The sequence below is a fragment of the Antennarius striatus genome, chromosome 15, assembly GCF_040054535.1.
Source record: "Antennarius striatus isolate MH-2024 chromosome 15, ASM4005453v1, whole genome shotgun sequence".
Classification (NCBI taxonomy): Eukaryota; Metazoa; Chordata; class Actinopteri; order Lophiiformes; family Antennariidae; genus Antennarius; species Antennarius striatus.
This window is the reverse complement of record NC_090790.1, coordinates 6,996,866-7,141,044: the sequence shown is the minus strand read 5'-3', so window position 1 is coordinate 7,141,044 and position 144,179 is coordinate 6,996,866. Positions and strand designations below refer to the sequence as shown.

At 38.7% G+C, this 144,179-nt stretch overlaps 1 protein-coding gene across 1 annotated transcript; it reads right to left on the bottom strand.

Moving 5' to 3' along the window:
- Positions 1-37,337: 37,337 nt before the first annotated feature.
- Positions 37,338-134,535, bottom strand: LOC137608837 (leucine-rich repeat transmembrane neuronal protein 4). Its single transcript, XM_068335428.1, has 3 exons — positions 134,532-134,535; positions 124,593-126,154; positions 37,338-37,661 (listed from the first exon to the last, which is right to left on the bottom strand). Exons 1-3 carry the CDS (start codon positions 134,533-134,535, stop codon positions 37,338-37,340), a joined length of 1,890 nt encoding a protein of 629 aa, XP_068191529.1.
- Positions 134,536-144,179: the final 9,644 nt, after the last annotated feature.

Genomic DNA, 144,179 nt, shown 5'->3' with positions numbered 1-144,179 from the left:
ACAGCAGTGGTCAGTCTCTAGAGGCTAGAGGCGCTGGAGTCCACTTCCCCAACTCATTCACCTAGCACACCAAAACCATATAAGCAGTTTTAAAGGAAGCCCACCAATGCCTATGTTTTCTTTTGAGGCTGAAAAGGCCCGGTATGGGGACAGATATCCTACTGTAACTTCACAGCTGTGTGGTGAAGATCATCCTGACCTCATGCTGTACAGTGTGGTATGTTGGCTACACTCTGGCAAAGAAGAAGGTGTATAACAACATCATTACAAAATATCATCAAGGACTAATAAAGTAAATATCTATCTAACAAAGAACAAAGGACCATTGGGTTCAGCTTGCCACCCAGCAGGGACATATCTACACCAACAGTTGCAAGCAAGCACCACCTGCATCCTCAATGATCCCAACCACCTATTAAATGGGCATTTTGAACTTATGCCCTCTTGAAGGAGGCTGTACTGCATCGAGGCTAAAACATCCTGACAACAAAAAACAGCTTTTACCCAGATAGAGTCAGACTACTTATGTGTTCTCATTGCATTTACAGTTGCACCTTGAACGTGTCTCATTCTCTTTAACCATAATGCTGCTGTTGTTAAATTTATCTGCTGTATCTGCAATACTGATCATTTGGCTATAAAGGCACATGTGACATTCATAAAATTTTAACATTATCATAATTGCGCTTTCTTTCTTTCTACTTTTTCTTCATTTTTCTGTCTAAACCTCCAGTTACCTTGTTATAGTTATCCACTCCATTTTATTATGCTTTTACAATACTTTCCATTTATTAATTAATTTGCAATTTAAATGTGCACTGAGGCTTTGAGAACACTGTTTTGTTCAAATTATGCAAGTGGTCTGAATGACAATAAAGTAAGTCTGAGTCCAGGTCTGAGACTTGTTTTCTAATTTTGAAACATTCCTTAGGATTTGTTGGCATGTAGCAGAGAGTAAAAAGTGGTCAGATGGCACTATATCAGTAAAGTCGCCTTTTTATTAAAATGTTAAATAATTACGCATTCACATCATTTCCTGAACCTGAGCTACACACTGTCGCACAGTTTAGGCTTTATCATTGCAGAGTTGATCTCTGTGAATGTGTGCTACAATATGAATTTTATGCAACACATTCTTGAAAGCAGGCCTGCATGCTCAGCAAACCTCCCCTGAATAAATAAAGCTTAAAATAGAGAGGAGATATGTGACAAAGGTCATGAGACAAAATCCATGATCTTGCAAGTTCACATTTTGCGCCTACACCTGCTGAGACACCAACATGGACCAATAAACAGAATTTAATATAAAAAGAGAAACAGTATTTCAGGAGCATAAGCCATTGCTTTGGCAGGTAGGGACTGCATTTCACAGAGTGCTGTGCAACTTTGTCAGGTAAACGTGACTGCTAGGGACAGGTGAAGATTGATGGAATCTTTTTTTCCCTTGGCTCAGCAGTCTTTGATTCCCACAGCACATGGGAAGTAGACAGAGAGAGACTGAAGGAGAAATGATAGATATTAATTCATATCATTTATATCCCTAGGTCAGTCTATCCTGCAATTGGCTGGGGAGGAAACAAGCTAGAGAGAAGGAAAGATGGAAAGGCATAACTACCATCTTTGAATATTGGAAACATCTGTGTCATGGCAACTAGAATTTGAGGATTGTGCTTGAAATGGCATAAGGGCTCAGAAGTTTTTAAAAACCGTTATTCACGCTGTCTCAATTAGCATCTGGATGCTTTTTTCTGATTGAATGAAAATTCTTTCACAGTCCTTGAAGCATAGCTGTGCAGTGCTTTTCAATTTCCACCTACTGCTGCCTTGCCATTTAACATTTACTGAGAGGCAATGCATGAAGATGATTTGGGTTTACAGCGAATGTGCCTCTTTTTATAATTGCTTCTGCAGACATTTATTAATAAATGCCTTCAGGGTCTCCGGCAGATATTGAATGACAGGCTTTGCAAAAACCAGGGACATGGCAACCTTTGAAAAACATCAATGCTAATTCTATTACATTTCATTTTTGTTGGCTACTCCTATGAGCCTGTTTCTGGTAGTGCTGTCATGTGACGGTAGATTCCTTGCTGGTCTTTTTTTTTTTTTCTGTGTGCTGAATGCATGTTTCCCATGACCACACAAATCAGTGTTTTTGTCATCAAATGCTGTGCTCTGTGTGTCTCCCAAGATATCAAGGTTATTTTTTGTGACTGTTGTCACAACAAACACAATTAATTGTCTAGTAAAAAAGAATGAAATGAAATTTGTAAATTATTAAGTTTCATCTATATAATTCAATAAATATATTTCATAAATAAATCTGATAAAACTCTTCTGAGCTGTCAGTCAGGTTTAGTCATTTCCCATGTGCATGAATTAGAATGAGATACTGTCCTGCAAAAAAGAGTGATGTATTGTAAAACATTGTTATTCTACAAGGGTTATGTGATACTCATATAAATTCTGGAGGGTCAAGCCTCATCCTTAAAATCTATCAGCCACCAGTAAGCTGTCACCACATTCCTATTTAGTGGGTTTTATATTCTGTGTTTGTATTTTGTACTTGCATAAATCACCATTTATGCAGCAATTAATTTAAGAGAAAACATTGCGCTAAAATGCATCTTGCTGCCGATGCTGGCCCATCTTCTTGGCAATTACTCTCTGACTCATCCGTCTCTCCAACCCCCTCATCCATCTCTCAGTGCTAACAGTTTTTAACGTTCTCAATAGTCCCATTTTCCTTCATTTTTTTCTCCCTTCCAAACCTTGGAAGTACTTTTCTGAAGAAATCAAATTGTGAACAGCATCATTCTTTTTTTTTTTTTTAAATTTCCTCTGTACTCATATTGTGACACTCCATTTTCCTCTCTTGCTCTCTGTCTCACCTCTTGTCACCCTCCCCCTTGCCCCCAGTTCTAAACCCGTTTGAGTTTCTCTGTTGAATGAAATGCCTCTTGGTTTCTGAAGGGTTTTCTTTGCTTTCTGTCCCTATTTCCTTTGTGTTTGTGTGTGTGTGTGTGTGTGTGTGTGTGTGTGTGTGTGTGTGTGTGTGTGTGTGTGTGTGTGTGTGTGTGTGTGGGTGTGCGTGCGTGCGTGCGTGTGTGCGTGTGTCCTAATAGCAAGGATTGCACACCCTAGAGATTCTCTACATACTGTACATATCATTCTAACAATGTATATGCTACCCACCCAATTAATTGTGTATTTCCTCTACGGTTTGTTCAAACACATTTGCAGTTCAATATGAGAATACTTAGGTTCATATTTACACTGGCAAACAATTACCATTTTAACCAACAACATTGCAGCAGCATGTTAAATGGCCTGCCATTTGGTCTGTGTAGCCAAATCCTATACTTCTAGAGCCAGGCTAATTCTATGTAAGCCATTCAATTGGATCCTACTGTGAAGAGAACCCATGAGCTATTTCTGCACATGCTCATCCCCAAGATCCATTACTCATCTTAGTGCTCATGCATAGACTGCAGGCACCCAGCATCCCCCATAAGTGAACAGTTTTTTATATGCAAATACACCCCTTCTAATCCTCTATTATTCTGTATTTGCATCCCCCACCTGCCTTTCATCGTACAAAACAAAGGTGTTTACACAAATCAGTGCTGAAACTGCAGCAAAGATGTTCGAGGCACTGCAGAGATGCAAATTAGACACCACTAAAATCTGTGTAGCCACTAATCCATTTTCATGCATATTCACTCTGTGCCATCTCTTTCAGAAATCAAAATAAAATGTCAAGATGTGATGAGGCCTGCAAAATGATGTCTTCAGCAAAGCAAATACCTATAAAATCAAAGAGCAAGTACAGTATAAATGATAAGAAATGATTAAACACAATAATTTATATTGAGACACATTGGTTTTCATGTAGAATATTGACATTTCTGGGAGCTAGAGTTTTGAACTACTAGCTAAATACTTGCAGACCTTTTTTTAATTTTTATTTTCTTATTACATTTGCAACCCAAAATATGTGAAGCAAGTGAGCAGTCTTTAGACTCTGGTGCTGAGGAGCAGTGTTTTAATATTCAAATGTTTTGTCCCCATATTGTTGTGGTGTGTGTCAATGTTCATCACCTTTAAAGATTTTAAACTAAACTAAGGACAGTCCTTTGCCAAATTATCCTCAATATTATGGAGCTTAATTTTTTTAGTCAATAGAAGAGAAGATAAGTAGAGGCGTGCATTTTTTTTATTATGTAAGTTCAATATTCACTTTCTGTTATATCTCTAGGCTCTTTCATTTAAACCAAGTAGAAGAAGTGTGAGGATTTTGAATTGGATCATGAAAATACAATCATGCAGAAGATAAGAATTTAAAGTTTTATTCATGTCATGTTCACTAACTTTTTCATTTTCAATTTTTTTGTAGGAAGCTACAGTGATAGGTGACAAATAGTATGCTACCTTGAGTAAAAATATAAATTCCTACAAAGAAAGAACTAAGTTCAAAGTACACAGTTCAACAAAACACAAAGCAAGGAAATGTGAATTCAATTAACCCTATAAAGAAATATGCGTTTTACCTGTTCAGTGCCTTTTTGCTATGTACTGTAATTTATTTCAGCACTATAAAGCTATTTGCTTTTATAGTGCTTTATCTGCTTTATCTTCATTGAATTAACAAAACAGACATCTTTGAAATACAAACTTTCCTTTGCTGGTTTCTTAAATTAAAAATACTGCACGATTCACTTTTATTCAAGAAACAAACGTAACCAAAAAATAAATTTGTGTTATGGGTCAGAGAGAATAAAATAAACTTACAGCAGTCTTACAGCACTGTTTGGCCTTGGTAGAGACATGCCCTCTACAACACACTTTTTTAGTTTCAATGCGGCCACATTACAAATAATAGTAGTCATTGAAAGTTTTACTGGAAAGCTTTATCAGCAGAGAGTGAAAAGTACTTTTGATCATGACTTTGACGTTATTTAAGTTCGCAAATGATAATGTATGAATGTGTACAGCATTTCCATAGCCATAGCTGGCTAAGATGGATTCAAGCGTATTAAAGTAAAGAGAGGTTCCCAACAGTATCAAGCTCCTTTCTTATGATCAAAATGAGGTGGGGAGCAAGTCGAATTGCAAAGGAGGTCGCCAACCAAGGTGTGGACTAAACCACTGAAAAATGACCTATAGACAATTTAAATAAGGACTTTTTATGGACTTTTGTACAAACATGGTTACAGACCTTCTTTCCACCAGACCACCTTGTCTTCTGTATGCTGTATGTTATTTGTCAGCAAGATGACAAAACACAGTATCTTCTTCTTTTCCTTCAGGGGTCGCCACAGTGAATCAATTGCCTCCATCTAACCCTGTCTTCTGCATCCTCTTCTCTCACACCAACTACCTACATGTCCTCTTTCACTACATCCATAAAACTTCTCTTTGGTCTTCCCCTAGGCCTCCTGCCTGGCAGTTCAAAACTCAGCATCCTTCTACCAATATATTCACTATCTCTCCTCTGGACATGTCCAAATCATCTCAGTCTGGCCTCTCTGACTTTATCTCCAAAACCTCTAACATGTGCTGTCCCTCTGATGTACTCATTCCTGATCCTATCCATTCTGGTCACTCCCAAAGATAAACTCAGCATCTTCATCTCTGCTACCTCCATCTCTTCTCCTGTCTTTTCCTGAGTGACACTGTCTCTAGACCTAACAACATCGCTGGTCTCACCAGTTTTTTACACCTTTCCTTTCATTTTAGCTGAAACTCTTCTATCACACATCACACCTGACACTTTCCTCCACACATTCCATCCTGTCTGTACACACTTCTTCACCTCTTTTCCACACTCTCCATTGCTCTGGATTGTTGACCCTAAGTACTTAAAATCCTCCACCTTCTTGATCTCTTCTCCCTGTAACCTCACTCTTCCACTTGGGTCCTTCTCATTCACACGCATGTACTCTGTGTTACTGCGGCTTACCTTCATTCCTCTCCTTTCCAGGACAAACCTCCACCTCTCTAGCTTCTCCCCCACATGTTCCCTGCTCTCACTGCAGATCACAATGTCATCTGCAAACATCATAGTCCATGGAGATTCCTGTCTAACCTCATCTGTCAACCTGTCCATCACCATATCGAACAAGAAGGTGCTCAGAGCTTATCCCTGATGCAGTCCCACCTCCACCTTGAACTCTGTCACACCTACAGCACACCTCACTTACTGTCTTACTGTCCTCATACATGTCCTGCACCATTCTAACATACTTCTCTGCCACTCCAGACTTCCTCATACAATACCACAGTTCCTCTCTGGGCACCCTGTCATAAGCTTTCTCCAGATCTACAAAAACACAATGCAGCTCTGTTTGGCCTTCTCTGTACTTCTCTATCAACATCCTCAAAGCAAATACTGCATCTGTAGTACTCTTTTTTGGCATGAAACCATACTGCTGATCACAAATTATCACTTCTGTCCTTAGTCTAGCTTTAACTACTCTTTCCCATAACTTCATTGTATGGCTCATCCGCTTTATTCCTCTGTAGTTGCCACAACTCTGCACACACCCCTTGTTCTTAAAAATGGGCACCAGCACACTTCTCCTCCATTCCTCAGGCATTTTCTCACTATCTAAGATCCTGTTGAACAACCCAGTCAGAAACTCTACTGACACTTCTCCTAGACAATTCCAAACTTCTACAGGTATATCATCAGGACCAACTGCCTTTCCACTCTTCATCCTCTTCAATGCCCTCCTCACTTCATCCTGACTAATCTTTGCTACATCCTGGTCCACAACAGTCACCTCTTCTAGTCTTTGTTCTCTCTCATTTTCCACGTTCATCAACTCTTCAAAGTACTCTTTCCATCTTCCAATCACACACTGGCACCTGTCAATAGGCTTCCGTCCCTATCCTTAATCACCCTAACCTGCTGCACGTCCTTGCCATCTCTGTCTCTCTGTCTTGCCAACATGTATAGATCATACTCTCCCTCCTTACTGTCCAACCTAGCATACAGGTCATCATAAGCTCCTTGTTTGGCCTTTGCTACCTCTACCTTCACCTTACGCTGCATCTCCCTGTACTCCTGTTTACTCTCCTCAGTCCTCTTGGTGTCCCACTTTTTCTTTGCTAACCTCTTTCTCTGTATACACTCCTGTACCTCCTCATTCTACCACCAAGTCTCCTTATCTACTTTCCTTCCAGATGACACACCAAGTACTCTCCTACCTGTCTCCCTGATCGCATTAGCTGTAGTTGTCCAGTCATCTGGAAGCACACCCTGACCCCCCCCCCCAGAGCCTGTCTGAACTCCTTCCTTAAAGTCATGCAGCACTCTTCCTTTTTCAGTTTCCACCATTTCCTGTTTGGCTACACTCTCCCCTACCACTGCTTTGCAGTCACTGATCTCCTTCAGATTACACAGTCTACACAAGATGTAGTCTACCTGTGTGCTCCTACCACCACTATTATAGGTCACCCTATGTTCCTGACTCTTCTGGAAGAAAGTATTCACTATAGCCATTTCCGTCCTTTTTGCAAAGTCAACTACCATCTGTCCTTCTGCGTTCCTCTCCTGGATACCAAACCTGCCCATCACCTCCTCATCACCTCTGTTTCCTGCACCAACATGTCCATTGAAGTCTGCACCAATGACAACTCTCTCACTTCTCGGTATGCTCTGCATTTCTTCATCAAAGTCCAACCAGAATTTCTCCTTCTCCTCCAGCTCACATCCTACCTGTGGAGCATACCCACTAACAACGTTGAACATCACACCTTCGATTTCTAACTTCAGACTCATCACTCTATCTGACACTCGTTTTACATCCAGGACATTCCTAACAAACTCCTCCTTCAAGATAACTCCTACTCCATTTCTGTCTACACCATGATAGAACAACTTTAACCCTACTCTTAAACTTCTAGCCTTGCTACCTTTCCACCTGGTCTCCTGGACACATAGTGTATCTACCTTCCTTCTGTGCATCATGTAAACCAACTCTCTACCTTTTCCTGTCATAGTTCCAACATTCAACGTCCCTACTCTCAGTCCTATACTCTTGGCGTTCCTCTTCTCTCTCTTCCTACAATCACACTTTCCTCCTCTCTTTCGTCGATGAACAGTAGTCCAATTTCCACCGGCACCCTGTAGGTCAACAGCGCCTATGGCAGTCGTTGTTAACCCGGGCCTCGACCGATCCGATATGTAAGTCATAGGTTTGATTTGCATGTTTGATTTGGCAAAAGTTTTACGCCAGATGCCCTTCCTGACGCAACCCTCTATATTTATCCGGGCTTGGGACCGGCACAATAAGACACTGGCTTGTGTCCTCTTGTGTCTATATTGTTGCCACAATAATGTGTAACATTATTTAAATATTATTTAAATATTATTTAGATGTTGTGATTATATCATTGCTGTTGTATGTACCCACAATTTGCATTTAGTAAAGACATGACTTGACAGCTCTAGTTGGCAACCCATTGCATATCATCTCATGCAATGTGTGCATATACATCAGCTCATGAGGACCCTGGCAGTAAACAAACACCTAATTAGCATAATATGGCAATTGATTGGCATAAATTACTCCTCATTTCTAGTGCTGACACATTTGGATTTGATGATGCATTTAATGGCTCTCAAAAACATGTGTATTTATTGCATAATTAGAAAATGTAGCCTGATTATTGCCGACTTCAAGCTCAGGGACAATTTCTTGCTGAATTGTCTATTCTCCCATCATTTACATAATACCTACAATGAAATGACAACAAGAAGATTTCATTCAGTTTTATCTAAACAGACAGAAAACTCTTTCCGCTTTGTTTTCCATATATTCTCTTCAAGCCCTCCACAGCGGGTGTTGGTTTGCATATTGGTACTACAGACTCCTGTCAGACAGCTGAATGGAGAACACAGAAAATATTCACTCTGCTGATTTGTCATCCTTCTTGTTCTACTCATCCGACTGGGAAGGGAAGGGAAGGGGGTAACAAGGGGGATATCTTTGGAAAATCTGTTTAACATCCTAATTGGAAATGACAAGCACAGTGGCGCATTCAGCCCTGCAGGGGAGATCAAAGAGCTAGAGCTCTTTGAGACACAGCAGTATGGATCGGAACCAAACCAATCCTGGCCCGCATTGGCTAATTAACACCTGACTCCCGCTAATTATCTAAATCCAGTGACATTCCAGAAACAGCACAGAGAGACAAACAACAAAACTAACACAGGATTTACAGCCCTGCATTGGATGTCAGTTATCTCCCTAGGGCTTCTACCTGTCTAGAACAAAATGCAGGAACAGGTGTTCTCCCTGTGCTGCACTGCATGGAACGCAACTGAAATAAGAGTTAGAGGTTTTATATTTCCAGCCAGGTGTAGTTTATTGCCAATATTCCCTGTGAGGTGGTCCCATTAGTGTTTGACTTGGCATTCCTGTGACAAATCAAGTCAAACATTCTCTCAGAATCCAACATTTATTTTTGAATGGAAAAAAAAAAAGTAGTAGGTCTGGACAATAGGTTCAATTCTGTTCTCTAAATAAATTCAAGTTTGGTTTTCATGAATTACATTTCAAATACCCTGCTATTGATACAAATACCTGCTTTGATCATCAGCTTGCAGTGATGATCAAAGATGATCTATAGAAGACAGAATGAGGGTTTTCAATGTAGAAACACATATTTGTTGGACTACAACAATATGATAATAATTATATAACAAATACATACAGTGATTGTATGGAAACCACATCATATGATAAATACGAAAACAATGATACCATATCAGGTTATCATTAGTGTGGACAAACAGCATCATTAAACCAATCGTCTACCCATTCTTTTTTCTTTCACAGGTGCTGATTGAGGTGAAATCCCACATTTGATAGGCAATTGACTGCTGGAGAAAAAAAAAAAATCTTCTGTAATCGGAGAGTTTTTGTGACACTCACTCTGTTGCCTGATTGCAGACAGCAATTAAGACACAGAGAGTGTAAACTAGCCAGCATAGGTATAATATTTTCCTTTCCAGCAGTTTCTGTCTCCATTTCTTTCATTTCTCGTAAGGGAGACACACATCAATATCGGAATGAAGCACATCCTATAGGTTATCAACTTTGAAAGCAATTCTCTCTCCCCTTTGTCATGGCAAGATTATAAATTTGGACTAAGTCACAGTCACTATCCATCCCTTCTTCCCCAGTCAATGTGTTGTTGAGCTGTTTGTTTGTGTGTCTTACTTTTTTCAATCTCAATCTCCCACTAATCCTCCTCTGTCCGCCTCACTATATCCTTCCTTCTCACTGTCTCTTCCTCTGTGTCCAAGACAACCTGACCTGGCTTCAGGGACTACTTACAGAGGCTATTCTTCAAGTTTACCTCTAAATTTGCTGAGGGGGGGAGGGGGGAGACTACTTTTCATTCAGTCATGTTTCTAATAATTTCTCTCTCTACCAGTGCAGGGGCAAAACCTCAGTGTATCATGACTCAACTTGGGAGCATTGTTATGATACCAGCTTCTCCTACATCTTTTTTTTCCAGTGCTCCTGCCTTCACCTACCCTTTTTTCTTGTGTAAGTGTCCTTGTGTGTTCCCAGGCATGGCTGACCATGGAAGTGCGGCCTTGCAGCAGACACAACTAGCTCGCTTCTGCAAATCAAGCCTCCTGCAGTATTTACACCCCTGTTTTAGCCTTTATCTCTGCCTTCAGGCCTCATCTTTGGTGATGTTTCTCACCAGAGTTCTTACCTGTGGTGATATCATATTTTGCATTTTCAATAAAATGTTAAACACTTCTCCTGTGTCTGAGTTCACCTTTCTAGTCTTGTTATTTGAGCAAAAACAACATTTATATACTGTATTATAATATAATAAGACTTCTATATTATATTTACGACTTACTCTCAACGGTGGCTCTCACAACTCCAGAAAGAGAAAAAAAAACACAATTAAGACATTGCTATAGCTGTATCTGAAGCACAATCTAATTATATGGTTAATCTGGTGTGCATTTGACATTATGTATTATTAAACACAGCGCTTGCTCTTTGTTGTGTTTATTTATTCTTGAAATAGCGAAACAGAACTGACTAGACATGAAACAATGGTATAGTCACATTATCAGACATTAATTAACCATTGTAATACAAAACTAATTCATCCTAAAACACACTGAAAATAGCATACATTTATTTATAAATAATTTGAAACAGTATAACCAGCTTTTATAAAACGAACAATTACAATGTCTCAGTGTAATGATAAAAATGTTATTATCTATCATATAGGAATTATGTTGCAAATGTGATAACAGAAAATGTCAGTGAAAAGTCTCCAGAGTAAACCTGTGACTCGGATTTGGATAAGTGGCTGAAATTGAGATGGTTAGTGATTGCTTCTCCTTCAAGAAAGTGAATGAATGAGTGAATGAATGAATATCTGTCATAACCTGCTTAGGTGGCCTTTGGTTCCCTTGTGTGTAAGTATTGTTCCCAAAAGGTGATTGTCAGTTGTACTTTTTGTAATTATATTTATATTCATTTCTTGTCTGCATCTGGGTCCTGGCTTTCTGTATACTCATTGTAACAATATTGGTAAAATACTGACATACAAGTGTGAGTCCCGCATTTTTTTATGCACATCATCCTCCCCCTTATTCCTCCTTGAATCTCCAATCTGATATTTACATGCTCTTAAGTCAGCAAAATAAACAGTATTAAAATACCCTAATCTTTCCAACGTAAACTTAAACTTAACCCTGAGTAAACCTTGCAACCAATCTCATCTTTTTTGGTTTTGTTTGTAGGATACTTCTTTTTTAAGGGTCGTGAGTGAGCTACATTTTACACAGAGGGGCTAATTTTATGTTCAACATGCATGTGCATTTCATTATTCAATGAGATCAATAAACATTGTTAATATATTGTTTACCATTGGCTCCATAGATTCTTGAAAAGACACATAGTCTCAGTGAGGTGCAGAAATCATACATTTAAAAAATCCAAATATATACCACACTAAAACAAGTACATATACAATCACTGTCAGCATCTTAATGATACTTTTGAAATGCAGATTTTAATCTGCTGAGGTTTCCTCTTCTGACCATCAATGGAGACTGAAGGGGACAATGTGTCACAAAAAAATTCTGAACTATTCTTTGCATTTGATGAAATGAATGGGTCACACATGACTACTATTCATCTACAGATGAAATGTCTGCAATCAATTTGATGGAGTTCACATGATAAATAGTTATTTTGATATAATTAGATTTTTTTTTTTCTGCAATCGTGTCCTTTGAGGTGGTTTTCAGTGTAAAGGCCAAGGCTTTCATTGGCATGTTTCCGTCTACTGTGCACAAGAGGCTCTTAAGACAGAAAGCATTTTGGAAAGGTCTATCAGCAATCTGGGAGATGCCTGATTAATGGTCTTTCCTCTCCAGCCATACAAAATATGGCTTAATTAACTCTGATGCACTGTTGGTTTTAGTTAATTTCCCTATAATGAACAAATTGGAAGGCATTGCCAGACAGTTACAATCACATGGCAGTGAAAACCACACATTCAGCAGCTGAGAGGAGCTGAGTAATCCATCCATCCATTCATTCAATGCTGTGGGGGGGAGCAGATTCAAGCTGATACTGGGTGAAAGACAATGCATAACCTGGACAAGTCAGAAAATTACTAATTAAAACTTTATTGATGAAACGTTTAAAATTAGTTATCAAAAACCTTGTGGACTTGCTAATAATAAAATAAGATAATACAAAATATAACTTATTAACATTACAAGACTGAAGATCAAAGTTTATAAGACAGTGTATATAATGGCTGGTCTCACCAGCCATGATCTACAGACTAAAGACAGTGCTGCTGAAAGGAAGATAGTAAGATGAGCTGGTGGCAAAAATGATGTTGAGGTTCTCTCTAGGATTGACCAGGTTGGATTGGATCAGAAGTGAGTTCATCAGAGGAACAGCCAAGGTGAGATGTTTCTGAGACAAAATTAGAGAGGGCAGACTTGAATGTTTTGGACACATCCAAAAGAAAGATTGTGAGTATATTGGTAAACATGTGTTGAGGATGGTGCTACCAGGCAAGAAGGCAAGAGGAAGACCAAAGAGAAGGTGTATGAATGGAGGGAGGGAAGACATGAGGGCAATTGGTGTGAGAAGGGAGGATGCAGAAGATAGCCTGACATAAATATGATGACTCACTGTTGCAACCTCGAATGGGACAAGCCAAAAGAAAGAGAAGAAGAAAACCATAAGCCATAGAAATTATAGAAAACTCTGTCAGGCCAAAAGCAGAACAATCAGTATGGGGGTGTTTTACATTGCTGCTGTTTGTCAATTACAGGGAATTATGGGTTTCTATTCAGTGTTGGCCATCAGGCCTAGGTAAATGCTGTGAAAGTCCAGCTGCAGAGAAGAAGGCAAGACGTAATGTGAACTTATAATTCAAAACAGTGGTACCGCTACTTACAGAATTAATTGGTTCTGGAAGAAATTTCGTAAGTAGAACATTTTGTAAGTAAAGATGTGTTTTCCATGCAAATGCCCTAATCCGTTCCAAGACCCCCAAAATTCCGACATGTTTTATAAAGCATAAAAATGCATCAAAACAATGTTACAAAAACATGTTACAATTAGATTATTACACAATAAATGAGACTTGTGCGTAATGTAAAAAACAAAGAATAGAGTAAAGAATAAAAATTATGGTCATTTACCTTTTACCTGCTGTCCTCATTGTTTTTTGCCCTCTTTGGTTCATGTGCTCATGCCTCACCATGCCAAACAACAGAGTGAATTCCAGTCCTCTTTTGAACTTCTCCAACCACCCACGCAATGCCTTAAACTCCATAAACTTCCTTTTGTTTTAATTACGGTCATTTTTTGCCCTCTTTGGGTCATGCGCTCTTGCCTCACCATGCCGAACAACAGAGTGAATTCCAGTCCTCCTTTTGAACTTCTCCAACCACCCACGCAATGCCTTAAACTCCATAAACTTCCTTTTGTTTTAATTACGGTCATATTCTTTGGCGAGATCAACCAAACGCATCCCTTACTCATGCTTTTTTCATGCATTATCTCTTGCTTTTTTTGTATGGACAAGAACATATTTTTCTTCTTTTCTTTTCCTCTTTTCTCCATCACTTTCTTGGGGTCCATAGTGAATACTCTAAAAGTTAATATATTTATGTAAAACTATCAGAACACGTCATGGATGGAGAGCCGAATGACGAGGACGCTGCAGACACCTATCTAGCTACACAGAGGTCCCTCTTAGCCAATGGGATGCCAGGATGCTAGCTAATAGCCAATGGCAGAGCAGCTATTTGAATGTTGCATTCAGGAACCTGTGGGAGCTGCGACTAGCAGCCCACACTGTATTTTTACCTTTAGTAACTCAAAATGTCGTTCATAGCTAGAGGCAATATTTTCCTGTTGAGGCATTTTGTAAGTAGAAAATTTTGTATGTAGAGTCATTCGTAAGTAGAGTAACCACTGTATTTGCAATACACAAAGAGAGAACCAATTGCATCTCTCTGGGTATGGGGACATATTAAGATTTTATTTGTGTTCACTTCTAAAAACTTGCAAGGATGGCAGGCATGCATTTTTAAATACATCCTAGATCCAAAGATCTTTGGAAGTCAGGCTGTTCAAAAAAGAGATGCTCTCTCTGTTTGATGATGGTGCTTCTGTTTTAGCCTTGAAACTGCTAAAAGGTGAAGTGATGAGAGCTTAATTCTTGTTCCTTGTGACGGAGTTATGAGTCAGGTCACTGCAAGTTGGAGGTAAAAAAACAAGGACTTTACATAACAATTGAATTTTTTTGTACTTTTGTTGATGGCCACAGTTGAATTGCTGTCTGTCTGGAGATAAGATATATTATTTTCCTCTAAGATCAGCATTTTTCTTCAAAATATTTACCTCAATTTAATTCAAGCTTTTTCTCTTAAAAATGTTGTGGAGTATGTGGAATTTAAAGACAACTTGCTGCTAAGGCCTGAATCGAAGGCTAAAGCAGGAACTAACAGCTTTAAAATCTCATAGACATCCTTTCAGCCATCTCTCAAAAGAAATAATTGAAGTGGTCACATTGGTCTGCCATTCACAAGGATTTTAGTGATAGAATTTTTTTTTTTTTTTATGGATTAGGTAAGATTGTTTTGTTAAATTGAAATTATATAAACGGAAATGATGAGGGCAGGTGAGGTTGAATGTTTGGGGTTTGCTGAAAAATCCACATCAGCGCTCTTTAAGGAATCAAAAAAGTGGATAACCTCTGTTGAATTTTTAAACTGGATCAATTACGTGGATTGTCAGAAAGTGACCTTGTCTGCTAAACTGTTTTGCGATGAGTCTAAATTGCTTTGGCTGCGACTACTCTACTTACACTCCAGTAGGGGGTTTTATTTTCACCATTTTGCCAGATGACAAAAAAATGACTTTTGGATTGTTTTGTGGCATTATTTTGTACTTTTGGAACTTTAGGGGGTCTGGCATGGTTTTCTAAGATAGACTTGATTTTGTCAGTAAAGATTGATGGTGTGAAACAACATCAAACTTTAAAAAGATAAGAGGTTCTGGTTATTTTGATGAAGCCTGTCAATTAATCTCTTTGGCATTCAACAATTACATACGTACGTAACACAATTAAGTAGATTGTGTTGGGATCTTCTGTGGTTTTGTGTTTGTGTTCTGTTCCTCCCTGCAGTTGTTTTAGTTTTGGTTATCAAGGAGTCAGGGCGCATCTTGGGCAGGTAGCTGATGAGACACACCATCCTTTATTCATTCCTTCATTCATTTATCCAGTCTTTGCCTTGGAGAATCGACTCCTGATAAGAATTACTCAGAGACTATTTTTGGGTCTACCAGCTATGACCCTTTCTGTCCCGGATCCACAGAAATAAATAGATCTTTCTTCCATGTCTCCAGAATTTTATGACCTCCAGGAAGTGTTCCGCAAAGATTCCCTCCCTACCTCCACATTGACCTTGTGATTGTGCAATAGATTTAATCCCTGGTTCCACCCTACCCAGTAGTCATTTCTACAACCCCTCCACACCTGAGAAGGAGGCAATGCAGAGCTACATCTCAGACTCTTTGGCTTCAGGCCTGATCCGTCCCTCCTCATCACCAGTAGGAGTGGGCTTCTTCTTTGTTGAGAAGTATAAGCAGCCATGTATTGAGAATAGAGGTTTGAATGATATCACCATGGTTATGGCCAGCTAATAGACCGCAACAAATAAGGCAGATGTACAGCAGGTGGCTCCGAAGGTTAACACAGGATTATTTAACAGTAACTATTATAAAACAAATAGCAGCGTGGCAAAAGTCAGAGATCACAGGAACCTGGCAGTAACCACCTCTGCAACCTCAGCATTTGCAACTGGAAGTTACAACCCCCCGTGAATTGGCAGGTGGGGTTAAGTAACCTGCCATTGATTGATTATGCCTTCGGACCCCTCTATCAAGCCACCATTTTCTTTAATTTCAACCTCCATCAAATACACCATTTTATTAGAATTAGAGAGGGGGATAAATACAGAAAACTTTCAACACCCCCCTGGGCACTTTGAATATACTGTATAGTAATGCCATTTGGTCTCAACCCTGCCCCTGTTGTATTTCAAGCCCTGATTAATGACATAATTTGGGACATGTTGAATTGTTTTGTGTGTGTGTATCTGGATAAAATTTTATTTTTTTATTGTTCTCTTGAAGAACACATTCAACATGTAAGATTGGTTTTGCAGCACCTCCTAGAGAACAGGATCCAAGTGTTTGCCAGTAGTAAATCCTAAACATTTAGCCTGTAACATAAAGTTGTGCTGTACAACAGCTATTTTCCAAGGTGAATTTTTACATGATTACATTACATGTTGTAACGCAGAATGTTGAGATATCATCTAAGTACATTATAATCTTACCTTCTAGAGAAACATTGTAAATGGCAGTCTTACAGAAATCTGATTTTCTACTCAAGTTATTTCTTAAGTTAAAATTTAAGGGCACCCTCATCTTCTGTAATTGATTATTTCATCAGACACAAGCGTGTGCATGCATCGACTAGTTCAGAAGAAAATGAGTCTTGAAAAGTAATGTGAGTCCAACGTGTTCAACAACATCCATGTATAGAGATTAGAGCAAAGTGTTTCAGCTTGATTGCAAGGGCTGCTATGGTGTTTGTAAGATTTATTCATTTATCTTCAATGAATAAATCGAAGGTGGCTCTTTGAACACCATAACTTTACCGTGTCTTTTTTTTTTCTTTTCTTTTTTTCACTTTTGGCCATTCAGATGGAATGCAAACTGGCAAACTTCTAACTTGTCACCAGAGGACACTTCAACTCAGCAAACCCTGCCAACTGTCTAACCCATGGCATGTTATGTAAGGACTTAGCTTGTACATGGTTATCATACCAGAGGCTTGAAGAACATTAAATATCAAGCTGGCAATTTTTTAAATCAGTAAAGTACTTAAGGATATGAGGCTATGATTTATTCAAATGAACATTTATTATCATACCATTTATATCATGTTACGAATAATGCATTTACTTACTCCACTGGTTGGAATATATAATTATCAATCAATCTATTTGTGCTACTGTTATGTGTGGTTTGGTGATGTAGGGGCCCGCTGCATGCAGGATGCTATTGTAGAGAACAATGTAATCAATCCTGCAGGTGGACGCTTTACAGAATGTTGAAAGTTTGAGATTAGATAGGCTGCTAGTCATCCAACCTGATATATTTTTAGTTTTCTTTTAACAATTCTAAATGTGTACATTGTAGGTGATAGTACTTATTTGGTGTTCTGACTGGATTGCAATCCTGTCATAATCAAGTCTTTTTGAAAGTGTAAACTGTCACGAACGTGAACGTTTGTACAAAAGAGTTATTTACAAAACCTGGCTGAAGTGCCAATTTATTTTCCGAGGCACTTATTTTATTTGTTGCAGGTGCTGCGTTCATGAAGGAAAGAGTAAATAGTATGTAAATTGTTTTTTATCTTTTTTTTTTACACAACATCCCTCTCTTTATTCCAAGTTAAATCATAAGAAGCAGATAAACAAGGTAAAGGTAATTGTTTATTATAACCATTTACTTAAAGAGCTTTAGATCATGAAATGAGATTGTGTCTGTTGTGGTTAGGAACAGGAAGATAAATCCACTGATGGAATCCAGGCTGGTGGAATCCAGGCTGATGACTCTGATGAGACAGATGGAATGACTGCACTGATGAAATAATGAAGGTGATGAATTTCCACTGAATGGGTGTTGATAGGAGGTGGAGGTGCACATTAAAGGAGGGAGAAAATAATAGAATTTATGAGACATATCGACACAATAGACAAACTGATGGTGTGTCTTTGTGCTGTAATCATCTGATGAGAGTAGACAATATCTCCGAGAGCCATTACGTGTAAACACAGGAAGCACAGCAGAATAGTCGTCAGCACAATTTGTTAGGACTTTGTCCTCCCCCTGCCTGTGTGAGTTCCCTCCAGCTGATCTAGGTTCCTCCCACCATTCCAAAACATGAAATAAAGGTGAATTTGTGATAGGTAATCATTCATAGGTAAGAATGTGAACCTGTTCCTTATCTTCATATGGGGTAGGCTTCCACCCTAGAGCAGTTATACAAGAAGAAGATTTTGATTTTTACACAATTATTTTACAATTTTACATAATATGAAAGTGCTAAAGTGCTTCAAAGTACAACTAGAACCAAGACACTCCGCACCCCTGAATTAAAAATTTTACCCTAACCTACTTGCACAGGTTAAAGATCAAAGCTAGTGCTCCGACCTATTTCATCGATCAAAGCACTAGCTTTGGTCTATGGTCTTACTCACACATGCCGTCTCCCTCGTCGTTCTATTTTATCCGCTTCCTGAGTGTACAAAAGTTTAAATTGGACCTTGTCCTAATTTTCTCAAGGTCAAGGTCATCATCTCATTTTCATCCCCTTTGCTGCCCAATTAATGTGATCTTTGTTTCATCTTTCTATCTGCAACATTTGTGAAGATATTTGGTGGACTATCGACTATCGAACGCACGGACGGACGGACGGACAGGTGGACGAACACACAAATACTGACAATTACAAAGTCAAAAAGTCAAAGTCAAAGTCAGCTTTATTGTCAAATGTACCATACATGCACGACATACAGCACAGATTAAATTGCAGTCCTCTCAGACTTACTGACAACAAGCAGTACAACAGGCAGAATAACATAGGGTAATAGCAGTAATTAAATTCTTCCGCTTTAGTGTTAAGGATCATAAATACCTGTTGGCGGTGAGACACAACGTGTCTCAGCAGCGGGGACTTGCACCCCGACAGGACTTTCTTAATAGGAGAGACAATTTTTTCCGTGTCGGGACAGCTCTTTAATCATGAACTAGTTACTGATGAAAGGGTGAAGGTTTGACTGTGTGATCTTAGATGCTGACTGTGACAACAGCTGGACCTGTTCAAACAACCCGTTCACAGTAATCCCCCTCTCAATCAGTGACTTCACCTGCTCAACTTTTTTCATGAACAGGACCACCACCCTGTTCATCCACACAGCAGACTTCACCGCATTGTGCCCGATAATATCCCCCACTGCAAGTGCCACCTCTTCCGCGTTGCAAGGTCAACTCATCCTGATCCTGTGTCTCCTTGACAGCGATGTGAAACTAACAGAAGCCATTACGGCGTCTGAGTGGACGCCAACCAGTCCACGGATGGAGGGCACAGATTGAAAGATTGAAAAAAAGCGCTGAAACACACTCAGCAGTTTCCACTGAATTCATTCACTCCTTCCACGAAAAGAAGAAGAAGAAGAACAAGAAGACCTTAATGATCCCCGTAGGAGAAGTAATATGTTTTCACTCGTAATATGTTTTTACTCTGTTAGTAAACATACTGTACATATATGTTTGTACAAGCCCCTGAAACAACCAAGCACACACAAGGGGCCTGTAGGCATGCAATAAATACAGGGAAGCAGAGTTATGGACAGCTCCATCTCTGATGCAGACAAATGAGCAGCTTGCAGAGGGGACAGTACCTTGCTCAAGGGCACCTTGACAGTGCTTGGGAGGTGAGCTGGCACCTCCCCCTCCAGGAGTGAATGGGTGGGAGCGGGAATCAAACCGTCGATCTTTGATTATTGGACAACCTGCTCTACCGCTGAGCCACTGTCACCCTCGGTGGATGGATGGATAGATAGATGGATAGATGGATGGATGGAAGGACGGATGGTCTTGTAAACAGATTCATGTGTGATGTGTACAATTGGTAGTGTCAGACAGATCAGAACATTGTGGTGTCGGTGTTTTATTCGGGTCAGCAGAAAGAAAGTGGGGGTAGTTCTTCAGACAAATTACATATTTTCTACCATGATGTGTTAGATGGAAAATTAAGTCTATTTGTGCTACATAGAAAAAGGCACTGCTCAAAGATGACCTGTTCTCAGTGAATAGCTATCCAATTGTGTGCATGGTCTGCCTTATTGTGATCTGCATGAGAAGTACCAATGAGAAATTCTCCCTGTATGTTGCACCTCTTGGTCAAATTATACGCAGCTTTGGAATAAGTTTCCACTGTTATGCGGATGACACACAACTTTATATGCCCATAAAAGCAGATGATCGATCTGAATTGAGTAACCTAGAGGCCTGTCTTTCTGCTGTGAATAGTTGGATGTCCAGTAATTTCCTGCTCCTAAACCCAGACAAAACTGAAATGTTAATCATTGGCCCTGCACGACATAGAAACCAATTTCAAAACCTAACAATATCTGTAGATAACTGTCTTATAACCCATAGTTCAACAGTCAAGAACCTAGGAGTAACGTTAGATTCGACTCTTGCCTTTGACAAGCATATTAAAGAGGTGACAAAGATCGCCTTCTTTCATCTACGTAATATTTCCAAAATTAGGTCCTCTTTAGCCATGGCTGATGCAGAAATTTTGATTCATGCCTTTGTGTCCTCTAGACTTGACTATTGTAATGTTCTGTTATCAGGGTTGCCTCGGTCTAGAACTAGGGGCCTTCAGATGGTTCAGAACACAGCAGCAAGAATATTAACTAAAACTAGGAAATTTGACCATATCACCCCAGTTTTGGCTGCATTACACTGGCTCCCGATTCATGTTAGATCCGATTTTAAGGTACTCTTATTAACATACAAAAGCCTTAATGGGCTTGCTCCAACCTATCTGTCTGATCTTGTTAAACCTTATACGCCGACTAGGGCTCTCCGCTCTCAGAATACTGGTCTCTTGTGTGTTCCTAGATTTAAAAAGAAGTCAGCTGGCCAGAGGGCCTTCTCCTATCGTGCCCCTTTCTTGTGGAATAACCTCCCTATAAATATTAGACAGTCTGAATCTGTAAATGTCTTTAAATCTAGACTCAAAACATATCTGTTCGACCTAACATATAAGTAATATCGGGGATGGCGGTCTCAATGTTTAGGTTTAGCCTAGTCCTGCCGACGAGTCATAGGATTTCTTAGTTAGGCCCCTGCCTCCCATTAATTCTCTGCTATTCTGGTCCCTCTAGCACCACTCTCGCCCCTGCTATCTCTGCTATCTCTGTCTCTCTTCCTTCTTCTGCTGTTCTCTCTCACAGGCCTTTGTGTGGTGGATCATCGGCAATCGGCTACCTCTGTCTGCTTCCATGGCTGGCGATAGCACAAGCTGTACAGTGGTCCTGTTTCACCATCCACTAGGGGAGTGCTGGTTCTGCCTCATTTGGTTCTGCTGTGGTTTTGGGGTTTTGCCAGAGTAACCTTGACTTTAACTTTTTTGAGCTGAATGACTTAGGCACTGTCTGGTCTGTCCTCAGAGTGGTGGATCCTCGGCAATCGGTGACCTCTGTGTGCTTCATCGGCTGGTGGTGACTCGCTCTACTGGATGGATCGGCATGCCTTTGTTATACATTTAGTGTTACTGTTATTGTTACTGTTATTATTATTGTGTTGTTAATCTGTACATGCGGTATCTATTGCTTCGTCTGTCCACTCCTGGAAGAGGGGTCCCTCCTCTGCAGTCTTCCTGAGGTTTCTCCCATCCATTTTTTCCCCTGTTAAAAGGGTTTTTGGGGGGAGTTGTTCCTTATCCGATGCGAGGGTCGCACTGCTTGCAGTGCACAAAGGTCAGAGGGATATCGTCCATGTGCAGATTGTAAAGCCCTTTGAGACATTGTTTGTGAATCTGGGCTATATAAAAATAAATAAACTTGAAACTTGAAACTTGAGAAAAACAAAACAAAAAACAACTGTTTCAAGATAGGAAAGATAAGGCAAGCTATGCACAATTATTTCATACCAAGAGCCTAAATCCAACATGAGATAAAAGACCATTCAAAGTTAAAGAAACTTTAACTTTTAAATGACATTTGATGTTGCAACAAAACAAAAAAAATGCAGTTTATTGAATACTATTGGTTTCAATATTCCTCTTTCTGGTCACATAGATTGCAAGTTTAGCTTCAACAGAAATGAAATTTAAAAGCTGCCACTTTTTTTGATTTGCTTTATTGTACCCAACACCATAAATAAAATTTCTGGTATTAAAATTTTCACCCAACAAAATAAAAACATTTGTTAAAAAAGTGAAGAGTGTGTCTGTGTGTGTGTGTGTGTGTGTGTGTGTGTGTGTGTGTGTGTGTGTGTGTGTGTGTGTGTGTGTGTGTGTGTGTGTGTGTGTGTGTGTGTGTGTGTGTGTGTGTGTGTGTGTGTGTGTGTGTGTGTTTGTGTGTGTGTGTGTGTGTGTGTGTGTGTGTGTGTTTCTCAGAGGAAAAAGATTGTCTCTCCCTGTTCTTGTCCCTTATCCATGCAAAGTAAAGATACAGCAGTTCATCTCAGGAGTTATTTTATTTTTTTCATATACAGGTACCTGATTAATCCCCGAAGGGAAATTAGTGGCACACTCTAGTCCGTCAAATCAGACCAAATCACATGCATATGTTAGTGTGTACAGGCCCTGAACAAACAAACACACACAGGGGGCCTGTACGCACGCAGAAGGAGGTAGAGTGGCGGGTAGTTCCTGCTTGGTGTGCTCCAAATGAGTAACTTGTAAAAGGGATGGCGCCTTGCTCAAGGGCATCTCAGCAGTGCTCCGGAGGTGAGCTGACACCTCCCATTGTTTAGATCACCTCCAGGAATCCAACTGCCGATCTCAGAACATTGGACGACCCGCTCTACTGTGCACTCTACCACTGAACCACTGCCTTCCCAATGAGATCATACAGAATTAATGGCATCATACAGAATATTTTAGTTATGGTGGAGTTGTGACTGTACACAGTAACGGAAGGGCTGCCATGACATCAAATGATACAATAAAATGTTGACCAGAAAAAAAAATAAAAATGGAAGTTTGCTCATAATTACAGTATAAAGGTGTCTGGGGAGAGGGAAGTATGAGCATCCCTTCTGAGACTGTTGCCCCCACGACTCGGCCCCACAGATGGACAATATAAAGCTTCGGACTGCAACGTTGGTTAAGTCAATGTAAAAATCCAAACTGTGGTATTCTAAATTAACATCTTAATTTTTTTTTTTGTGACTTCAAAGTAATACTATTTTACCATTATTATACTAATATTAATATTATCATTATTATTATTATAATTACTATCATATTGTTCATAACAAGGTGTCATAGCTTTTGAAAGCATGGCCTTGTTAAGGTGTGTCACTTGAGTCTATTTCCCTTCCCTGCATTCTTTTGTGAAACAGGCTGTTAGACTTACAGAGACCACTACTGCATTGGGATGTTTAAATGCCACGTTTGATTAGTGGATGAAGCAACCAAGTATAATTTAATTTGTGGCCAAAAGCTATTATCTGGCCAACAATTTATCAGAGCAGAGTGCTCAAGCATTTTGTGGAGTAAAACCTTGGTGATCTTGAAAGCACATCTTCAAATATATCTGTGTCTGAAGCCCAGCAGCTGGTTTGTTCTCCTCTGTCACAAGTAAGTTGACGCTCCTTCCTCTGAATTCTTTATCCATGGACTGTTTAATGTAAAACTCAACACTTCCCTGCTGGCATCCACTCATGTTGACCCCTGTCTCTTTTGCGAATGCAGAATCTGAAAGATATCTTGTTATGTGGTGAATGTAAATAGATTCATCACATGGTGAAACATCAACTGAATTCAATTTTATAAATATCAGGCCAGACTGATCAAGTCATGAAAATCACATCTATCTGGTAATACCCAGGATAAGAAAACACACAAAGAATGAAAGGACAAACAGTAATGGAGCAAACGCAAACTCTATTTTTAAATGTTGGCTGCTCATTCCAAGTCAAGGGGAAGATATGGTAGAGTGTGTAAAAGGAAAGTGCCAAAGGGAAAAGAAAAGGAGCTGTCTCTGGCTGTCCAAAGAGGGTAACAATCACTGATGAGATTTACTTAAGGTGGCTCCAGACTGTTGCAGGACATAGCTAAAAGCCAATGTAGGTTATATGAGGACAAGACATTTTACGTCCCAGAGGAAATTCATTACTTGCAGTGAACGTGAATATAACAGTAGCAATAAAAGAGAGAGAGAGAGAGAGAGAGAGAGAGAGAGAGAGAGAGAGAGAGAGAGAGAGAGAGAGAGAGAGAGAGAGAGAGAGAGAGAGAGAGAGAGAGAGAGAGAGAGAGAGAGAGAGAGAGAGAGAGAGAGAAATCCAAGAGACATTCACACAAACAGGAACTCACACTTCAAAAACACATTATATGAAATGTGTAAGCAAAATATGAGTGAATTAAACCAAACACTTACTGAACACAAGTTCCTCACTTAACACGGAACATAAGAGACCTTTGACACACCATAGGTTCGTTAAAGTGTCTAAATCATTCATGGCTTTGAAATACTTAAAATTGATTCTGATTCCTGTTTGACACATTCTTCTTAAAATGGCTTCTGCACTGCAATCAAACGAACCTTCAACCTTTTCCCTACTGCTCAGATAAATCGCGATCCCAGAGGAAAATTTAGAATATGCCTTTTTTTTTTTTTATTCCTACTTTTCAACTCAAAATTTACACCTGCCTGTCAAAAACATGACCGAATGACAGAAAGATACACTCCAAAAAACGGAGCACATTGTCGAGTCTTCGACAGTCTGGTAAATAGTGAAAAACAGTATCTCTGTCAGAACAGAACGGACAGTTGTCCAATATATTTGAATTCAAAACAGCAATAAGAGAGAGAGAGAGAGAGAGAGAGAGAGAGAGAGAGAGAGAGAGAGAGAGAGAGAGAGAGAGAGAGAGAGAGAGAGAGAGAGAGAGAGAGAGATCCAAGAGACATTCACACAAACAGGAACTCACACTTCAAAAACACATTATATGAAATGTGTAAGCAAAATATGAGTGAATTAAACCAAAGACAGAGAGAGACAGAGAGAGACTCCTTCCGAGTCAAGAATTTCAGCCTCACACTCTGTAAAGGTCATTCACAATCAGACACTGCATACTTACCAAGCCACCTGATCCTTCCAATCAACCAGCAGCCATGTGCTTGTTTCACAGAGGCTCACACAGTTGAGGTAGGATGTGTGAAATCAGCTGAATGAGACCAACCTCTCAGCCACGTCAGACCCATTTTAACCTTTTTGATGGTGTGCCTGCAAAGAAAAAGCTTGTGATCCTCAAAAACAGATCATTTGAAGTACTGTATTCTGATATCATAAACATTTCTCACAGCACTACAATATTCCATTTTAACATGGATGAATCAACATTTTATGTTTTGTAATGTAAACAATAAACAGTGCTGAATTATGAGTGCTATGTCTATTCATAAATTTTTCTTTTCATCAAATCATGGTGAAAATGATCCATGCCATTAGCAATGTCCATTAAATGTCAGCAATGATCTTAATCTTTTGTCACAAAACTGACACTACCCACCTGCAGCTGTAAATTGTTAATGGATAGGAACTGGATCAGTTTTTTTTGTTTTTTTTAATGTTTGTGTTCAAGTTCCTCCAGAGGGTGTGTGATCACTGGAGGAGAAAAGTAACCGATCGCCAGCCATCATGTCCTGAAAAATGCAGTGAGCCGGACTGTGAGCAGGCCTGTCATGTTACTGTAGGCAGTGACGACATGATGTGTGCATCTGAAGTGACAGCAGGCTAAAGCAAATAGATCTGCAGTCTGACAGAACTGACGGAACTCTTTTGCTGAGGGTATTTGGTTCATTCAGAGATGTATTTGCTCCCTAAATGTTTGTATGACAGTGTCTGTCCCTAAAGTTTGGAAAATAAACTTTGGAAAATTGGTTGTGGCACCACTGTTTTGGCATTTCATTCGACATTTTTCTGCTCACCTATATTTATTCTGTATTTTGATGAGTCACTCTGAGTCGCTGTTGGGCAGGAGACACAGCGGCAGAAAAGTCATTGACAACCAAGTCGTACAAAACAATTTCATTACAAAGACTGGTCACATTTTCCCCAAAACTCTATAGAGGTACTTTTGCTTTGTGTCCCATACTACAAATGTGAAAAAGAAAAATGCGCAAAGCGATTTCCTTACTTTTTACTTACTTGGGTCAGTGTTTGTTTGACCTAAAGGCTTTGACTTGGATAATTTGTAAAACCTCTCCATTTCAGTCCACATCTCCACTTCTGACAACCTTTCATTTCAGGAATTTGTTTGAGATAAAATGAGGAGCTATGATGCTTTTTCTCCAGTAAAAGTATTATGAGTCCAAACACACTGATGTGTTTTTGTATAATCAGGTGGGGGGAAGATCTGCAGAAAAACAATAACTCTTGATACTCTGTGTGTGGATTTGATCAACATGCGGATTACTAAATCTTATTACTCCATCTGTTCTACATAAATTTATCTTCGTGTGTAACTGCACATAAATAAAAATATGTAAACATATAAGGTAAAATCACAAGACTGCAGTTAAAAAAAAAGAAAAAAGGATGCTTTGAAAGCGCCATTCACATTATCAGGATGATATATCTAAATTTGGATGTATCAGATTTTATTTCAACAATGTATCTATAAAAACAGTCAGATCATTTCAGATTAGGTTTAGTTCAGCTCCACTCAGCTAAGTATGAAAAACTATGTTTTACATTTAATCAGGTGGAGTGCCAACAATTCTTCTCCTCTTCTTCTCCTTTCGACTTTTCCCTTCAGGGGTCGCCGTAGCGAATCAGTGGCGACCCCACTTCTGCATCCTCTTCCCTCACACCAACTACCTTCATGTCCTCTTTCACTACATCCATAAACCTCCTCTTTGTGTTTGGTTGTGTTAATATATTTACGTAAAACTATCAGAACACCTCATAGGTCAAGGGCCGAATGACGAGGAAGCTGCATAGACACCTATCTAGCTACACACAGAGGTCCCTCTTAGCCAATGGGATGCCAGGATGCTAGGTAAAAGCCAATGGCAGAGCAGCTATAAGAATGTTGGTTCAGGAATCTTTGGGAGCTGCGACTAGCAGCCCATTCTGTATTTTTACCTTTTGTAACTCAAAATTTCTTTAACTAGATATTAGTTAACTAAATTAGTTAACTAGATATTTTCCTTTTGAGAAGTAGAACATTTTGTATGTAGAGTAAGTAGAGGTACCACTGTACATGGAAAATAATAATCAAATTAACGTCATTTTACTCAACTTAATGTCCGTCCATCACAAGTATTGGATTCTTAAAATCACTAAAAAACCATCAAAAGCACAAAATATCATGCTGCTGTACAATGAATCAGAATAAAATCATAATCATATTAAAATATGTAGGTATAGTTTCTATAACTACCATTAACCATCCTTCATAATTACACGTTTGTTTTGAGTTCAGAATACTGTACGGTAAGACGTTGCTCCTTGCAGTTTAGTCCTTGAGGAGAGAAAGAAGAAAACACTTAAATTAATTGTCAATCCAGTTTTTCAAGTGCATCCAAATACGTCAGTCAGCTCTTGGTGTTAACAATCCACTGTACGGTACTGTAGCATGTAGCTTGTAGCTTACCTTTAGAGTGAAGAAAGAGGTGGATGAGGGGAAAACTATTGACAGTGAGAGGAAGAGTTTGCATCAGAGATGGTCACCACGATCACTGCATTCACTGGTCTTTTTTTTTTTTCACTCATCTTCTTACCGCTTCATCTGCTGCAGCGGGTTGCAGGGAGCTGGAGCCTATCTCAGCTGACTAGGGGCATGAGGTGGGGGAAACTCGACACCAGTGTACTGCAGAGCCACACAGAGACACAGATAAACAGGCACACACACACACACACACACACACACACACACACACACACACACACACACACACACACACACACACACACACACACACTCACACCAACAGGGAATTTGGAATGGCAAATTAACCCGAAGCGTATGATTTTGGCGGTTGGAGGTAGCACAGAGAACACAGAGAAAACCCACATAGACACGGGGAGAACATGCAAACTCCGCACAGAGCGGGACCCAAACCCGGAACAACGCTACCCACTGCGGCTTGATGGGAATTGTGGCAGAAAGGGAACTGCCGTACAATAGTTTTAATATGGTGACACGCGATTATTCATATCTCAAAATGTTAGTAAGTCAAATGTTTGTATGTGGAGGACTACCTATAGTTAAATTGTGAATTTTCAAAATTAAATTATTGATGCATTGGAGCGTTATTGCAGAGCCCGGCAAAATGACAAAACAAAAGAAAGTGGAGAAAATGATGGACTGTGATAGCACACCACCAGATTACAATAACTTGAATTTTCAGAAACAAGACAAGGATGAGTTATTCATACACTGCATAACTGTCACCACATGATCACCACCACAATGTTTTTTCAAATTGAGAGCTGTGTATCCTGTTGTTATGGCGCCATTTGTGGATCATGATGCTATTTCAAGGACCGACCAGTCAGGTTAACCACAGGCTATCAAATGCCCAGTGTGCTTTTCTTCCTCTTCTCTGTGCGTTGCAGTCCTGCTTTTTTCGAAAACTCCAGATTACAGTCTTCAGTGACAATTTCTTTATATTTTAAGATTATTTTTGAGATATTTTTTTGTATGTTAAAACTGGGCTAAAAATAATTTGTAGTCAGATTGTTGTATTTCTTATTTTAACTTACATCTACTCTGCTTTTGTTTTTTTCTTTTCTTTTCCTTCATACAGTCTTTTCCTCAGTAACACTCAGTTCTCAGTGCTACAGCAACTAATATTTATCTAAGAAGTGTTTTGATACTATCTCAGAATCCAATTACATAAGTTTATTTCTCTAAAATTATCCAATGCTATTTGACAGATTTGTTGGACTGGTGGTCAGAGTATGTTATCCATCAAATTTGTGTTGAGGTACCATAGGTCCCTCAATACATTTTGATTCCTGTAGCAGGTTGGATGGTGTACGACAAAAAAACAAAAAACAAAAACTAAGGCAGGTTTATGTATGGTTGCTTCAGTTATTTTGAGCTTGAAAAATGACAAGACTAAAAAGGTGTCCCAGTTGAGATGTGGCACCACTGGGAATGAATAATCTTAATGGCATTTTTGGACCACTTTTGAATCGGCAGTTTGTATCATTATATTTTTGTCTGTCTTACCTGACAAATGGATGGTAACATTAAAATGAGGTATAATATATCGAGCTACTCTCGTCTCTATTCTGAAACATCCACATAATACAACTTCTGCAAGTAATAGAACAGGACATAGAAGATTACTGTGCCAGTGGGAACAATGCACCACCTAACACTCATGTGATCTCGAGGAGAAGAAGGTGTAAACACAACAAGAATTGACGTGGTGCAGCAGCTTGTTTTAGTGATGCTTTATAGTGACAAAAAACAAGAAGCTAAATGAGCCAACTGAGAAAGTGCCTGGGGAGACACCATTGTCTATTCTTTAGCAAGACCATTTCAGTAGCACACTAGCTAATGTTACCCTCAAGGGATAGAGTGGTTTCTGTTTCTTGGTAGCACCACTGCCTGCTCCAGAATGAAGACAGTAAGGTAAAATCTTTCATTCATAGTCTAATGGAAAATAAATAATCCCTTTTTCTAGAAGTACCTTAATTTTCAATGAATGTTTGCTGTTAATCTTTAAAACAAAACAAAACATACCACCTGCTCTGAAAGGATGATGTTAGTATAATACCATACTGAGAAAAATTCCAGTAGACCAGTCAACGAAGCAATGCTGTGGTTCAAGAGTGGAGGAGCCTCAAAGAGCCAGCCAACCTCTCACTGTTTATTTCTGTTTTCCGCTGTGTGTTTCTGTTGCTTGTTGCAACCAGAGGTATTTTGTGTATGTTATATTGGATGCAGTACAAAAAGAGCTAGTGCAAAGAGAGTACCTGAACCTCAACAACAAAATATTTACAACTGCTACTGTAGTACTCTATATAGTTAAGCACTGTCATGAAGCTTCCATTACAAGAAATACTGTATGATTACAGGGGGGCATATAAATAAATAAACATATTGTGGGTTGACCTACAAGCTGACCTATGACAGCATTATAGGAGATATTGCATTTCACCTTTGTGTTATTGCAGTAAAATTATATGGCGGTAGAGTGATAAAATGCAGCAACTGGGGGACTAATATGACTTTGTTCTTAGTGTATCTGGAGGTCAGTTACCAAATATGTATTCAGATACATCACTTGATGTGTAGAATGCAAAGTCAGAATGCCCTGCAAAAAATGGAACGTTAATTGTTGGCAGCTTACTTAAAAAATTCCCAACAATAGACAAGCATCACTAGACTAGTGTTAAAGAAGACACAATAAAACCAAACTGACCTTTTGCATGATGATTTACAACCCTGGAGGTAGAGCTGAACACCATGCAAGCCAGGAGCATGCTTCAGTAGTGGAAGACCCTTCACATTCTTTATCTCTTGAATTTAAAATACTTGGGTCAGGAAAATGATGTAGCAGTGAGCTGTGTCATGGAGAGATCCTTTATTCTTTCCCTAAATAAAGATTTATTAGTTAGTAGTGACTGTGGCAATTTCAACATCTTAAAATATATATTACTTGTTAACGTAATCTATTGGCCTCATTTTCAAAGTTGGTGTAAAACCACATCATCTGGCATTCTTCATGGTTAAACCGAGTCCAATTGCTGTCACTGCGGCTAGTACACTTTTGATTGGTATCTTGTTGAATTGTTGCTCCATTATGCAGAGTTTATTTTACCACAAGAAAATAGTACATCCCTGTTCTGCACTTCAAAAAAATGTGTGCATCCCAACAGGACGTTTGCGCATCCCAAAAGTAATAACAGAATATACGGTAGAAGCCATACATAAGGATTGAGTTTTGTCAATAGTACACTATAAAAAATAACAAATTATTAATTTAATTGATTTTATTAATAACTATATCATAAATTTTTAAGTAAAAAGAAAAAAAAGTGTAAAATTATGTATTAGATTTATCAAAATGTTAAGGCTTGGCATACATTAAAAAAACAGTTTTAGAAATAAAGAAAGATGTGATACAGTTTTCTTTTTCACTTTTGCTTTTCACTCAATTCATATATTCTCATGTGGACAAGAGAAGCTGAAAAAGCCTTCTCCACTCAAATTTCAGTAATGTCTGTCAGTAATATCTGTCTCTTTTTCTCCATTAACTTTTGACTGTTTTTATTGAAGAAAGCACTCATTGTCACTTGGTTTTTGTCCAGCTTAATGCATATTTTTCTAAGGCATGGTGATAATCAATCAATTAATTAATCAATCAATCAAGTTTTCTTTGTATAGCGCTTAATCACATCAGAAGACTTTTCTAAGTGCTTTAACAGACAGAAGATGAAAAGTAGATATTGGGGTAAAAGGTGAATTTTCTATAATTGCACTGTGCCTTTGTACAGCAGAAGCATAGTTTTCATGTTTAGCCTGAGGTCATTATTGGTTAATTTCTTCATTCCTTCAAGAACAGAGTGTGTTATATAATACATCATACTAATGGCATAACGGTGTATAACTTCCCAAATTTTCTTTTATTTGTTGTGTGATACAGTTTAAATTCTCCATCCTGTCTGTTAACAAATCAAATTATATCATATGCTTTCAGACAAACAAGGCATCAAAAAAACCCATCTTTAGATGTTTATTTCTGATATCATCATCAAAATTTTTACAAAACATTTTCTGACAATAGTATACTCAAAGAAGAGCCATATTTTTGCGCTTGGACCATGTCTCCACAAAAATGCTTTAGGTTTTGAATACAGTAAAAAGAACCAAAATCCAAATCAGAAAAACAAACAAACAAAAAATCAACAACAAACCAACTACCATAAGAAAACAATGTAGCGCATATTTACACCCTACAGAAATGTATGCTCTCTGCAGGAAATGAATGAGAGGGAGACAGTGGGGATCCCCTGTTTTATATGGAAAGTCTTCAGAAGCAGCAATTTGATATGCGCCTGCTAGAAAACGACAAAGTCTGATACTGCTGTCTAGCGGATTAACTCTGCTCTTTTACTCACGGCATTTTTGAGTCTGTTGCAAGAGAAGAATGCACGCCATTTAAATAAAAACGTTCCTTTCTTCAATGTTCATATTCAGTCCAATTAGGGGTGAAAACGAGCTTTGTCAGACAAACGGAAAAGTGTGTTTCGTTGACAGAGGTTAATGATCGTGCCTCTCCTTTCTGTGTCCCCTCTGACATGAGAAATGGCAGAAAAACAGAGCCGGGACAATGCCGGTCAGAGGTTAAAGACTTCCTGCTAATGTGAAACAGCATGGTACAATAACAATCAATGGCCTGCACATCAGCAATGGTGATGTTGGTTCAGTGGAGGTAGAGGAATAGGTGCTGCTATAGCTTCACACAGATACAGGCCATTTGAGTACATGCAGAGTAACAAAGTCACTAGCAAAGCTTCCATTCTGTCTTCATATCTTACCTGACAAAAATTATTGTCATCAATTTAGATATTCGTTCACATATATTAATGACACTGACAGAAACAGATAGACTAATTTGAAGCCTTAAAGCAGCTGATGGGGGGATTTTTTTTTTTTTTTTTCACTTTTTCCTGCTTAAGCTGCCTATCTGTGAGAATTCCCACTGATCCTCTGGAGTCATGACTGCGCTTTATGGGTATGCCCCAGCACTGCCTGCGGGTAATACACAGATGTATGGCAGAGGAAGAAAAGCTGGAGCTGCACGCCTGGCTTGAAATTCATTTTTCAAATCTATTTATCAGGTAATAGATTAGAACCTACTGATCTGCAGATTGCCTCAGGTGAACTGGATTGGATTGGAGCATCAGAAGCCAGAGTGCTTTATTGTCATTGATCATGACATGTGCACTGTCTATTTATTTAGGTATTCTTCACTACTTAATATGAATTTATGCATGCTTGTTCAGCAGTTTAGTGCTGACAAGTTGAAATGCTTAGGATAAATTATGAAAAATGATAAATGGATGATATTACATTTAAAATAAAGTGGCATGGTTTACCTTTGCAAGTGAGCATGCATTGCACAGATAGTTCGGCATATGCTAATGGTTTTCGAATACCTGCAGTTTCTTTCAGTGCGTGTTATAGTTAACTGGAAAGTACATGTGTCTGAGTATTATGTTTTGTTGAAACATGTCTGGAGTGCTTGGTGTCATGTCTTGCAGTAGAAATAAAGTTAACTAGGACATTCAGAAACACCACAAAGGTTTCATTTTAAAAGAATAAAATGCCCTTGTCCCTCTATATCCTCCCTATTGTACATCATCCTTGGCTTTCCCTTCCTGTCTCCTCTACTCTCCTCCATCCCCAGAGATTTGCATGTAGACTTTTCTCTGTGCATTAGCACAATATGTGAAACTTTTCATCACAATTATTCAGACCTTTATTCACCCCAACCCGAAGCCAAAACAGAATGAAAGACATGAAGAAAAGAAAGAGAAATGTTCCCATTGGGGATTTGAGCTCTAACTCAAAGAATGAAGGAGGATGGGGAGCTCGAGGTGCTCAACGCCATTAACAAATAATACAGAAAAAAAAAAAAAAAAACCCTCTTGGCATTGTAGAGTAGCACAGACGGTCGTGGAGTTGAGCTCAAACACGCATCAGTAGCATGAAGGGCCTATGCTTCCAGCCCTCTGATGGCCAAAAGAAATGGACAAAAGGCTAAATAATTGCTGGCAGCAGGATTCAAGGATTCTGCCGAACATATCAGATTTTATCAGGGTTTCATGATTAGTCACTATTTAATAGTTGATTTTACTGTGAACATAGTAAGATTTATTTTATTAGCATTCCCTAATTACAGAGAAAGGGAAGATTAGCTTTGATTATTGTGTTTAAACTGAAATGAACCATTATCACAGTTGTGAAAACTGATGTGATTACTGCACATGAGGTACTAAGATTTAGTCGGAGAATAAATTGAATTATCTTCCTGAATGGCCAACGCAAGCCTATTTTACTCCTTAAATGTTTATATAATTCCAGGGAATCCTACCTGGGTGGGACAAAGGCAGGAATGGGTCAGCAAACAAGTTCCTTTTAAAAATAGTGAAGTTGTCCATTACACGTGCTGCTGGTTTTAGGGCACACCAGATGGGATATATCTCCCATAGTGTTTGTCTCTGGTTCAGTACCCTTCACTAACTGGGCACACTTTCCCATAATATCAGCATGCGGACAGAAATAGAACATCATTAAACAGTTTCACCCCAGTCACCGAGAGGCAGACATGAAATTCAGGTCAAAGAGTTAGCAGGGATGATATAGAGCAAGGCAAGACAATACATGGATAGAATGGAGAGAGACCTCCCATTATAAAGACATTGGCACAGCTGCTATTACAAAGTAAACTCCACCAGCACTATTAAGCAACAGCACTGAGCAAATCAACTGCTTCTTATGCATTGTCCTGTACACGAAGGGTAGGAAACTCCCTTCTTAGTCTTGAAACCATGAAGACTTTTGTGTCACTTATTTTCGGGGGTTTGTTTTTTTGGTAAAACATGAAACAAAATAATTGGCACATCCAAAAGATCATCTTCCACAAATTAAACTCTCATTATAAAGAATAGCACACTTCTTCATAAGTAGACACATAGTGAAGAGTTGATGGATAGTTTTGATATACTGAAACAATACAAGTGTATTGGGATGTAAGTTATGTAATGCTGCATGGCCACCTTAAAAATTAAATGTTTCAAGTCAGACAGAAAATATTGATCTCTGTGAAGTTTGACGCTTGGACTGCATTTCCAATTTCCAGTTTTTCCATTCTTCCTGTAGAATATTTGGGTTTGAGAAATAACACCTGTATGATAATGTGTAATGGAACAACAGTGATGAGAGCAGATAGAAAAATATTTATCATTGAAACAACAGGAACATCTCAGTAGGAACCTTCTCAGGCCAGGGTTTCAACTGGAAACTGAATAAGGCTCCTCTTCCATTCACAAGCAGTTTGTGTTTCAGAAAAAGTTCATACATTTTTTTTTCAACTTTAAAGATTCACTATTTACATGATAAATAAGTTCCATTCAATTTTGTCCTTTGATTAGTCTCATAGATTTTCTTGACATCATCTTTGAACGCCTCAAAAACTGTCTCTTATTCTCTGAAACAAAGCAACAAAATTAAATTACAAAAAAACAAACAAACAACCATTTATCTTATGTTGATGATATATACCCACTTTAATAGGATATTTTGGCCCCTTGAAGTTTCATCTGTTAATCAATCTATTGCACCATCAGAGAACTGACTGTTAGTCCCGAGAGTATGACCGCTGGCAAGCAGTGCTTGTTGGCTGCATATCTTCGATTATGCCAGAGTTGATACTTGAAAGGCCATCAAGAGCCATATCTGAAATCCTCATCATCTCCATGAGTCACTGTGTAACAGCACTTGACCAAAGGGTTACAGAATGCGATAATCCCACGCTGTGGAGAGGTTTCCTGGAGGAAAAAGGATATGTCAGGAAATATTCCCAGTATGGCCTAGGGGTTCACACACAGGTCAAATAGAAGTCAACAGTGCCGCTTCATCACAACTCTAGTAAGCACCGTTCTCTTGGAGAGAGAACGTACCAGACGGCCAGAGCTTTGCCAACCCAGCAAGAAGGTGCTCTCCCATTTGTCCAGCATGAAAGTCAAACATTTACTCAACAGTGTTTCAAATGAATATTTGGGGCAGTGTGAGCGGTCTGACCTTCAGTAAAATGGACTTTTTTTGAAAATAAAAACAAAAGTATATTTACATTTCTTTGCATTAAAATGTACTTATTTAAGCCTATGAATTATCCATGGTTACCTTTTAAAGCACAGGGAATCTATAAGGTGGGGCAAAGATTGGCCATTCTATCATGATCAGGGAATGTTTAGGCTGTTGAAACCTATGGAATGATACCAAAGCATATCTAATGTATTTATGTGTGTTATTGTTCATTATGAAAATGATGGATAAGAATTGAAAAGACAGGAGGATGAGGGAACACATCATTATGATAAATCATATTTTCAGGTTGGCAACTGCATAAGTGTGTATTGCACAAATACTTTGCACATCTGTAATGACAAGCAAAGCTCTTCTGAAAAGACCGGGTGATTTGGTTGACTGTATGTGTGTGGTTAGCACACCAACAGGTAATTTAAGAATGCCTTCAGCTAAACCACCTTGTGTGCATCAAAAGAAAAAAAAACAAACAAAAAACATACAGTATGTACAGGACTATCTCTTTGGTTTGACATGCACATTAATGGAATTCAGCAAGAGACCTCACTTCTAAAGAAAAAAAAAAAATCAACATTCTCACTTCACAAAATAATGACATGGATTTTCTTTTGTTAATGTCGACAGACAAGATATTCTGTCAGAGTAAGGATCGCCCTCCTCTACACCGTCATCCATTTTTTGTTACTAACATTACTGTATGTGAGAAGTTGTGGTTGTTTCACTGTCCCTTTCACTCCTGTCACAAATTAACTACTGTTATGCTGTGACCAGATATAAGGATACTCTAACGAGATATGGCTAAAGGCTGGATTATGATTCAAGATAATCATTTTTGTCATGTGCTGGATTAAATCCCATGATTTCAGTGTAAGAAGCCTTCTATGAGGTGTTTTTGCAAAAAATTAAAATGATCTATATGGATGTCTCTCCTCGACTGTATACTGGTGAGACTGTGTTTTCCCGTTGTGTAAGTCCTGTGGGCAGAATTAGAAAATGCTTGTCCTCTAGTTCCCACACTTGTGTCCTGAAAACAAGGCCCCAATGAATAAACCGGCTCGTCTGCCCCTTCATTTGAATGTCATGGTGAATCTGAGGCCCTTTTCCTACTTCCAACAAAGAAGCCTGGCCTGCTAGCGTCCAAATTTGAGTGTGCCTGTGCGCTCAGCAGGAAGAAAAGGACCGCTGCTGGGACCTTCAGTGGGTGGTCTGAGGGGTGGTGGAGGAGAGCGAGGCCCTGGCACAGGGGCACCTATGCTGTTGGTTGTGGGCACGGCAGGCAGCGCAACTGTCTGTATAGTGCCCCTATCGCATGGCCCAAGGTCCTCCAGACCCTCCAGACCCTGTGGGGGCCCCTCATAGCCCATGTTGAGCCGCAGGGGCTGATGGGCCTGGCAGTAGTCTACAATTGGTTGTTCATAGCGGTAGAAGGTCAGCGCACCCAACTGGTGGGGGACCTGTTCAGAGCAAACAGAGCAAGGAGAATGTAATGGAGAGGTTAACGTTGGGATACATACAATGGGAGGTTGTGGTGGGGAGTGATGAGAATACAGAGAAGAGAAGAGGGAACAAAAGGAGACAACCAGAAAATATATGAGTGATACAAACTTCAGACATTCCAAAACTATTTTTTTATAATGTGCAATTCGTGCATATTTTGTAATTTCTGCACTCTTCCTTTTGCTCTTGTATAATGTGTAATCTATCCATCCATCCATCCATCCATCCATCCATCCATCCATCCATCCATCTATCCATCCATCTATCTATCATTGTTTATTGGTCAGTGACAACTTATTCCGTTTTATAAAATAGTTCTTGAGCTGTTAAAAAATCTGATACTCAGTCTAGAGGGTGTTCAACAAATATTAATTATACCAATCTGTGATCAACTCATATCAGTTTGGGCCCTGGGTGAACTGTTCCCTCTTATTCTAGCCCCCCTCTTCCCTAAGCGCCACCCATTTCAAGGATGGACACAGATAAAAACAATTTAATTGGCAGAACAGATACACATAATGGTGGTCTGGTCATCATTCTTAAAGGACATTGTTAAAATTAGATTCATCCCACTTTCATAGAGGTTTCATGTTTTTCTTTTTCCAGATATTCATCTATTTTTGTGACATTTAAAGGACTCGCTCCCAGAGTTACCAAAGAGGCTTTTCATCCAAATTCATTGAAGACAACAGAGACATAATTTGTTGTTTTCATTGACAGATTGTTTTGAAAAAGCTAAGACGTATAATTTCCGATTGGAAACAATGTTTTTTAGCACATCGAAAAAATACAAAAGATATGGGGCTGTCAGGTTCAATGTGTGATCATTTTTATTGTTGTTTGCTAAGTGCTTGTGGTAAAGAAGTCTGTTAAGATGCAAAACGATTAAAAACTGGTTCAAAGAAAAATAACAAAGCTCAACATCTACTGTGTTGTGGTTGTGTACAAAAAATCCCTGTATCTAACACAAAAGATATGTAGAGTGTAAAAAGTAATTTCCCCATTAGGGTATTAATAAAATGGATCTTTTTCTTCTTCTTCTGATAACAACATGTACTTTTCAAATTATATACATACTTTAAAACTGTGTTTCATTTCTCCAATGCAGTTAATTTGTTCCACAGCGTTTAATCATGCCTGTGTCACTCCAAGCCTACAGCACAGCTAGTTTGGCAGCTCAATTTGGCCCTGTAATCAGCCTCACATGGTGTCCACCTGAGGCTTCAGCTTCCCCAAACCCATTCCCTGCAAAGATCCCCCAAATCATTTGCTGAGAAGCATTTGTGATAATTGTTTTTTACAGATATGTGATGCATATTGTGTCTGAAAACACTTCCTACTGCAATGCTGCAATTCCAAATATCACTATTCGGATGACAAGAAAATGTGCATATGCATGTTTGGATAGGCATACGTGCTTAAAACAAAACCAAAGAGGTGTTCATGCTCAACCGTTGGTGCAAGCAAGAGCTGGAGTGAACAGGCCTCTCTCCAGTGCCATGTTCTGTGCCAGGAGCACTCGTCACATCTGGCTGTGTGTCTGGTCTCGTGCTTCCTCCCCCAAACTTTAAAACGGCGCCAAACAAACAGATGAGACTCTTGTGACACCCTGTCTCTCCAACTTTAAATCAAACACTTATTTGCCATAAAAAAAAGGAGGCCAATTAAGAGATTTTTAACAGTCCGTGAAAACAGCAGGGTAAGATGGCAGCTGACCTGAATAAAACACAACGGCATGCCACAGCGACAGACCATCAGATTGGTACACATCGGTGACAAGAAACACGCAAGAACAGCAGAAGTGTATGACACCACCGCTGAAGACATGAATAAAACAACCCCCGACTCTACAGGAGGCATCATGCAACAGCTGCATTTGTTCTTTCATAGGTTCTGTGATAATTTTTTTTTTCCTGTTTTATTTTGATTTGGGTCTGTTTGCTCATGTCTTCTCTCCTCTTTTCTATTTTTTGCACCTCTGCAAGGCTCTTTCCACAAGCTGTGTTTTTTTATTTCCCTATAAGTTCACCTGGTTTTCCTCTCTGCTGCTATTTCCTGACATTTGCACGTGTTTTGGCATTTGGACTTGCCTGGATTGTTTCTCTGAATTGGATCTGTCTCTGTATGCCGTTAGGACCATTTCTACCCCATTCTCTGTGGTTATTATTTGCTTCCTCTGACTCATCTCTAGTTCAACTCATTTCCTTCAATGTCAGCATATTGATATTGAAACCTGAGCTGTACCTTCCCTCTCTGTTCCTCGTGTCTTCTCATGGGTCGTCACTCCTCAAACTTTGAATAACAGTTAAACACACACATATCCTTGACTCTTTATTTAAACCTTAACCAATGTGAGCTACAAGATTTCCTACAAGGACAAAACACAAAAGACATTGGCATCTTCAAAAATTCAGTTACTTGATTTCACTGAAGGACGTTCAGTATTTTCTACACATCTTCTGGCCATGTTAAGCATCAACACGTTATCCTCCTTCATTTTTTGTTGTCACTCCCAGAAAGGTGAAATACACTTCATGTGTTCTTTGCTCAAGAAATTAAAAATTATTCTGATAGAATATAAAGCTTGGAGCGTTTGGAATGTAATTTTTTGTTCAAGTGGAACATAAGTGAAAGTGGTGCAAAATAGACATTAATGAAACTGTTCCCAAACTGATTTCAAAAAAGAAAACTCCATGTAGTGCATACCTCCACCAAGCCCTAACAGCCTTTTATAATTAAATTACACATAATCTGCATTACTATGAATAAATAAAGGGGAAAAATGTAATGCAAATCAGTGTTCTCTTTTTGTGTCTTTTCAGAATTTTATGCTGAGCACTCTATCCAAATTTCTTTAATATTAATTTTGTCCAATTTTGCTAAAGGACAAACAAACAGACACCAGTGGAAACATAACCTTGGGCCCGTTTCACAAAGCAAGTTTAATGGAAAACTTGGGTAGGTTAACCCTGAAATCAGGGAAAACCAGGGTTTCATGTTTCACAAAGGGAGGGAATTTAATCCAGAGTTAGAGGAGTAACTCTGACCTGTTTCATGAAGCGAGGTAAACTGAACCTCTGGGTTTGTTACCGCAGTAACAGACTCCCTGAAGTTAACCTGGTCGGGAGCAGGTTTTATTCCACAAATCCAGGGTTTGACTCCACCCCCTTCAAAGCAGCTCGTGCCGTTTCATTTCTTGGTTCTGTCAGATGGACAGTTTTACCAATGCCGTTTTTATAAATAACTGTAGCGATGCGTTCAGTTTTTAGTTTTTATTTACAACGTGGGAGACGCTCAGTGTGCCTCACCTTGAAAATGGTTCCCCAGTTTTTCTATTTCCCTGGAGATAAACCCATCACAATCATCAAGGAATCCCACAGGATTACAGGTGCATGATGTAGAAATCTGATGAACAAATTTGAAATTATTTTCCTCTTAATGACATTGTGCTGCAACCTCAGAATTGGATCAGTAAAAATGTCTTTTAGGATTTCCCAATGTAATTGGCTGCATGGATGGTACCCACATTCCAATCATATCCAACAAGGTACATACAGACTAACTACTGTTTCAACATGTTAAAGACTGCATCAGAGATAAACTAACATCTGTCCAGATCATGTGTGATGCTGCAGACTACATTTCTGATGTGAAGATCTAGATCTGTTCCTGACTCACAGATGTATGATGAGTTTTACCTGAGCCGCAGACTGTAATGTGGTCAGTAACCTAAAGATTTTCACAATAATTCACTTGTCTCCATTGTTTAATCCACTCTAATGAATCCACTATACATCACAGGACAGTTTGATAGTTTTTTGCTGGGGGACAAGGGTTACCCATGCCAACCGAGGCTTCTGACCCTTTATTCTGACCCACTTAATATTTACTGTACAATATGAAACATAAAGAGTACGAGGATCTCTAATGAGATGATGCACAAGTCTGACCTGTATGAACAATATTTTTTTCCATCATTCTCAGCTGCTGACATGTACGCTTCTCTCCCGCTGGATTGCACCTAAATAAAATAAACTCATAGACCATTATTCAAGCTGTTTACCTACATCATTTTACAGTGATTGCAATGGACTACGTTTAAACTGACACACTGACTCGAGCAGCGAATATCGTCCCATGCCATCTCCATCTTGTTTTTAATTGCAAAGCTGTTGCTCTTTCTTATGAAAATGTCCTCAAAGTCTTCATATGCATAAATTGAAATTTGTGCTCCGACTGCCGTAAAGAGTTGCGGTGCGTGTCTCATCTGTCGTCATGGTGAATCGTCGAACCGGGGCTCCATTGACGATAGCTTTTTTTAGAGTTGTCGCGCCTGTTAAACTACGGGTCAACTTACTCTGGGTTAACCAAACTAACCCTGAAAAGGGTTTGTGAAACCTAAATCTCTGGTTTTCCAAGTTCAGGGTAAGTCAACCCAGAACCACAGGTTGTATCTTAGGGTTTGTTAACCATGCCTTTGTGAAACGGGCCCTTTCTTGGCAGATTTATTATGTCCCGAGAAATAGAGGACAAGACAGGGAAGTGGACTTAGATATAAGGCTTTGTTCATTTCAAGCAATTCAAAAAAAAAAAAAAAGAACTGTTCCCAATAACCAAGAACATTTATCAAACTCAGAGTTGTAGGGATTCTGAATCATGTTTAAAGGCAGTGTGAAAGAATTCAGGGCAGGTTGTTAAAAAAGAGGTCTGTGTCAAATAAATGCAGATATATGCGGGCTGGGAGTAGTCTGATTTTGTATGTGTGAGAGAGAACATGTTTCAAAGTCAAAAGGAAATAGTCTGAGATAACAAGTTTTGGCAGTTCAGGAATTATCCTGAGCCATGGTACCTAGATGAAGGCACTTTAAGAGCATTAACTCCAGTTCTGTTTTAGATAAAAAACAGTGCTGTTTGTTGCCTCCAGCTTTACTGTAACATGCTACCATTATGCTGTGCAATACTCAGCAACTGCTCTCAGCAGTTTGGAGCATGTGTGACTACTCTCTTTTTAATAAAAGTGGAGCGACATCAGTTGCTTAACCAGCCTTTTTCAGCTTCATTGACTTGCCACTAGAACCTCCACCTTCCACTTTTTCCCATACCTCCTTCCTCCTTAAATGGACTCCATTAAGTGAAGCTGATTCATTACATTATAGGCACTCAGTGGATTACTCCTCTCATTCCCCTTTGAGTTTAAAGCCCTCACCAACCAAGGAGCTGCAGCCACCACACCGCTCCACCGCCACCACATCTTCTGTCACACACACCACAGTCTACCTCGGCCCCACTCACAGCTCTCTGCTCGGGTCCAATGAATTAATTAACCAACATTAAGTACTAACCATTTCAGCGGATTCTGTCAAGCTGTCAGGGCATAACTCTGTTCTTGTGTGGAGCATGTGCGGATGTGTGTCTTGTATTTGTGCAAGCTTGCCCATCTGTAAATGTATGTGATTGAAAAATAGAAAGACAGGGAGAGAAAAACACTACAGATGTAGTCTGAGATCAACACACAAGGGTTTTTTCCTCCATGCATCTATTCCTTTATTTATTTATTGATAAAAATAACACAAAGTACCTGTGTAAATTTATCAAAAAACATATTCAAATTCAATTTTCAAGTTTTATTTATATAATGCCATATCATAACAGGAGGATGGAGGGTGGTTGTACACCTTGGCCAGTTGAGGGGAATGGGGTGGACACATGACTGTGTGTGTGTGTGTGTGTGTGTGTGTGTGTGTGTGTGTGTGTGTGTGTGTGTGTGTGTGTGTGTGTGTGTGTGTGTGTGTGTATACATATATATGATGATAAGCCCTGGATATCCTCAGGCTGGCACCCTTCTGACATTTCAAAGTCTAATCTAATGTCTGCTCCAGCAATCTAGATATAAACATAAAAGGAAGCAGGGTGTCTCACTCATTAAATCTGTAACTTTATGACTTGCTTTGCACTGAGCATGTCATTTACATATTCAGCTCTAAATGGTTACCCACTGAAGTTTCAACAATGTGCAAAGAACTACGTCTAACTTGGCATTCACTGGTGCTTAGCAGAATGACTTCACACATTGACAGGTTTTTTTTTTTTATTCTTAGTGATATTTAGTGTTTGCTTCATCTCTTAACGTCGAAATATCCAGCAATGCGTTCATAATCGCAGACATGTTGCATAAGGTACCCACTGCACTTACTGTGTGACAAGGAGTGAAGGTCAGGTAAATGTGCAACTTGTAGCAGGAAAATGTCTGGATATTTGAGAGGCAAAAGGATGACCCCAACCTTAAAGTACGTGTATATTGGTCAACAGCAGCAGGTGTTGCAATTGTCCTCATTCTGAGAAGAAACCCTGGATTATACCATGGAGAGCTGTCAATGTGAAAACGTGCTGAAAGGTCAACAACAAAAGAAAAAACTTTTGCTACCTTGACGTAAAGCACCTTCATCATAAAGCACAGAGTGAAATTTTTATTGCTGCTTATGCTTGTATTATATGATGTGTTGAATAGGTACATGCAATTCCTATATTGTATGTTACTTTTGTATCATATTTTATTTTGCAACTCCTGCCTTATCTCCCCAAGCTGCACTTCTGGATGATTTTTTCTTCCATTGGATCTCTGCCACAGGTACCGGTGTGTACTTCATCTAACAATGACTGGCATCCTTCCTCTTCCTGGATCTTTATCTCTGTACCCCTGAGCACAGTAAGACGACCAAAGCAGGTTTGAAACAACCGGCCCAAGGACATTCAGTGAATCAAGACAGAGTCATCTCTTAATTTTATTCTTAAAGAGGCTTTTATCAGAGGAACCCTTACCACGTTTTATTTTATGGTTGTCATTTTGGCACTTTTATGGTTTAATACCAGCTGTGTTACAGTTTGTTGGAAGGGATACTTTTAAAGGTGCTGTTCGCATTGAGTTGCTTTTGTGCTATTGTAAGCATATTCTCCACTTGAGTAGCATGTCTGTGTTAAATACTTGGTCAGCCTGACAATGTAAGATGGTAAAAACTGGACCAAAGAATGGCATTTATGATCTGATTCTGTTGATCCTTTTTTATTCCATTCTGTCTTTTGAACATGTGATTCATATATTTATTTATTTTTTAGCTGGAGACCCTAAAAATATTCTAAAGTGTCACAAATGGATTTTTTTAAATACCCCAGTGCCTCTCAAAGCTTCTTTATACATCAATGCCTCTACCTCCAGATAGGGTGTCAGCACCAAGCATTGCAAGCATTGCGATTGCCCACCTAGGATTTAGGGGCATTATGGCCCAGGGGTCTGCAGCCCTCTCAACCAAACGGTGTTATCCTCTTAATCCATCATACAAAGGCACACACCAGCATAATTATGACAATGTTTTTCTAAAATGTTGTTCAGACTGTCACTTTTCTTGTGATTTCACAAATGTTTTACTTTATTTTGTATTAATTGCATTAGAATAGTTAATCATCATTATAGTTTTTGAGTAATTTTAACTTTGAATAACAACCTTTGCTAATACTAGGTTTGACATGTTCAATTATGTGTGTTTTTGTAGACTTAACTTTCATTTTTGGCATTCATTTACATTAAATATAGCAGAGTAACTTTACTTGTCTAGTTCTTATCCTTTGTGGAAGCATAGGGATATATTACCATAATTCATTTTGCTCCATCAATTTTTAAAACAAGCCATGATACATATTTGATGTAAAGGCCTATTCTTTATCCTTTCTAAAGCATTCGATATAACCGTGTTCCATAGTTCTGTGTTGTTAGAGACACAACCTCCTGTGCAAGGAGGAGTAGAGATAACAGTAGAGGTCAATGGTTCAGGCACTTTCAATATCAAGGACCCCTAAAGTGAAACAAATTAAACTACAGCCCCCCGCTTGATAAGATGATATGAATTTTGCTTTTAGGGGTTTTATTATGTGAAGTGTATAAAACCCCTGATCAAAACAGACATACATTTGCTGAATGTGTTGATAACAAAATTAATTTGATTCCCTGCTGTGCTAGATAGACCATGACACTATATAGTCACTTTAGAATCCACTGTGGTAGAGATAGTAGTTAGAATGGGATTGGGTTGATGAATGTAGTAATATCAAGAGAGATATTTCACATGGTTGTAGAGTTGATATTAGTCTTAAGGGTGGATATGTTGCCAGCTTGTGGTACACATAAGGGTAGTGGTGATGTGGGAGAAGTAGTAGAACTGGTTACAGTGACCATGCATGTAGTGGTGGTAGCAGTATGAGTTGTGGTAATGAAGAAAGGCATATGGTACTAGCTGAAGTAATAGAAAACTGTTCCATGGGTCATAAAAAAATATTGTATAACTGATGGAAAAAGAAATTGCTTGGTAAAGAAGTAAACATGAAAATAACAGAATATAAAACAATAATTCCCAGGAGAAAACATTGTTCAGCAACTGTGTTACTAGGCACTTTGCATGATTCCACATTTTAAACAAAGGATATCACCACGTGTGAGCAGAACCACTATTACCAGGTCCACAGAGGACCATGTATAGACACAGTATCTTGAACCATTTGAACGTGTGGAGTCATAAACCTACAAATTAACTCTTAAGAACCTCCATTGGCTGAAGCAATTACCATTCATCATATCCCCTGTGCACACTGAATTTGTGTCAATGCATGCACAAGTCCGTGTGTGTGTGTGTCCATGGCTTTGCATTCCCGTGTGATTACTGCAGACATTTCATTATATATACATTCCACTATAGTAAGGAGGGATAAGCAGGACGGATTTTTTTTATTTTTTAGATGGGCTTCAATGACATGCAGCCAACCAGTCAGATTTTCAGCAGAGCAGTCTGCCTGGCACGGCTGTGAGGGTGTGAAGCTTAACACCACTATACCTGTACTTGTTTTTTCAGGCCCTACATCCCGAGAGGAAGGCTTCTCAGCTGCCTGGGTAAGAGACATCTGTCTTTCTACAGTATACATTGTTAACATCTGTGGTGATTAACATACAAATCAAAAGCTGCACGAAACAATGTTGGTGCTGAGGAACAAGCATTTCATGGCACCATTGTACCTTTTGGAGAGCTGACATACAACAGAAGCTACACATGCTATGAATCGTTCTGCTGTGTGTTTAAGAATAACCTCTACTAATGGGAAAGAAAGGCCATTTGGGATTGTTGTCTTATTAAAGGGTCAGTTAAGTTCAGAGGCAGAAGGCGCACCCTTGACATTCCCTCTTAGGGCACTCTGTGAAAATGAGCCCACACGTCCACATTTTACACTAATTGATTCTCTAAACAAGCTGTTAGCCTCCCACTAATTCCTTAATGACTGTAGGTCCCTTTATATGCTGTGACTCTTGATTACAGGTCTCTGGCACAAAACACATACACACTCACACACACTGGGTACACTTCATTTGCGAAGGTGGTCTAAAGCAAGGAAAAGTATGAAAAAACTGGGGAAAGACAGGGAAGGAGACATCAGGATCAAGGCCCCCTTCATGCACCAATGAATTCCCCTCCGTCAGCTTGTCCCAGCCTCCTAAGACTGTGTGGTATGTACAGCAGAGGAGCTTTTTACAGAACATAGCAAATGGGCCATGAAATGTTACTCAACACTCAACACATTCTTCAGCCCAGGACACTTTTGCACATAAATGTCTAGCATGACGTGGAGCTATACAGCAAGTAATGAAAACAGGGTTAGAGAACAGCATAATGGAGACTAACAGTGTACACAAGTTTTTCTTACAATCTGTGTTAGAATAGCTCGTCAACTCTTTGTTGATTATAATTCATTGGATGCAAGGTTTTTTTCACATATTTCTTCACTTGAAAACTCAGAAAATTGTAGTTTTCTTTACCTAACTAAACAAAATGAAAGATAAAATAAGCAGTTATATAGACCAAATTTCAGCTCACATTGCATCAGGATATTTTCCATTTAATTTTGTCTTTCAGATTTATTCTCATCTACAGACTAATCATCCAAATGAGTACTTGATTAATTGATTTGGCTTTGGGGTTTTATCTCTCACAATATGTACTGGCTGCCCTGGGTGTTAATACCTGTAGAAACTACTGAGGTGTACATAAGAGATTGAAGTAAAGCAGTAAAGCACAATACCCTACATGAAAGACTGAGTCATCCCCAAGCTCTGAGATTGAACATCTGTTTATAAAGACATTGAATATCTTAAAGATCAAATTGTGTTTTGACCTTTTACACTATTAGTTGCTGTGACCTATGTGATAAATTCATCATGTTCCTAAAAGAAAACTGTGTAGTTTAAATTTATCCTACAGCAGGGGTATTCAATGTTTTGTTTTGGTTTTTTTATAATGACGTTATCTATATACATACAAATGATAAAAGTCAGAGCCCACTGAGGTTATTTTCAAGCTTAATAAACAATTTTGACTTTCTTCCAGCTCTACTCTTTTCAACAGTAGATAACCTGGACCCATTGCTGGGTGCCAAAATGCATATTAGGAAAGCAGAATGATGGTTTGTGTCAAAGGAGAACAATTTGTATTTCCGTTTCTGCAGTCTTACATCACATTCAAAGTTCCCCCATTCTCTCAGCTGGTGATGTCTTTCATTATGTGCTACTTGCAGCCATGGCGGCACTGGCAGTGGGTCTGAGTAATGAGCATGACCCAACATAAATGCTGTGTGGCCAACTTGGCTCCACAATGGGAGCTTCAGTCGCACTTTAATCAGGGATATTGGGGAGGAGTGTGGCTGGGAAGGCAGGCCGAGGCTTTTAAAGACCCGGCTAATAAGACATGTCAAAGGGAGCTGGTCAAAAGCCAGAAATGATACGCAGACCTTCTCCCTATCTGCTTCCCATCCTGACGCATCACGTGCTGCTTGGGTGGCATCCGCACACAGATGGCGTTTTATCAAGGCAAGATATTCACTGATGTAAACAACCAATGCAGTACATCTCAAAGCAGCGTGTGACTGACATGGTTTATCACTTTTGCCCTCCATCTCTCAGCTCATCCCAGATTTTTACTCTTATTAGTTTTAAAAGTTGGGATAAAATCAGAAACACAAGTTTGTCTCCTTCATTATTATTTTTAATCTTAGTCTCAGGTCTTTAAATAAGCATGTTTTATAATGAAATGTTTGAAATATGATTGTTAACAGCAAATTGTTGCCTCTTACTATCTGCTTGGTATCTGTATGACTTCAGCACTGAGACAGCATTGTGTGTACAGCCGTGAGTCTCTGTCATGTAGTACATAACACCGATGGTTTTTTGCACTCTTCTTTGAAAAAGCAATTGCAGATGTTTTCATACTTTTAAAATTGTTGACAACCTTCTCTTTACAACATTAGATTACATTTTACGTATACTGAATTGAAAGTATAACATTTATGTGTGATGATAACTTGCAATGTGGTTACTAAAAGTCTCTATGTACATCTATTTTTATGTTTGTATTTTGTATATTTTGGTAATTCTTTTTTTTTTTCACTCTTGAAATTTCTTTTAAGGCAAACCCACTGCGTGTAATTCCAATTAAAGTGAAATCAACAACTCATTTGGCTATATTATGGTAGATTGTGGAGTGATGAATTAATGAAGAGGCATATTTTATCATCTGAAAAGGTAATTAGCCATCGGGCTTAAGTAATCGCAGAAAAATCCAGGTCGTTACGTGCTGTCCCAGAGGGGATAGTTTTGCATATACTAATGGTAGATCAAATCCCTCAAGAGACAATCTATTCACTGACAAACCTTGACCACACAGTTCCTTTGAGGCTAGAACATGTCTAGCCTGACTAGTAATACACATTGATGCAAATAGGACCAAAGTAGACAGCGCTGAAAATGTAGTTGTCTGGAATCCAGAGACTTTGTGGCAAATAACTTCTTTGATCACACAACTGTTTGACAAGAAGTGTCGTCTGGAGTCTGTTTCACTGCTGGTAATTTACTTTGATACAGGGAATGTAATTCCTCATGTAAGTCTATAAAATCACCCTTATCTATCAATGTTTCTATCAAATTACTCACACGATTTATCCAACGGTTTCAATGTATTGCACTGCAGCACCACCTACATAATTAACATTGTCTTTATTATAGCCCATAAATCATTTACCAACATACCTTACATCCTGTCATTCCCTTCAGTTTTGATCTCCAACTTCATGCAGTCTTGCTATCCAGACATTTGTGGTTACATATTGTCATTTTCATCTTGTATTTATTGTACCTTACAGCATTGTACCAATACGTTCTCAGTTGTAAATTGTAAGTCTCTTGGATGTAATTTGACCACAATTGCTTTTGCATGCTTTCCTGCATGCTTATTTGTTCAGGAAAAAATAATATTTCTTTTGTGTATTTTAGTCCTCTGAATCAAGGCTTGATGGATAAAATATGTCACAATTGTTTAAGCCCTTGAACTACAGTTTATACTGTTTTACTGGTCTTGCTTCACACAGAAACTTAAATTGTAACCATACATTGTAAAGAAGCACATTTTTTATTGTGAAAGCAATGTTGCTCCCATAAAATACCTGCTTTTAGACTGGAGTTTTGACCAAGTCTGACTTTATTTTAAAGACTACCAGGAGCAGAGGATGTATGGCGCTAAGAATTATATTAGTACATAAAGTGAGCTGACTTATCTTCCAGCAATTAACTTGTAAACATCATAAAATAACTTGGTAAAGTAAATTGGGTTTGAAATGACTTCATGTCCACCCATCTTGGGTGGACAATAAAGGTCATATAATTAACTAAAAGGAAAAAAAATCAGAATACATTATCTTAATAACATGACTGTACATCTGCGATTGCTCAACATTTGTTGAGACACATTAATATTACATTACAAAACATAGATTTATTTTCTTGAGGCAACCATTTCTGTCATTACATCACTACCCTGCCCCACAGGATGGTCCCAATGAATAAGTTTGGGACTAAGTTTCTTTTCTCAGTACACTTGTACCTCCCGCCCCCAAAAAGCTATAATAAGATCTGTGCCCTTAATCTCTAGAATGAATTTTCACATTATAATGTTATTGTAACTGCTCACTTCATCCCAAGGGCAAAGTTATTCTGCTAGAGTGAACAGATGTGAGCTGTTTGATATGTTGTACATTTTTTCATGTCTTTGAAAAAAACAACAACTCTCAACATACCCAATTGACAGCTTACCACTTCTATTGAGAATAGTCAATAAAAATACAGCTTTACACAATTCAATAGATTCAGACATCTACCTGTAGTCTTAAAATTAGTTTGAGTAAGAATAATGGTCATCGGGACGGCAGTGTGAGTTGACAGTGTGAGGTGTCAGCTCACCTCCAAAGCACTGCTGAGGTGCCCTTGAGCAAGGCGCTGTCCCCCTTTACAAGTTTATCATTTGTGGTGCTCCACAAAGGGGCTGCCCACCACTCTACCTCCCCCTGCATGTCTGCAGACCCCCTTATGTATATGTGTGTGTCCTACAGGGACCTGCACAAACATGTATGCATCCGTTTGAAGTATTTACTAACTACGGTGTGCTTTTAATTTCCCTTCAGGGAATATATATATATATATATATATATATATATATATATATATATATATATATATATATATATATATATATATATATATATACACACACACACACACACATACATACATATAATATATATACATACACACACACATTTTATGTATATTAAAAACTAAACTGTTAGAGTTTAATGAAGTGTAACATAACAAAAACAGGAAATCACGTTAGAGTAATCGGAGACAGGCAAGCATTAAATGCCAGGACTGATGGCACCAAAGTAAATGTGAGATGCATGTTTAGCAAAAGGGTGATTAAAATGCCTGTATCCTCAAATCCTTGATAAATATTTCATCAGGTGGCTCTTGGCTCTTGTGAGGCAGCAACAATATTCATATTGCTTTTGTTGAAATTATTGTAGCACAGCTATCAGCATTCTCTCTACCACCACAATCCGCCCACACACACACACACACAGTCCCATACACATAAAATAGTGACACAGGCTTGTATAAATAAACACAGACATTAAGTCTAGTTTGAGCAATAAACATCAAACATTGTCTAACATTGTTATTTGACATTGTTATTTGATAATTAAATAAACACCAATAGATAAAAAATATGGTAAAATTTAACAGAACTCAATTAATAAATGGAGGGCTTATAAATTGTTGTGAGGAATTCAATTGAAAGTGGAAAAAATTCACATTACAAATACTCTCTAATATATATATATATATATATATATATATATATATATATATATATATATATATATATATATATATATATAACATCAATGAATAAAATGTGTACTTTCTAAAATTCACTTAGAAAGATTGCCCTCTTAGAGCTACATTACCTTTTAATATTACAATGCAGCACCTGGCTTCAAACCATAAAATGACTCTTGTACCACCTGAGGAGTTTTGGGCAAGTGGCAATGCTGGTTTTCAGAGTGTCTGTTGATGCAGCAGCTCAGCTCGAGCCGGCTTGCCCATGGGGGATTCAAACCTGATAGATTTTTTAACACCAAAGTAGCGCAACCTGGTACAGTCCTGATGTCCATCGAAGCCTGCAGTGATGTCTTGTCAAGATTTGTGCCACTACCTCTGAATGTGATATCTCCTCATCTCTACTTGCTTCAACATCTCATACGTTCTATTGTTTGGTTCAGGTTGTACAAATGAGACACAGTAAAATGTCTCAATAGAAGCAAAGCTTTCTCAAGTATGTGTACCATCATCACCTGACTGATTCAACGGGATGCAAAATAGATTCCTTTATTATTTTCTTACTATTTTTTTTTCCTTTTTAGAAATCTCAATCTCTCTATTGGCTTCTCATATCCTCTTCTGGTATCATCAATCCATCCATCCATTTTCTTGTAGATCAGATGACAGCAACTGACTCATCTATAGCCACTTATCTTATTATATCATCATCATCATCATCATCATCATCATCATCATCATCATCATCATCAGGTTTCCCCTATGGTGTCGGTGACTGCTTTGGGGTGTTACCGCTGGCTACAGGTAAAAATGCAGGATACACCACAGATAATATCTATGACTTTTCCATTGCTTATATGCTGCTGAATTTGTGACAAGCAAGACATGGGTCTTTATCCATGTTTTTAAGAGTACTGTATATTTAGTCAGCTTTCGCATTACTATTCTCTTTTGGGCTGTTCAGGTAAAAGCACAGCTGCTCCTTCTTAGCGAAGGTGAAACCCAGTCTCACTCAACGAAAAAACACAGCATTTTGAAGTTTTAGGTAGTTTAATGTTGAAAACTGACAATTCTGTGTAGGTCTAATCTGCTCAATCTTGATTTATTTATTTCAGCTGAAGGAAATATCCAAGCAAACCTGACAACCCCGTCCACTAGTCATTAGTTGATTAATGAAAAGACTGCAGATGACACACATGATTTGAAAAGAAGTACCAATTTGTGACTCAAGTGGTAACAAATAATAATAAAAAAACATGTGCTTTAATAAATATTTCATATTTTGCTTGAAAATATTTTACCTTGTCCCCAGTCAAGTGTCAGCCCAAAAGCAGCACTCCAGAATTCACTGAATTTTTTGACAGCAGACAGCTTGCTATTGTTCTCGTGATTTTTTTGACAACCAATCACATTCTGCCCAAACAATAGAAAACATTTTGTCTTCCTTTACTTTCCTGAAATAGATTGACATAGTAAATATACACTGATGTTGCTGGAACAATCCCTCTCAGACATACTGAGTACACCTTCAGAGTAACTTTAGTTAGACAACCTACAAACCTGCAGTAAAACAGTTCTATAGCATACTCGAAAGAAAGACAGCTGTACCTGAGAGTGATCCTTAAAGTTTAACAATTAACCAGCCAGCCACAGGCTTTAACACATGGCCAAAACAATTACATTTTATTAACAGAAAAGGGAACTATTTCCTTTATGCAAGACCTGTACAGACATATGTAACAGATTTTCTTGGACATGCTTTAGTGAATGTGCATCGCAGCCTGACAGATATTCTCTGACTATTACTGTACGCCTAGCCTTCTATAAAATCCATCTTGCAGTGGACCATGGATGTTGATGAGTGACAAAAATTTGGAACTAAGTAATACAAATCTTAGGGAATCCTTCTGTCCTTGGGAGAGGTAGTTATAATTTTTGTATGGTATTAAAAACAAAGCTTAATCTCCATGGGCATTAGAGATACTAAAATGTATTAATATGGCAACAACTGAATAATAACAACAACAACAACAACAACAACAACAACAACAACAACAACAATAATAATAATAATAATAATAATAATAATAATAATAATAATAATAATCATAATCATAATCATAATAATCATAACCATAATAATCATAATCATAATCATAATAAATGTTTTTTCCCACAACTCCTCTTTCTGAATTCTGGACCGACCCATTTAGCACTTACTACTCAAAATATCTAGTTTTAAAATTTGTTTTAATGGTTTTCAATACATTGTACTAAAAGAAAAGATAAAAGAAAAAAGCAAAAAAGCAAAGCAAAGAATAGATAGCTATGATGGGATGAAACAAGATAAGCTGTCATGTGTCCTGTAAATTTGTTATATCAATGTTAACAGGCTGTATATAATAATGCAAACTTTTTTATTCACTTTTTTATTTTTATAGCAAAATATGTTACTTGACATTGAACATGCATCTTATGGTCATAAGACAACAAACAAAACAAATGTTGAAATGAATCACAGATGCACAAAGCCAAATCAACTAGAGACTTTGTCAGATTTAAGCATTTGGGGGGACATGTCTTTATTTGATTTAGATAATGACTGTATTTTCTATGCAGGACATCAATGTACATTACATGGTTTACTGATGGTGTCTTAGTCTTTTCACATATAAAAGCCTAAATTGTGGCACATCAATTAGGAGATGAAAAGAGATGAAGCCATTCCTTCATGTCCTGTGTGAAGATGTAGACACGCAAAGATCTTTTAACATTTTTTTTTTTTGGGGGGGGTTGTAATTACAGTCTTTTCCTTACTTTTAAAGCCATGTCTGTTGGCCTGAAATAAATTCAACAGATACATTACAAAGTTCCGAGTGTCTTAAGCAAAATCACCACAATTAATCAGTATTCTCTTTTTATTTTTTTTATTTTCAGAAATTACAGAACCACTGTAAGACTGTTAAATACCTAGAAATTAATGTGACACATCAACTTCTGCCAATTGTTTTAAAATTAAATTAAAAAGATTAAATCTACTTTATTCGTCCACACGTGGGGAAATTATCTTTACACTCGTCACTCTTTTTGCATGTGGTTACAGTCTTTGGTTAGTCATGCATACACACATAGTTTTTGAATACAGGCCCCTGAACAAAACACACTGGGGGCCTGTAGGCATGCAATTACTAACACAAACAGTAGGGGCAGGCAGAGTGACGGGTCGCGGACAGGGGGTCGCACCCCAAACAAGCAGCTTGTGGGGGGACGGCGCCTTGCTCAAGGGCGCATCGCTCAAGGGCGCATCGCTCAAGGGCGCATCGCTCAAGGGCGCCTCGGCAGTGGCTGGGAGGTGAGCTGACGTCTCCCACCGTCAGCTCACACTCTGAGGGATGTCCTAGCGGAAGCGGGATTTGAACCACCGATGGCTGAGCGATCCGTCTTCAAGACATCTGCTCTACTGCTAAGCCACTGCTGCCCCTTTTAATCATTTAAAAGTAAAGAAAGGAAAGAGCTTTTTCTTTGCATGAAACAATATGTTCATGCAAAATGGTTGGGAGGGTTTTCACTTCATTCTTACTGTGATGATTTGTCTCATTTGTGGCTGTGAAATGCTGTTAGAAATCAGAGAGTGTGGCACCCTGGAGTAGCTGTCATTATTACACTGTTTCTGAATAGTAAGTTATGTAAATGTTCAAATTTCTCCATTGCATTTTTCCACAGCTAGAGCTGACTGAATTTGATATGAGACTCCAGGTCTTCATTTTGGTACAAGCTCACGATTTTGCTTTTTTTTTGCTGTTGTAGTTGTTGGTGGTGGTGTTTTTTGTTGTTGTTTTTTATTTTATTTTTTTTTTTACCACAACTCCTCAGAAATGAAAAACCATCATACTTTTTTCGAAAGGAAAATCATAAATACAAAACACTGAAAAGAAAATCAGTGCAATCAGAAAGAAAAAACAACAACATCTAAGTTACTGGACAAATAAAAAAAAAAAGAATATTAAAACTAATACAATGCATGAGAAGGATGAGGAATTTGAAATGTGATCAGTAAAAGAATCACTGTTCAACCAAAAATTTGATTTTGAACATTTACAAGAGTAAAGTCTGTGTTCACATTATCCAGGCCCTTGGATCATGGTTCAGGTGGCTGCCCAAAGGCCAGTATTCAGTGAGAACAAATCATCAGTTAATTATATTTGGGGGCTAACCATGCTTTAACTGACCAGTTGTTGACTCTGTATACTTCCATGATGTGCTCCGGCAGACTTTGGCTGGCTCCCTTTCCTTCTGTTTTTATTGTGCTTTAACATTAATTCCCCTATAATATATTAAATAAGATAGCTATTAATTAATTTATGCAGTCAAATTATATTTTACTAATTGTTTGGCGGCACGGTGGTAGAGTGGTGTAGCGCTATTGCCGCAGCAAGGTGGTTTACAGTTCAAGTCCCACTCTGTGCAGAGTTTGCATGTTGTCCCTGCGTCTGTGTGGGTTCTTTCTGGGTTCTCCTACTTCTTCCTACCTCCAAAAACATGCAGTTGAGGTGAATTGGCCAGATATTGAAGATAATGAATAATTGTTTGGTATTTTGAGATTAACAACTAGGAGAGAAGGAAAGGCAGCCAGAACTCATAAAATGGAAATAAATCACAATTACTTTTGAAAGAGTTAACCTTTTCTGAATAAACACAGAATTGATGAATTGCTATAACAGCAGAAACAAAACCCAAATTACAGTACATGGTGATATTTCAGTCATTCCCTAGGGAGAATGGATGTTGTTCAATATTTTAAAACATCCAATTAAATAATTGTTGAGACATTGAAGTGTGCCAGTGCTATTTTACTGCTCTTTATCCTAAATTTAATAGGAAGTAGAAGCATACATCCTACAATGGAATACATCCTACAATTGATGATTGACAATCGTCAATCATCAATGGATCATGTATCTTGTTCAGCAGATGGGGATTACACCTGGTTCAATCTCTTAAGTGTGGTTTTGCCAACGAAGCTGGGATCTCCATTAAAATATTTATGTGATATGGAAGGATGCTTTCCTACCTGACTGTTGCATCACAGTAGGTCTGTGTGTGCCGAAACTCATTATCAATCAAAATGTGACATATTCAACAACAATGGTCACATGTTGATTATAAAACCATTATAGATCATAAATTCAATGTGTAATGCCACTTTACAAAGTGTCCTAAAAAACCCTGAGGAAGGGATTTCTCACTATAAAAAATAAATAAAAATAACATAACGCACACATTTTTCTGCCGTATTTCTTGTTCTAACAAAGCTGCTGGACATACTGTTGCTTTTATGGTCTAAACTGCATCTAAGTGTCAGCCTGTTGTGCCACCCTGTGGTCCTGACATCAGGACCAACACTGATTTTACTTTTCTATGATTTCAGTTATCTGTTTAATACACCCCTTTGATAGCAGAACCCTGGCACCTTTAAAGAATGCAGGATTTTATTGTTTATTATTAAGAAGTGCATATTTTACAAGACTATCAAAATAATGTGTATCTTTTCCTTAATGGTGTTCTAGTATATTTGCTATTTAGTTATAAATAATCTCCCTTTGGATACATTCCCCACTTAAGTGACAGCTAGAGAGGATCCGTTTAGCTGCATATAAACACAGGTCATATCTCTGAATTAATTAAATTTCAGTGAACACGTCTTGAAATATCATATTTACCAGTCATGTACCCAAACCTTGTTGAAAGGCTCATCTAATACCAGAGCTGCGCACATGTTCTGAGATATGGTGAGCCTTGCTTGTTTTTATGCTTCATTTAGCATGTAAAAGCATCTCGAAGTGTGAATAAAAATGAGTACGAATATATGGATGTAGGAAGAACAGATCAATCTCAAAGTAATGTAAGGTATGAAAAAAAAACAATGAAGAAAATGGAATAAAGATAAACTGGGTAAAAAAAAATGAGGAAGAGAGGAGATGGAGAGGGAAGTAGACAGCAGGAACACATGAAAATACAGTCATGCATCTACTGAGCCATAGTGCTTATGGCTGGGCTGTGGCACTCTTTTTATTGATGTTGGAGAATATTTGTGCCGACAGGAAATGAAGCAGCCAGCTGTCCCCCCCATTATGACATTATCTCAGAAGGATGGTCAGCAGCACCAGTGTTCCTATCACAAGAGCTGCACCCCGGTATGTCCAGAGGAGAGCTTGGTCCCATGGCACACATCCGCATTATTGATCATATAGACACACACTCTATATATTATACTACATCGTGTGTGTGTGTGTGTGTGTGTGTGTGTGTGTGTGTGTGTGTGTGTGTGTGAGAGAGAGAGAGAGAGAGAGAGAGAGAGAGATGGTTAAATCTTACACTTTAAAACAGAATATCTCCATAATAACGTGGAATAGAGATAAGCGTACTACTGTGAAGTGAGCCAAGAAGCTGAACTTCACATACGACTCACAGACAATTTGCTATGCTTAATGTTCTTAGTCTATGTTTCTCCAGTGTTTAATAAATATAGATTTTTAATTCCATGGTTGCAGCATTGTGCAAGCACAGCACAGAAAGAAGCAACGTCAGAGAGAACAAGCCTGTGCGTAGTCCTCAAAATAGCAAATTGGCTCACTGAGATGACAACATTCATGCAATATATTGCCAAAGGTATGCTGACATATCCCTCCATGCACATTTGAGTACTGTATGTTCCCCTGTGTACAAAGTGAATTTGATGCAGAAAAATATAAAAAGCTTATGCGTCAATATCGCTGCAATAAACATGAATAGGGAGAACTGGAACAATCCCTGAACATTTTCTCCAACTCAGAAAACAGCAGTCAGTTGTCTCACACCATATGCTAGCAGTGTCATACCAGCAGTCAAGCTTTTTAGCCATTACAATAATCTTGGTGGACAACCTTTTCAGTCAACAATTTATTATATCATTGAGGTCTGAAGAGCTATAAATAAAACCATAACTCGATGTGCGGTATCAAAGTAAATTGATATATTCCATCCAATTTCCTCTGACATTATTGTAAATAAATTCCATGACTGCCACAGTTCAGAAATATGAAAAAAAAAAAAATCCAACAGCAGTGAGAATAATCCTAACATCCAAGTACACAGTATGCGTCTTAAACAGCCTCTGTCTCACTGTAAGTATACAACTATGATGTTCAACACAAGAAGCCAAAACATATCACCTGCTTTACATGGATTCTCTCACAAGGTGAGGGGAGTCTGTGTCAAGTTAGGTTCACCTATATTTGAATATTATACATTGAATATATTGGTTGTGGAGGAATGATATGCACATAATGAAACCACCTTGGAAGAAGGTACAGCATGCCATTTGTGTATTTCTCTTCCACGGTATATTCTATGCACATACTAATGAGCTTCCTTGTGTCGAGACAATACAAGTGATGTGTCTGTTTATGGACTGGACTCATTAAATCAGAAGGCGAAAGATTTTTTCTGGTAACACCCTGGCAGCTTCGGTTACATTCCTCTACTCTCGTACTGGTGCAGCTGACATCCTGCTGAGGAGGTGCCAAACCAAAATGTCTTGCGAGAATAGATTTGAACGTGTAGGAAAGTGTCAACCCAAAAATGTGCTTCAGCAGACAAAACTAGATTTGAACTCTGACCAGCCGTCCAGCCAACACTGCCGATTCTCCTGCCAAGAAAGTATCCAAGTTGGCTATCCGAGCATTCCCGATATGTCCTATTTATGTAGCATTCCCATGTCCTCTCTGTGTCTGAACGGGTTTTCTTCAGGTACTCCACCCCCCGCCCCCATATCATTAAAAATAAACAAACAAACAAACAAGCGTCTTAGGAACATTAGGTTATGTTGGCCCATTGTGGTGGCTCCTTCAGGTAGCGCCAACCTAAGACTTACTCTCCACTTTAACCTTGTAATTTCATTGTACAATTTGTACAATGGCAAATAAAGCTGCTTCTTCTTAAATAATCAGCAGCACTAGTGGGCACACAGGATCCCACCACATAGGAAACATGAGATGGTAAAAGATATGAAGACAAACCTCTCTCAAGCTTGAGCCCTGAAAGGCTCACAGAAGTCTATATCAAACAGGTTACAAACCAGCACCAAAATCAATTGCTTTTGGTTCGTTCAAACTAGACATCACTGTGCACCCTTGTGTGTGTGTACTTGTGTGTGTGTGTGTGTGTTTGTGTGTGTGCGTTAACAGTCATCTTCAATGCTTGTTCCTAAAAAAAAAACATGTTGCTACCCCATCCTTAAATCTCTCAGGATTTGGTAAACACCTGAACACATTATGGCATCAAACCCAAACTCACATTGATGCAGTTCTTTCCTACCTCTTTTTAGGCACCATTACTACCTCCAGGAATCACACAGGTGGAACAAAGTGATACTCCATTATGCTGCCATTGCATTCAAAGAAATAAAACCATATTCAGCCAAATGTGAAAATATTTTATAAATGAGGTATAAATGAAGAAATCATTGATATTTCTGGATTATTCTTGACTTTTATTATAAACTTCACCTCATCTGGGATTTTCCATAGGCAGTCACATGATACTGTATGTGCATTCTATTGGCTGACGGCATCCAAAAGAGCGCTATGCTCCGTCAGTCTCGGACTTAGGCGACTGCTTTAAACAGCTGATAAGCGTGTGTGAAAATGTACTACAGATAGAAGTGGTTTAATATCAGTATGGGGAGCGTTCATAAATGTTTAGATGACCGTAAATAATAAGATAAATAGTTTGTCATTCTATCGCGGAATTTGTTAATTGTGTAGGGTTCCTGGAACGCATTACCCGCGAGGAATGAGGGCCCACTGTATTGGAATTTGGTTCAGCAGCTTTATATCAAATTGCATTTTCTGGAGCAGGAGATTCTGGAGATTTTCTGGATTTTTTGTTTTTATTTGACTGCCATCAGTAGTACAGGCAAAGGGATTTTTTTTTTTACATTAACCTTTCCCACAAAGATTCACTAAACCAAGTTGTGTTGTCATTGTGATGCCAACTGAGACCTGAGAGTTCCACCCTTAAGTGTAAAATCTTGTCCTTGGCGGACGAGTAGAAGTAGTCACTGACCACTGTAGTGTGATCCCGTTCAGTACAGTACGGGCCTGTCAGACTGGTTTCTGGCAACAGACAAGCACACACAAACATACGTAAACCACCCACACACATTTCTACCCCATTGACAAAAGCTGTGCAGTTAGTGAGAGAAAAGTTTGCAAAAGTTTAGAATTTCCTCAAACTTCGTCAGTTCTTTCTTACTTAAAAGCAAAATGCCAAAGCATCTCCAAAATCCAGAAGATGCAGAGTACCAAGGTGTTTGTGCATTTTCATACTAAAAGCTAAAGCACACATAGTGTACACATAGTCTGCCTTGTGGAAGTGTGGGACTGTGCAGTCTAATGCAGAGACAGTGTTTCAAAGGAAGGCATGAATAGAGCATGTCACTGTGACTCATTTTAATTCCTTCCTTCCTTCCTTCCTTCCTTCCTTCATTAATTCTTTCCTTCCCTTCTTCCTTCCTTCCTTCATTCATCCATCCATCCATCCAGCCATCCATCCATCATCCATTCATCCATCCATCCATCCATCCATTCATTCATTCATTCATTCAATCATTCATTCATGCATTCCTTTCATTCATCTTCTTGAAGACAAGACCTCTTCATCCACGTATCCGGATACAGATCACAGGTTATGTTGAACTCTATCCCATTTTATTTCCATTTCAGATATGAATGATTATCACTGATGATTCTTTGGGATTTTATTTGAAATGTATTCTCCCCCTTGTTAAAATTGAGAAATTTATCTCATTGATTTTTTACTTGTGCAAGCATTATGGCATTTTATTATGAAAGGCATATGAGGTTTCAAATAATTCTCATCAATCTAATTTTTACTTTTTGCCAACAGTTTAAGTGAGTGACCACAGTAACAATCTTACTCTACTTCAGCAAATTAGCTTTGCCGTTGAGCAAACGTTAGCATGCTATGACAGCAAGTATTTTAGTCACGTGTGTGTTGCTGTACAAGAGTGGTGGTGAAGTATCTCTAATGAGAAATAACATTACATTTCTCTAAGTGTTTCCTCTCATCTCTCAACCTGTAAATTACAACCATATAGTTTTGGGATATCGCATTTCTTTCCAAGAGTATTAACTGCTTAGTTTGGCGTGAAATGGCAATGTCAATACGTTGGACGTGCACTGGCTTCCAAACAGTCGCCACTTGTGTTAGAATGTATGACTAAGTCAGTTGGACATGCAGAAAAGAAGTTTGTGTTTTACCTCAGTAATCCAATTGGCTGAGTGTCAACATTTCCCATTTTTTCAGCATCACTTTCAGCAGGAATGTGACTGTATTTTTAATACTTCATACCAATATGATATCCATTACAGAAGACCTTTGCACTTATTTTTATAGGTTTTAATTTCATTTGCCGTCGGATCGATGAGACATTACATGTGTTATGCATGTTTAATGGCAAAAAAATAATAATTTGGAGGTCACAAGTTTGCTCAGTAAACATGCAATGAGTTATCTCAACTTCTGGTACTTACTGAAAGATGTCTTTCAGTAGGATCTCAATGCAAAAAATGTATCCAAGTGGGCTTTATTTAAAGAGAATGATTCTTCACCATTACACTGTCTGGGGACATTTACATAGGATGTTTTTTGACTTACTTTCACCCCCACGTTGCTCAAGAGTGCATTCTGGCGGGGCAATGAATAAAAATGTCATGTCTACGAGGAAAGAAGAAAGAAAATCTCCACTCAGAGCTGTCAGTGATTTTCCCATCTTGCCTTTACCATGGAAAGCTAGTAAAAAGTTCACCTTCCTCATAAATTGGCTGGGAGATTTATTTCTCGCCTGACGTTCTCTCCAGAGATGCCACTGGGAACCTGGGCATCTGCTCTTTGGAAGGAAATGACAGGGCTATTGTTAGAGGTGGCGGGAGTGGAGAGCTATTCTATTGCTTTATCCCCTCTGCCCCTTTTCTTTCTCTCTCTGGATAACTTTCTTTCTTCTAATGAAGCCTTTCAACAAGATATGACAGCCATTTAAAAGGGAATATCTAAGGCTCATATATGTCTATTTCATCTTATTAATTTCAACATTCAGCATTTCATTCTATTTCAAAATCTTTTGAGGCAATCCGCCTAAACTCATTGGTGTAATGTTAAAGTATGCATTATGACAGCTGGAAAATGAGACAGTCCCTGGCATCTAATATCTTGGGAATAGTAATTATCTTACTCTATCGACAACCCCCCATCTTTTTTTTCTTATGTCAAAAGAAGAGAAGAGAAGTGGAAAAAAAACCAAAACGGTTTTGAACATTTGCTCTTTCATGTCTATATTTAAAAACTGCATGTAGATAAGTACTGGGTACTTACTGATTTCTAATCCTCTCATGTGAGTCTATTGTCCTCATATTTCTAGTTGGCTGGGTCAAATAATGACAGATAGGCCTTTGAGGCAGCACAGACCTCCTGAAAGGATGCATTGGCCATGAAGGCAAGGGGAATCACTTATATACGTCACATGGACCAGATTAGGGGAGTATGACAGGGAAGACCTCTAATCCATCATCCGGGAGATTACAGGAACATGACACAGCACATCACCAAATCCCTTTAATCATCCAAATGTTCCATTCTCAGCCAATCGCGCTGCAGGAAGAACAAGAGGGAGGGGATCTGTTGAAAAATATCTTTCCCCAGGCCTCACTGGCTTGTCCTCATGATGCTCACAAGTAGGGTACGTTTCAGCAATGTGAACAAATTACTCTGGCTTGAGCCAAGTCAATTCAGCCGGTCAATTCCGTCAATTCATCCCATTTTCAAAAAATGGGATGTACCACATACAGAGGTATATGGATGAGCAGATTACGCTTATTAGCTTTAATCGCCAACATTTGGGTTCTGAGATCTCTCTGTTACATAGTTAAAAGAAAACACAATTAGTCTGAGGAACTGAATATGTAATCCGAGTCAGCGTTATTGTACCCATGGAAAACTGACTCTCTTATTTTCCTAACTGAGACATTATTTGTTGTTTCTTAAGTGAAAGGAAATATGTTAATGTAAAGTTAAAAAAATGAGAGAAAGGGAAAACAAAATGATAAGGATTGAAACTGAAGCATAGAGATGAATGCAAGTTTACACCTGTATAGTATTTTTTAAATTCACTACCTAATTGGTGGTATATGCATGCTGGTTTAGAATAAAAATACTGGCCTAAACAAAGAAGAGCAATGTTTGACTGAAAAGGAACAGAGGGCTGCAGTCCTTCTTCTGTTAGTCCAATGACAAGAAAGCAAATAAATAACTTCTACGAGCTATTCAAGATTTGAAATAAATCCAGTTGTATAGAACATGGGTCACCTTTGGGCAAACTGAGTCTTCTATTGAAGGATTTAACTTACAAAAGGAAGGCTGTAATACAAACAAACTCCTGCTCAATACAAGCAGAAGTGAATAGGTTCTTAGATGAAGAAGGCCCATGAGTCTTAATAATCAACCTGTTGAATGGATAAAAAAAGGTTGTGTTGCAATGATTAGTACAAAAAGTAACCAGGAAATGAATTAGGTTTCAGTTTGTTTCAGGTTTATACCTTTACAGAACCCCTGTCCCAAATCTTCACTGATTACAGGAGCACAGAGTGAGGCACAAAAGACATATGTATCAAAATACGACAGAGGTTTTTGTTGGATTTATCTAAGGAAGTCATACTTCACTGCAGCCTGCTAGTAATTCATTTGCAGGTGTGCATTTAGCCCTCTGAGCAGCGGGAGCACGACACCATAAATGGGATGAGTGTGTCTTTCCCTTGGGTTTTGTGTATTCTTCCTCATTAACAAAGGTATTCTAAACCACGCTTTATCATCTTACAATTGCATTTCACTTCCATGTTATTCCTCCTGTGTTATAAGAGAGAGTCATGCACTGATTAGTGTATAAAACATGCCGCACATGTTGTGAACTCACCAGATGAAAAGATCTCATTTACTTTACATGGACAGTTAAGTCTTTTTTTTACCTAACAAAATAGACAGGTTGTATAAAAGTGGCATGTTTACTTTCATTTAATTGTCTGAGTGATGTAAACAAAATCCTGTGGGAAGCAAATGATTCTTAAAAAAATCTACTTTATGAAAAAAACAAAACAAAAAAAACCCTCTTTCCTTAGTGGTTAAAGTTTTATTGTTGCGAGAAGAAAACAAACCATTATGGTTTATTTTTCATACCTCTGCTCGTAATCTTTACGCTGTTTTTGCACTTTGGAAAAAAGAAGACTGTTACACCTGCTAGAAGCCAATTAGCGATGATTTTCAATGTTAGTGTCACAATCTTTTCAGCAGTGTCTCTCTAAAGTTCCTACTTTGCATTTATTTTCCAACTCGACTATAGAAATGTTTTCTTGCTGTGAAGCCAGAAACACTTGGTAGGAGCCTTCAGTGAGTGCTACTGCTGCTTCCAGGAACTGCATTGAAAGTGCAATATCAATTAATAAATAAATAAAAACACCTCATAAATTTATTTTTTATTTATTTTTGAGTGAGAAGGTACTTGGAGCAATTAAAAAGACATATCCATGTATGATGCAGTTTAGGCTCATTTGAAATTCCCCATTATATTACCCAGTGTAAGTCGCTTATAGCTAGTCCAATCAGGTATCAGGTTTTTATCATTCCATTTTTACATGTGTGGTAGACTATAGAAGTACTGTCATGCAGAAATGTACGACTGAGATATCTTACATAAAAAATAAGTTTCTGTCTTTTGTTTTGTCTTATTAATTTAATGTAACTCACCTGTAATTTGTGGAAATAAGTGTGATCATTATATGTAATTTAAGGCTCATAATAACATTTGGTCACACGTGTGACATTGATAGCAGCTGAGTCTGTCTGCCACATTCTGGGAAGCTAGGAGGATAGAAATTCAACACAAAGCATATTCCATCATAGAACATGAGCCTTTCCCTATCCTATCCCCTACTGTGTATGTCACAGACAACGTGGTTATGTATAGGTACTTGTGAAAATGTGGGTGTCCGAGTGATAACTAATAATATAGGCATTGTGCATGTTGTCCTATGATGGTGGGTTTTCCCAATGTCCTTTAATGGCTTATAAGCAACATGCCTTATATGGAAAAGAGCCAATAAGGGTTATTGAGAGCAAAACAGAATTAGTGCATGTGATGTGGATACACTATGTGTGTATGTGTTTGTTGATGTCAGTGTTAATATTAATAGCCTGGTCCCGGGTTAACTAATAGAGAATGTCGTGTGTGGGCCCTGCAGAGCTGTGTGACAAGGGACAATTTGCACACCTGTGCTCTCATCTGCTACATCGTGGGAGGACTGATATTAAGTCATTACTAGATGCACTGCCAACACACTCTGATTGCCAGGATGAGTGTGCTGCCATTGGATCACACAGACTGTGTTTTTCCAACCAGTCTCCTTAGTGAACAATATATAATGGAGAGAAGTCTGCTGTCATGGGCATTTGGAAAATGCAGGCCTTGCAAGTATGAGTCAGAAAAAAGGATAGGTGCTAAATCATCCCATTCTTGTTTTCATTCTTTCTTCTTGCATGAATGGGGGGGGGGGACCAATGATCTAGGAAATCACAGGTTTGATATCAGGTTAGATGGATTCCTGTTCTGCCTTGACCTGTGAAACAGCAGTTAGGCACAATAACTTGACTGTGACTGACTTACAACAAGATGTAACCTCAGTTGTAACTGTACTTACTTACTTTCTACCACTGCCATCAAATATACCACCTACTCAGTGCACTCAATAATGTGTTGCATGTCAAATGCACTGTACACTGAGCAAAACTGCTGTAAGACAGTAAGAGCTATATGCTGCCCTGAAGCTAAAGATTTCAAGGATCATGATAACACCATACGTCTCCTCTCGCAGAACATCTCAGCATCAGTCATGTGCAAATATTTTCTAGCGGGCACAACTAAAAAAATGTAACTCAAGAGCTTTGTTTAAAAATGCCTCAAGATGGCAAAAGATTCTGGGAAGCCTACATTTTTTTGAAAGGAGTGGGAGAGCATGTTTTGCAAGTTACAACAGATGTACTTTTTTTTTTTTTTTTAGGGATATTCAGTGCAAGCAGGATATAACATGGCCAATAACAAACCCAGAGTGATTAAATGAATCTACTTTGCTGCCATCCTCCTTTTTGAGAGGTGTATGTTGAGTTTACAATAATTGCATTTCCTGTTTCCAAGAATCAACCTCCAGCCATTCTGTTGGCTTATTCATGAGATGGATGATTGGGGGAGGGGTGAAAGAGGGAACATGAAACATGAGATGTAGTGAGAATCCTTAACTAGATAGGATGAAAAAGTAAACACAATCTCCTGCAATTTGACTATCAATCAGGCCAGGATGTCTCTGGGAGAGGGGGCCTAATTACGGCCTAAATAACCATTGACTGTTTTCTAATGGAATTATTCAGACAGCCAGTGTTTGTATATGTCAGTTTCTCATTTGCTATTCCCATCCATCAGGGATGCATGTTAAACTTTTTTTTTTTAGCACAGAAGCTAGCTCTTCCATATAGAAATTGTGCCCCTCTTCACCCGAATGTCTCATCCAATCGAGACTCAAAGTCATGATTGCCCTTGTTTACTCTTTTCATTCTTTGTCTTTTTCATTGGGGTGGTTGGTGGGGGGTGACTACAATTACAAAAAGCCAGGCAGAGAGTTGGATCTCAGTGGCCTGGCTGGTAACAATGCATAAAAAAAATACACTTTCTAGATGAGTGGGTTTTCCTGATTCTGCACCTTACATCGTTGGGTTAACTGAGGGCAATGTGTGACAGTGGGACATGCTAGACCTACAAAGAAGGGTTTAGGTGTGTGAAATTGATTTAAAAACAAATACGGAAAAGGAGTCAGAGATATGTTGGTGGTAGAGAGTAAAGATAGAACTCAAAACTGCTGTGTCTGCATGTTAACAAGCTTTGGGATGTGAGTAGGAGTTGTGATTTGTGCCACCATCACTGTTCTAAGAACCAAAGCTGAATATGAGGATGAAAGATGCAAAGAGATAGAATTTTGTGCATGTGTGCACAAACTACAAAGATGAATAAGAAGAGATTAGAATATAACATACCAGGCCTCATTTATGCTTTCCAAGTCCTTAGGCCATTGCTGCAAACTGAGTACATCCATTGTGCTTACAGTAACTTCACTCTGCTAAATGACCTGCATTTGAGTTATCTGGAGCAGTGGTATAGTTCAAGGTGGCTTGAGGCCATGCTCTTGTAAGTGTTTTCAGAGCGATGCTCTTCTTGTTGCAGCTTACACTCTTGGATGGTAAATTAGGGGCCGGAGAGACATCACACACTGAGCAAAACAGCAACCTCATTCGGAGCTGACGGGGCTTTGTGAAGCTTGATGAAAGTCATCATTAAAGTTGCATAATGCCTCTCGACTGCCAACGACAATAACTTATGACATCTGTCTCTGTGTTTCATGTTGGCTGTCACAAGCAGTTAAGTGCCAGTGCTTAATGTGATAGTCACTAAGAAGATAAAGTATTGTGGATGTTGGAAACCACTCCTGCATTGTTTCTTGTCATATGGCATGGGATGTTTAAATGTTCTCGAAAGAAAAGGTAACATCAGCCCATTAGTCAGACTCTTACTATTACATGATTGTGCTCATACACTTTTAACCAGGCTATTTTTTAAAACTAATTTACATTTCATGCATGCATGCATTTGTAACCTAAAGAGTGTTTTACTTTGTTTTCTAGTCAAGCAGGGCACAAAGGAAGCAATTTTTTCAAGTTTCGGTGCTTAAAGTGCAAAAATATAAGTGGAATCAAACTTAATTGAGGCATTGAGATGCTAGAGGAGTGACAATTATTAATCTGAAACCTTGAATAATTTTGTCCTCTTAGTTTAGTGTCAAGTTAAAAAGAAACAGGCTGATGGACAGAGATGAAAGGCTTGATAAAGAAAGTAAAAGGTATCCAGGAAAGACTTTGCTACGGGGAAAGTTAAATCTATTTACAGCAAAAACGTCCTGGGAAATAGGAGGGGAAGAGACTGTGAAAAAAGGCAGGCTTCAGAAAAGATTTCTCAAAGCTACAAGCCAAACAAAACAAAACAAAGAACATGAAATGGAGCAAGGAGTACAGCTTCAAAGCAAGCAGGTTGATTTTCAAAAAAGAATGTGATTTACATATTGTCGACTGAAGGACGCTCATTTACAAACAACATACAGTAAAACCATTGGACCGAATAATAACGCCCAATTATAGCAATAGCAATGCGGTGATATAATTATCTTATACTCCAATGATGATCACAATTAAACAGGAATGGGGAAATCATATAACAATCAGTGACAATATGCAGGGCTTTAAAAAAAAGCATAGCTAAAATAATCCACATGTAGCTAATGCACATGAGAGACATGTAGCAATGTAACAGCAGATGACGAAAAGGCCTATAGCTCCCCTGGAAATAATTAACAACTGTCATATCATGAACACAGATACTACATACTGATGACATTTTGGTTATAGCGTCACAGAGCAGTGTTTCTGCATCACTTTAAGCAAATGTTCGATGCATAAGTGCAAATGTATATTGATTATACATCCCCCATAAAACTGGATAAATTACAGGTTAGGGTTAGGGTTATTTTTTGTCATGTTATATGGATTTAAAAAAAGAAAATGAAAAGGGACAAGTGTGACTTCCAATTTTCCCAATCTTGGAATCATACAGCATCTGTTCTCCTGTGAAGGACCTATGGTAGAAATCACTCTTCAAGCATTTTGGCAGATGTCTTATTCCGACCCTATCAGTGGGTAATATCCCAGAGCAACCACTATATATCTGATAACCGATGGTGCACAACCTCTCACTTCCCTCAACATTTCCTGAGAGGAAGCCTTCAGAAGGAGCGTTTCAGTGCTGATAAAACTCACATGGCCCTTTATTTGCTGGCTGAGAGATTACCAGAGCAAAGAGGCATTGTATAAGCCGATGACTTCTCTGGTATTGCAGCGGATGTTTCTTTGCTTAACTGACAGCAGGCATGTCACTGTTTTTTGAAGACAGGTTGAAAGTAAAGGGATACAATCCATACCTCTGCCACAGTTTAATGCACAGCAGATCACATTTTAAGTGAGAGTGTCACATTCATGAGTAAAATGCACATTGCAAAAAGGAGTAACATAAGATAAAGGGACATTTTATGTATGCCATGCTTGTAGGTTGATGGGGTGGTGCAAACATTAGCAGATTTAATATGCATCCACTTGCTGCTGTTAAACATTCTTTAGAGAGACAGAGACAGAGGGGGAGAGAGAGAGAGAGAGAGAGAGAGAGAGAGAGAGAAAGAGAGAGAGAGAGAGAGAGAGAGAGAGAGAGAGAGAGAGAGAGAGAGAGAGAGAGAGACAGAGAGAGACCGAGAGAGACAGAGAGAGAGAGAGAGAGAGAGACAGAGAGACAGAGAGGAAAGAGAAAGAAAGGGACGCTGGGACATAGACAATGGATGGCAGCCGTCAGAGTGCACACAGCACAGGAACCAATTTTAGATGAAAACCCACGCAGGGCCAGGAGTCTTCCTTTTCTGTGTGCTACATTTACTTTTGACATCTTAAAAGCCATTAGTTCAGCAATGCACACCAATGCTTTATACAATAGAAGTAATGTTGTCTTTTAGACTTTATATTGGTACAAGTGACAGAACACTTCCATACAAGGATGTACATATAAGACTAAATGTAGTCTTTTTAAATCAAGCCACAAGACAGAGTGACATATCATGCTTCATGGTTTACATTCTTTGAAGTACCCAATGTCTACCTTGATGACAGCTTTAAACATTATCATCATTATTTCAATGAGTTCCTTGAGAAAATATTATTGATTCAGAGATATACCTTGGTAATTTAAAGTTCAGTAATGACCATTTTTTTCTTCTAAATTCATTTTAGATAATCATTTCTGCTTTATGGAGAGATTTGGTAAGGTGTTTCACCGGGAAATAGCCCCGTGACAACTGCAGCAATTCATATTATGTCAACAACTACTCAAATAAGTAGAAGATAAACTGCAGTCCAACGTTATTTTGAGGTATGAAGGTCAGACAGGGCAGAAAATTGCAAGAATTTATCCTCAACATCAAGCGCTCAGAGGACACTGTGAATCAAACCTTCATGGTCAAATTGCTGAAAAAGGCAGCCACTTCTGAGGGAGACAATAATAGGAAGAGGATTGTCCAAGCCAGAAAGCACAAGAATTGGACAGTCACCCAGTGGAAATCTTTACTTTGGTCTTATGAGAAGAACTTTCAGAAATATTGATTTTTTTCTTCTTTTTTTAGAAAAATCCTTGCCTGTATGTAAATGAATACTCAAGATATTAAAAAAACCAAAATCCTTCATTTACTGTTGGCTGGTATACGATTATAACCCAAGAAACTCTGCAAACATTTTGTAAGGGGGTATATTTTCATCTACGATCAGTACAGTCTTAAACATTCAGTCTGAATGAAATCAAAACACTACAAACAATAAGTTAAAAATAAATTATCACATTATCTTATACTAAGGCTAGGCAAACTTTATATTGATTCATTTAGTTAGTTAGTTAGGTAGTTGACTCCTCAGCAATGAGGCGTTAATCACAATAGTAACAAATACATTTTAATTGTGGAAAGCTAAACAAAACACAAATGCTTGAACTGATATGAACAGGCACCATGAAAATGAATTAAAAAATATTAAACCACCCACAAAATATAAAAACAAAATATATTTGAGGACATTTAAGAGAAATACTGTGTGGCAAAAGCAAAATATAGACCAAAGAAACACATTCAAGAAAATGGACTATACAGACTGTTTTTACTTAATCATTGACACTAAATGCATTTACTCCAACAAATAGTGCACTTACAAATGTTGCCATAAACCACAGGTGCTGAACCTGGCAGAAAATGTGAGGTGAGCTTGGTATTGAGGGGTGGGGATGAGTAAAGGGAAATCATCAATGGTAGCAGAAATTGTGGGGTGCTGCAGCAAACTGTGATCTGACCATATACTTGTTCTGTCATTCTGGAGGTAAGCTGCAGTTAAGAAGATTCATAGCCAAATCTATAGAGTGCTGAAACATCTGGTGGTTTATCTACGGATTGGGCCTCATACTGTGGCTGCCAAGAACATCTCTAGGAAGGAAACAATCATCATTTTTTCCCCCCCATATGAAGCTCCTTAATAGGACAATATTGCACAAGCCATTATTCATTCAAACAGGTCTACTCATGAGGCCTGTTTGAAATACAAGAAAACAGATGACTGCGGTAAAGGAATAAAAGGCAAGTATTGGTAAGTCCAGATTGGAAACATATAGCTCAATGAAAAACAATTTCAGAAATGTACCGCAACAAGAGATGCTATACAGCCAAAGCTATCAATTTACGTTGAAGAATTATTGAACAGGTTTGTGCTTGACATAAGGACTTTATCCCAACCTCAACGAATTCTGAGGGGATTTTCGAATAGATGCCTGCTGGAGCCGTGATGCCAGTTCATCTAACACAACACACTTCAGTTCCCCTGAAAGCAATTCTCAATTCCATTCTCAAGACCAATCTCTGTTTCACATGCACAAGAGCGTACACATCATGCACACACGCAAACACACACACACAGACACCAAAAAAAAAAAAAAGAAGAAAGTAAGAAAAAGAAAATAAAGGCGACCTACTCCAGATTGCCTTTTGTCCACACCTTAAAGGCTGGCCACCTGATTCCTACTCACCTTCAATATGATTCATTATGGTGGCCATACATCCTTTCAGCTGCTGTTTTACTCTTAAGACATAGATATGCCTGCCTCTGCCACGGGCTCTCCTTTGCTCTCATAGCCCTTAACCCTTGTGTTGGCCTGTCATGCCAAACTGTGCCCTTTGTTATCGTCTAGCACTAAGCGGTATGCCTCTTGTCTCTATTCAGGCTCCCAAGGCCATTTGTAACATCACAACAGCCATGTCTTGTACTTTAAAGCTTGCTGTAAATTATATGTGGTGGACGTGAAAAGATTTTCCCCTTAAACAGTGACATAAATGAATCCCCTGTTAGAGATTGCTATGGCATGTAACAGCCCCTGAGTGTCTTGGTTTAAAGGGTTTAACAAGGTTAAATGAGTGTGCTGGGTGGGTTAGGGACTGGGGGATGGGCTTGACGATGGGGAGCAAAAGGAAAAAGGCATGTGGGCTGAGATTCATGTCTGAATTTATTAAAGCATGATGATGCATCACGAGCCTTTCTAAAGTCATAAACACCCCACTTGCACCACAGGCAGTAATGGTAATACGACAGAGGAAAGACAGTAAATGCAGCACAAAGACTGCAAGTTAATGTCTGTCTTCGTGTGAAAGCCGATATAGCAAAAGAAGTTTAAAAAGATATTGTCCCGATTTTGATTTATTCTACACAGTCATTATAATGACTCATGCCTGGTAAAGACCGAACACATGGTGAAAACACAGCAAGATGTGGACAAAGGCCAAAATACTCCTCCACAATTATTTTGGTTGAACTGGTGATTTAAATATGTATTTTGTCATCAAGGGTGACTCAGATGACCCCACTTCTTCTTCAACTCCTTTGTCATTGTTACACATACAGTATATACAGATGCAATTCCGAAAGACATTTTCCATCTGTTTCACAGTTTCCAGAAAAAAAACAAAACGAAAAAAAACCCCAGCAACCCTGAAACAACCTAAAATATCAAAGATGTTTGCACAGACATTTTGGAGAAAACTACTTGTACAGCCTTCTAAAGTGTACCCCGCCTCGACTCATCTACGGGAAAATGGATGGATGGACGGACTGACGGAATGGCGGACAGACAGAAGAATGGATGGATGGATGGATGGATGGATGGATGGATGGATTACATATTGTCTAGACAAGAACACCTCTGGCTTTGAGGTTGACAAACCTCTTGTTGAGAACAAAGTTGGGTGAAAACTAATTTTTAAGTATTTGAAGTGACAAGTAGTCAAACAGGCTTCTTAACCAAGGGTGTTAAACCAAGATGGCAATGTAACTGTGGTGCTTGAATCTAATAGTATTTCAGCCAAGGGTGTGTCACTGTCATTTCATTATGAACCTGTGTTCCATCGTTAAAAAGAAACAAAATAAAAGTCAGAATGTGTTAAATTCCCTGATTTATAGAATTTAATACATAAAAAAAGTCAATATAGAAGACTTGCATGGGCTTAAAGACTGAGGATGGATTCCATTTTTATCTCAAGTACAAACCACTTTAGCAGGTAAAATATGGCTCATTGTATGTGTGTGTATGTGTGTGTGGTTGCAGTGTACGTGCGTTTTTCTTGACCAGCACGGAGCTACATGAAGACCGTGACTTTTTGCATGTTTGAGTGTCTGTGTGTGTGTGTGTGTGTGTGTGTGTGTGTGCATGCATGTGTGTGTGTGCGTGCGTGCTTGCGTGCGTGCTTGCGTGTGTGTGTGTGTATGGTTGATGGGGACGTTGATTGTATTTTCCTTTCTCCTGTCCCCTGAGGAGGTGACATAGTTGGTATTGTAATTCCACTCTCATGTCCTATGTAGTGGTGTTGACAGCAGACTTGTCACTCAGGAGGTGCAGAGAATCGGTATGTCAATCAGTCAAGGACCCATTACCAAAGTAATGCAAAGTCTAAAAAGGCTGTTTGTCCCACTCCATGTAAGCTTGACCAAATTTTAGCATTTTGTACATGAGGAAACAGTATGATTAGGCATAGATCTTCAACCCAAATGTTTCCTAATCCTAGGAAACATTTGGGGTGAAGAGTTGTTAGAATATGAAGCCTAATGGAAAATTCTGCCGTGAGTTTGAATTGATAGAGTATTCAGAAAATGCCAGATCGCTGCAGTTCAACATCAGAGAGTCTAATGCAGGAGTATGTTTTATTACTGATTTTTGTTATAATTTGAAGGATGATAACTAACTTATGCTTAAATGATTGGCAAAATGAAAATAAGCGGAGAACTGCAGATTAAACATGATACATTGTTGATTTGTGTGCAGCAGAAGTACTCACAATGGTAAGACACATAATGTCATAGGAGAGTCAAAAGCTACAGCAAAGTTGTTTCGTAAAGCAGTTGCGGTAAGAGAAAAATTCAAAGTAATACTGGGCGACGTGAGCAGGGTGCGGTGCATGACAGGTAGAGTAGGAGGAGGCAGGCTGCTTCTGTTTTCGCTGTGTGCCTTACCCAGCGCAGAGCTCTAAACAGAATATCATTCATCATGCAGGCAGTCACAAGTGTGACATGACAGGCGAAATGGTGCCCTGTCAAGATAGAAAAATCCTGAAACAGAGCACAGGGTGGGTAAGCTAAAACAAAAATAATAGAATATGGGGAGAAAAAAAGAAAACATGATTGAAAGCAGGGGGGATGCCGAGAAAAAGCCAGACAGACAATAGTTCTAAACTGACATCAGAAATTGTAGAAAACCACATTGGACAATTTTACTGTATAAAAATAAAACTTTAATCCTGCTTTTGACCCTGATATCCCAGCAAATGTTGTCAAGTATACTATTTTACACATCTGCAACACATTTTGTAATTATACATGACATACTTTATTTTCAGTTTTCTTTTTTTCTTTTTTCGCTCCAACAAAGAATGACCTTTTGTAGATCAACTCTGCATCGCCTCATTAAAAGCTTGTTTTTATGGGATGGCACATTAACTACATGGTCTGACAGAGCTCACACATCAACCTTGTTACCAGCAGCTGCTTTCCGCAGACAAACAGGGATTTAATGGAGAACACACAGGGGTACTTATGCTGCTTCGTGTCCGGTCAAGGTGGAGGTAAGTGTTGGCAAATGCATTTGGCTGACCGACTTTGTAAGAAATGTAAAATATATCTCTGTGGGCGCATATAGTACAGTGCATCACATTTTGTGTGACATAACAGAGTTGAGCAGAGGTGCTTTGAAAGATAAGCACAATAAAGAGATCACATAATTTTTCACCATTCAATCAATGCTTTATCATGGTTAAAGTCCTTTTTTCTCTTAATTCATTGCCTAACTTGCACAACCAACACTTTGCTCTTCAGTTGAAAAAGGAGATCAGCTAGAAATTAGTGCTAGTGAAGTAGTATATGCACCATGTGATTCTTGTCTGGTGTAAATTTGGTTTCATGATTTAAGTTGATTTAAGTGATTAAGTGATTAATTTCTGATTTGTTTTGGGATTTCTTATCCTTTTGACAGACAAACTGACCCACAACATTTACATCTACCTGTCAAGAGTTCTCTGTTTTGTTTCAATTTTCATTCCTCTTCATTTCAACCAAAGCATAGTTCATTTCGAGCATGCCAATGATCAACCCTGTTATTTATTTCAAGAGCGGGTTCTGCTGGATACTGTGTTTCACTTATTCTCACATACACCACTGAAATATAAAGCAGCCAAAATCTATTAAGTGGTGGGTGATTGGAATCCTTGACATAAACCAGTGTGGCCTCAGGAGATAGAGAGTTCATTCAGCCCAGCGAGATGGTTATATTCTGCATTTCATTTTATTTTATTTTTTTCAAGGACAATGGTTTTATTTAATCTATTTCTTGCATAAAACACAACTCACTCTTTTTTTTTTTGCTTGCTGCCAGACTGCATTAGAAAAAAGCACACCAGTGAAAACAGTTTATTGCTCGAAAGGCCACAACAATTATGATTTTGCCGCAACAATGAAGAGCAAGACAAATGTTGTTCACAGAGTTCTGGACTGAATGAGGCCACATGTGTTATGAAGTCCTAGTTTGTGGTGTAAAGAACAAACAGGCTGCTTTTTGGATAGAAAAAAGCCACAAAAAATAATTGAATAATAACAGTAACCTATTGTGCATGTCCCATCTTCAGGGGATATAGTACGAACCAGTGGTTCTGGAGGAGAAACCACAGGAGCCATTATATTGACGAACTGCAAAACACTTAACCCTTTCATGAGCTGGACCTCATTCATCGCCCCCATTCAATTTTGTATTCTGCTCCATCACCAGTTTCCCCCCTTCACATCTTCTCTCTTTCTCTCACAAAGGTGAATGTCCCTCCTCTTTTTTCTCCTCTGCTCTTATATTTTTCGTCTATTCTTTTATGTGTTGCTCTATGTCTGACTTTCCAGCTCCTGTGCTGTGCTGTCTGGTGCACAGAGCAGAGGCCTTCACAGGGGACCTGTTATTGATTGAACTGAGTCAGCAATGTCCAATTTAATTCATTAAACCCCTGATGTCAATGCCCATTGGGCAATTCCGATAATGCAAAGGGATGGGCCAGGGAATGTGCTTGTCGGTGCTATGCACAGGTATGAGGAAGGAATAGTGCATGTATGTTAAAAATGAAAGAAATGGCTTTTAGTGGGGAAATGAAAATGAATAAATCAAGATGTAGAGGGAAAATCCAATATTTTTTTTTTTCTAACTGTAGGGGAAAACAGTAATTGAATTGAACTAATGCCTATGGTAAGTCACAGCATTTCATGCATATCCCTGCTTACATGTGTAGATTGCAATTCACACACCTATTTGCACAGTCTAGTTCCGTATGAATTATTCCTTAGTCTTAGACAAACACAGCTTTGGATGTCTAGAAATCAGCTTTAGTGGAAAATGAGCTTCCATAGAATGGATAATTATGCAAGCATAGTTATGTGACAGAATTTGCATTCCACTTGAATTTGCAACTAAGAAAGAAAATAAGAAGAAAAGTAGCTATGGCAACAACCTCATAAGTGAAGATAATCAGAGTGGATTTATCTTCAATCATTACGTTGCTCCATTTCATCTTTCCCTTCCCTAAAAGGGTGAGCGGTATCACAACCACTCTGATCCCTCTCAACAAGCTATTCTCCTCTATTTCTGAAAAACAGTCTCGAGAAAATGGAAACCGAGCAGCATGCGTGCAATCACATTACACACTTGTCATCTTAAAAGGTCAACATATTAGTTTGGTTCCGACTGCATTTGCAAGTTGCTCCAGTCAAGTTGTTATGCAGACTAGGCATTCACCCTTTGCTAAAAGAGAACTAATCACACAGAAATGTTCTACATTTATGGAAGAGAATGATGACACTTCTGTATATTTCCTTGTTTTGAACTGCAGAAGGCTCAAGGAGAGCTTGTACCACATTTTCTTGCAGAGAAGAATTACATACATTTTGACACATGCTGAGGCTGAGAGTTAAGAGTCTGACACCAGTGATCCAGAGTGTGTGAGAGCAAAAGGGCATCACCAGCACAGGATCAGGAACATGACGTGTTTTATGTACGGCTCTGCTTGATCTTGCGGCATTACACTTCGTAAATGAGTCTTCTTCTACTGATGTGCCATCTCTGGGTGTGACACATCGGGCTGTACTCAGTGACTGTACACCCAACTCACAACCCCCACAAACGCACACCCCCCTCCAAAACCCCTCTCTGGTGTGTCAACCCTGAAGCATTGTCTTTGCTAATTTTTTTTTCCATGAGTGCTTCATATGGAAATCAGAAAGAAAATCTTCACACACAGCACACTGCTGTCATATTGAACGCATTACATTACATAGCATTACAATACATGCATGGGATTTTCTGGTTACTCCTTCTACCAGCCACTTATTTACCATACACAGATTGACTTCTGAAGTAATTTAATATCAAGAACACTTTCATCAGTGTGTCTTTATGCACTACTAATACACAACTCTTGATACACCCTCTGCTGCACACACACACCTATATTTGATTTGTGCTTTCATCTACCCCTTTTCACTGTGAATGTGTGATGTGTGTGTGTGTGTTTGGCTTTGCCTGAGGATGAAGCAGTGGTATTCAGCAGCCCTTATTAAAATGCCAGTCTGGCCTAACGGAGTTAGGGAAGACACAGGCGGTTGTCCTTGATCACCCTGCAAACCCCCGATACACACACACACACACACACACACACACACACACACTCACACACACACGCACAAGCTCACTTCCCAGTAGGCCAAGACCTGATGAACTCTTATTTTCTCTCCACCGCTCCACCCCACATCCTCCCACCCCTTTCTGTCTTTGCATGATGGTAGAGTAGGGCATGAGATGCTGACAGAGTGTTAATTGAAAGTTTGTTTGTTTTTGTTTACTGATATCACAGTTTTAATCACATGGTTATATTGGTGGGCGTTTACTTTGAGTTACTTTAGTGAATTAAAGTTTTGTTCTCTTTCAGCGTCTCTGACGCCACGATAAATGGAGACTTTACTAAGCTAACAAGGAAACATGGCACCAGACGGGGTGGTTACTGCTGCTGTGGGCCTGTGTGTCGCTGTGGGGAGCGTTCCAGGTGGGGGGGGCAGTGCCGCGGGGCCCTGTGAGTATGCGACCAGTTGCAGCTTGGCTTTGCCAGGACGCTGCATGAGGTGTTGGGAGTTAATTTTCACAGGGAGTATGAGGGTGAAGTGGTAAGAAGTCAGGTGAAAGAATGTGATGTGAATGAGAAAAAAAGGTCAGAAATTGAAAAAAATAAAAATAGTGCATGTGAAAAACTGGTAGACATGGTAGGTGACATCAGTGAGGGTGAGACAAGAGAAACACAGGTGGGGGTGACAGGAAAAGTTAGAAGAACATGGGCTGAACAGGTGAAGTCCTATGAAGTCTGGCTGATTTGTAAAATAAAAAAGTAGTTCAGGGAAATATTCTTCAATTTTTACCCTGTGTTGATTTTTTGTTTGTTGCAGAAAATACTTTTTTACAGCATGATGTTTTTCTCTGTTGACTGTTGCTCAGATTAAACCCTGGAATGTCGCTGTTGTCTGACACATTCTCTCTCTCTCTCTCTCTCTCTCTCTCTCTCTCTCTCTCTCTCTCTCGCTCTCTCTCTCTCTCTCTCTCTCTCTCTCTCTCTCTCTCTCTCTCTCTCTCTCTCTCTCATCAGGCTGTTGTGCTTTGAAAACTACTTTTTTTTTTCACATTTGCATACTCATATTTCAGACACCATCTACAATTAATAAACATACACGCAGTGGAAAATCAGATGAACATGTAGAATTTACACTGATTTGTATGTTGGAATCTAATCTGTTGTTGAAAATCAGATTAGCATTTATATGCTTCCTCTCAATGTAAGTGTAGGATTTTGACATTTTCACAACAATGCCCATAAATAATCTCACTGCAATAATCCCAAACATGTTAGTATTTCTATGCAGTCATAATATGGCTATATCTTGGCTAACAGGCACAGCATTACAAACCTATAAAATCTATTGCCTACCCTTAAGTCTTAATAATATAATTACTTAATATCCTGAATTAAGTACTTTAATATACCAGTATTAACAATTTATACCCATTCTGTTGACACCATAATCCCTGTTTCATATTAGGATATAATTCAAACCTGAAAGCTGGTCTGTTTTCATCAAAGAGCATCACACACAATCACCTGAACCTCCTGCAGTTATTCCTCTGAATCAATGATTATGTAATCATTATTTTAATTTTTTTTAATTTAATTTATATTAACAAAACATATTGTTATGGTCTAATGTTTTGTTCTGCCTGTGGATCTCATGAAAACATATAAAAATAAATAAATAAATAAAAAACTCTACACATTAATCATCAGCCCAAGACCAATTTTCTCATCATCATGTCTTCAATTAGATTTTTGTCATTTAATTGTCTTTGACAGCAACTTTATGTATTCCACACCTTTTTTTGACAAAAAAAAAAAAAAACAAAGACCAAAAATACAAAACAAAACAAAAAAACATTAAATCATTTTAATTAGAATCAAAACATAATGTATGCTGTGTTTAAAAACAAGCAACATGACCTTTAGTGAAAAGTCGAGAATCAGGATCCATTAGTGGGACCCAGCCAGAGGATGTTATACAGAGGTCAGGCTCACAAGCAGTTAGCAGGTCGAGATACAATACATATACAATAAGTCACTGTAACTGCAGCTTTGTCTGCATGTTTTTTTGTTCAATATGAACAAGTTTATGTCTTGCTTACTCATGGCACCTTGAAAATGCATATATTGACACAAATAAAAGATAGCGCTACAGTGTAATGTATAGTTTACTCGAAAACCTGTCAACATACAGGAGCTTCCACCAGCTCTTTAATGCTCGTTCTGCATTCACTTTTGACACTCATTTGTCATTTACTTGCACAGTGGATACAAGTACTTCTAAAGCACCACATCCGTTTACAGTGAGCTCATGAACACATTGAAATTCAATGAATTTTAATTTGTCTCTATATTAGGACACAGCATAAAAAGCACAAAAATGTAGTGGAATCATTGCAAAGGGGCACACTTCTTGATATCCCACATATTTTCGTTGAAAAGAATATGAAAAACAATTAACTTGGAAGTTATCATCTCCAACTTAATTAATAGACAGGTATTTAATGGAGATTGTTACATTGCTTTCCTCACTTGGTTCTTCTTTTGCCTTCTTATAAGTCTAAGAAGAAGCCACAGAGAATGATGCTTCATGTGAAACAAAGAAACAATAGAAAGGTAGAAAAGACGGTGTTTGATTTTCTCTTCTGCGGGTTTCTGTTTTTGGATGTTGACTGAAATAGTTTCATGAGCTGAATCAACACAAGGTAACATTTGATACACACACACAAAAAGTTTCATATCCTTTCTTTCATGGCTCTTAAAAGTACATCTTTTTTATTTTTGTTTTTGTCAGTACTTCTTGCAAATGATATCTTTCCATTGGGAGCTAATTTTCATGCTAGATATAAAGGACAGCTATTTTTGCAATGTTCACACAGGTATGAGGTGCACATGCAAGCAGGCATAAAATGCAATATATTAATTAAGATTAAGAAGCTTTATTGTCATTATACATGGTACAACACAATTACAAGGTTAGAGTGGAGAGTTGGTCCAAGCTCACAAATCCTATCCTTTTATTTTTATTAACAGGCTTCAAGTTCTCCTGACATGCTCAATTAAAACATAAACTAGAAGTTATTTGCCAAAACAGTAGCTCTGTTCAACCAATGAAATGCTTATGAAATTATGGGCCAACTCTTGTTGTGCGCAAGACATGTTTGGAAGCCACCCCCCTCACCGCTGCATGGTGGCACATCTCAAAAGCACCATTCACAGTGTGACACAAGTGATTTCTTTCACTACAGAGGATGTCACGCCAGTTCTGTAGTGAGGCCGAGCTGCAGGTATGAGTCTGTGTGCCATTATAAACCACAGCTTTGTCATTGAAAATGTCAGCATGAATTGCCACTGGTGAGCCACATCCATCATGTGGAACGATGAGCAATAATCAGTGTCTCATCTACCTTTGTTGCCCACTTCACGTGCTTCCTTACAGCTTTTTGAGGGTTTGTACAAAGCCTAGGCATTTGTTCTCATGGAATACAGCACTACAGTCATAAGAAGATTGAATGATGGAATTGTATTACTGGGTATAATCAAAATACTAACACCAGTGTGTCTGCTGGGAGTGAAAATTTGCCACTGTTTACCAAAAGCTCCTTTTGTAAGTCACACATATGTCAAAGTTTATTATCATATGCAGCATCTGTGCCACATCATTAGAATAAATGGAAAACCATTTCCGACACTCTGAGTTATCGAGCACTTTTCGAGAAGTGAAGGAACAGTTACTTTCTCCTCCGGCACCATATTGTCAAAGTTGAAACTTCTGGAAGAGCTTAAAATCTCGATTACTTGGGACTCCACCAGCCACACTTATTTTGCTGCAAGAATAATACATTAAAACAATGGAACATGTGCCCACAGCTGCTGTATGCCTGGAGGGCTTATTTGCACTGCTCATTCCACATCCCATAAAGGTTATGTAATATAAGTAGATTTCGACACAGTGGTAGCACCTGTGGAGTCTATTAACATTTTTGGTTTCTTTAAAAAAATCTTCGCTGGTGCTATCACTATTTAAACCAGAGACCAACATTGTGCCTGTATATAACATGGCATTTATTGTAGAAGACTGCATATTACCCAGACCAGAGGATTGAAATTACATGAAAAAGTAAATAGAAAATGACACTTTAATCTCTCATGCAAGCAACTCCAAAGATGGATCATATTGTAGTATTAAAACTAAATGTGACAGACTGAATGAAGTAGCTGAAAATATAAAATGAGGTCTTGTGCCATTTAATACTGAATTTGAAAGAAAAATAATGAAATAAGAACAGATCAGTGAAATAACTCAGATGTTGGAAATATTAGCTTAAAATTCACCACAATGTTATTAAAAATTGATTTATTGAAGCTGAAAAAATAACTTTTGTTTATATAAATCCAAATTATTACATGTGCAAATAACTAGTTTATACTCCTTGTACTTAGAGCAGTTAATGAGCCCACATGCCATGAAAATATTATTTCTAAATACTGCAGGGTTTTTTTTTCTTCTGCAGTTTTTAGCAGCTGTTTCTGTGATCCAGGAGCATCAGCACTGAATGCCAGACGTCCTGCGTAAATGAATGTTACATAAGTCGTATTTCCGGAAAACACTGTAAGTTCAAATGAAGTGAGAGACAAAAACAGAGAGATATGTGCTTTTGTTGCTCTAGAAAGTGTGACCACACACAAAGATAACAAATATATATATATATATATATATATATATATATATATATATATATATATATATATATATATATATACACATACACACACACACACACACACACACACATATATATATATATATATATATATATATATATATATATATATATATATATATATATGGTTTTTGGTTTTTTTGTTTTTTTTGTTGTTTTTTTTTGCACCCACGTTTGATTACACTCCTGAGTTTGGAGCTAGCCAATCCTCCCACGCATAGCAACCCTCCATTCCTGTTAACTCCTCAGCCACTGGTAAGTAGTTCATCATTCCTCAAGGAGAGCCATAAAACATTATCATCGCTCGGTAGATACTGTTCCAGGAATCCGCCATCCGCATTTTGAGGATCAGCATACATCCATAGATAAAAATACTGTATTTCTCATCAGAATTTAATTTAAAAATAAAAATGGATGTTTCTTGCCGGTGAAGAGATAAAGTGTAAGACATTGAGGAGTAAAAAGAGAAAATGGAATGTTTTGAGGCTTTCTTGTTGCCTAGATACAGACAGATGGGTGGTCTTCTTATTGCAAGCTATCTAATGCCTAAATTGAAAGGCATATGCTTTTCACAGTATCTATTCAAGCAGAATAAGGTAGGATAATTATCTTATTTATTTATTTAGTTACATCCAGGGATCAAAGTATGCTTCATAAATTCATAAGTTCATAAATACAACTGATTGTCAACTTCATATTTAATAATATACAGTCAGTTTATCTTTCATGTCATGCAGCAGTCTGCCATGTCCTGCAGTTGTTGCCCTCAATGGTTACCCAAAGTCCTGGCCTAACAGACCTGACACTATTGGGAATAGGTGCATCTAGCAACAATTCTGCTTCCACTCTCTATGTTAACCCTTCTCTTGAAATACCGGTACTTTGAAATAAAAAATAAATAAAATAAACTCACCTGTACAACCTAATGGAGAACATAAAGCCTCTGTCAAAGCAACTTTTTTTTTTTAATTCAATGTCGTCAAAAAATCTAATTTTTTTGCATACTTTCTGCTTGTAAGGCATGTGCTCAACCACCTGAGCTTCATGTGGTAGAAGGAAGTCATTGAAATATGCTAAAGCAGAGTTTGAATGTGGTCAGGTAAGAATAACCATAAATACAATTTTGATGATTTATTTTTGTAAGTCAGATGTTTGCAGCAAAATATCTGTGTTCAATTGAATGCATGAAAATAAGAAACCATATTATTGTATGAGGTTTGGTTTTAAGTATTGTTGCTTAATTATTACCCTAGAAATTAGAGGGAAAAGGCTGCTTTCAGATCTGTGTGTCGGTCTGCATGCATGTGTGCGTGTGTGTTTGACAATGGATGTTAGATTAAACTGCAGCCTTGAGAGATTGTTGATGATGCATTGTTGTTTTCTACTGAAGCGTGGCTGATGTTTGTGCAGGTCAGAAGGTGTGACAGCGGTGTTTGTGGGTGGATGCTTATCCATTTTCTAAAATTTATATAAAGGATGTTATGTTGTTGAACTGGACTTGTATTTAAAACAGGTGGAACAGGACTAAGAGTGATTATTTTGCATGATGAAAAGTCCAACGTGTAGGTTGACAACATTACTCAACTTTCTGTCTTCCTCATACCATATAACAATAATTCATCATCATCGTCATCATAGTCATAAATATTTTAACTATTAAAAAAACAAAACATTGATTGAACACTGATAATCCGGTGTAATGTTGGTGCTTATGGGGTATGACTGGTATGTTCAACACAGGGGTACCAAAAAGATAGAAGAGCATTCATCCTCACATTTAATCCACTTCATCTACTGCACGTTATTGGTGCAGATAGATAACTCCTCTTCACAGAAAAGTCCTAGGTCCTCAGGTTGATTTGAAACCAGGACTTAATAATACATACATATTTACCCAGGACCTGAAGTCTGGTTTCTGTTGCCACACTGCAGGGATATCCAACCTCTTGGACCCCACTTTAACCCTGGTAACATTCATTCATGTGAAGTGATTTCCTTTCAGAAAAAAGTATTGCACTGCACTTTCTCACAAAATGGTTGAGTAAACAAAAAAATATGTAATTTGTTGTATGATGTGAAGCTATATTTCTCTAAAATGTTTGTGTTTCCTGTTCATCAAAATGGAGTGTGAGTTGCTCATATGGATTAACAGCACCTCCCTAAACACAAACAATCACATCTGCCCTCGAGTATCTCAATAATACACATTTAGAGTGGGAGTCTGCTTGCATGCTGCTCTCACTTGTGTGTGAAGTGCTGATTTCTTGTTCACTGAGCCCAGAGGAGAAACAAGCTCATTACAAACTCTGAAAGATTTACGAGCTATTATAGAACAACCCCAACTGCTCATTTACTTAGATGTGCTTTTATTTGTTTACTTCCGTCTAAATGCATGGATTAGGTGATTAAAACTAAACATAATGAAGGTTATTGTACCTCTCAGTAGGGGACCAGGACTGCTGTCCCTCGACCAGTAACAGGAAGTGGAGGCAACAGGACAGCTTTATGGTGGGAGTGGAGCTTCACCAAGAAAAGGAAATGATGTGCTGAGTCGTTAAATTAGCATCTAAAGTGGCTTGTCTTAATTCCTCCCTGTCAGAGGGAAATGTCAACAGTGATGAGGCATGTGGAACCTCACTGGAATTGACTTTTTACCTGGCCTGCTTTGAACACAGATGCAGGATTTGTTTGAATCTTGTTAAGCTGATCACAGACATCTGTGTAAGCGGGGACACAATAAAACAGTAATTTGCCAAAGCAAAATTAGAGTTTTGATTAACTGCTTTTTAGGTGTCCAAGGAATTGTCCATTTTCATTTACAGTAATTGTTTTCCAGTCATGTGCAAATATTCCAACTTGTAACTGGTCTTGTGGGACACCTGATCAAGGGCAGCTTGTTAGTATATATATGCTATTAAATAGAAGCTTTAAACCACAGAGGACAGATTTAGTTGGGAAGAAAATGAGAACACCTTCACAATTACTAGCCTCTGTGGTATCCCTTTCAACACAGGGAACAGAGAGCTTCAAAATTTCAAGCAAATTGTCAAAATTAGTTACAGAACACGTTCTAATATATCACACCATGACAACGTAACAGGGATTTGAGGTAATCGGAAGGAGAGAAGGTGCCAAGAAGAGGAGCAAATGAAGCAAGCACTTCAAAGGAAATGTCGCACGATGAAGAAAAGTGGATGAAGAAGTGATAGTTCTGATTTATTTGAGTTTGGCCATTAATCAAAATGACATTGCACTCATAGAAACGATTGCTGACTACAACAGTACAAGAACCAAAATCAGTGCAGTAAGAGTTAAGTAGTAAGTAGAGTAAATAGTTTGGGTGACAGTTAAAAAAAAATAAAAATGTTCAATTTACTTTAAATGGTAAAAGTGAAAGTTAATGGATTCAAAATGGTTGTAATACAGTAATCCAATGCACTAGCAAACAACGGCTCCCACGAATAAGATAAGCATGGTCATGACAATTTCTGAATGGATTGTAATTCAACGAGATCATGGTGTCTTGAAGACAGAATCACAATTTGACTTCTTTCTAAAAGGGTGTTTCACACCTCATCCATTCTTTCATTTTTATTATTTAATGTTACCGAATGATAGTAACTTGTCAATGGTCGGTTATAAATGAGGTCACTTCATGAATGAGAGATGAAATGTTTCCAAAACTCAATCAGAAGTCTTGCTGCTTCTGATTTAACTGTGGTCATGGCTAACATAGTGAATAACGTACGACTGTGTGTCTCATCCTGTCCTCTCTTTACAAATGGGACTGATATGTCACCGACGCCAGAAAAAATGATACATTTGGCTATGACAGATCCAACTCACTGGAACCCCAGTTTTTTCTTTATTGAATGGTATGACAAGAGGTAAACAAAATCACAGTGGTAAAAGAAAGATGGAGAGGATGGATGAAGGGTACAGGGCTGATGAAGGAGCAAGAAGGGGTTAGGGGGAGGGCTGAGAGAAATGTTATAACTCAGCCCCGCTCTCTGGGGCAAGGTCTCTAAATTACAGTGAGATGTGGACAGCTTGTCAATGCTGAGGTTGGAGCCAGCTGTGGAGCAACATCACACACACACTGCAGCCTTTTGAAGTCAATGCTTTCTGTCTGTCTGTTTGTCTGTCTCTGTCTGTCTGCCTACCTGCCTGTCTACCTACTACCTACCTACCTGTACATACGTACCTACCCAACTACCCAACCATGATCCATCCATCCATCCATCCATCCATCCATCCATCCATCCATCCATCCATCCATCCGTCCATCCATCCACCCATCCATCCATCTTGGTGATTTATTACTACCAAACCATGGACTTCTATACATACAGCCTACTGAAGCAGAAAATTGGATTGCCCATCCAAATACTACACTGCCCACCTTCCGTTTTTGCAGAGAAGCATTCTCAGAGCATTAACACTGATCCTCCTGCCTTTCAATTCCTTAGTCACAATGACAAGTAGCTTGCATAAGAGTTGACTGGGTCATTTTTATGGTTCATCAAACCTTCACCTATAAATAAATCTTTTGCAGCCATAGTTGAATCCAATCTATTAATTTTCCTTAAAGATTTTACAGTCGGAGTCTACTGAAACATTGTGTCTTGTTGCTTAATCAATTCCAACCCTCTGTGTATGGGTTCAATGACGGCCATTTTTCCCATTGAAGTGGCAAACATAAAATCAATAGGATGACCTCTGTGTGGAATTTGTGCATCAATTCCAAATTAAAATGGATATTAGCGTTGGATCAAATATAATTTATCAGCACCAAAGAGAACAGATCACACACACACACACACACACACACACACACACACACACACACACACACACGTCACGTGTGTGTGTGTGTGTGTGTGTGTGTGTGTGTGTGTGCGTGCGTGTGTGTGTGTATATATGTATACTGTATATCCACATTTGGCCAATGATAAAAAAAAAACCAACAACAACAACTTCAATGATGTAGGCTAGGGCAAATAATTGGAACGCATAATTTAATACATGACTGATTTTGTTGTTGTGTGTCAGCAAGACCATCGGGCCCTGATGTCTTGCTGCAGGTATACATCTTTATCTGCTCAATAATTTAAACAACAAAATGCTTTATTTAGTAGACCCCCTGGCTCCTCCTATTTTTTTTAATTTTCTGCTTTTGGCGTGTGGAAACAGTATTTACATTAGGCAAAATACATGCTTCCCAGACCAAGAATGGTGATTTAAAACATCTGGGTTTTTTTAAGAAAAACATGAGAAAGAATTAAATGTTAATTAGCAAAGTTCAAGTTTCTCTATACTAAAACAATCCATAAGGATTCATCATTTTTGCTTAATCTGCAGATAGAAATTGTGAAGGCCTGCAGACCTGTCGTTTCTTCTTAAATCAGCCATCAACCAGCTGGAACACGGTCAATTAGCATTGTGCCCCCCCCCCCCCAAACCCCCAGCAGGCTGCCAGTTTCCTCCGTGTCAATCAATGTAGAGAGCTGTCACTCACAGAGAGAGTCAGTAGGAAGGAAATATCCCAAATAATCTCCTAATACCCCTGCTGTGTCTCAAGGCAGAGTGAATGATTGGATATGTTGAATCAGTGTCTGGTCTGAGGCCTGTTGTATCCTTGCCTCACCCAGACACCCTTCTGTCCCCACCCTGTCGCCTGCTGTCTGATCCTGTGCTCATTTACAATCAGTTCATATTATTTTTATGTGATCCGTCCCTGCCACTGGGTTCTGAGCCTTTGTCTGCCCCCCACATTAAGGGAGGAGTTGGACACAGATACTTTACCAACCAAGTCCAGTAGACATTGCTCTATCACCAGCCTGCAGCGTAAGGTAACAAGGGGTGACCAGAACCTATATATAATCCTGATTTTTTATTCTGAGGAATACAAAAAACTAGATGCACAAATTTAAAATGTGAAGAGTTGAAAACTATCTTGCTCAGCAATGCTTCTTTGAGATTCAGGACAAAGAATATGCGGGGGCAAGAAGTGTGATCATGTACAAAGTGCAAACTAGGTTTAACCATGTTAAACTTTAATGATAAAAAGTTACAAGAAGGGGAATTGTTCCAAAGCTGAGTTAGAGTGGCTGAGTCAGATATATTCATTTTCTGGAAAAAAGAAGAAGAAGAAAACAAGGGAAATCCATAACTTCAAACTTCAGTAGGAAATGCTCTCAGACCTCAACCAAGGAAACAGACGATGCTTGAGATAAAATCAACAGTTTCGGTTCAATCGATTGCTGACTCTTCATCTCACATTGGGATCTCAGGGAGACTCAAAACAACAGCTGTCCAACAAAAACAAACCCATACGATGTGTCTTGTGTATTGTGGCCACTTGTTGTCCAGTGCACTACTGCCTGCTACAGACGCTAGACAGTCTTAATTGTGAATTTTGTGATGGTGAGTCCACAGAGCAGAGAAGATGATCTTGGAGGAGAACAAGGCCACATATCAGAGATGGATAGGGTTTTAAGTTAGACCAGTCTGTGCGTCAGACTGCGCACACACAAATGCATATACTAATGATATTCGGTTGGTCGTCAAATAGTGGGTTACACTCTAAAACCACAAAATAAGAAATGTATGGGAAAAATAACAAGAAAAAAACAATAACAAAACAAATATAAGTAAATAAAAGAAAGAATGTGGAGAAAAACGAAAGCAAAATTATCTGATTATCTGTAAACCTTTCAACTGTAGTGCCAACATGTACCAGCTGACACAGAAGGCGCATGACAATAGTGTGGGATTATGAAATTTTGGTTGAGTGGTGTACTTGCTCATCCCTAGCTGTTGAGTTACTTGCTAGCTGAAATGTTATTTGAATATTAATCAGGTCTCTGTGCCACAAATTGTGTATGACATCATCCATCTTACCTTAATACAGAGGCCCAGTGTCCAAATACGTAGACAACAATTTCTTGCTCTTGTGCTCACAAGCGCGTGCACTTTGGAATTGCGAGTGTTTTGGACACATGTGTGGGAACTTACACTCCCATCTTGTGGTCTCAGAAGAATAATACATACTACAGTCAAAACACAAAATGGCGACAAACACAGCGGGATTTTCGAGTGGCGACTCCCGACGCAAATATCGATCTGGTAAGATGTCCAATCATATTTTATGGCTTATTTTTATTCAGGTATTTATACAGAAGCATTGTATATTTATCATTTCAAACAATTCAATTGCTTACATGGGTAAAATGTAACTTACTGCAATAAATGCTTATTTTATTCTGATTCTGTTTGTGCAGGACGTGGAATACGCTGGAAGGCTACTCCACTTATGCCAAGCCTCACTGAGTATCCGCAGAAGGCCGAAACTCATCTAGACAGACATGGCTGGACCCCACTAGACTATTTTGAACAGTACATAGATAGAGATCTAATGAAAAAGATTTCAGAATGCACCAATGATATGTCACTGTCTAAGAGTGGGTATCTACTCAACATGTCTGTCAATGACGTGTACCACTTTTTTGGTGCCTGTATTATGATGTCAGGCATCCGATACCCAACCATTAGGATGTATTGGTCCAAATCCCTGAGAATCACTGCCATCGCTGACAGATTCACGCGTGCCAGATTCTTCAAATTGAGGGGGGCAATAAAAGTAGTTATTGGTGATGATGTGCCAGAAAACCTGAGGAGGATGGACAAATTGTGGAAGGTTAGGCCTTTTCTGGATCAGATTCTGTGCGGGTGCAAGTCCCTGAATCGACCTGATTGCGCATCTACGAGCAGATGATACCCTTCACGGGAGCCTGTCCATGTAGACAATATCTGCCGAAGAAGCCAAATCCAGTTGACATAAAGAACTTTTTTTGTGCTACAGCAGATGGCATTGTGCTGGACTTTGAGCTCTATCAAGGAAAACAGCCACTGATTGAGCAGGTAGAAGAACCAGAAGGCCTGGGTTTGGGAACCCTAGTCATTGACCGCCTGTGTCAAACTCTGCAACCTGGCACAAAAGTCTATTGTGACCGATTCTTCACCACCATCAAAGGTACACAGCGAATGATAGAGAAGGAGCTGTACATAACAGGCACAATAATGAAGAACCAACTCACTGGAGTGGACCACAAGTTACCAACAAACAAAGACATGAAGAATGCAGGACGAGGTACCTCATCAGAGGTATCTGCTGGATATGGAAAGTTGTGTGTAGTGAAGTGGTATGACAACAAACCAGTATTGATGATGTCTGTTGCCCATGGTACACAGCCTGAAGACACATGCCGGTGCTGGGACAAGAAAATGAAACAATATGTCACTGTCTCGCGGCCAAGCATTGTCCCTGAGTACAACATGAAGATGGGTGGTGTTGACTCGATGGACAGAATGATTAGTTATTATCACATGGGCGCACGTACAAACAAGTGGACAGTACGGATGTTCATGCACTTCACAGATCTGGCTTTAGCCAACAGCTGGCTGCTCTACTGCAAAGACCAGAAATGTGCTGTACCAAAGACGAGACCCATCGGGTTCCTTGAGTTACGTATGGAAGTGGCAGAGAGCCTCTTGCCCCAGCATCATAGTGCAGATGCAGACCTGTCAGGGGGTAAAACGTCATGTGACAAAGATGCCCCATGTCTCAGTCCGCAGGAGTGCTAATGCCCATCTCCCAGAGATGGTTGGCGTAAAGAATGCTATGCGCTGCAGACAACCAGGCTGTACTGGAATAGCCCGGGTGCGTTGTGTGACCTGTAAAGTGTTCTTGTGCCTGCAAACCGAACGCAACCGTTACTTTGCTTTTCACACATAGACAAGGACAGAGACTACAGGTTCAGGTACAGGTTCATACAGTGTACATGTACTCTTTCACAATATTACTGTGTGTGTGTGTGTGTGTGTGTGTGTGTGTGTGTGTGTGTGTGTGTGTGTGTGTGTGTGTGTGTGTGTGTGTGTGTGTGTGTGTGTGTGTGTGTGTGTAAAAATAATTCATTGTGTTTGTTTTTGTTTTGTTCACTTGATGTTCTAAACACATTAGTAGCCTGATGCAAATGTAAATGTTTTAAGAATTATTAGAACGTTTTATATTTAATTCAATAGTTTTTACTGTCCAAAACGGGAAAAAACGGAATTTTAAACTTTTTTTTTTTTTCTCTATGATATTCAAAACATGTTCAAATATGTGTGTGTATGTGTTATTAATACATGCAAAAGCAGTCAGGGAAAAAAACAGCTGTGTTCAAGTTGGAGATAAAGACTTTTCCATTCTGTTACATAAAGGGGACTTAATTGTGTTTTTTTGGAAGTTCGGACCCAGAGTCCACATATGTGGACATCATTTTTCTCTAACAGTACATCCGATCAAAGGATGGTGCTTTCATTTTCCTTCTAATTAGGTTCCAATAGGCCCAAATATCAAAAATAAATAAAAAATGCATGTAAAAAAAACAGCTTGGGCCTGAGGAGTTTGCTTTTTGACTCATACCTATTACACTATGTGAAATGTGGTTGTTGTATTGTTTCCCTGAAATGTTACTGTAAATTTTCATATGGAGTGAATCTAGTAGAAGCATTATGAATATAAAAATACGTGTGTAAAGATATCTACACGGTGACATAATCAGGATTTGACAGAGAGGCCACACTATTTCCTCATTATGATATAAATGATTGGATACATAAAGGGACCTTTACTACACTTTCTCTCCCTTTTCCTCCATGTTTGAACATTATTAGTCAACACATCTGCATAGTCTGAGGAAAAAGGACCGCAGAAGTTTCAGCAAGCACTGTTTGTTATAAAGAAGGGCTTTCTGTTAGTCATTGAAACAGTTTCCCACAAGATGAAACTACAAAATGCACATATACTTCTTATCATGTTGGTACAGTTATTTACAAGTATGGAAGCAATTGTTTAAAGGTAACCAAGTATGATAAATTATTCTACTGAAGCAATTCTGGGAGACTACCCACAAATTTTGCAGGCTTTTTCAGGAAAACAAGGCAATAGGAGCCCAAAATTCCCTTTATGATAAGGTGTACAAATAAAAAAGAACACACATTGTGCCAATTCTACAGATTCATCTGTAACTGTTTCCCTCAGTTCCGACAACAACATTCTTCTTTCTTCGAAAACCGTTTTTCAGTTATAAAGTCATTGGGCAATTTTTATGCAAAATATGCAAAGATTTGTTCAGCTTGGCCGACATGAAACGTAGCAGAGAATCAAAAGTGTGGAAAGACACACAGGCAAGAGAAAAAATGAGGAGGAGTAGGGAGGGAGATGGGGACTAACTGTAGGAGGAAGAGGAAGCACCAAACTGTGCATTCAAGCACACACAGAAGAGGAGCACCTCTGTTTGGTTACAGAGGAAAAGGGAGAATAAGAGTGCCACTGGGACTAGTTAGGTTCTCTTTCTTGAACAAATTATGTCAAGGCGGAGGCAATGATGTTAGACGATTTTAAGAAAGTCATTAAAATTGTCAAATTCTTACACCGTTAAGAATGGCCAAAGGGAATGTGTTTGTTATTGTAAAAGTTGTCATTTTGTATAATTTAGAGCCAATGAAAGCATCATTTTATGTGTATTTGTGAGTAAATATTTGCGATTTGATTCCACATCTCAAAATACATTAAATTCACAAATGAAGCTATTGTATGTGACTAAACCAATTTATGCTAGTCATAGATGACAGTGTTCAATTTAGAAATGCAGGACGGACATTTGAGGTCATCCAGTAATTACAGCCATGTGGGATCTCTTTGCAGAGACTGGGCCCCCTCTGGCAGGTAAATTGTTTCCGTACATAAGCGCCATATACCACGGGGCTCGTTAGAAGCACATCAGGTATGAGCCTGTCATAACCATGCAGCATACACCTGTGGTGAAAGGGGCCTGGAGCGTACACTGTTTACCCCACACCTCACTAATGGCCATCTGTGGTCATTATATCTCACCAATGACTCATACCCAGTCTCAGGTATGCAGCCTGTTCTCCTCTGGGCCAGCGGCCGACTTCTCCATAACATTTCTGCTGCCACTGTTACTGTTGGTTTGTCGCTGCTGTTATTGATGTTTATTTGTTCATTCTACCCTCTCAAACACATCATACAGACCCATCAGTAAGTCTGAAGTCATGCAAAGGCGTTGTTTATCTGTCAGCAGGATGGGTGGGATGCACAAACACACACATACACACAAACGCAAACACACATACACACGCCAAATATGGACTCTCTAATGGAAGATCCTCTCACGCTGATTCGCCTCACAGAGTATATCCTTTTCATTCTGCCTCAATCCCCCACTCTTACTCCACATCTCTTCTATTCAGCTCCTTCAATCTCCCTCTGTCTCTCTGCACTAGTATATCAGCCGGTGTCTAGGCCAGGCTGTGTATTGGATCACTGTGGGTGAATCCACAGCGGTGTTCCATCAGGCCTGAGTTTCATCAAAAAATGCATTCCTCATGTGAGAACTAATTCACTGTAGATGAAGTCCTGGCCGTGCCAGGGCCAGGATATGTGGATTCAGCTGCTGCTGCCCCCAGATAAAACTCCAACAGCAAAAAAAAACAAAAAAAAAAAACAATCCCAACCCATAAAGGGATGTAGGGGAAAATTTATCGGCCCACAGCCTCGCCCCAGCGGCGACTTTATCTGTTTGTGTGCAGGGGTGGACAGCTAGATCACCACATTGTGTCTCTGCAAGCCCAGCTCTGTGCAAACGCATTTATATGAGTGTTTTAATGTGTGTGCTATCTATATGGACAATAGTGTCCAATCAGGTCTAGACATCAGTACATGTACATGCATTATTTTGCACCAAATCAGAATCAGAATCAGAATCAGAATCAGCTTTATTGGCCATCGTTTGTAGAAAGCAGACGAGGAATTTGTTTCCGGCAGGTGGTGTCTCAAACTGTGCATTCATAACTTAACTATTCTAAATACTTTAAATATTATAAATAACTATACTAAATACAAAATGTAAGATGCAAAATGCAGTAGGTGGGGGGGGGGGGGCACAATGTACAGGTGCTGAGTGCATGTTGCAGGGATTTGGAGACAGATATTTAACGTTTGTTGTTGAAGTGTCTTATGGCTTCGGGGAAGAAACTGTTCTTAAGTCTGGTTGTTTTTGAGAGGAGGGCTCTGTAGCGCCTCCCAGAGGGTAGACTTTTAAATAGACAGTGTTCAGGGTGTGTTGGGTCTGAGATGATCTTCCCTGCCCGACTCCTAATTCTTGAGGAGTACAGCTTTTGGAGGGAGGGCAGGGAGGTCCCAGTGATCTTCTCAGCAGACCTGATTGTCCTTTGTAGTCTTGTCCTGTCCCTTTGGGTGGCAGCACCGAACCAGACTGTGATGGAGGAACACAGAACCGATTCAATGACGATGGTGAGGGGGAGCAGAGGGGAGGGTAACTTCCTAAAGTCCACTGTCATCTCCACAGTCTTGAGCATGTTCAGCTCCAGGTTGTTGCGACTACACCAGTCCACTAGCTGTCTCACCTCCTGTCGGTATGCAGACTCATCCCCGTCCTGGATGAGTCCAATGACAGTTGTGTCATCTGCAAACTTCAGGAGTTTGACGAAATTTAGGGTTTCATGGGCTTTTGCACACTCACTGACACATTGAAAAAAAGTGTGGTTTTTTTTTGCTTCCTCTCCACTAGTCGGCAGGTCCCAGCAGGCTTTACACAAACTGTGAAATACAGCCGCCTCCCTGTGGCTCCTGTAATTACCCAACCCATCAGGAAAAAGTGTGAAGAGGAATATCAATGAGTGAGGCCTGCCACAACAGCATGGACCCTTATTTATACTGTATGTACCTGGACAAAGCTGTGTCAATGGCCTTGAGCCAATGGAAAGGATGAGACTACTTGTGGACAATGGAATATAACAGCTATTCCATACAAATGCAATTACTCTGCAGCTCACTCTTGTAAAGACATAATAGAATTAAACTAACACAAATATTTTTTTTGTTTTTGTTTTTTTACTTATTTATTGTACACATTTCTCATCCCTGCTTTCAAATGGACGATTGTGGCATGTGGCCAGTTCTTGGCAGCTGAAGACATGGGCACTGTTGCATGCAGGGTGACTATGAGGATATATTCTGTCACTCATTTAAGTTCAGAGGGGAACTGTCTTATGGTTCAGGGGATAAGACAAGAGGAGGCCAGAGGATAATGATGAGGCAACCATCACATGTCCACCTGGCTCTTCCAACTCCAAAAGACCAGACCTTTTAGGAGAGTGAAGGAGTGAGCTTGAGTTCTCTTAGAGAGTCCATTATCTGAACCAGATTTCCTAACCTTCAGGGCAATGTAGTGATATCCCTATCCTAAGGTGAGATAAGAAAATGAACGGAAAAGAAAACACATTGTACAAAAGCAAAAGTGAAATTGGAAATCTGCATCCTTCTTAGCAGAGGCTGTGTGGGGAATATGTCATGTGTTTTCATTGATAAATGGCTGTGGACAAAGTGAGTGGGCATTGTGCCGCACTCTATCATCTGAACAACAGTATCTCTCTCAGGGAGTCCTTCCGGTTCCAAATCATCCCTACTGGCTTTGGCTTTGGAGAGAACTGCCAAGCCTTCTCGCCTGTAGCCGCCAAACACAGAATTATACATTTCTTGCTTGCTTGCATTCTTGCTCATTTCCTTCCTCTGCTTTCCCTCTGCTATATCTGTCCTTCAGTGAAACCACTGACAGTCAGATGAGCAGATGGGGATCGACAGTGTTCCCCCAGCTGAACGCTAATTGGGAGAGACCGGGAAAGGATTTTGTGCTGCTGAATAGTCCTGACATGATGGGAAAATCAATGTGAACTTCCAGTGTATTTGCATGGACTGACATAACATTGTCTCTGCTGGGAGTCATTAAGTCTTTTGTTTAAACTTTGACCCCTCGATCTATCTGACAACTCAAGCTCAATCTCAAGACTGAAGTGTGACTGATGTGAGAGCTGGATGGGTGATGTACCAAAAGGGGTCAGTTATTTATTAAGAAGTGCCTATTCATAAATGCTAAACATAAATATAGTTACTAAGCCAATTATTAAAAATGAGTGACTGCAATTATTATAATTCTGACTACAAACATCACTTTTATTAATAAATATGTTAATTTATATGATTGACTGGATATACAAAAGTTATATGTAAAACAATTTACAAATTTATTTTTTCTCATCTTCAAGTTAAAGTATATTTCTAGCAGATGATGCAACCTAATGAACTAGTGTAAGTACTGTAACTTTATGAAGTTAGCTCACGTGCAAAATAAAGAAATTGACATTGGTTAGACTGATAAATTAACCAATCATCAGCCTTCCTTTTACAATACACAATATTTGGCAAATAGGAGAGTTTCATTTCAAGTTATTTAGAATGACGGTATTAGCATCACAATTTCTTAGTTATTTAATAGGCTACTCATTAAATTACTTCACTATTTAATTTCATTAAATAGTGTGCTTCAAAAATAAATTCTGATTCATACCTTCACTGAAATACTCCTTTCATTTTTGAAACTATTTTATAACAATACTAAAATATTTTAAAATTGCTAAAATTGAGAATAACAAAATTCTTTGCAATATTTAAAATTGTCTGATCTCATTTTTTTGTCATGCAGATGAAGTTCCACTTCCATCTTTGGCTTTCATTTGGAGAAAAACTTTAGAATGAACAGACTGCAACTTTGCACTTGATTTTTAAATAGCAGCACTATGTATCTGAGTAGAAGAAATTCAGCAATGTAAACCTTTGTGATCTTGTATGCCCATTCATTAAAGCAAAATACTTTGTGCCTAGCCTCACACTTTTTATCTACGGTATGATGCAATCAGCAATCATAAATATGTCACACAAAAGTATTAAGTACAATAGCTTGATTATGGAAAATTATACCGCATATTCAAATTGTCTTCAATATATTCTGAGACACTATGTGGAGATGTGATGACAGACAGAAATAGGAACTTTACAGGCCATTTCTTCTTTTCCCTTCAGGGGTCGCCTGAAAAAAACATGCCTTTCAGGTTAAATTGTCTGTAGGAGTGAGTGCTTGTGTGTGTGGTTGTCTGTCTCTGTGTTGCACCTCGGTGCACTGGTGTCGTGCCCCGAGTTTGCCCCGCCTCACGCCCTATGTCAGTTGGGATAAGCTCCAGCTCCCCGTGACCCACGCAAGTGGATGAACCGGTCAGAAAATGAATGAATGAATGAACTCTAAAGTCGAGCCTACATTGGCAAGAACTGCTTGAAATTTCAACTGAAAGCACCAACAATATGACAAAGATGTCAACCAGTCAACCTTTGACTCCTATACAGCTTCACAGACAACCATTTTAAAGTTTCAAAAACCATACATTTTAAATATTTTTAGATACATTTGTAAAAATTGTCGTATTGGAAAAACTGTAAGATTTTCAATATAAATCTGAAACAGAAACATTTATATGGAGGTGTAACCATAACATTGGATTCATTCATTCATGAATTTGTGGAGTTAAATTCATGATCAATTTATCTCCTCACTGAGAAGTAAAAGTGCCATCCAATATCTTCCATAACCAAACACCTTCATCTTGAATGAATCTGTTGCACATGACCGAAGCCCAAAGTAAATGTATCTTGAAAACAGTACACAAAACTGTGTGAGTGCTGTACCTAAGGAAGAGTCAGAAGAGCATAGAGATGCACAATCAATACAGAAGAAAGGCCACCTACAGCTTACAAAATGAGATATGGTGGAACATAACATAAACGTACAACCTTAAAATTAGCAAGCCTCCAGGGGACAATTTTTCCCAGCATGGAACAGATTGGCCTCATCATTTTCCAGCTGTGTGACAATGGAAAAGTGGCCTCTGATTCTGTAAGTCAGAGACTCCAGTTCTGTTTTCTACATCAGGTCTGATAGTGCACAACCCAATAAAGTCTATACAACCAACAAAATATTTGGTGTGGTTTTTGATTGTCTATCTTCAGATTCTGCATTAATGCCATCTCTTAGAGCTTCTTCAAAATAGAAAAGCTTGGCAGATGCTTATTTTACTTTAAAAGTTGGGTTGTCAAAAATGGAAAGGAAACCTTTCTCAGATATGAACATTGCTTTCATTTTTTTCTGTCAGTGATAACATTTCACTTCATATCCTCTTTAAGAAAGACAGTCAAGAACAAACAATAAAGCAAACAAACAAAAAAAACAACACACACACACACACACACACACACACACACACACACACACACACACACACACACACACACACACACACACACACACACACACACACACATACTTGTATCCATAGGAAGACAAGTCAGAAAGTACTATTTGACCTGAGAGTTGATGACTGAGGATGTGACAGACACAGTTAAAAATTACGACTCTGCTACTTTGTATATCTTATAAACACGATTGTTTATTAAAATTAGAGAAATAGAGAACTATTAGATAAATATTAAATAAAAGTTTAACGAATGTCTACTGTTAAGTAAATTATGTATAAGAACCTTAGAAGGTTGTTTAGAAGGAGTTTCATGACTATGAAGATGTGGCAGACAGCTAGCAATTCTTTACAGACAGTACATAATTCCATGAGACATTGATCTGTTTCGAAACCTTGCTATGACATTCACAGCTCAAAATACAGTATGGGTGTACAGTATTCATTGCTGTATTTTAGACATGATTTGCTCTGCTGCTTTAAAAAGCATTTATATGGCAACGATTTTCAGACAAGTCTTTCAGGTGAAAAATTACTCTGGAACATGGACAAAGTCCAGTCCTACAAACACTGCAGTCTTTTGTGTACACGAGGAAGCGACTTTGTATCATCAGCAGTTCCTTCTATTATGCTGAATAAAATCTATTCCAGGAGGGTTTCTGACTCATTATGGTTTTCAATAGTCTGAGAGAACTCTACAGTGAGGTCAGGATAGCATAAAACAATGTGTTTACGGTCCTTATTGGCTAGTATTGATAACTTAAGCACTTCCAATTTTGTCTTTTTGCAAGAAATAATTGTTTGAATTGTGTTGTGACATCTAAGCATGCTTTCCAAGTCAATGCAACTGTAGCTCACCAAAACAAAATATATCATATAGTGTAATATTTTCTCTTGATTTTGGATTAGGTTTTCTAAAAACAGGTTGTTTATGGAAGTGTTTTGCGAGGAAGCGTTTATTGTGGTAATGACATGATAAGTTACTACACTACAGGCCAGTTACTGACATAATCACTGTCCTCCTTAGTAATCACATCTTCCTGCTCTCTGTGAGGGACCCCTGTCATTTCAAACAATTTGGATTTTGTTTCAATTTCAATATCAAATTACAAAAATTGCTTGTATTGCATATCCTTCCATTTTCTTTGGACTCTCCTGCTGAATTCTGATCACATATATCACATAAAAAGCCAGATATTGTTAAAAAAAAGTAGATAATATTTTATTTTTCTTTAATTTGAGTGAGTTACCCCTTTACTCAGTCAATAATAACTATGAGCAGAGGGCTCAAATGTTTCCCCTTTTTCCTCCGTAGCACTGACATAACCATTCGGATGGACTGAATCACTGCTTTTTGTCAGTATGAAGCACTGCCTTATCCTGGATCACAGTGCTGATACATTTCATCCTTGAGATTTCATGGATAGCACAGGAAACACCCTTAACCTGAAAGCTTGTTGTTATCTATACAGACAGCCATGGGATCCTACCCTTTGCACTTTTTGTTCCGACAGACTGCTCTTAACAAAACACAGTTGGTAAAGATTCAGGATCTGAAAACAACAACTTGACTATTGACTTTGGCCAATGTGTTAAGAATAGATGTAGGGAAACACAAGACACTCATGTCAGGTTCAGTGCTACTGTGTGATGCAGAACAAGCAGAGTGACGATCAAACGCTGTTACTTGAAATCCAGCCATCCATCCATTTTCTAACCGCTTCATCCGCTGTCGCGGGTCACTGGAGCCTATCCCAGCTAGATCAAAGCAGGAGGCGGGGGAAACTCTGGGCGTGACGCCAGTGCACTGTGGAGCCACGTAGAGAGGACAAGCACGCACGCACACACTCACACCTGCAGTCAATTTGGGACCGACCAATTTACCTGGAGGTCATTCTCTAACAGTCAGTCACTATACAGTATATGGTCCCTACTCCTTCCCCTCTATCACTCATCCATTTATTTTGTTTGTTGCTCCCATCTCTGGAAGACAAACCTCCACGTCTGTCTCCCGCTCCCTCAAACACACCTCGATGCAAACTGAGAAGTTATTTATGTTGTCTGTGGAGCTTCCTTCTGGGGTTCTCTTCTCCTTCCGGCTGGTCCCTTCAGGGGTCGTCATAGCAAATCGGTTGCTTCCATCTAACCCTGTCTTCTGCATCCTGTTCTCTCACACCAACTACCTTCATGTCCTCTTTCACTACATCCATAAAACCTCCTCTTTGGTCTTCCTCTAGGCCTCCTGCCTAGCAGTTCAAAACTCAGCATCCTTCTACCAATATATTCACTATCTCTCCTCTGGACATGTCCAAACCTTCTCAGTCTACCCTATGACTTTATCTCCAAAACCTCTATCACGTGCTGTCCCTCTGATGTAGCTATTCCTGATCCTATCCATCCTGGTCACTCCCAAAGAGAACCTCAGCATCTTCATCTCTGCTACCTCCAGCTCTGTCTCCTGTCTTTTCCTCAGTGATATTGTCTCTAGGGCCAAACAACATCACTGGTCTCACCACAGTTTTTTACACCTTTCCTTTCATTTTAGCTGAAACTTTTCTATCACATATCACACCTGACACTTTTCTCCACCCGTTCCATCCTGCCTGTGCACGCTTCTTCACCTCTTTTTTCCACACTCTCCATTGCTCTGGACTGTTGATCCTACATACCTTCTTGATTTCCTCTCCCTCATTTTTCCACTTGGGTCCCTCTCATTCACACACATGTACTCTGTCTTACTGCGGCTAACTTTCATTCCTCTTCTTTCCAGGACAAACCTCCACCTCTCTAGCTTCTCCTCCACCAATTCCCTGCTCTTACTACAGATCACAAGGTCATCTGCAAACATCATAGTCCATGGAGATTCCTGTCTGTCAGCCTTTACATCAACATTAAGAACAAGAAAGGGCTCAGAGCTGATCCCTGATGCAGTCCCACCTCCACCTTGAAATCCTCTGTCACACCTACAGCACACCTCACCACTGTCTTACAGTCCTAATACATATCCTGCACTGCTCTAACATACGTCTCTGCCACTCCAGACTTCCTCATACAATACCACAGTTCCTCTCTGGGCACCCTGTTATACGCTTTCTCCAGATCTACAAAAACACAATGCAGCTCCGTTTGGCCTTCTCTGTACTTCTCTATCAACATCATCAAAGCAAATACTGCATCAGCAGTATGGCATGAAACCATACTGCTGCTCACAAATGCTCACTTCTGCCTTTAGTCTAGCTTCCACTACTCTTCCCCATAACTTAATTGTATGGCTCATCAGCTTTATTCTTCTATAGCTGCAACAACTCTGCACATCTCCCTTGTTCTTAAAAATGGGTACCAGCACACTTCTCCTCCATTCCTCAGGCATCTCCTCTATCTAAGATCCTGTTGAACAACTCTACTGCCACCTCTCCTAGACACGTCCATTCCTCCATAGGTATATCATCAGGACCGAGTGCCTTTCCATTATTCATCCTCTTCAATGCCCTCCTCACTTCATCCTGACTAATCGTTGCTACTTCCTGGTCCACAACAGCCACCTCTTCTAGTCTTTGTTCTCTCTCATTTTCCTCGTTCATCAGCTCTTCAATGTACTCTTTCCATGTTCCCATCACACTACTGGCACATGTCAATACACTTCCATCCCTATCCTTAATCAGCCTAACCTGCTGCACATCCTTCCCATCTCTGTCTGTCTGTCTTGCCAACCTGTATAGATCAGTCTCTCCCTCCTTACTGTCCAACCTAGCATACAAGTCACCATAAGCCCCTTGTTTTTACCTTAGGCTGCATGTCCTTGTACTCCTGTCTACTCTCCTCAGTCCTTTCAGTGTTCTACTTCTTCTTAGCTAACATATTTCTCTGTATACACTCCTATACCTCCTCGTTCCACCACCTACACTCTCACCTACCACTACTTTGCAGTCACTGATCTCCTTCAGATTACACCATCTACACAAGATGTAGTCTACATGTGTGCTCCTACCTCCACTCTAATAGGTCAACCTATGTCCCTGCCTCTTCTGGAAGAAAATATCCACTACAGCTGTTTACATGTTTTTTTGCAAAGTCAACCATCATCTGTCCTTCTGCATTCCTCTCCTGGATACCAAACCTGTCCATCGCCTCTTCATCACATTTGTTTCCTGCATCAACAAGACCATTAAAGTCTGCACCAATGACAACTATCTCAGGTATAGGTATGCTCTGCATCACTTCATCAAAATCCAACCAGAATTTCTCCTCTTTATTCAGCTCCCATCCTACCTGTGGAGAATACCCACTAACAACATCGAACATTACACCTTTGATTTCTAGCTTCAGACTCATCACTCTATCTGACACTCGTTTTAGCTCCAGGACATTCCTAACAAACTCCTCCTTCAGGATAACTCAATTTTGTCTTCCTAACTACACCATGATAGAACAACTTGAACCCTGCTCCTAACCTTTCTACCTTTCCACCTTGTTTCCTGGACACACAGTATGTCTACCTTCTTCCTCTGCATGTCAGCCAACTCTCAACCTTTTCCTGTCATAGTTCCATCATTCAGCGTCCCTACTCTCAGTTCTATACTCTTGGTGTTCCTCTTCTCTGTCTGTCTGTCTCCCGCTCCCTCAAACACACCCCGATGCAAACTCTGAGAAGTTGTTTATACTGTGTGCGAAACTTCCTCCTGGGGTTCTGGTGTCCCAGAAAGCCTTGGAAATGTTGTGGGAGATTATCTTTTTTGAGAAATTTTCTTTTTTATCTGTTTTTTCCCAAATGCTGGGGAAATTAATGGAAATGTGTGAGTGTTGCTCATAATTTGCCATGTACTTATGTATTTACCATTTCCATATTTTTATTTTCTTAAAAAAAGAAACACATATATTATTTTTAATTATTGACAAACCCCCACAGTATATGGACAATTACTGAAGAGGGCCAAAGTGGTGCAGACAATAATACCTGTGGGTTTTTATTTTTCTTTATAGTTCATTCAATTAATTTATTCCTATTTTCTCAACAAAATAAATTGTAGTGTATGTGAATGTCAATGCATAATGCCATGTCTTTTTCATCTCTCTATACACTAATATGAAGTAAATTGGTGAAATAAGGCCTGATATGGGGGGAATATAAAGTTGAGGATCAGTGGGACAGGGTAAATTGCAAATTATAAAAACAAATCATGGAATTAGGAAAATGGATTCCTCTCAAGTGAAAAAGGAACAGCTGTCTTCTCTTGACTGGCTTCAGCTGTTGCACATCTCAAGCTTGATTTGAAAGTGACTAAAGGTGGCAACAATGACAGCAGTGACTATTATGAGATGTTCAATAACCTGGAAAAACTGGACAGGAACAAATGAGGATGGCATCAGTTCAGATTACTAATTTTATTAGCAGCAGAAACTGGTTCTGAAATTTTTTCCTGCTTTTCCCTGCGGTGTATTTTGATAAAACTTTGATGAATCGGTGAAACAAAGTTCACATTTCTAATCTCTGAAATTCTGACTTACATGAAAAAGAAGATTTTGATCATTCCGAGATAAGGTATCTTTCTCCCTTTGACTTTTTACCATAACGAAGCACTGACATTACATAAGTACCCACATAGTCGTAGCAGTGTGTTAATTATATTATAACTAATTATAGAGATCAGAGATTAAATTATAGAGTTCTGAGAATAAATTATAGAATACAGGATAAAATATTACTGCTGAGTGGATTTCATTTGATATAAATGTTGTATTAAATGGGTCTACTTTACAAAGAGTGAATTGTGAATTCATTTGACCCTGTAGATGTGTGATCACATGATCAAGATCTTTCGGGCAAGTGCAGTCCTGGATGGTATAACAGGCATTATAGAGCTCATGCCTTAAGTGGATCAGTTCTTTCGGAAAGCCCACTGGTAGTCACGGCGAGGGAAGTGTTTGTTGCTCAAGTGTCGACTTGTGGGTATTAACCAAACCCCATACTGAAAGTAGGCCATGCAAATGATGCCGACGGGGCCTTGGGAAAGAGAGGAAGCTGTAGAAATAAAGAACGTATGAGAACCCAAAACAAGCACAGACGAAATGGGCCATACTGAACATGTCAAAACATTTTTATGCCGGGAAAAAGAAAAAAAAAACAGTTTCTGATACTCTCAAAGACAGGATTCAAAGCTAGTGAATCACAGTGTCAAAGAAACAAGAGATGTGGGAGAAAGAAACATTAAACTGGAGCAGACTAAATAGATTTCTGCTTTGTGCTGAGGGACTGTGATGGCTAAATCTGCCGACTGCAGTGTAGTGATGAGTCACGATTGAGGGCTAAACCTTGAGAGCTCCCAGATCTCAAACCCACACAGCCTTGGAGTAACCTGGGCATACAAGTGGTGATGAATAGCTTGAGACAAACTCACCAAGCTGTTACACAAAAACCACAGAAAGCTACAGCTAAACTCTTGCCTTGCGTTCCAAGATGAGCCATACTACCCATGTGTTTGTCACAGCTTAACAGTTCAATTTAAATCCATTTATATAAATATAACTTGAAAGAATAAAAATGGTCAAATATCAAGCCTGTAATCTTTGGGTTCCCAAATGAAACCTTAAAAAAACCGTCAGAAATAATGAGATAGGTTTTTATCTTTTTTGTGTGTGTGAAAGAGTTTTCTGTGAAATGCCTCATCTAGTATGGTGAAGGAAATTATGACCAAGTTGCGACATTTAAAGTTTTATGACAAGGGAACTGAAAAGGTATAAAACATAAAAGACATTAATTTGAAGGGGAAAAAAAGTAAATTGTATTTTCCATTTCTTTCTCTTTCTGTCTCTCATTCTCTCCCTCTCTCTCTGTCTGTCTCTCTGTCGTTTTCCAATGTGCCACAGCTGTAATGAGAATAACTAAACTACGTACTGCTTACCATCACTGTTTCATCTATCTAAGTATACTATATCAGCCTTTAGTAATTGCTACGCCATTAATTTTTGAAACATCCTCATGAGACCTTGATGCTTTCATACATAGAAGTTACTTGTTCTTTGCAGACTTTAGAGGATGCAAAATCTTTCCCAGGCAGAATATTTGCATGAATATTTGTAATTTAATGTTCATACGTAACTCTCACTGAATAATGGCTGGGAAACACTGTTCAACAGACTTTCCTTTGATTAACTATTCCTGTTGTAGAAAGTTAATTTAATAAATTTAGGGTTTAATTTCAATCACACCAATCTTGGTGATTGTTGGGAAGATTATTGAGGGATTCAGGGACTATGTATTTATTTTGTGTTCACTCTTACTATAATTGATGAAGCAATCTCAGCAAAGGGAGAGCGTTGAAATTTTTTAACAATATTATGGTAAAAGTTTTTGTTTTCATTTATGAGTTTTTTTGTTTTGTTTTGTTTTTGCATAGGGTTGGGTGGGCTGGAGAGTATCACAGCCAGTATTAGACAGGAGGTGGGGTATGCTCTGAACAAGTTGCCAGTTTATTGCAGCCCAACATGACAGACAAACATTCGCACTAACTTTCCTGGCTATGTGCAATGTAGACTCATATCTTCAGTCTCATTATTCTGCGCACAGAGCTACTGAGCTGGACTGCTACTTCGTGCAACATCATGGAAGTCTGCATCTTTCAGCCTCATTTTGGCCCTAGTTATACCTCCTGCCATGGCCTGTTGTCTCACCGTGTTGGAGGGAAGCGTGTATTGTTTTCCTGTGCCAGTGTAAGCAGATTTCTGTTGTGATCTGCACGCATGAGGTGCAGCGCTTAGAGCATCAAGCCATCCAGCTACACAGTGACCACCTGGAGTGTGAGACATACCATATATCTCTAAAGACAATGTGGTGTCAAAACTCTCTGCTGCCTACAGCTAGGATTTTGTCTGGTCCTCTGATGCCCACATTGGCCACCGCACAGACAACCACAGCTTTACCTAAGCTGTCCTCTGAAGTAGTGCTTGCTAGTTTATCACCTCTGAACATGTTGTCACCATTCAGTCAATTCTGGAAAGATAGCAAACCAAACATAACAGAAGAGATAGAGACATATATGGAGAACATAGAGCATATCGGAAAGAAAGACAGGGAGGAATAAGCAGCAGCATTAGAAGATTGGCAAGTGTGTCATGAATGGGAGAGAGACTAATTAAGGGAGGCTGGATTAATTAGGCTTCCAGTCTGCCTGCCTCTCATACTCCCACAGAGCTTCACGCCAGTACAGGCCTCAAACAAACTCCCAAAAGCCAGCCCATCTATTGTTCAACAGATTTCCCATATAATCACTGGAACGCATTTCCTGTCCAATGCTGAGGTTTAAAGCTATTAGGTGAACTTGGTAAATTTCAGAATGCATCTGAAAAGGACAGACATAACCTTGGACAAATAGAGCTACAATGCTGCATGCATGAAATTCATTGCTAGCCACTTTTAGTTAATGATGCTTAAAATTGCAAAAAAGTGAAACAATGACCATTTGAGGAACATGGCCTTCAGGTAGGTATTGTAGTCATGATGCTCCCAACTCGGTTTGTGAATTGCATTTTTTTTTTAATTATTATAATGGTTTGTAGCATTCACAAGAATGAACTTAATACAGTATTCTTGAGGTTTTTGCAGTATAGTAATCATTCTCTTATTCACGCTTCAAGATGCACGGCTTCACTACATCGCAGATTTGTAGTAGTTAGTCACGTGATACCGTACGCCCATTCTATCAGCTGATAGCAGTGTGCGCTGCGTTCTGATTCACGGTTCCTTCAGCGACTTTTCTTTGATGCAAAAGTGCTGGAAACAGTCTGTAAGAGTGTGGGAAAAGATAATACAGATTACAGTGATCTGGGTGAGGTAGCATTTTTTTTCTATGTCTTGGCAGTACAGGAGAATGGTGGTAGAGGTCTTTTCACAGCCTTGTTCAATTGCATTTTCCTTACCACTCACCCTTGTGTTGCTTGAGTTAAATTATTTCAGTCCATCATGATGAAGGTTCAAGTTGATACAGTGGGATCTGAGCCTCATAAGGATACACTAAAGCTACAGTGGCTCCTTTGTTTTCTTTTGTTAGCATTGGAATGGAAAGCCTTAACACATGATGAGAGATTATCTAAGGGTGACCAATAACAGACATAGACACAAGTGCCCTCCTTTCATGGTGCTGAAATGATATAGAAGATGGGTTATCATATAGAATACCATTTAAATCAATATTGACACAATAGCACAAAGAGACAGAAAACCTCCACAAAAACTAAGCATTCCCTCAGAAGGGTCGCCCACTAGTTACATTCCTATTCATAAGCAAAACCTATACTTAGATTATTTCATTTTGAAATTATACACCTAGATCATAAGTCTGTCCATAAATGTATCATAATTTATCCATAATTTATCATTTATCATTATGATCATAATTTTTATGATACATTTTTTATGATTATCAATAATTTTTATGATCACTTTTTTTTTCTCAATTATTTATTTATTTTTACCACCTAATGTTCTTGCCATTATTTTCACACAATGTTAAACAATGTTGATTAAGGTGTGTGTGTGTGTGTGTGTGTGTGTGTGTGTGTGTGTGTGTGTGTGTGTGTGTGTGTGTGTGTGTGTGTGTGTGTGTGTGTGTGTGTGTGTGTGTGTGTGTGTGTGTGTGTGTGCGAGAGTGGGCCAGCGATAGCTCTGGCTGCAGTTTTGCGTGTCTGCATGGAGGGGCGGACACTGTGTGTGACTGGCCAATCACAGAACGTGAAGACAGTCAGTTCTGAGGATTTTCCTCCAACTATGCCAGCTGGGATAGGCTCCAGCTCCCCGTGACCCGCACAAGCAGATGAAGTGAAAGTGAAGTGAAAATGAATGAATGAATGAATGAATGAATGAACGAGCAAGAGTATTGACAAGTTTTACTCGTATCGTGCTGGTACTTGTCAAAATTGCGTTATCTGTACCGGATACCTGTCTGAAACGAGTACCCAGCTCAACACTGATCAGTAAACATAACATATAAACAAACATGTAGATAACAACATGACAACGCTTTTTTAATCTAATGTGCTTATTTGTGTCAGTCAGTCATTTTCAGGTTACCACTGCTGTATCCGCCGCAGCGGGTCATGGGGAGCCGGAGCCTATCTCGGTGGCATAGGGCGTGAGGCGGGGGACACTCCGGGCATGACGCCAGCACAACGCCAGTGCACCACACAAAGACACACAAACAAGCACACACACACTCATTCCTACGGGCAATTTGGACCGGCCAATCAACCTGAAGTGCATGCTTCTGGAGGTGAGAGGAAGCCGGAGAACCCACGCAGACACGGGGAGAGCATGCGAACTCCGCACAGAGCGGGACTCAAACCCATGTCTGCCGTGTTGTGAGGCGGCAGCGCTAACCACTGCACCACTGTGCCGCCCGCTTATTTGTGTGTGTTACAGTTAAAATAATTGCGTAAATAATTCTGCTGTGAGACTTTAAACATAACCCACTCACTGTTGCTAATGAAATGGTGAATAAGCTACACTGTAAGTTCATATTTTTGTTAATTTGATTGCGATGAAGACAGTGCCTCACCAGCCATGAACATCACCGCATGTCACTGCTGGATTCTGGATCCACTCTAAATATAATGGGAGCCTGTTGGACTGGACTTTCTACCAATGGTGAACATCATCTACTTGGACAAAAATGATGGAAAAACATTTAGATCGCAAAGCTAAATAACTGGATTCAGATCAACTCCACTTCAAAGGTATCGTCAGTCTTTTTATTTTATTTATTTATTTATTTTTTTGTAGTACTGCTAAGATAGAGAAGCCAAACAGATCACCTCACCTCCTTGGCCAGAAAATTATAACAAATGAGGGAACTGGACTCAATATGTAAAGGTCATGCTGCATTTATCATTTTCACTTCTTCAAAGAAAATGTGTGTGTGTGTGTGTATGTATGTGTATGTGTGTGTGTGTGTGTGTGTGTGTGTGTGTGTGTGTGTGTGTGTGTGTGTGTGTGTGTGTGTGTGTGTGTGTGTATGTGTGTGTGTGTGTGTGTGTGTGTGTGTGTGTGTGATTTTATGTTTGTATTTGTATGAGGAGGAACACAATAATTTAGTCAGGCTTTAATAATTTCACAGGCAGTTGATGACAAAAATGCCCCCACCCTCACCCCCCACACTAGAAAAGGATGTAATTTAAACCTGCCTTCAGCTCTCACTGCACCTCCAAGTCTTGGCACCATCAAGGCTGGATTATGATGGGATGAATATTTATTGTGAGTCCTTGCTTTGCATGAAGAGGTTGGGGAAAAACAAAGTCGGAAAAAGCTGGTGTCACCATATTTGGTCTGATTGACACTCCAGCTTGCAGCAAGCAATTCATTCTGGGTGGGACGCACAAGTGCCTTTGCTCCTTCTCCATGCACAATTTTATGATAATCCTAATAAATTATGATGCACTGCATAGAAATTAGAAAAAAATCTGATTGGCACTAAATCAAGCAGCCTGTGCCTCCCAGGTCAGAAGGAACTGTGAGAGAGTATGTGCTATTTTTTGCTTTCCCACCAAACTATCAATTTGTTTTTTGTCTGACTTTTGTAGTTGATTAAATTCATGATTTCCAGAGAAGAAGCAGGTTAACAATTGGTACTTTAATCTTGCCTATTCACACATGCGCACTAGGCAAGTTATTCCACCATTCTCAGCTATAGTGATCATAGGTCCAAAACATTCATTTGCTCGACCAAATCTCTTTTTGCCTGATGAAGATTACTGCCCCAGACCGACCCCTCATTATGACAAAATTGGAGCAATATAACCCTGCCTTGATTAAAATAGTGTTGAAAAATTCTGTCTCACTGTTTAAAGTGTGCAGCCCTTGATACTACAAGGTTTAAAGAATTATCAATTCCAGGTTTTATGCTCTGAAAATAGAATTCTTTTGAATAGTGGAACTTTCTTTAGATATGTTGATGTTCAATAAATTTATAGCACAGTCTATGTTGTCAAATCAGACAAGAATTGGCTTTAAAGGTGAACAATCAAATACATCAGACAAAACTTGAAGGACATTGGCTGAGGCAATAAAAATATCAAATTTCCATTGATTGTGTTACGCTTCAGATTATGAACATCAACAACATAAAACATCAGATGTCCATATTACAAAGAATATAGCTTGCCACTTGGTGTGATCACTCACTAAATCACATTCTCTGCTGAACATTTTAATGCTGATGGTGGTGACCCCATTACTTCCCAGACACGCTACATGTTAATGATGATAATAAGTTGGAAGATAGCAGCAGGGATCATGTCAAAAAAGGCATAACAGATGATATGCGTTTTGCAAATGGAAAAGGCTAACATTCTGTTGAAGATTTCCCATAAGCATCAGGTGAAGAAGAAATATAATCAATATTTTTTGGAATATTGGAAATCTTACACTGTGCCCAAATCCAGCTGCACCTACTATGTACTTAATTGATTTTTTTTTTTTTTTTGATTAAATACTGAATTAATCCCCACAGGACAATTAGGGGCATATATATATATATATATATATATATATATATATATATATATATATATATATATATATATATATATATATATATATATATATATATATATTAGTGTGTGCAGGCCCTGAACACACAAACGGGGCCTGTAGGAATGCAGGGAGAGGTAGAGTGGGGGGCAGCCACTTGGTGGAGAGCCCAAATGAGCAGCTTGTGAGGGGGACAGCACCTTGCTCAAGGGCGCCTCGGCAGTTGTCCAGATGTAAGCTGACACGTCCCACTGTCAGCTCGAACCGCCAACTTTGAAACATTGGAAGACTTGCTCTACCGCCCGCTCTACCGCTGAGCCATCGCTGCCCCATGTTTGCATCCAACTGTCAAAACCTCAAAGATATTGTATCTAAAATGATAAAAATCAGGGTAATGTAGAAAGAATGCTGCATTATTTATGGTTTGTTAATAATCTCTAATGCTATGGAATAGTCACAAACAGATACACACACACACACACACACACAAACACACATACACACACACACACACACAAACACACACACACACGCACACACACACACACACACACAACACACACACACACACACACACACACACACACACACACACACACACACACACACACACACACACACACACACACACACACACGCACGCATATATATAACAACAGTTTTACCTCATTCTTCTTGGTCATTGACATTTTCTACAATTCTTCTCTTTCATCAGAGATTGTGGGTTTGTTTGCAAACTGACAAGCTGCACCTTTCTGAAATAATACCATTAGTGTCAATATGAGACTCCTCCACAACATGGAGGGCACATGTCCACACAGGCTCCTCCATATACCGATAACATTGGGTTCCAATCCTGATGCCAACATCACTTATAGGGTGATGCAGATGTGCATGCGTGGGATTACTTCCTGGAAATATGGCAGAGGGTGGAGATGGAGATTAACTGATCCAGAGAGAATTAGGATCTTTGTTCTCTCACTACTGAGGTGAGTTAAATTTACATGCAGTTTGAGCATCCCGCTAACATAAAATGCAAACACAGAATTTATTAATGACTGAGATCAAATTGACTTGGAATGATTTTTTTCTGTGTAAAAAAAAAAAAAAAATGCTTCATTACAGTGAACTGCTTTTGCCATTTCATTGCCACATTTTTCTGGGGTTAGTTTCAGTGGAGTGAAGCTTCACTTAATGTTGAGTCTGGTAGCTCAGGAATTTTTTCAATATCTGATGTATAGCCTTATAAAATCATGTACTGTACATATACGCTATGTCAAAATCAAGAATAATTTTCCATACAGTGTATATATGGCACATACAGTATTTCTAAATGTGCTGGGGAAAAAATATGATGCATAAGTAAACTGAAAACTCCCATACAGTTTAAACTCAATATATAAAACTTGCTGTCCGCAACATCCTTAGAGGAAATACGCCCCTCAAAGTACTCTGAGCTGTTAAAACATCCATGTGCAGTGTACTATATGTGCATGTCTATAAAATTATTGATTTTAGCATTATGTGGGGGCTGGTTTTACTCGCCGTATTGTTCGTAGTGTGAGCTTGCCCATAAGTAAAATTTATATAACACATATATGAGAGAATACTGCTACTCAGCCAGTCTATGGCTCATCATCATGCCCCCAGACATGTCAAAATAAAAATAGTCAATCCTGAGCTTGATCAGAATTTGACTGCCTTCACTCTAAGAAATGTAAAATACATGTTTTACTAAGTATGGATTTTGAAAATATAAGTAATACACTTCACAATCTGGATAAAATACAAAGCTTTTACACTTCTGCATTTTTATTTGTATTATAGTTTTTTGATCATCATCACCTGTGAGGTTTTGGTTTTTTTTAAATCATTTTCAGAGGGTCAATGAAATCAGAGTGGGGTCCTGGTCACCAAATTATTTCACCAGCTCAGTAATACAATCAATCACACACCAATCAGTTTTTTGTCAAAAACTGAGCTCATATTATTATTATTTTAATCCATAAGAAGGGACATTATACATGACTGAAGAAGATGGCCTTGAAGTATATGACATTGGTTACATAGAGTGTGCTCCGTATCATGGATACGGATATTGTTGGAGTGAGTATTCAAGTGCTTTAATAGTCAGTTTTTCTTACCTTCTTTTTCACCTGTCCTGGGGAGCCATTCTGCTTCTGACAGCACAGCAAATATGAAAAATGTGGACTTATTTTCAAAGCATGTGTTATTATCATATTCTAGCAGCTTGGACATGTAAGGCCATCATACTTTTGTCAAGCTGTGGAGGAATAGAAGTCATCAATCATGAGAACTGCACATGTTCCTGTGGTGGAAGACAACCTTCATCCGGGCGGATGCAGTGAGGCCAAGAGTGGGATGTTGGAGGTTGACTGAGACAGGTAATTAACTAAAAATAATATGTGCTTGACACAGCGAAGAAAAAGGGCTTGAAAAAGAATGGGAGACACAACTGAATAAAAATCTCCCAGAATATACTAGCTGGGGACATGAAGGTTATTTTGTAGGGTGGCATGAGTGGATGCAGCACAAGCAGTCAGACTGCTCTGACACCTACACCATAGAGAAGGATCAAACTTGAAAGCCATGGGAAATTTCATTAGATTTTCAACATCAATATATTTCAGACACCCACACATATTCATGTCAGCTCTTTATTTATTTAATTCCAGTGATGGAAATTTGGTGTCTGATTTCATTTTTATTTTTTTATTTTATTTCTGTATGTTCTGATTCCTCTTTGGCGGCTGTAACTTGTAAAAATGTCAGGAATGGCACCCACACGTCACCCTTTTATTTAAATCATGCATGAAACGCGAGTTGTTTGAATGCACCATGATTCTGAAGGTGGTATATCATTCTGTAATTATTGTTTCATAGAAAATCCTTCAATAGCTCAAGAAATAGAATAAAAGACCTAAATATTTTCATGGCTGTAACTAAAAGGTATTAGCACCCCCTATTTTGAGCAGGATTTCCAAACTCCCTTGTAGTCTGTATATGCAGCAGGAATGAACAAGTTTACCAGATAATCATTGATTGTCCTGCAGTTTCACCATTGAGTTGGAAAAAAAAAAACATGGTTGTTTCGTAAAAAAAGCAAAGAAATATCAGTCTTAATTGATAATATTTTCAGTTGATTACTTTTCTGTCTATCAACTCATTTTATTACCTAAGGGTTTCCAGTACTGCAATAATAGACAATAGACAATGACAGTATTTATGATGAGTCCAGAGCTAAAAGGGATTGATCAGCAGCAGTTCATAGCACCTCCTCCAACCTGTCAGTAAATGCAATCCTCCATGTGTTTTCATCCTGGGTGTAATTTTCAAAGTTGGATGGTTATCAAAGGTTTCTGACACAATTTTTGATTAAAAGTGTCCAAGGACACACACACTCCTCCACACCCAACTCCATTTTAGGTACACTGCAGTTCTGATCTGACCTCAGAGGATAACATGCCAATCTGCTGGGCCTTGCCTCCGACTTATTATCTTACTTCAAAAAAGCTTTTGAGCCCTCACCGATCAGAGGATGGACAGCTGTCCACGAACAATGGTCTGTGTGTCTTTGTGGACGAATGCCTGCCAATCTAGCTGTCGTACCTGGTCGAATGCCTGATTTTCCTAGCTTTCTAACTGCCTCTCCTGTCTGCCTGTCGGCCACTCCATCCTGTTGAACGTCCTCTGCCAGATTCACTTGCCTACCTGTCTTACTCAGCTTCAACCACTGAATGTCAGTCTGTCTTTTCTGCCTGTTGAATCTGCTTGCCAGGATGACTTTCACATTGTCAGTATCAGTAAATGCACTTATGCCACAGGAGCTCTGAAAGAGCCAGTTTCTTGGATTTAATAAATCATAATATACTGTATATTTAAATTCCATTAAAAACCTAAGAAACTTTCAATGAACATAGTATATTCCTTCCTGGTATGACCCTTACTGTTATATTTATATTTCAGTGATCTCTAACCTATACAATTGGGTCTTAGATATATACTGAAGGAAATGTTAATTTCATTGTTCAGGTCTTGACATGGGAAAAGCATTTAAATCCTTTGATCATCTTTTCACCTTTAGGTTTGTTCTCCAGGGTTGTTGTTCTGGTTTATTGCTCAGGTTTATTACATAGGAAATACTGATAACATTGCAAGACCTTTGGCCTTTAGGGACATATGAACATTTGGTAAACTCCTTCCACAGGATTTACCTCCCCACACAAATTCACTTTTTGTTTAACTGTAAATGAGGTCTGCTCCCAGGATACAATCAGCACTTGCTCGATAACCTCAGTTTCCTAGCCTTTGAAGATGTAGTTTATGGACCTTGAGATTATTACGCCTTCACCATTTGTCTCTAACACTGTTCCTTCACCATTTGTTTCTCAGACTTTCCCTTTTAAAAGCATTCCTGTAAAAGAGTCATGTGACATCATGCCTGTCTCCAACAGTATTAATACCACTGTCTTGAGATAAGAATTTGTCCTTCTCGTACCACATTCACCATTGTTCTGTAAGTAAAGTACCATGAACTTCCAACCATTGTCTCAAGAGTCATATGTATGTCCTGATCATCTAACGAACATGCTGCGGAGCTAGTAGGTCGGACTCCCCTTCAATACTAACAATGGATTTGAATTAACCTCAAACTACCAGACTGCAAAGTGCATTTTTGCAATCCCAGGATCTATCAACACCTTTCATCTTAAAATGGACATGCTTTTCATTATCTGTCAATGAATTGACATGTTGTGACCTCGTATATATAGGTATGGTCACACTGAATAACAACCAATTATATGAATGACAAAATTGATATTTTCACCTCTTAACAGGAACATGGAAATGATTCAAGGAAATGTCAATCATGCAAATGGAAGTGCTGGGAAAAGCGGTGATCCATAAATACATACATACATACTGCAACCAGGATACCAGAGATAACTCATTGGTTTAAAGTCATTAGTCAATGGTGGAAAAAAAAAAATCCTGGTTACACACAAATCAAAGTCTGTGACTCAAGGAAGGTCACATTTTAGATATGTCTGCCTGTTTTTAAGTGGTTCATAGAGGGATCTTTGAAAAAGATCATTCTATGAACCTGCATGAACCTTCTATGAACTTTGTTGGATTTTCATGAAAATTGATGAAAGGGCCGAGTATAAGTCTCAGTGAGATACCAATTACATTTTGGAGCAGATCTGAATCACAGGAAATATGATTTATTTTTCACTTTCAATGAATAACATGAGGAAGAAACTGCAGGCACATAGAGCATCTCCGTAAATGCAACCACAAACATCTCGTGGTTTATAAATATTAATGTAGCAGGAAAACCGACATACTACGTATGCACAAGTATATTCTGAGATCAGTGTTATTTCTGGAGATTTATCAAATTGTAGGGAAATGAACTATTCACAGTAATGTGGATGAACCAGTAAGGGAACTTCTACTTTTTCCTATTTTCTAACTACATGAAAGGATAATGTAAAGGCCCTACTGCAACAGACAGAAATGCTAGTTGGGAGATCATATATATATATATATATATATATATATATATATATATTTTTTTTTTTTTTTTTTTTTTTTTTTTTTTTCCTCTTTTAGTAGGAAAATATTTCAAAACAGGATTAAAAAAATCACCAATCTGTTTGGAGACAGAGATTTCTGGTCTTTTTTACTGTTAATACTCCATCCACCCACGAAGAACTACAAAGAGAAGGCCTTTACCCTCTCTTTTCGGGGAGAGTTCCTCTTAATTACATCAGATAGTTGATTAGGACTAGCTTTAGAATTAGAAACCTGCTCTTCCTTGCAGTAATGCCTTCGGAGTTCAGTTCCTTGAAACATGTTATCTTTAATTTAAAGTAAGTTCCTTGATGCTAGGCCCCAGGAAACCTATTAAATAAAAATATATTGACTTCATAAAGCTGAGGATATTTTCTTTTGACAGCAGTGTTATTTGAGGATGACGGGCTAATTACGTTAGACTCAATGTCGATTTGATAAATAACACATCATTTTTTTTAGAAAGAGTGAGCAAGTCTGCACGATTTCAGCAGAGTGCTTCATTCAACACTGTGTTCCAAAGATAAAAACAAAAACAACAACCTAAACACATTATTTAAACACCCAGAGCAGATATGGTTTGGTTGGCTTGCACTTGTTCATCTTGTGGCTCTTCAGATGTGAACAGATGTACTACAGGCAGCAGGTACCTAGTGGTGTATTCAGATGCAAATCCACAAATGAGTCACCATCCTCTTCCCTCACACTGGATGAACTGCATACATTTGAATTTAGTGATTAATGACCATGGTAATAGTAACACTATTCAACTTTAATGGAAATTATGATGCAATGCATTTCTTTGTTTGTTTGTTTTTCCTTAAAACAATGAAGAATATATATATATATATATATATATATATATATATATATATATATATATATATATATATATATATATATATATATATATATATAATTTATTTATTTATTTATTTATTTTTATTTTTTTAGGAAGAACAAGTTTGAAAGGATGATGCTGCTAAGCGCAACTCTGCTGCATAGCTTCTCTCACAAGTAGGGTGTCACATGCAGTAATAAATGTAGTGGAAGAAAATATGAGAGTTAGGGCACATTACTGAGTGCCGTTAAGTAAATGCAGTGACAAGCATGGGAAGTCATTCGGAGTCTGTTTATTACTCCCAATTCAGAATAAATAGCCTTTTGCTGTTTATCTATTTAATAGTTTAGAGGCAGATGCAATATATTATTCTGGTTGTCTCATCAACATGGAGGAGGTGGATAGAACACATTGTGTAAGTCTATATAGCTGATGTCAGTGGGTTGTGAAACGGGTCGGAGGTTCTAAAAAGGGAAAGAGACTATGTGAAAGAAATCTTGCAAAGATTTCAGAATTTTTCTTTGATAGCCAACAAGAAAATAACGGGAAATAATTATTATTTAGTGAGTAAGTACAAATCCCACCTCCAAAATCATGTGCTTCTGGACAGTTGGTTAATTGTCCCCAATTGACTGTAGGTGTAAGAGTGTGTGTGCGTGGCTGTCTGTGTTTCTGTGTGGATCCGCGGCACACTGCCATTGAGCCCGGAGTTTCCCCCGCCTCACATCCATGGCTGGATGGATGGATGGATGGACAGATGGATGGATGGATAGATGGATGGAATGATGGACCTTTAAATCATGGAATCATAATGAGGTGGAAGATATGCAGTAGCAAATCAGAAAGCTCAGTGTTAACGATTCATAAGGGTTTCATTGAAAAAACTTTTTCAATGATTGCGTAATTGGCATATTGGTGCTTTAAGATGGATCAAAAGAGCAGGAGTAAGAAAAACAGTGTGAAACAGACAGGATTAGCTGATGAGAGAGATGTTCTTCCTGCACTGCGCATGTTTTAAAGTCTCCCGCATGGCTAATTGTCAACCAAAGCCACTGGGATCTTGCAGTTCACCCTCCCCACTGAATTACAGATCACTTACTTGGCCTTGGCTAGGCTCCCAGTGTTTGTGTTTTGTTTTTTTTTATTCATTTTATTTTTTTTTAGAGCAATTAGCAATCTGATTCCATGACCTTGGTCTACAGAGACCAGGAGAGAACAACCAGAAGAGCAGAATCTGCTCATACCATTAACAAAAAAAAATAAATAATAATAATAATGATAATTTTAACCTAACAAAAATATGCATGATTTCTTATTACTTAAGGTTTAAAACATGAAATTTGCCTCATAAATTATTAAAGCTCTACACCAAAGCTTGTAAAAAAGCTTTTCAACAAACACCACTATTTCAATCATCAAATAATAACCAAAAACAAGAAAACTAAAACTAAAAAAAGAATGTTATCGTCCACTTGCTGAAATTACCGAGTTCTATTTTAGTAAAAGCTAGCTGATATATGAAAGTATTGGAGTAGTTCTACTCGGTGGTTGGCAAAGTAGGACTGCTCTGTCATCAAAATCCTCATCAAAGAATAGGATTTGAGACACTTTGTTTCCGTTGATAAAAGGAGTGTGTCAACATAGTTCATGCAGTTTCTGACCACCAAGGGGCATGATACAACAAATGAGTGGATCAGAACAATAGGTGGAGGAGGCCAAGGGATGGTGGTAAGGTTTGGCGAACACGTTACGATTGAGTTAAGCAGAAGGAGATGAGAGAAGGGAAGAATGAATTGCAAAAAAAAAAAATATTGTGCAGTGTGGCAGATAAAATAGAAAATAATGACAATGGATGTCAAGTGATGAATAAGAAGCCATGAATAGTGCAGATACATTAGCAATACTGCTGGAAAGACGCAGATCAAAGCAAGACAGAAATGCAATGATAGAAATAATCCTTTTTGTGTGGAGGGTAAAGGGACGTAACAATAAGGACTGCACCATCTTCAGGCAATTCACTAAGAGGGCTTCCAAGCTCACATTCACGTCAGGCGAAGAAGTCCAGGGTGAGTTATAGTGATGGCGTTGAATCTGAATGAAAGAAATTGTTTGAGTGATACAGGAAGAAGGAGCAATTCACATTCAGCCGAAAATGGCAAACCTAAGTTGCTATGGCCTCGAGCCTGCAGAGAGAGCAAGCCTGCAAGGGGGAGAGAGTGCAGCATGTACTGCTGCATTCTACTGAGTGATTTATGTTCGTGCAAGTGCACCAAAATGTAGAAACAAGATCGGAGCACATTCTGAGATGAACTTGTGACTTTGCGGACTGCTGAGTGATCGTTCTCGTCTCGGCTCTACAATGTTTTAAGAGACAGGGGGCCAGATAAGACTGCAGAGGGTGTATTTTCAAAGATAGCTCAAGAAACAAAATGGAGAATAGTGCGGGGATAAAAATGAAGCTTGTGAAAACACCACAGTGAATGTGACAGGAATTAACAAACAATTTCACTCAGTTTTCCTCCACAGATTCAATATCCTTGCAATATGGCTTCATTATATGGCTTAATAACATGGCATAAGCTATAAAGGTTAGGAACCCTGAGGTCAAAATGCCACACGTATAATTATGGATGGGTTAATTAACAGCTAGCAGAAAGCAGGGGATGCCGGGAAAATAAATCTCCATCTTAAATATGAAAGTTACATATGTTGTGCATACATTAAACTTCATATGTGATTATATTAGAAGACTTTTTGAGACACAGAACTTTAGGTAATTCCTTCTCTGTCTGCCTTTTTGACATTATTTTTGTATTTACTTTGTTTATATTTGTTTACAGTCATACAACATTGTGAAGATATCACCTTCTTCGGATGAATACGTTCAGCTACTTGAGTTTCATTACCTGTGTGTGCCAGCTTCCTTTTAGTATGGCTTATGTAAGCAGATGGAGAATATCAGAATAGGGAATCAGATTGATATTCATGAGAGCCAGAAATGTATAGACTTAAGCTCTCCATATGGAGGCCTAGAGTGTTAGGTATGTCTTATTTGTTCTTTGCTGTTTATCTTTGATCTAGAGGCTCAAATCATTCTCCCTTTATTTAGTTGGTCAATTTTCTGTTTAAGTTGCAGAACTGTTCCTTCTGGGTTGTATTTTATATTAAAATGTGTGCTTGGTGAATCATTAATATTTCAACTTTTATTCTTTGGCACTCCAAATTCTGTTGCACCATGTCTTGGGCCATGAAATTGTGTCATGTTTTTTTGTGGGATCCCTCTGAGTAGGAATGGATATCAAGTTATCACATGAACTTCACCTTCAGGCCTCTCTGGAACATACAGTTCTGTTCCAATTCCATACATGTCTTAAATAAGACTAAAACTACTTGTATTGGGTATCAGGCATGGAAGAATTTTCCTTTTACATCTTATATGAAGTAATGAAAGGGAGTCGACGCATGTTTTTTTGATTTATCATTAGTTGGTGTAATGGCATTTCCTACATTCTAAATTCCATTGTAGTGCCTCCAAGTAGGTAAACAATGGTAACACATATTAAGATTCCACAAAAAAAAAAGAAAAAAGTTTACAATGTTCTGGCAGCATGACTCATCATCTTTGTTGTGTATTTCATGCCTTCATCACATTCCTGGTCAGCACTCTTCTGTTATGAGCTCCTCTAGTTATCTATATAATTTGAATAAATTATAATAATTTAAATACAAGGATGGCATTGGGATTATGAACACCTGCGATGAAGTCACAACAAAGATTACCTCTGGAAAGGTTATTTCAGTGGATGGTTAAAAACTTATTAGTAAATAATAATCAGCACAGTATTCTCAGAGCACAGTTATAATAATTTATATTATTTCATGATTGGCATCTGTACATTCTATGAATAATGCTGATCAGAGATCATATTGTTCTCCTTATTTTGATTTTAAAATAAGATAGCATTGCAAATTTTTTGTCAATACTTCATTCGCCTGAAGAAAGTATTGCATGTTGGGTCAAAGCCAAAAAAAGATGTTTTTAAATGAGGTCACGTCAAAAGCACATAATTCAAATTGGTCGCTTGGCATTGTACAATATAATGCAGCTTCTGAAAGACATTAATTAGAACACCCTCTACTGTTCCCCTCTACTTAGACAGCAAAACTACCAATAAAGTTTTACATTTGAAAAAAATTCCAATCGACATAAATCAGCACTCTGGGCTGAGAGAAGGCTTTCAAAGCCTTAATGGGCAAGGGCGGGGCAAACAACAAGTAAATGGAAGCTGTGATTTGCAGTCCCTCTTTTACAATGATCCCACTGTGAGCAAACTGGAGATATTATATATTTTCAGGTACCCTGCATATATACAGGAAAGCCAGAAGGAGAAATATGAAAGAATGTGTAAGATTGAACCCCTCCTTCTGTTCCACGTTGTATGAAACTCTGTATTTACAATCATTCTTCCACTTGTTGTTTATCATATCATCTAAGATCTAGGAATCAGACAGAAGGAGAAATATGAAAGAACGTGTAAGATTGAACCCCTCCTGCTGTTCCACATTGTTTGAAACTCTGTATTTACAATCATTCCTCCACTTGTTGTTTATTCATATCATCTAAGATCTAGGAATCAGACGCAGAATGAGTGGGCTGATAATGTGAAAATATCTACAAAGCATAATAAAAATAGCTTTTAGCATTGGATGATGTGCTACCTGGTCATCAAATGGGGCTTGACCCATTACTTGACCCCATTATTGATCAAATGTTCAATCCACAGATTCAGTGAATCAATAATGCAAAATATATTCCAAGAGGAAGTTTTGCTTTGCTTGGAATTTTTTCAGACTGCAGCACAATTCAAGATTTAACCGACAACTGTGCTACATGTCAGTTACCCAAGAGTATAGTAGCAGAAAGCAAGACAAAAATAAGTGATAGTGATTTCCCACATCGCTGCAAATTGCTGTAGACTATGAATTACATTTTGAGGAAATTCACTGGCCTGTATAAAAAACAAAATTTTAAAAAATCTCTGTGTGTGTTCTTTAAAGGGGGTAGGGGAATCTTGAGGAAGAAAGGTGTTATTGTACTGGTGCAGTACAACATAAAGAAAAAAATGGTAAATCATCTCCTCAGGGGTCTAGAGAGTGACAATGGTCTACTCTATACCAATTTCTAATGTATAGTCAGTATCCTGAAGTGAATCTTCCAACTATTCATCAATCTTCCAACACAATATGCTCATCAAAAACAGAATGTAACAAGAGAAAACACATAATGTATAAAGATTATGCAAGTAAATGAAAACCTGAACAAGCACAGATTACATTTCATAAATAAATTAGCTAATGCTTAAGATTATTTAGAGTGGGTAATATCGTCGTAACTCATTTATCTGTGTTTCTGTATTATTCTGCCAAACAACAAAGATTTCAATCGCATCAGAGATTAAAGTTTGAGTAAATATACAAATGTCCATTTGAAAACAAAATCTATCTTGTTATACAAAAAGTGCTGCTAAAAGCTCTCTGCTTCAATCCATAGTAATCCATGTGTACATAGTATTTACAGAATTTGCTGTGTACAGCTACGTAATCAAGCAGCAGACTTATCACCTATTAAAGCAGTGCAAATAATTACCTCTAAATGTCTCCCTGTGGACAGAGGTTTATTTAGGAGTGGCAGTGGTGTGGGTCATACCTCGCATTCTCGTGAGCCTGAGATCGTGTAAGTGCAGGGTCCAGTCCCATTGACAAGCACATCCATGGCCTCGGAATTGGTGGGCTTGTAGTCCACATAGTACTCCTGCAGTGGTGAGCTCAGTGTGCGCTCTGTCTCTCTAGCTTTCTTGCGGCGTTTGCGGGCTGCTGCTGAGTGCTCCTGCAGTTGCTTGACACTGCTAGGATAGCGCTTCCAAGACACGTAGATTACCAACAGGATCATTGCAACGGATAGGAAGAGAGCAACACTTCCAGCCACAATCTTATGGAATGACACAGGCTCCATGTCTTGTTCAGGGGGAAGTGCCACGGGTGGTGTAACAGCTGACAAAGTTGAACCCCTGATAGATCCCTCTCCCCTCTTTGCAGAACCAGTAGGTGAAGTCAGAATGGCTGGGTGATGCTCAGTCAGCATGGGGATACTAGATGGAGTTGGAGGAATACTCACACTGAGAGTTGTAGCTGGATTTGAATAACAAACACCAAATGCATCAACAGCATCCATCACTTTCTCCCCCTGGGCTTTCTTGGGGGAGGCACAGATCATGGTCGTCTCCTTTGCCCCTCTGAAGTTTCTCAGCCAAGCCACCAGAGGACAGATGGCAGGGCCACAGTCCCATACATTCCCAGCTAGACTAATAGTAGTCAAGGAGATCCATGCATCAACAACCTCCTGGGAAACATTGGTCAACTTGTTAGAGTCCAGATTGAGTGTCTGCAGGTTGGGCAGGCATTGGTAAACAACAGCATCCACTTCCATCAGATCATTCCCAGACAGATCCAGTTTCTGGATGGACGCCCAGGTCCACGTCAAGCCCTGGTTCATTGAACGAATACGATTCCACTGCAGGTAAAGCGCCCGAAGATTATAGAGACGAGGAAAGTGTGAGAAATTGATCTTTGAGAACTGGTTATGCTCCAAATGCAGCTCAGTGAGTTTGACAAGGCCTGAAAATGCATTCCGAGTGATACTGCGTAGGCGATTGTAACCAAGATCCAGGAATTCAAGATTTCGACAATCTTGGAACAGACGCATCGGGATAATTTTTAGAGAATTTGAGCGTATGTGCAGACTGAGAAGCTTCCGCAGGCCCTGGAATTGGCCAGGCTGCAAGGCTTGCAATTTATTGTATGACAGGTCCAGATTACGCAAATTAGGGACAGGGTGGAATGTGGTGTTGTGGAGCGATGTTATCTTGTTGGAACTCAGAATCAGCTCTTTGAGCCGGCGGACACCCTGAAAAGCCATTCCATCCACAGAGGCAATGTAATTATGGTCCAAGTAGAGCCAGATGAGATGGTTGAGCCCCACAAACTGGCCTGCACGAAGACTAATGAGGCTGTTGTACCGTAAAGACAGGCCTTCACAGCCTCCTGAGAGGTTCTTGGGGACATCACGAAAGGTGCTTGATTCACAGTATACAATTTTTCCATCACAGCGACAGCTCTTTGGGCATGGGCGTTCACCTAAAGATGGATTTGCTGCTAGCCACACTTGCATCAGGAGTTGGAACACTATCCACCGATGCCGTACAGCAGAGCCTGTAAGGGGGGGAATCAGGAGGGGGAAAAAGAAACAAGATAAAACTTGAGTCAAGGAAATAATTACAATCATCTAAAATTACAACATCTAAAATCCCCCCATTTTCTTATAGACAAGATAATCGCAATAGTCTTGTATACAGCAACTTGCTGGAAACTCAGCTGGCTATAGGCGATGCCAGTTCATCACCAGGCCACACGATAAAAAACCAAACAAAACACACACGCTTACACTCACACCTATGGAAAATTTGGTGTGATCCATTCACCAAAGTTGCATGTTATTGTTTTTTTTTTGGAAGTGGGAGAAGTCGGAGAACCTGCGGAGAACCCATGCAAACACAGGGGGAACACGAACATGTCATCGTTTGAAATTACTATTTTTGTAACTTCCCTTTTAAAGAAATGTCTGCTCAACACTGAGTGTTCACACTGGCAGCTTTTGTAGTATTTATTGTTTGAAAAGATGCAGTCATAACTCTTATTTAATTATTTTTATCAGGATTCATGGGCTATATTTACCTGAGACCTAACTTACCGCCCAAGACAAGACAAGGTTCCTTAAATTTGGCAATTTCACAACTTGTGAAGATGTATCTTTAGTCAAAAACTGTGCTGCTTTTTTTGGATGGTTTTATTTTTACTATGAAATGACAGTCATGTTCCAACAACTGAACTGTGTTGTATCGTTTTGTCATATCTATTTATCTATCTATCTATCTATCTATCTATCTATCTATCTATCTATCTATCTATCTATCTATCTATCTATCTATCTATCTATCTATCTATCTATCTATCTATGCAGATTCCTTGTAGAAAATCAGAATGCAGAGGCTCAATAAGAGATCTGTACACTTTATAAAAAAACAAAACAAAAAAACTATGTGTAATTGCTTGCATAACCTACTTTTACAACAAAACCTATGGTCTGATAGCTTGATAATAGTAAGGGGTCGACAGCCAGTCTAACACCAAGTTGTTCACCATGACTTGCAACCAAAAGTGAGCTAATCATTGTGCTCATTATGATTGAGAAATGGCATCAGATTGTGAACATGACTTTGATCTAAACATGTTATCACTGCTCAGTGAGCAGTTTTTCTTAGTTTCTCAATTTTAAAATTCTCAGCAAGCTTTTATTAACGAAACTGAATGATTATAGCGTTTTTTTATACTTATACTAGCAGGAACCTGTGGAAATTCCACAATAAAACAATAATATCAGACTTCATACCAAACATCTGAAAACAAATGTATTGGTATTATAAACCAAGCGCACCCATCACAGAGTTCTCCCATCAGCAGGCAGTGCATATATATATATATATATATATATATATATATATATATATATATATATATATATATATATATATATATATATATATATGTGTGTGTGTGTATATATATGTGTGTGTATATATATATATATATATATATATATATATATATATATATATATATATATATATATATATATATATATATATATATATATATATATATATATACGGTATATACTCATAAAGAGAAAACTTTTTTTTTCTTTCTTTAGGAGTCATAAAGAAAGAAACAGACACACAAATATCCAACCGTCAAGCATGTTTATCAACGCGTCTTCAACATGGAGCTGAACATCAGAAAATAGAAAATACATCACAGCAGTTTTTGTCGCACGGATAGAAAAAGTTTTGGTTACAGCGTCGAAACGACAACGCAGACCCGGCGTTTTCAAAAAACTTCACTTTGGCCACCGTTTCTCGCTGTCTCGCTGGCCGATGCCTTACACCACATTGTTTACGTCATTCCTTCTGGCATATGCGCCGTGATTGGTTGGGCGGTAGTGGGTGGAGTTAAAACGTGACACCATGAGGTTTTCAAGTGAGCTTATTCAAATATATAGGTGGGGAGATTGTTACTTTGATCAATTTTTGATTTTTTGTTTATGGCTGTAGATCTTTGCATTGTCATTTGTGTTACATATATAAGGAAAACCCACAGTCAACCTGTTCAAGTGAACTTACTGAATTTGTTCCATCATAACTTTACTTGTATAGTCAGTCAACCCAAAAGCCACCACCGCACTATTGGCAGAGGCAGATAAGTAGTGAAAGGCAGGCTCTACAGAGCATATTAACATTCAAGAGCTCATGGTTGTGTATACAATCCTGGAGGCGTTTCAATTTAGACTTCAGCCAATTCAGTTTGAACCAAACCATAGTACCACAGGATCAATGTGAATCATCACTTCTGCTTTTCATGGGCTTAAAAAATCACTATAAACCATCGCAGGATTACACAATTTGTTTGTGCTGTAAGAAAAAGAAAAAGAAACAAACAAACAAGCAAACACAACCGCATGAATTCCAAACCTGATGTGTTCTTACTATGGATAATGACTACAAAATCATGATCTACCTTTTTTTTGTGTTTTTGCATTGGATGCTCTTCTTCAAAAGCTATTAAAAAAAAAGAAAAGAGTGAAGAGTAGCTTCCTGTGATATCGCTCCTTGTTCTGAGGTGAGACAGAGTTGTTTCCATTAAAACGGTTCCCCTTTACAGAGCCACTAATGATCTGTCATTAAGATACATTGATTTCCCCTTGAGGAGGTGGTATGGAGGGGGGTGTCACTATTTTTGTGCATTTCTCACAGCAATATAATCGAGTATGATCTCTATTACCATTATCACAGTGAGATGAGAATCATTTATTAGCATGTAAGTGGTCCATGCTTTAATTAACTTAGAAAAGGTATGATGTGTTGGCAGGCGCCATACTGAATCTATACAGCATCAATGCATTCTGTGTTGAAATAATGAAGATAGACTGAAATTTTAAATCTCTTGGCATTGACGTTAAATGCATTACAGATCAGATAAAAAGAATAATTTCAGTTCTAAAATATTTTTTCATAATCTTTGCAATAATTCTTTGATAGAGATGCTGAGAGGCATCATACAGCATATGCTATCCAACATAGCCATTTTGTTACTTACCAAGCATCTGTTGATCCCATATGTGTATTGTATGTGTGTGTTTGTGCCCATCTAAGACTGCGACTGAGAGAGACACACACTAACTGTAATCTTTCATCAATCCTTACAGATGGAGGGAACCATGGAAATGTAGAGATAATTTGTACTGGCTATTGATTATACCAGCAGACACATCAATCATGTTTCTCCACTTTGAATCCCACTATTGTCGTGCTGTCACATAAACATTGTAAAGACAAAGATGGTGATCACATAATGCAACATTTCTGAGGGTAGCCAATTTGTATGTACCAAGTTTCTGAATGTGGCAATTTGCCCCACTCATGTATATACAAGCCTTACTATTAAACACACACACACACACACACACACACACACACACACACACACACGCACACACACACACACAGCTGGTAACTACAAACTACATTTATAGAACAAAGTATTCGTGTGAGGCATCATTTGGATTTTATATGGGGTTCAGGTTGTGGGGGCCGTTTAACATGAATGTGTGTTTTCCACATTATGTTTCCCTCTTGTGTCACAGACGGATGTTGAAAAAGCCCCCTATTGCTTTTATCCCCCATGTGTATAATAGGCTAGGTTTATTAGAAGTGACTCCGCCATCTCTCTCAGATTTAGACTGCCTCACAAGTCACCTTTCTCCCCTTACTGACACTGTATGTGGTTTAATGAGCGCTCTATGTGCTAATGCCTCTGTAAGCCACCGCATTCTCTAATCTTATTCACAAAGGTGCACAAGTCACCCTGTGAGTTATGATTCATGGAATATGTCACTGTGTTACCTCTGACCTGACATACCTTTCACCATTACTGGTTGTGTGCTGTGTCTACTTTGATTAACAAATTCTTGATTTTTTTTTAATATAAATTGTATATTTTAAATATGACAAGCATACATGTCCTTGAACTCTGTAGTCTGGGCATGATATTTATTGCCATGCATGTGGTCAGGACATCTTCTAAGCCCTTTCACTTCCTTTGCTGAATTCTAATACTATTCTAATACCATGTTTTCTTTGTTGTTAGCTTCTGGCTCAACTCTAACAAAATGAAAATGAAAAAAAAACCCCACAAAAACAACAAAAGAATATATATATATATATATATATATATATATATATATATATATATATTTTTTTTTTTTTAATTTATTTATTTATTTTGCTTCTTTTGTTTAGTTTTCTTCTTTTGTTTTTTTGTGGGGTTTTTTTTTTTCATTTTTGTAAAGCAACATATTATTGTTCCTTCAACAATCCCTCCAGTAGTCCAAATCTAAAATGGTGAAAGCATGTTTGTCTGAATATGTGTGTGTAATGCTTAGTTAAGCAGCAGGCAGGCCTGCAATCCGCAAGTCAACAAGATACAGTTGCTATTTCTGCCTCTTCTCACGAACACACACAAAGTAAGAGCACTTTGCCATTGACCTAAAATAAAACTAAATGTAGCTTAATAACTTGGCAACCACACTCACTATCTTTTGCACATTGAGCACACACAAGTGGTTCATTGCTATTTCCTTCATGTCATTGACAAAATTTTACTAGCCTCAGCCCGACTGCACATACTGGCTGGATGGCAGCAGAACCCCACAGGAGAAAGATTTTCCCAGACCGGCCTAAGCCACCATATTAGTCTCCAGTTATCATTGAGATGGTAGCAAGGCCTGCCAAATGAGACCCATTTAAACAGTAGCTGGAAAACAATGTCCTGGTGTGCCTATCATATACTATATTTTCACTAGTTTGAAAGAATTTGGATGAGTACTGCAGGGGGTATTACACACACACACACACAAACACACACACACACACACACACACGCACACACACATAAAGGGGAAACAACATTGGTTCTATAATTGCTGATTTCCCTTGGTGGGAACAATTCATGTCGGTGGACTTTAAAAATAAACATCAATCAGCCTTTAGTCTTTGCTGGAAAGAAATAGTGTCTCACTTGGAGCGTTACATAAAACTTTTCTTTGTGGTTAGGGTAAAAACAGAAGGGTTAGCATATTGATAAATTAGCCAATTTTAAAAATTAAATTATTGGGTATAAAACCTTTTACAAAAACATTAGTAACTGTGTGGGTAACAAAAAGAAAGAAGGTAGAAAGAAACACACCTTAATTGTCCCTCTTGGGGAAATTATCTTTTCACTCTTTTTACTGATGCACAAGCACTTTACAGTATATGTTAATACAGGCCCCTGAAACAAACACACACAAAACACCTGGGGCCTGTAAGCATGCAGTTAATATACACAGTGGGAGGCAGAATGATGGGCAGCGACTTCTTGGTGCACCACAAAGTGAGCTGCTTTTAGGGGGGATGGTGCCTTGCTCAAGGGTGCCTCGGCAGTGCTCCGAAGATGGCTGGTCGAGAGCGTAAAACAAGCCGCTGATTTCTGATCAAAGAACACCTGCTCTACCAACTGAGCTACTGCCGCCCCAGCTAGACAGCTACTCCTGTTTGTCACTATTTCTCAATGACACATTACTAATGGAAATTCTTCTCCAGGTATTAAGGTTCAATACAAACTGTCTTGCAACCTCGTACGTTACTGTAAAGTCTGTTCCTTTTTCCTGTACCATAACACACTCTGTACCCAGCAAAACACCTAAATCCAGTTCATGTCACCCTGTTTTCATCTATTGGCAACGCAGCAGTTCTGAAAATGTAATATGATGCTATTGTGTGTGTGTGTGTGTGTGTGTGTGTGTGTGTGTGTGTGTGTGTGTGTGTGTGTGTGTGTGTGTGTGTGTGTGTGTGTGTCTGGTTATTTATTTTTACCATGAACACCATATTTGAGTTTAACATACTAGAAATTAGATAAACAGGAAGGATATTTTAACTTTGTTTTGAGAATGGTTACTTAGCTTTAGGGTAAAATACATTTAGGATTATGTCAGCAGAGGTAAGAGTGTGGGCTATTTACTCAAAAGGTGAAGCTGTGATATGTGATAATAAACTAATTATATTACAGACTATAAATGTACGACATAGAGAAACTGTTGCGGCTAAATGACAACATTTATATTTCTATAAATTGGTCAAATGTCTAACTTGTGTCCTGGATCATTCCAGTACAGATACATAGGTGTTATTGGGGAACCACTCCATGGTGCACTCAATCCTGGATGAACACAGACTGCTTAATGGACACTGAATTCCCAAAGCATCTTGAACTATTGATTGTCTTTTTCTTAAACAGAAACAAATGTAAATAATGAAAGCCAAGCTATTGCCCTCAAAGGCACATTTCACCTGACATTTCAACAATGCCTGTTGGATGCTGTACAGCTAACAGGAGACAATCTGTTCCTCATCCTGACTAACCGTGAACTGCAGATGAGCCAACAGGAATGGAATGACACCCACCTCCTTTTTTGCTGAGTTTTATATATATTATAATTTTCAATATACTATATTTTATAAGAATAAAAAGTGTTTAAGATGAACATGCTCAAAATGGCTTTGAAGTTTCTAAATATTCTGCTGCTACATCTCTGAATGTACTTTTACTGTCCTCACCCAACTGCTGTCTTTCTGCAAAGCAGATCTCTAATGATATGGTCCATGAAACATAAGTGCATCGCATGCCGTTAATGAAGAGCATTATAGTCAGTGACAATGGCAGATAACTGAGATTACAGCACCATGTAATTTTCAAATAATTATGGGCAACAGCAAGACATTCCCTGGTTGGCAGAAGTTGTTATGTTTGTTTGATTTATGCACCTAGACACAGATGTGGCTCCTACATGTGTTCGTGTGTCTCAGTCAGAATTGCTGTACCTCATTTATGTAGCATTTTCTGACATGCTTTGATATTAGGTGGAAAAAATCAAGTCCATAAACCACACTTCTTTGATTAACCATATCTTGTTGGTGTGCAGCGCACATAAATTCTGTCTGAGTCTCCTACAGCTTGCACTGTATGGCTTTGTGTCCCGTTATACCTTCTATTTATGTGGTGCAGTAACCCACTGTGGGTCGATATATCATGCAGGCTCACAATTAATGGTACAGCACCACCAGTGAACTTGGCCATATGTATACCACTTAAGAATGGTTGAGGAGATTAGCCTACCTCAGATAATAAATCTCGGGGGGAAAAAAATGAAGTACTGTTTTTTGTTTTTATCTCAGAAAAAGGGGGGATTCTACAAATCAGAGAGAGAGAGAGAGGGAGAGAGAGAGAGAGAGAGAGAGAGAGAGAGAGAGAGAGAGAGAGAGAGAGAGAGCAGAGGAACAGAGTGAAAGGGCTGGCAGTAAGGTGGTGGAAGGAGGATGCAAGTGTTTAACTGATGGGCACCTGTAGGGACAAGGGCCAAAAACTAGTTCTCTCTTCTTTTTTTTCTGATCAGCCTTTAAAATCATGCAGAAAACAGAACCACAGAGATATCATGCATCACTCAGAGAGAGTTAATGACACATAGAGAGAGGGAGAGAGATTGAGAAAGAGTTTTTTTTTATTTATTTTTTTTATTACAGAGAGAGAGAGAGAGAGAGAGAGAGAGAGAGAGAGAGAGAGAGAGAGAGAGAGAGAACACTAGTTGGACGGGTGCAGTATTTTACTCGATTTGGAGAGTTCCTCTTGGCACTAGGTGCAGATTACACCGGCATTCTTGAATGAGAATAAGCCTGCTAAATAAAACCTACACACACGCATACGCACGTACCCCCCTCCCACACACACACACACACACACACACACACACACACTCTCTCTCTCTCTCTCTTTCTCTCTCTCTCTCTCTCTAGAGTTTTTGGGGAGGCGTTCGCACTGACGAAACCAGTCAATGAGCTCCGTGCGTACAGATTAAGGACAATCAATGCATATGCAGGGACACGCTTTATAAAGTTGACTTGCTTCCAACATCTCCCGTGATTAGCATTTCTATCCATATCAATGAGCCAGACAGTCTAACCACTCAGACAAAATGGACAGTCCTCTCGAAGGTAGGTATAGTCGCATATGTGTCAGAACAAATCTTTAAGTGTATATCGCTGTATAATAAGAGCATAACTAGCCAATCCAGCAAGAAAACGGAGGAAAAATGCATTGCAGCTCTGCGTCTCAGCATTCAACACAGTTCAGTCACATCCGTCAAGCTTCCAGATGCACTCAGAAAAAAAAAGACAGGAAAAACCCTTACTGGATCGCAAGTACATTTGAAAAGACGACCGTTTTTTTTTTATGCGCATATCTGCTTCTGCTCTCCAGAAGCAAGATGTTTAGACGCACGGAGACGGAGGAGAGATGGAGTAAATTTCGAAACAACCCACGCTTAATAAAAAAAAATTAAAAAAAAAAAAAAAAAGAAGACGGCCACATTAACATGACTTACCCATATCCGCTTATCTGTCAGCTCCAGCCTACAGGTTTTAATGGCTTCTAGCCCGCGACATCCGCGTTCGCATGAAGCGCTCTCCACAGACAGGTACCGTCCAAATCCACTCGCCTGGTTTCTGCGCGCAGCCGCCGACTCCAAAGCGCACCTGCCTTTCACTCTCCTAGACCTGGATGCGCTATCCGGTTTAGTTCTGCATTTACAACCGTACAGCTGAACCAGTGCGAATGTCATTTACTTCCAACTCCGGGTTAAGCGGCTGAAAAAAGGAATCCAGTTTCAGAGCTCCTTCTCCGTGTCCCAGTACGAAAAGCAACCGTTTTATTTGATTTTATTTGTATTTTTTTTTCAAGTCACAGTCAAAAAGAGTACCGCAGTAGGCGCAGAAAACGCAGCCACATCCAAGTCATTCATGTCAGTGCATGCGGACGAAGATGCAAAAATCCTGTGAGGGAACTTCCGAAACACGTTCCTATAATTGAACAAAAAAATGAACGAAAAAAAAAAAAAAAGGAAGTGATTTTCCAAATGATGCAAGCAGCCTTTAGATTCCTCTATCAAGTAACCCCCCACGACCGAGCTCTAAAGGATGCTCAGTCTGATCAGCGCATGGCGCACAGAGGAAAGTAAAGCACGGTTTATCCAGAAGTCTCTGGCGAAAAAAAACCACTCCCGCTGAATACTCGTTTCCCAAGATCGACCTCTTTATCCAAGATTTCCGTTCATTGTCGACGTTGCTCGAAGTACAGCACGACGCTGTTGTTAATCACGTCTGCATGTCATTGCAACTTTGACGGGCAGAATCGGAATGCCCTCTTCTGGTGAGATTTCGACCCAAGAGCTCGTCCAAAGGCGCATTGTGAGTTACGACCGAACAATCTCAAGGTAGCCACAGCCACGCATCCTTTATTTATGATCACCGATTCATTACTTGCTGGTTCAATTAAAGTTTCAACCACGTTTTAAGGATTTATTGATGCCAATAAACGTATTTATAGAAAATATTGCATCATTATTATTATTATTATTATTATTATGTAGCTGAAATACAAGTCGTCCTCTCTCTCTTGTATGTTCATGTTTGAGTGAATCTCTCTTAGATATTGTTAACAGTTACATGTTTGTTGATGTAACTATCTTGTAATACCGACTTCATGAATAAATGTGATTTTAAAAGTAAAATCTCTCTCTCTCTCTCTCTCTCTCTCTCTCTCTCTCTCTCTCTCTCTCTCTCTCTCTCTCTCTCTCTCTCTCTCTCTCTCTCTCTCTCTCTCTCTCTCTCAAGTAAAACAAGAAGTGGTGAGCCAGTTTTTACAGACAAAGACTTTTATAGATTGAAAGAACTCAGGAAAAAAGTAAAAGACATGATTGTAAAAGAAATGATTGAGGAGAACGGATAACTGTTTTTTGTTTTTTTTACTGTTTCCTTTTTTTTTTTTTAGTTTAATTATAAATGTTAAAAGGTTAGATGTTTGTTTATTCAGAAAACGCACAGTACTGTTGAAAATCCTCTTTAAGCGAATCTCTTGGATTTTGAATCAACGTGATTATTATGTAATTTCACTTTTACGAATAAAATTGATGTTAAAAATCAAAATCTCTCTCGCTCAATTTCTGCCTCTCTCTCGTACCTGTATACACTCAGAAGACACACACACAATGTAACATTTCCTAGTAGGGTTGAGATCAATTGATTATACAATTTGTGTCAAGTTAGCTCTCAAAACGGCAGGAAAAAATGTGCAGCAAAATGAAAATATGAAGACAAACACATGGCGTTTTTAAAGGAGTGGGAGAGCTTATATTTTTTGTTGAACGTAATGGCAAGCAACTCTGCCTTATATGTCAGGGGTCATTAGCACATTCCGAGGCTTCAAATCTTCAGCGCCACTTCAGCTCACTTCTTTCTAACATCAACCAGGAATTTCCAAAAGGAACTGAACTTAGCAAATTGAGCAGAAAAACAGATTCAGTTTTTTCCAAAAAATGTATGAAATGCTTAGAGACTCTAACCGTAACCCAGTTCCATAATCTAAGACTGAAAAGGCCACAGATGAGGCTGCAGCTGAGTTGGACAAGATTTGTGAGGATGACCAACTGAGACCTGCTTTAAGGGAAGGGACCATTGCATTCTGAAAAAAGTGTGCCAATGGAAAAACACACCAACGTCAAATGGGCTGTGCTTTCACACTCACAACATGAGTGTGAAATACATGAAATCAAAGCATCGATCTGTTCTGAGTGACATCCATGTGAAAGCATTCCTTCTAGCGGCAACAATGGAATACAAGTCATATTTGAAGAGGGTTGTCCAAGCAAGGAATGGCCAAAGTCTCACTGAGCAACATGCATAGTAGCAGAAAAACGCTACTGTGAATTATTAAGTTTTTGTTTGTGGCCACCCACACGCACGCACGCATGCACACACACACACACACACACACACACACACACACACACACACACACACACACACACACACACACACACACACACACACACACACACACACACACACACACACACATTTATCATATTCATTAATTATTTTTTAATTTATAAACAAATTGAATTGAATTTATATAGCAATATTATTAATATAATATTTTATTTACTGTTCAGATAATAGCAGCAGTTTTAGTTTTTCATAATATATGAAATACATTATATTTGTTCTGTTTCAAAGTAATTTTTTTCAGGTTAAAATTCCAGAATGTCAAGTATTAACACTTAGTTTTTGCCAAATTTAGGTTGAAACTGGGATGGCTTTTGATTCCCACTCATTGTAATTCAAAGAATTGTCAGATACTAGAACTCAGTACAGGGTCCTCTTAAATTTCTGCATCCTTATACAGAAACCGAGACATGTAAGAATGAGGTCCAAATGCAGGACGCCATCCTTGGTACAAAAATTACATTTAAGTGACTGAATGAGAGCAGATTGAACCCTTAAACTGCTCAGGGATGGATTCTTAGCTTTTTGTGCTCAGACAAAGGAGAGAAGGATAACTCACTCAGGGACTAATACTAACATTCCGTAATAGCTAACCCCTTTTTGAAATACAATGGTATTCAGTGACAGCAGCCTCCCTCAGTGTCACCTCAGCTACAATTTAAAGCTTGGGTGTATTTAAGGAGGAAATAGGCAGTTCAGTATTTAATGTGCATTTTACTGGCAGTGGTTTCCTAGCCTATGTTACTCTTTCCTTTCAAATATACCTCCTCGTGCTGGTATAGATATAAAGCATTGTAAAATGCCTCACTGGTACTTTATCTGCATTGTTTTATTTTATTTATTTCAACATTTTACCTCCACCTTTCTGTAAAGGAAATCTGTTTCTCTATCTGCAGATTTTCAATCAAGACATATAAGTTCACCAAATGTATTACACATTGTAAACGTATCAAGAAGTTTAAAACCTTTTCAAAAATAAAGATAAAAGTTATGATTCTAAAAACAACTTAAACAATATTAACTTAAACAATATTGATACCAATGTAATACCAAATACAATGGGTAAATTTTAAATGGCAACGAGGGTCAAACTGTCACAGTAATGTATGTTCATAGGGGCAATGCAATGATAACGACATTAAGTTTTGGTAATGACATATAATTCAGCTGTACATTTCATTATTTTAGGATATTTATGTATAATGTACTTTGTTTTTAATATTAATACCTCAAAATTTACGTCAGTTAAGGTTCTAAATACCACTTATGGAAAATGGTCTGAAAGTGCTGTTGAAGCCAAATAAGACAACACTTATTCACAGTGTTTTACCAACCTTGCCCACACAACCTGAGCAGTAGCTCAGGTCACTTGGACTGGAGACTGGAGGGTGGTCAGTTCAAGGTGAACTAGGTGAACCAAAAAGTTTGAATCGTGGAGGTTCAAGTGAACTGGCAGTTAGAGTGGAGAGGTGCCACTTTATCTCCTGAGCACTGCCGAGGTGCCCTTGAGCAAGGCACTGTCCCCTTACAAGTTGCTTATTGGGGGGCACCACAAAGGAGCTGCCCGCCACTTTACCTGTCACCATCTGCATACTTACTAACTAGAGTGGACCAATAATTTCCCTTACGGTTGAATAATAAAGTGGATTTATTTCTTGCTTCTTTACAATAATCATGTTCTTTACAAATCATCAAAACATCACAATACAGTATTAATACAATTTAGTGCTGGTTTTACACCTGCTCAGAGTTGGTAATATGGCTTTAGTATGGCTCTATATACAGAGCCAAACATTCTCAAGCACCACCTTCCAATTCATCATCCTTCCCTGTGGCCAACTTCAGTGTCTGCTCCTATGCAATTTGGCCGATGACTTCAATTCTGGATTTGGTTCAACAATCAAAGGCCACTCTGCTGACAGCGTTGAAACAATTAATACCCTGTGAAGTTATGGAGATACAGACAGTGCCAGCTTACAGGGTACAGCAGTGATTTCTTTCCTCAAGAAATAAAACTTTATTCTTTACCCTCACCTTCTTACTCTCCCAATGAATTATCTCTGTTTGTGGGTTTAAGTGTCTGTCAAGTAGGCTATTCTGCACATTTACAGGAAAAAAAAGAAAATGCCACATCATCAGGGAAAACGTCTAATTTATGTTTTGTCTTCTTTGAAAGCTCGATGATTCATTTATTTCCCAAACGCTCCACTTTCATCTTTTTTTGACTGTTGATATAACAAATGAAACAAACATCATGTACATGTAAAAATGAAAGAAAGTGTTAACATATCATCCTCATACTTAGTAATATAGAGACTGTAAATGTTTTGATTGTTTAAGCTCCAACTATGTAAAGCATTTCCATAAATTTACACTGAAATACTGACAATTTTGTGATGCATTGATTTCTTTGAGTCATTTGCTGTAAACTGCAATGCATCCTGGGGGAAACAATATATGGTTACATCATTATTGCCAGAATTACTTTGTTTACAGAAATATGGAGTATACACATTGTTAAACATAATTGAAAGGTGTCAGAAATGTGTGGGAAGTACAACCTGCTCGGCCTTTTGTGAACAACCTGCAACTTAGTATTACTCAGTGTAATTTATTTTGACCCCCACCAAGGAGGGCATCCATCTCCATATAACAGGTTTGATAGGAATATTTTTTGTTCAAATATTCTAAAATACCCATAGTCAGAATTCAGTGAAATTTCTTTCATGCTTTCTAGGGCCCTCAAGGTGATAAGTGGTTTCTGCAATCCACTCATTCTGACTCTGGCACTGTCATCATGGTTATTGCTCCTAATGAAGAAGTGCTGCCTTTCCCTTTATGATGACCTCTGAGTGTGAATGGGTGAATACTGACTTGTGTTGTCAAGTATTTTGAGTCATCACTCAGAGTCGAAAGGTGATGGTGACCACACCCATTAAATCTATGACAAACAAATAAAGATAGTTAGTCAACAGTGTTATGAGTGCATTTAATCTAACAATGTGAGGTAAATTAAACAAGTTAATACAAATGTTACATGTTAATGAGTAACTGTAAGGGACTTGTGGAGGAGTAAAAATGATGGAGTAACTGCAAATGAAATGGCACTATGGCGTGACAAACTAATGAGGCACTTCCTGTCCTATATATGTTTCGGGCTGCTCACTATTATGTACCACTCTTTCTAGTCTGCCTGCATTCCTTATCAATTTTAATTTTCCAGTGTCCAGGCACTCAAAAAAAATCTCTCCATACAACTCAGTCAGAGAATTACTATCTTATCCTATTAATCTTATCAATTCCTTGCTGTAACTGTATTGTTATGCTCATCCCAAACTTTTGGAATCATCTTCCGCCATCAAATGTCTCAAAAACTTTATTGACTTAGGTTAGCATCTTTATTGCCCAACCATACATAGTTGGTATGCATGCATGAATGTATATGTGGTTTGTGTGTTGAACGTTTTTAAAAACTGTTGCATAACCTGTTACCCGTGGAATATTCCAAGTTACTGTTTCTGTCACAACTTTCTTGAAAAGTTCTGCTGGCAAAATAATAAATGCATAGCTATAAAATGACAATAGTAGCAAGAAATATATTTTTTCAGTCAAATAATCTCTGAAGTGATTTGCAGGTTATAACTGTTGTACTGTATTTGTTTTTTGTTTCTGTCCTGCTTTTTTTTCGTCCATTAGAGTCCATATATGGTGTGTGTGTGTGTGTGTGTGTGTGTGCGCGCGCGTGCGCACGTGCGTGCGTGCGTGCTTGCATGTGTGTGTGTGTCAGATTTGGAACTGAGAAATCTTGACACAAGAAAGATGGATGCAGAGGCGGTAGGTCATTTGATGACGGATCTGTTAATGTACACCCTTCCATTGTCCATCTGCTCTGTCTAAGTGATTCTGACAACAGGAGATATTTTCAGGCTATCTCCAGGGTGAGAGACACCTCCATTATGTCCTTCTTGTATTCATATTAGACTGGTGACTTGTTCTCTCTGGTGTTCTTTTTTCCCCCCATTTTCTCTGATCTTAAAACTGGAAGAATCTTAACCTGCCTCAAGGCAATTTTCAACCTGACACTGAATTTCTCGGGTTCACCTGTAAATCTGAATCATCGACAAAATATCCAGAGAGTTTATACGGCTAACACTTCCTTGCACACATAAAATATTTTCTCTACCTCCACTTTGCTATTATTCCTCTCCATAAGAGTTGCTGTTGGTACAAAGAATGCTCTGATCCTAAGTTCGGCACAGCAGACGCAGTAAGTGTAAAATTCTGTTTTGCAGGTCGCTTCCATTAACCTTTACCCCAAGCTGGGTTTCAATCTGGAGCTGTGTTCCACACACTGCAGCTAAGGTTGAGGTTTAGGTGTTTTTGTTTGCACATAATTCCAGGCTAATGTAAAGTAATTGAGATGTGCAAAATAAGTAAGATAAAACACACAATTTATACTTCAAAATATAATTCAAGTATCTACAATAAGAGTGCTTCACTGAATGTCTTTGTTCACTGGTTACATATCCACTGCTTTAAGTCAGGACAAATCATTGTGACATTCACTGCACTGTATGAATGTCTTTCATTTCCATACAAAAAAAGAACAAAATTAGAAAACTAGTGAAACATGTTTAGGTATTTGATCTATTGTGTAGTCCATATTAAATCATGGTCACATACAGTTTTCATCATTACTGATTAAATAAAAAGTGTTGTGAATGTAGTTTTGTATGGGGAATGCACTTTTGATGCTGCATTGAATAGCAAAATGAATTAAATTAGTAATTTCACTGATCACATCAATCAACACCAAACTAGTTAATAAGGGTTATATAACAAAGATGTAAAAAAATTAAAAAAGTGGGGCATCAGTGGTTTAGGGGTAGAGCGGGTCATCCAATGATCACAAGATTGACAGTTCGATTCCCACTCCCGCCCAGTCATTTTGGGGTGTGAGCTGGAGGTGTCAGCTCACACGTCAAAGCAAGCCCTGCTGAGGCGCTCTTGAGCAAGGCGCCATCCCCTTTACCAGTTGCTCATTAAGGGCGCACCACAACGGAGCTGCCCATTGTGGTGCGCCCCCCTTCCACCCCACACTGCATGCCCACAGACCCCTTGTGTATGTGTGTTACAGGGCCTGTACACACTACATGTGCATGTGTGATTAACTAACCGTGTGCTAGAGTGAGCTTCTAATTTCCCCCCAGGGATTATTATAGTAGACAAAAATAAATAAATAAATACAATGAAAAATAAAATATGAATGTGATTTCAACATCACACAGATGGCATAATGCTGACTTTGAACAAAAATATATTTTAAAAAATAAACAAAATTGTATACAACCCTAATGATATTTCGATTGACTTTTGCTTTGAAAACTTTCAAATGTGCTCATGCTGGATTGTAGGTTCAAGGTTTAGGAGCAGACACAATGAAAATCAAATCTCTCTGTGCAAATTCTATTTGTTACAATAAGTTAAATAACTTGATGCAATTTGTTGATGTGAAGATTCTGCGAGGCAGTTATGTAATTCCTTTTTGGCTGATACTGGTTCCCATTGTTTCTCATGATTATCACAGGATTACCGCAGTGCATTCATGGATTGACATGATCCCAGTGTATGTAAAACCCAGATTGGTGTTAGCATATGATGAAGCGTTTGAAAACGTTACTGTGTCTATTCATCAGACAGATGATGCTGACGACTTTCCTTCTGTAACTTTCATGATCTGAATTTAAACGCCAACGCCCTGCTTCATCACTTTTTTCCCATGTTTTACCATAATTTATGTAATATAAAGTCCTGTGATTTGAGAGTGCTATCCAGTACATCCACATCCCACTGCCTCCGGCTGGCACTGCAGACAATGTAAAGATGTTTTAGTCTTCCCATTTAAAGGCACTGCGAAAGTATTGGAGGATTTTGCCCTTGCTATTGTTCTTGACCCACAATAAAAGGTACAGTACTACTCATCATACTCATCATTATATGTATTGTATGCTGATGATATTCTATTATTGCACTACTATATATATATATATATATATATATATATATATATATATATATATATATATATATATATATATATATATATATATATATATATATATATATATATATATCAGCCTCATGCTTTCAGAAATTATGTTGTTTTTCCATAATGGCATTTGAAATTTCATCACTGATTATTTTTCACTTGACAGTATGAATTATTTCTAATTGAGAATTCAACTGCATAAGCCCATTCAAAACTGAAAAAAAAAAAATAAAAAAAAAATATATATATATATATATAAATATATATATATATATATTTAGCCTTGTGGGTTTGTGCCTGGTATGACAACACAAATTTTTGTCTTTTTTCTTTTTTTTTTTGCTGTTAGACAAAATTTTTCTCAGTCATGTAAGAATGCACCTTTCTTCCTTCAATACTTCTTCCCAGATCTTTCCCTCAACTGCTTGATTCCATGCCTGCTTTATGTGTTTTGTCTTGGCAAAGATGTGTGAGATAAGAGGTTGAGCATCTGTGTATGGTAATGCCTTGCCATCTGTCAACTGCCCATGGGGTCTCTGTGGACATAAGCTCACAGGGGTAGAACATGGGTAAGCAGATAGTTTTCGATTTAATTCAGGAAATATGGAAAGGAGATTTTTAAAATTTGTTTTCTGGGGAGGAAATTTGTGTATAAAACACCTGAAAGTCCAAAGTAAAGACAATTTTGTAAGTAGAATTTAACACTTTTGTGGCTGTGAGGTGATATTATTGTGGAACACTCAAAATGAAAGAATATTACAGAACAGTAACCTGCAATGTATTTTAATACCATTATCCCTTATATACAAAGCTTTTCACAACCATATGGGGTCAAAATTAAAGACACAAGCAATGTCTGCTAATGCTCTTGTGAGATAGAAGAATTTACATAATGTAAAATGATAAAGATCTATAAACCCAGCAGATCAATGAGGTCCAATTACAGGGCACTGGAGTTTCTTATCTGCCTCAGTTTAACTTTGTGCTGCCTGTGGTCCTCCACTTTCATTAAATCCTCAATGAGATTAAGCCAACTGATTGGCACGAGTTGAAGATTATCACTGAACACGATCACTGTTTTCCTGCTTACTTTTGTGTTCAAAGGCAAAAAGAAAGCTTCCTCAAGGACAGACTTTATGTG

What these genes read in the sequence shown, in the direction of transcription:
- LOC137608837 (XM_068335428.1), bottom strand. An exon ending in CAGGCTCACGAGAATGCGAG is followed by an intron (nt 37,662 to 124,592) that starts GTATGACCCACA and finishes TGCTCTGAACAG; the next exon opens with GTCCCCCACCAGTTGGGTGC.